This window comes from Arvicanthis niloticus, chromosome 21 (genome assembly GCF_011762505.2).
Source record: "Arvicanthis niloticus isolate mArvNil1 chromosome 21, mArvNil1.pat.X, whole genome shotgun sequence".
In the NCBI taxonomy this organism is placed as follows: Eukaryota; Metazoa; Chordata; class Mammalia; order Rodentia; family Muridae; genus Arvicanthis; species Arvicanthis niloticus.
Window position 1 is genome coordinate 41597522 of NC_047678.1, and position 142173 is coordinate 41739694.

At 49.0% G+C, this 142173-nt stretch overlaps 2 protein-coding genes and 1 long non-coding RNA gene across 13 annotated transcripts; 1 reads left to right on the plus strand and 2 right to left on the minus strand.

Annotated features, from left to right (window-relative positions):
- The first annotated feature begins 219 nt into the window (after positions 1–219).
- Trak1 (trafficking kinesin protein 1) lies at positions 220–103612 on the plus strand. Of its 11 annotated transcripts, XR_013105639.1 has the most exons (17): positions 3235–3413; positions 29523–29717; positions 60844–60920; positions 69996–70112; positions 71986–72086; positions 72962–73070; positions 74418–74496; positions 75241–75371; positions 76813–76887; positions 77602–77733; positions 80419–80495; positions 81680–81916; positions 82701–83017; positions 88609–88827; positions 97099–97532; positions 97645–97747; positions 100907–100947. XR_013105639.1 is itself a non-coding variant. In XM_034484284.2 (16 exons), the coding sequence occupies exons 3-16, from the start codon at positions 60870–60872 to the stop codon at positions 101667–101669; spliced, it is 2511 nt and encodes an 836-aa protein (XP_034340175.1). In that variant the 5' UTR covers positions 220–451; positions 29523–29717; positions 60844–60869; the 3' UTR covers positions 101670–103612. The 11 variants fall into 11 exon arrangements, 10 of the variants coding, with proteins under 10 accessions (XP_034340175.1, XP_076773797.1, XP_076773796.1 ...); XM_034484284.2 differs by lacking the exons at positions 3235–3413; positions 97099–97532 and adding an exon at positions 220–451 and having other exon boundaries at positions 100907–103612; XM_076917681.1 differs by lacking the exon at positions 97099–97532 and having other exon boundaries at positions 3238–3413; positions 88609–88764; positions 100907–103612.
- Positions 15158–19965, minus strand: LOC143435395 (uncharacterized). The gene is made up of 4 exons (XR_013105640.1): positions 19832–19965; positions 19151–19268; positions 17105–17231; positions 15158–15757 (listed from the first exon to the last, which is right to left on the minus strand). It is a non-coding gene; the product is annotated as an uncharacterized LOC143435395 (long non-coding RNA).
- A 14460-nt stretch (positions 103613–118072) lies between the features above and the next one.
- Positions 118073–124797, minus strand: Cck (cholecystokinin). The gene is made up of 3 exons (XM_034484275.2): positions 124683–124797; positions 123439–123654; positions 118073–118455 (listed from the first exon to the last, which is right to left on the minus strand). The coding sequence occupies exons 2-3, from the start codon at positions 123650–123652 to the stop codon at positions 118322–118324; spliced, it is 348 nt and encodes a 115-aa protein (XP_034340166.1). The 5' UTR covers positions 123653–123654; positions 124683–124797; the 3' UTR covers positions 118073–118321.
- Between the last annotated feature and the right edge of the window lie 17376 nt (positions 124798–142173).

Here is a 142173-nt window from a genome sequence, read left to right on the forward strand (position 1 = left end):
TGTCTGGACTGAGGCCTGGTTAGCCGGTGAACCATCTCTGCAGTGCTATTGTGATGAGACCCTACTCTCCCCTGCCTTGATCTTAAAGATTTTATCCAGATGTATTCACAGACTCCTCATGATGGTGTCTTTCTCTCTGGGTTCTTCCACAGATTCTCTGTGAGCCGTTCCTACCAGTACACTGACTCTCCCAGGGGCCATCTGCCCGACTGCCCCTGACTCCGGCAGCGGGGCACCCCCCATGGCAGTGGGCACCTTCCCTTGAAACCTGCCAAGCTGGACGCCACAGCCCTGCACGACGACACCTTGGCCAGCTCCACGCCCGTCTCTGAGGCTTGCAGCCATGCGGTCCTCACCTGCAGCCCGGGCATCTCTGAAGAGTACTATGTGAGCGAGGCTGTTGAAGATGCTCCCAGCTACAGAGAGCACCGGGATGCCTGCACCATCACCGGTATGCTGACCTTTCCCTCCTGGGGATGGGGATGGGGCTTCAGCCATCAAGACTGGGAAAGGTCTGCACCCACAGGAGGAGTCCTGGGAGTATATTCATTTTCATGGCTGCTATGGCAGCCTAATGGGCAAAAGCAGCTTATGGAGAAGGTGGGTTTATTTTGGCTCACAGTTTAGGGTACAGTCTGTCATGATGGGGAAAAGTTAATGCAGGATTGTGAGGTTGCCATTGTCACTGCATCCAGAGTTGCCAAGGAGATGAATGAATTACATAGCCTAGGACCCCAGCCCATGGGATAGCACAGCCTATGCTCATGGTTGGTTTTCCCACCTGAGTTAACACAGTTGAGAAACTTTCTGGCGGACATGTTCAGAGATTTGTGTCCTAAATGATTCTCGAGCCTGTCAGCATGACCGTGTGAACCATCTCGGGGTAGATGCAGTCACCACAGTACAGAAATCTGAGATCAGGGACCTTCTGTTCAGAACCTGCTTTATCAGTGTGTCATTCTGTGGCTTGGGTCAGCATGTCACAGAATTGTCTTAGAGGCTGGAAGATAGTAGCACTGGGCCCCAGGCAGCATGCATGGCCCACCATGGGTGTTCAGTGTAGTTTGGTTCTCTCTTGGGTTATATTTTTCCAGACTGGCATGGGCATCATGGAAGTGGTACCACATGTGTCTCAGCACTCTGTCATATTACACTTTGCCTGCACACACATGCAGGGTACTGTCTGCATACACATGCAGACAGCTTGCTGCACACACATGCAGGGCACTTTGCTGCACACACATCAGGACACTGCTGCACACACATGCAGACACTTTGCTGCACACACATCAGGACACTTTACTGCACACACATGCAGGACACTTTGCTGCACACACATGCAGGACACTTTGCTGCACACACATGCAGGGCACTTTGCTGCACACACATGTAGGACACTTTTCTGCACATACATCAGGACACTGTTACACACACATGCAGGACACTTTGCTGCACACACATCAGGACACTTTACTGCACACACATGCAGGACAGTTTGCTGCACACACATGCAGGACACTTTGCTGCACACACATGCAGGGCACTTTGCTGCACACACATGTAGGACACTTTGCTGCACACATCAGGACACTTTGCCTGTGCACAATGGCTTCCAGCAGCTTCGTTTGGTTCTGGGTTACCCGTAGAGTTACACACAGGACACCCAGTGTGTTAAGAGTTGCCTGGTTCCTGAGGGGCACAGAAACAGCTGTAGTTCCTAGGTGTGCCAGTGTGCTTCGTCCCTATCCTGGGCCTGTACACTCCTCTCTCTGCTCCCTCAAGTGCAGCACCTATGCTGACCTCTCCCCTGTGCCCCTGACCTCTCCCCTGTGCCCCTGACCTCTCCCCTGTGCCCCTGACCTCTCCCCTGTGCCCCTGATCCCTCTTCTGTGCCCCTGATCCCTTTCCCTTGTCTATTACTCGAGGGCACAGTGTCAGAAACACCCACATATGGCACAATCCATCTTTCTTCTCAGAGCAGGAACATGTTGGGAACTCCTTGGGAGAATCCCAGTGGGCCCCGCAGGCCCATGTTCTTGTCTCTGCAGGGCAGCTCAGCTCGTTTACTCCAGTTCCTGCAAGAGCTGATCCTTGAATATGGACAGGGAAGTGGTTTCACTCCATTAAGCCTCTGGAGGTTCCTTACAGTGGCCTCTAAAGGCCTCAGATAGGAGGACCCCTTGGCCTTTTGAGTCCATCTCCTTTATATGTCCCCTCTGGGGACATGGACCTCCTTGTGGGGACTCCTCTTGAGTCCTTGAACATTGTGGGGAGTGTCTTCCGTCACTGAGCCCTGAGGGGAGGGAATAGTGTCTACTTTTGAGCCTTGAATTGGAGTAGCGTCCATGTCAGAGTCCCAAGTCGGGAGGCGGCATCCAGGAAGGCAAGCTGGATGGGGAGACAGGAACATGAAGAAGTTGGCTGCTGCACATGGATGCAGGACAAGCAGCACACATGAGAGGATGTTTGGAGCATCTGTTGTATGCTCTGGAGGGGAAGAGATGAGGGAGACCAGAACACTCCAAACACTGGAGCCAGGATCCCAGCCCTGACTCCACCAGTGAAATCCTGGGAACCTCAGCCTGTCCAACCAGTTTCCCGCTCTCTCAAATTGTGACAGTCGAGGGCAAGGGAATGGCAGTGGAGAGTCTGAAGGGTCTAGGATGCCTGTAGCAAGCCCCAGGGGTCCACTGAGAGCCCCAGTTCATGTCCATGGTGCCCAGCAGCAGCCTCAGACACAGCTTTGCCAACTCAGGCAGCACAATGCATTTTAAGAGCTGGGTATTCAGCCCCTACAATTCCTCCCTGCCAAAGAAAGTCCTATCAGGTGGTCAGTGCAACAAAGACATAAAATGCAAACACGTTCTCCGGAGACCTTGAGTATGCCAGGGAGCTCTTTGTGGATTCTGAGGGCTCTGCCAAGCTAAGCCCCGGGACGCTGCCTGGCACTGTGCCTCCACCCTCACTTCCCAGGGAGTCCTGAGAAGAACAGTGGCTTTCTGTTCTACTCTACAGTTTAGGCAAAACTAGCTGCCCATCAGAAAGGCTTCTCTCTCTGCCCCCTCCCCCCGCCCCACCCTAGAGAGGTGTCGTGTTGTGGGTGCGCCTTTTTTTTCTCTTTGGGGTGGTTTCATAAGATGAGGTGATAGGGTTCCTGGTTGCTGGAGTTACGTAACCCACTGTGCGTCCCGGGCAGCGTGGGGATCTTCAGCTCTGCCCCAACAAGCAAGTTCGGGAAAACTGCTGAGAAAGGCTCAGAGCTGTAGCCAAGCTTGCATGGAGGACCGCTCTCTCTCCGAGGCCTCTTTGGAGTTTGTATCTGCCCATGGCATTGACGATTCAGCTCAGGCAGCCCTCCAGGGCCCAGCCTCTGCCAGGACTCGGCCACACGCTAGCTGGGACGAACTCATGTGGTGAGTGTGTTCACGGGAACGTCCGCTGTAAAGGAGGGAAGAGCAGTGGGACATGGTTTCACCCTTGCTCCGCTCTGAGCTGTGGGTCAGGTTGCTGGTCGTTTGAGGAGTCACCGGGTTGAATGATGGGCAGGTGGGATGGAGGGGAGCTGGAAGCTACTTACTCTCACATCCCCTTTACTGGGTTCAAGGGGACCGGCCATAGCCAGGTGTAAGATGTAGGTCTGATTTCTGCTGGTCTTGGTAGGGTCTGCCTCTAAAACTCCTGTTCCCAGATCAGTACTATCTGTTCCCCTTGTTCCTTCCTTCCCTCTTCCTCCTCTTCTTCCTCCCCTTTTCTCTTCCTCTTCTTTTATGTGAGGACCATACTTTCTAGATAAGGGCTCTACTATGGGGCATCCGAGCCCACCCTTCCATTTCTTTTTAACCTTTTTATTTTGTGATTTGCTCTCATTGACTTGCTCAGGCTGCTCTCGAACTCGATCTATAGGTCGGGCAGGCCTTGAATTTGCGAGATGCCCCTGCCTACGCCTCTGCATTTCATCAGTCAGCGCCCAGGCTGGTGTAGGTCAGCAAGGGATTTTCAGATGTGAAGAGCAGAACTACTCGAGCCTTCCCCTCCTTCCCCCACATTCTTGTGTCTTCTTTGCCCAAAGCTTGGCCCCGTGATTGTGGTCCCCACACCCCTGACGAGAGCTTTATGTTGGCCTGCTCTGGCTTGTTGCTTGCTGCGGGCTTCTCAGTTCCTCTGAGTGGATCGGATTCAAGTCTGACAGTGGGATGACCCATCTACTTTCCTGTCTATGCTCCAGAGCCTACTAAGTTCCAGAGTAGCCTCTTCCTGTCCTCTACCAACAAATTAAGGCTTGTAGACTTTTAAGTCTTATTACTAAGCCCGATGACTCCTAAACCTGCAGTCTCACTGATGAAGGTACACCGAGCCCCGATTTGTTCAAGACCAGGTACCTGATGTGGTATCTGTTAATATCTGGGGTTTCTCAGTGACCTGGTCCTGCTCAAAGCCAAGAGGTGAGCATGGGTGTATGTGAGCCTCTGTAAACCTTTGAAAACAGACAAGAAATTCTCAGGGGATGGAAGCTCCTGGTGTCTGCCCTGCCTGAGGGAGACCACGCTTGGGCTGGGAAATGGCTCAGCTGGGAAACTACTTGCCACACAATCACCAGGGCATGGGTTCGACCCCTACGCCCACATGTTGAAGCCAGGTATGCAGGTGCCTGCTTATTTTCTTAGCACTGGGGAGGCAGAGACAGGAGCATCCCTGGGCTTGCTGGCCATGTGGATGAATTGGTGAGCTCCAAGCCAATGAGAGGCCCTCGCTCAAACTCCAGGCTGGAGAGCAGTTGAGGAAAGACACAGGCTGACTTCTGGGCATCATGCATATACATACATGCATGTTTACAGAAACACACATACATGAACACATTAAAGCAAAACAACCAAAACTCCCCCCCACACACACACCCTGAAGTAGCTACATGAGGCATTTGTCCCTTATCAATAAAATGATAAATGTGACATCTTAGCCTCCTCAGACTTGCTTAAATAACACATTGTGGCCTTCCTGCATAGTTCCTTAATTTAGCTCAAGATACGGATTAGTAATTCTAGAACTTTATTTTTAATATTTTCCTTTGAAAAATTATAATCTAAATGATATTTAACTTGGCCATGAAAGAAACAGGAAGGAGTGGACAGTGGGTAGTGGGGTACCTCTTGTGGGTACAATGAGAAGCTGCAGCTTAGAATCTGGGGAATTCCTAGGATTTCTTAAAGTCTTATGTTAGGAGCAGTCCTGCCCCTCTCCTCCACGGGTCTCCCTAGCCTAACAGTGGTCACATCCTGCAGGTTGATGGACAGAAATACTTCTGTGAGTCTCATGCTGACTTCTACTTTTGCAAAGACAGAACACTCCTGTTTCAGGGCCACCGACTCCTGGTCTGTCCCTCTCCCTTGCATGACAGACAGGAGGACACTTGCCACAAGGCTTTTTTTGTTTTTGTTTTTTCAAGACAGGGTTTCTCTGTAGCCCCTGGCTGTCCTGGAACTCACTCTGTAGACCAGGCTGGCCTCGAACTCAGAAATCCTCCTGCCTCTGCCTCCCAAGTGCTGGGATTAAAGGCATGTTGCCACCACTGCCGGCCTATAAAGAATTTTAAAACTTACATTTTGTATTTGTGTTGTCACAGGGCTTGTGGGAGTCAATTCCCTTCCCCTGTGTGGGTTCCAGGGATTGAACTCAGGCAGTCAGGCTTGGCAGCAGACACCTTTGTTCTCTGAGTCCCTCTAGCTGACCCGTATGTCAGATTCTTGACCTGTAACTGTGGCTGTAGTTCCCAGGTGCTTGGTATATATATATATTTTATCTTCCTCTTGGTTTGTTTGTTTGTTTTCCTCAGAAACTGGCTTTTAATAAAGTCCATGGCTCTCGCTGGCATGTCACCTGTTACAACCTTCAGCCACCCCAAGCCGTTTGGGAGGCAAGCAAGCAATAAATTATAATGGAGGAGCATTTGAGAGCCAGGCCTGGCCTTCAGCCCTGGCACCGGGTTCTCCCTACTCAGCAGGGGTGTGCCTGGGAATGAAGGAGGGAAGGCGTGGGGTACAGCACGCCACAGGAGCGAGCGATTCAGCACAAGACTAGGTAGACACTCAGTCTTTCTGTCAGTGCCTCAAAAATCATGAGATCCCTTCAGACCTGGGGGACCGGTGGCCAATTGTGATGCAGTGTTCCTGGTGGTGGGTGTTCCAAGGCAAGCAGGCGTCACCAGGGCCTTCTCGGAAGTTCACAATCATAACTCATGCAGCATGGCAGCCTTTGGCCATGCTTTCCATTCTACAGATAGGAAAACCGAGGCAGAGGGAGCTTAAGTGAAGATACAGATTCCTGTGGGACAGACTTCAATCTGGGCGGTCTGCCTAGGGTTCTGCTTTTTATCCACTGTCCAAGCCTTCTGCACTGAGTCCCACAAAGAAGAGTCATGTTACATAGTGACTCATACATCCCAGGACCACCCTCGCCAGTCACTGGCACTTCCTGGGATGTGTTCTGTCCTAGGTATGGAGTACTAGCTGTGGTTCACCGGGCTGTTTCCCCTTGTCCTTGTGGTTGGAAACGTTCAGTCTTTCTGCAGCATTTTTGCCTGTCTTCACAGGAATGCACGCCCACCGCTCCCACTTTAGCCCACCCCACTCTCTGTAGCTCACCCTGAGGAGCCTCAAGTAAAAAAAAAGTGTGCAGCAGACAAAGGAGTGAGTTCCCACCACCACAGATCTGTGACCGGCTAGCCCAGTGGTTCTCAACCTGTGGGTCTCCACCCCTTTGGCAACCCTCTATCTCCAAAAAATGTTTACACTACGATTCATAACAGTAGCAAGGTTTTAGTTATGAAGTAGCAATGAAAATAATTTTATGGTGGGGGGGGTCACCACAACATGAGGGACTGTTTCAAAGGGTCCCAGCATCAGGAATGTTGAGAACCAGTGCTTAGCTCACCTCTCTTCAAGAAGTGTTGCACACTCTCCTTTAGAGGTCACTTTGCACACTCTCCTTGTAATCTTCTGTGTTACTTTGTAGCCTGTGTCAGTATCTCCATAGCCACCGATGACGTCATTAGTTCCCTCTCCATAGACGTGGGCTGCTAAGCTTTGCAGATCTGTTCTCCAGGGCTGGGAAGATCTGTACAATGACTCTCTAATGTCCGAGAGGGATCGCCTGGAGTCCGACTTGAGTTTTGGTGGACTTTGACAGAGGTGGTGTATGAACGTGTATTGTTCACATTATCATCAGTTCTGCCTGTAGCTCACACAGTGGGCTACTTCCGTTTTTTGAGGAGATACTTTTAAAGTCCCCTTGCTTTCTTTACCAAGTGTAAGACTGCTGTAGGGATTAACGGAGCGCATACATATGGTGCAGAATCCTTAGGAAGGCTTAGTATGCAGTCAGTGATCGCTGTGCTTCTGTATCCTTACTGCCTCATGATTAACCAGTCCACTCTCTCCTGCCTGTCTGATTTGTCTGTCTGCCTCTTTTTTTTTTTTCTTTTCTTCCAGAGCTGAGGCCAAACCCAGGGCCTCATGCTTGCTAGGCAAGCACTCTACCACTGAGCTAAATCTCCCAACCCTGTCTGTCTGCCTCTTGTCTTTCTGTCATTTGTCTGTCTGCCTGTCAGTTTGTTTGGCCAAAACCCCCGGTAGCTGCTGCTGATGTGTACGGAGCTGAGGGAGGTAGAGGGATGTGTACGGAGCTGAGGGAGGTAGAGGGAAGAAAGAGGCCTGGCTGGCAGAACTGGTTCAGAGTAGCCTTGCAACCAGACCCCATTTACAGACCCCTCCCCAGTTCCTGTCCCCCATGGTGACACCACCTGGACCCCAGGACCAACTGCTTTGAATCTCACTTGCAGATGTGGCTGGCCTTTGTCCCTTCTCAGCACACCTGTGACACTGAGTGACATGTTTAACCCCCACCCAACAACTCTGTCCTTTTTACTTGCTGGGAGACATTGTTCTTCCAGGAGGCTGTTCCTCTTCCTCTGGGCCCTGCTGGGAGCAGCTGCGATGGCTGCAGTTCCCTGAGAGGCCTGGGAGGGGCTGAGGCGGGGCTGGACAGAAGCTTCCGAAGCTGTGAGGGAGCAGGATTTCCCCTGTGCCGCCCCCTCCCTTCCCTTCCCTCTCTCCCTTCTGTTCTCCTTGGCATCCATTGGGTAAACTCTGGCAAACTCTTCTGGGCAGCTCCACCTTTTAGAGGCGTATACAGACTGATCTTACTTCATAGTGATTTTTAAGGGTTCTGGGAGCGTCATCTGACGTATGCATGGACACTGTCTGACTGTCCTTCAGGGAGCTGTCATGCAGTTTCTCCGGGGATGCTCCCCTCAGCTCCACCTGAGGCAGCCCGCCAGCTTTCACAAGGGACAGGCTGCACAGCTTTGTGAACTTAGACCTAAAGCATAGGGCAGTTTAGACTGGACATCGGTGGCAGTGGCCCTTCCATCAATTCTAGGCCAGTCATCTACCTACCAGTCTGTTCCCCGTCTCTAAATCAGTCATGACGGTGACATCCTTGGGGTTCCCATGACACCTGTTGAATGCCTGTCACTGTGCTGATGTATAGAGTTGTGATGTGACATGCGGTCAACGTCAGTGAAGGTTTTCTGTGTGGCGCAGCCCAGCGCCCAGCCTTTCTGCCTCACTGGCCTGCCATTGTGCTTCACGGACTGCTGGTCTTGACATGGAAGCTCAGCAGGGAGGGACAGAGCCTCCTTACCACAGGTGCCAGAAGCAGATGGGGTTGCGGGCCTGGCAGGGTTATGGGATCTCACCCTGAGAAGAACAGCAGCCCCCAAGGGACAGTTTACAGAGGGGCCCTGGGCAGCCGCCCTTTCCAGCTCTTTCCTTCCCTTGCTCTTCTCTACAATCCCTGAAGCTCCTCCTTCCCACCTTCCCCTCCCCTCCTCCTTGTTAACCTTCCTCCTCCCCTCTTCCCTCCATCCACCCCACCTCCTCAGCCTCCTTCAGAAAAATGAGTGCAGGCCATAGCATCCCAGGACGCATTTTCAAGGAAAGTCTGGGGACACTTGAGTTTATTGCTCTGTTTGTTATTGTTGTTGTTACTGTTATTATTATTGTTGTTACTATTATTATTGTTGTCACTTTGACACAAACTAGAATCAGGTGGGGAGAAGGTTGAGGAAATGCCTCCATCAGATTGGCCTGTGGACAAGTCTGTGGGGCATTTTCATGATTAATGATTGCCATGGGAGGGCCCAGCCCACTCCGTTGGTATCGCCCCCGAGAAGGCGATTCTGGGTTGTATGAGAAAGCCAACTGAGGGCTGGAGAGCTGGCTCAGCAGTTTAGAACAGGACTGCTCTTCCAGAGGATGTGGGTTCAATTCCAAGCACCGCCACATGGCAGCTAACAATGAGATCTGACACCCTCTTCTGTTCTCTGTGGGCATATGCCCATACACATAAACCACAGAAGAAGAGGGAGAGGGAGAGAGAGGAGGAGGAGGAGGAAGAGGAAGAGGAGGAAGAAGAGGAAGAGGAAAAGCAAGAAGAGGAGGAAGGAGGATAAAAGAAAGCGAACTGAACAAGCCGTGGCCAGCAAGCCAGGAAGCAGTGCCTTCCACAGCCTCTGCTTCATCTCCCGCCCCCAGGTTCCCGCTCTCAGTTCCCTTTGTGGTGGGCTGCACCATGGAGGCCATGCAAACCCTCCCCTCCTGCAAGCTGCCTTTGGTCAGGGTTTTATCACAGCAGCCGGGGAAGCAAATTAAAGCAGGCTTCTCCAGACTTTTGATTTTTGCCCACTGAGAGCTCTGTGAATACCCTGGGGGTGAAGGCAACCCCAGCACCCATTGGAAGCCGAGGCTGAGCAGACTGTCTGACCTTTGGTCTGCATGGGGACTCCTGTGAGAAACAGAGGCGAGGTTGGAAACACAGGCTTATGATCAGACAAGGGCCTGAAGGTTCAGATTTCAGGACTGGTCAGTGTGTAGGGGGCAGGGGCCGTGTGTGATCCCACTGCTGCTAAGGAGACTGAGAGGTAGGTATTGTGTGGTGGCCACAGCCTGGATGACTGGCTGGACTTTTGGAAACTCCACCTGTACTTGTGCATAGGCAGAGGAACTGGACAGACATGGGTAGGCACAGAGAGCCCGAGATCTGGGTCTGTGAGATGGTTTGAGTCTCTAGCAAGGAGGACTTTCTTCTGTGAGCCAGTGGAACTGAGATGCCTGAGAAATGCAGATCCTAAGGGAGCCGCCCAGACCCACACCCTTACTCTCACCTCTCAGTCCCTGCTTGACTCACCCAGGTGTTTCCATAAAAACTCAAGACAGACTAAACTCCCGAGAGGGAGGGAAAGCAGACCGCGTTTCTTTTTGGAGTTCTGGGGATGGAGCTCAGGGCTTTGTGCTCTTAAGTGAGCCACCCCTCAGTCCAGGGTCCATATTTTAAGGACAAGGACATGCTTCTGTGGATAGGATCCTTCCTGCAACCCTTCCCACAAGCACTACCTGAAAGGCAGCTAATGCCGAGGCTGTTCCCCCTTGTGTGCATCTGTTCTGGTTTGAATGCCACGGCTCAGCGTGACTTTAACAGCTGTTAGCATGTGAACTGAGGACATAAGCCCTCCAAGGGATGGTCGAGGAGAGAATTTTATTGTAGGTATGAAGGAGAGCACAGCCAGAGGCATCGGGAAGAGTCTAGAGCAGGGGGAGAAAGCAGTAAACTAAACGTGGCCAGCACATTGGACTTGACCATCGAGGTGGGGGAGGGTGGGTTGGAGGGGAGAAGAGAGGCTCAAGATAGCGGGGCAAGACATGGTGGAAGAGAGGAAGACAAACAGGACAACCAAGAACCCACGTGGCCTAATGGCAGGGGTATATAGCAATGAAAGCTGTGGAGCAAAGACCATGAGCTGGAGAAATTTAGGGCAGGGGGCGACGAAATTTAGGGTGAGACGATCTGGGAGGAGCCTGACAGTTAGCAGGCAGGTTTTCTTTGCTTTTTGGTGTTCGTACACAGAGAAGAACGAGAGCATGTTGTGTAGCAGCTCTGGAAGTTTTCGGGTCTCACTTCCTTCTCAGACCTGTGATTGGCAGTCTGGCAGCAGGACGGGGAGTACCCTGTGAGGCTGGGAGTGTGATGTCGCAGCGCCACCTAGTGGATATGTAAACACTACAGCGGCAGCCTGATTTCCCCACACCCTGTGTTTGCATCTCCCAGAAGGGGTCTGATGTGAGCCGGTTATTGTAGAGGTGTAGACTGCAGGAAGCCGTCTTTATTCATCTCTTCTTGACTTTGCTCCCTGCCCATTCTGAGCGCTGGTGATGAGCCCGGAAATTGGTTCCGTAATGGAGGATCTGACCAGAGTCAAGTAACCTCATGTCCCTTTCCTCTGTTCCCTGGGACGGTCTTTGTCTATTGGTGCTGCACTCTGCCTGTCTCTCAGCTGCTGGCTGTTGCTGCTGAGATGCTAACTGATGCCTCCCAGACCCAGAGGCTCACAGTGGTTCATCAGCTTGAGGTCTGTTTGCTCAGGACACACAGAGTCACCAAGGCACATGGCTCACCTGGCCATGTACAGTGTTCCAGGGGTAGAGTTGAGGCTGCCCGGGGAATCCACCCACAGTGGATTCTAGTCATGCACAGTGCAGGAGGGGCTGGAGGGAGCGAGTGAACAAGCACACAGCTGAGCTGCGGTTCCAGCAGCTTCTGGAGGAACAGCCTTGAATGACCTGTAAACAGGTGACCTTCCCCAGGCTCAGACACCTCCAAGTCCTTCTCTCAGCTGTGCTGGGTCTGAGGCGCTGGGGGAGATGAAGAGGGACAGCTCCAACGGCCTTGAGAGGGTTAGCTGTTTGTGTTGGAATTCCCACACAGGTACAGTTCATGACCAAACACTCCATCTGTGGGATGTATAATATTGAGTAGCTTTGGGTGTCCTTTGGGAATGAGCAGTTGCTATCTCAGTGGTAAGGCATTTTTTTTTTGTTTAATCACCCCCTCAAAGAAGTTGCAGAGCCTTTAGCCATCCCCACATCTGCTCTGCAGGGTGGCTGCATATTGACTGTGTTCTGGGGGGGTGGGGAGTGGGGGCGCTCTGAGTTCCTCTCCATTGTTCTTAATACTGATGGCCTTGCTGTCTGCTGGGCTGGCAGAGCTGAGAGAGGGCTGTGGAGTGCATGCTTCATAGATGTCTTGCCTGTACCTGAACAGTGAGGAGGGATTTTTTAAAATGTCCTTGGGCTAGGAACATGGCTTAGTCACTAATAACAGGTTGCAACAAGGACCCGAGTTTGCTCTCCAGGACTCAAAAGTTAGACATAGTGGTGTCTACTTGTTATCTAGTGTTGGGGAAGCAGGGACAGGTGGTTCCCTGGGGTTCTCTGGTCAGCCAGCCTCGCCTGCTTGGTGAGTTCTAGGTCAGTGAGAGACCCCGTATCACAAAAGGTAGAGGAGTCCTGAAGGATCACCGCTGAGGTTGTCGTCGTCTGGCTCCACACGTGTGCACACATGCACACAGGAAATAAAAATCTCTCCCTTCATAGCTTCCTGTTCTGCTTGGTAGCAGGCCTTTCTCTGCCATAGTCTACATTTTGGGGTTGATTTGAATCCTAGTTTAAGTGACATGGACTTGAGTCAGCCTGTTCTGTGGGTCTCCTGTATTTAGGTGTTCATTGTTGGGCTGTTGGGAAGTTCTGCCAGGCAGGTGACCTCACTTGCTGTTTTGAGAATGCTGCCGTTGTGCGTTTGGGAGGCTTTCCTGTGTAGTAAATAACGTAGATTAACAATAAGGCAGACAAAAACACTGGATGTCGGAGGCACCGCTGGTGCTGTGGTCTCTCTGTGTTTCATTCGATTAATAAGATAGATGGTTCCAGATGTGGCATTCGGCTTTTCATCTCACCCTCTGATATTGGCCGACCTGCACTGTCCCAGTCCAGCTCACCCTGGGAGAAGAGGCTGGGAAAGGGTGTGGGCCTGAATTCTGTCAGATGCTCAGGAAGTTGCTTTGTTTTGTGACAGGGTCTTATGTAGCCCAGGTTGGCCTCCAGCTCTCCATGTAGCAGAGGATGAACCAGGTGGTCCTCCTGATCCTCCTCCCTCCACCTCCCACACGCTGACACTCCAGGCATCTGCCACCACACCCACTGCATGTGGTGCTGGGGATTGAGTCCAGGTCTTCATGAATGTCTGGCTGCTCTACCAACTGAGCTATGTCCGGGTCCTGTCCAAGCTTTCTGACAAGCTTGGAGTCATGCCACGGGTATCAGGTCTGAATGAATCTGCATGGGATGTAAGTGATTTGAAAACAGTAAACTCCACCTAAAGCCCCACATTATCACTGGGAAGCCCAAGAGGAGGTTGTGGATGGTGAAGTGACTCACAGATGCTTGTCCTAATTTGTTCTGGGTTGCTAGGGAAACACAGGTTCATATCTAGTCATTTAACAGCTATTAGGAAGAGATGAACTTTGTCCGTTTTGAGGAACAGCTTCACCTGATACGGCTTATTTTTCTCTGAAGTAAAAGAACTTGAGGGCGGGGAGGTGGCTGATCAAGGATGAAGATCTGGGTTCCATCCCTGGGATTCACATTAAAAAAAAAAAAAATCCAGGGGTGTTATTCTCTGCCTGTAATCCTAGCACTTAGGACAAAGACAAACAGATCCCTTGGGATTGCTGGCCAGCTTAGCTTAACCTGTGGGAAGCAGGGAAAGGGGAGAGACTGTCTCAGAAAACAAGGGGAACAAATGAGGAAGACACCCAAGGTCCAAGGTGGACCTCTGGCTTCCATAACCATGTGCGCGCGGGCACACACACACACACACACACACACACACACACACATGAGCACGCGCACGCACACATACAGGCTTTTCGAAAGAGCTGGTATGGCCCTGCTGTCCTTAGGGCCCCAGGCCTGTCCCCTCCTTTGGTTTCACCATCTTAACTGTGGCCCCTGTACTTAACATTACCACATTTGTAAGGAGGCTCTGAAAGCTCTGGCCACCCCTGGCAAGCTATAGTCTGTAGCTACAGACCATCACTCCTGTGGTGCTGGCCAAATGTAAGCCTTATGGTCATGTTTTGCTGTGGAAAGTGGGTGGCTAAGAAGTCCTTCTGCCAGGCTCCGGGGCTTTTAGACAATTTAGAAGTCAAAGCATGACGTGAACTTTCTACAGCAGGGTTTCAACTTTCACATCTGGTCCAGAAAGTAATGGTGCTTGCAAAGCATGATGGGTAGAGGATAGAGGTCAGTAATAACTGGAAGCCACTTTGGACCCTAGCTGGCACCTTGTACTCTGGGCATAGTGTGGGAGAGTTCTGGAATCTGCAAGCACAGGTTTTAAGAGGCAAAAGACAGTCAAGGGATGCAGCCTCTGTAATCTGAGGTGCCAGAAGGTACCTAGCTTTCACAAGCCGAGGCACAGAGCATAACAAGACCCTTTGTGTCTGAGGTGACTGAGATTCCTGGGTGGAGACAGTCTCAGAATGTCCCCAGAGAGACTTTAACTGTGTGTAAGGGACTCTCAAAGACCCAGAGACCTTGGAAATTTGTAGACAAGTTAAAGTAAAGCTTTAGGGCCACAGAGACAGGAGCAGCAAGCATAGTAGTTAGTTATGACAGTGCCCTCTGGGGCCAGCCTCTGTTAGGAAGCAGGGCCTATTGCCTCCTGCTGTGCGACCTGCCTCCACTTAATTACCTTCTCTATGTGCTGGTGTCACAGGGGACAGTAAGACCCTTGACTCTTAGGGCTGTAGAGATGGCTTAGTAGCTGCCCTTCTGGAAATCCTGGTTTCAGTTTCCAGCACCCACATGGTAGCTCACAGCGATCTGTTCCAGGGGATCTGACTCCCTTTTCTGGCCTCCATGGGAACCAAGGAAGTAGATGGTGCACAGACATAACATGCAGACAGTACACCTTTACACATAAAATAAATAGTTTTTAAAATTAAAGAATTTTGAGCTATTGTGAATCCAGTGAGGCACTAGTGTAAGTGCAGCCAGTGGCCTGTAAATGCGTTAATACTCTCAGTTTGGGAAGGCCCGAGCAGCAGTATGGAGAACGTAAGTGGGGGCTGGGGTGACCAGCAAGCAGAGCCCACAGTTCCATCCCCAGCAATACAGACAGGAAGATTGGTCAGTGTGAGCATGCAGAGTTAAAATTCACCACAATGACGCTTATTTGTTCCTGAAAAATGTGTGCATTCTACAAATTGGACACTTGGGTTTATAGGAGTTATAGGACATTGTAACCAGAATACATACAGATCAGTCAGGCAGCCATCCTGGCTGGAGCCCCAGTGGCCACAGAGGCACATGGAGAGTGGGCACACAGGAAGGTTGATCTCCCAGAGCCAGTGGCCAAGCCAAGGCAGGCACCTCTCTTCAAGCAGAGCTCTGAAGCATAGGACTTTCTTTAAACTTCTATAAGACAGAAAGTAAGGTGAAAGAAGGCACATTCCTTCATCTCAGGAGGAGAAGACAGGAGTCATAGGAGTTCAAGGCTGCCTGGCACTTATGGGACCCTGTGTCAAAACAAAACAAAACAAACACAATCCAGAGACTTGGTGTGGTGGCACACACTGATAATCTCAGCTATTTAAAAGGTTGGAGGTGGGTCTATCAAGAATTCAAAGCCATCCTTGGATACATAGCTGGTTCCAGGTTGGTTCCATCTGGCTCCAGCAGGTTTGTCAAATCTGGGTGTGGTGGCCCAGTGCTGAAGCTGGTGTCTTCTGTAGCATGTAGTTTTTGCTACATGCTTTAAGCTGCAGGCAGACCATGCTACTGGCCCAGCCCAGGTTTTCTTGGATCTGTGGATGAAAGACACACACACATTAGTATATTTTCAACCTGCCTTCTTGACTCAATTGCTGGGCAATACTAATCTCCCGAGGCCAGCATGCCCTTCCCAATACTCTTAGCACCTCTCAATCTACCCTCAGCCTCAATTGTTCAGTTACCTTTGGTCCCAGCTCAACATCCTAACCTCCTGCCTGGAGAAGTGGCCTATAGCTGCTCTGTCTGAGATCTCACATGGCTGGTAACCATACATCCCTCCAAGCATGGTGAAAAGTCCCTTCCTTCTTTGCGTCTGCTTGCCTCCCCTGCAGGGACTTTGAACTCCTGCCTCTTTCCTTCTGCCTAGCAATTGGCCCCTGGCATCTTTACTGATGGGTCAAGAACCAATAGGGGAACAGGACCTTAGCAGCAGACCCACCCCTACACCTTCCACAGTGGGAAGGATGCTGGGATGAGTCTCTGGAGGGTCTAGAACTGGAAGGAAGGACTTGGGGTCCTTTGCTTCATGATTTTCTGTCCTCATGAAAGAGACTGAGGGTGGGAAGGACTGGATGGTCACAAATGCAGAATTCAAACTGTCACCTGTGAGCAAAGCCCTTATTCTACATCACTAGCATTACTAGGCTTTCAGTATAGATAGAGGATTGATAGCTGAGTAGATGCCAAGCAGACAGATGATAGATATCATACGTTGATTGACTAGTAGATGACAGACAGATAATAAATATAGATAAGTAGATGATGGACAAATAGACAATGGATAGATAGAGAGATGGACAGACAGATAAAAAGGTTGGGAACTCAAAGGGTGATGCCACAGGTCTTTAATTCCAGTCCTCAGGAGGCAGAGGCAGGAGAATCTCTGTGAGCACAAGTTTAGGTCTATATATCAAGTTCTAAGCCAGCCAGGGCTTCATAGTAAGACCCTGTCTCAAAACAAAGAAACATGGACACGGACCGGTTGGCAACTTTTTTGGGACATGTGCTCTGTCCTAGACTGCCCTGGGAAATGCTGCTGCAGACTGTTAGCAAACAGTCTGGGCAGCAGCCTGAGAGTCCTCTCTCCCTCAGGACTGTGGGCTCTGTGGATGGTCTTGTCCTTGACCACGTGGTATGCTTTCTGTCAGGTGATTTCACATTGCAACCCAGCCCAGAAAGTAAAGCAGGAAGTCAGGACACATTGCACAGTCTTGCAGAATGTCTTATGCTTTTCCAAGCCGCTTAGCAAAGGGCCTCCGTGCTTCTGAGCCCGTCTCTTTGTTTGATGAAGCTGGACCTCAGTGTCCCTGGCTTCCAGGGCACTGCCCCTCAGCATCACCAGTGAGGAGCCTTCTCGGTGAGCAGGGTGGTACACTTACTGTGTAGAACTTAGCAGCCTTCTGCCTCCGTTTCCCAAGTGCTGGAACTCCAGATGTACACCACCATATCCAGCTACCAATGCCATTAAAAGCCTCTGCTACAGTGCTTCCCAGAGCCATTCCTAGCCTTACAGAATGAAACCAAAACATGTTAAAAGAAATGGCATCAAGTTTTTATAAAATTCTTTAGAACTTTCGTGTAGAGTAATTTTTATAGACTGATGTAATTGGATTTAATATGAAAAGCCTACTTCCTAAGAAATACACCACATGCACATGGGGTTGGCCCGAAGCTCAGCTGGTTGCTTGCCTAGCACACAGGAATCATTGGGATCAATGTCTAGTATAAACCAGATACTGTGGCCCATACCTGTTATCTCAGCATATGGGAGGTAGAGGCAGGAATCTGTGATCATCTTTGGCTGCATTGGGAGTTCAACGCTAGCCTGAGCTACAGGAAACACTGTCAAAAAAAAAAGGGGGGGTGGGGAGAGGCAGGAAAGAGCATGTCAAAAATCCCTTTGTGAATTCAGCCTCCTCCCCAGACCCTTGGACTTTATAAGGTCTCACGGGTCATCCTCTGCCTGTTGCATTCAGAGGTGAGCACCCTCACTTCTTTTAAGAATTTATTATACATACATTTATGTATGCGTATTTATCGTATGTGCACATGTGTGCATGGCCTGTGAATAGAGATTGGAGGATAACTTGTGGGGTTGGGCTTCTCTTTCCACAGTGTGGGTTCAGGGGTTAAAAACAGGACTTCAGGCTTGGCAGCAAGTGCCTTTACCTTTACCAGACATCACCAACCCTCACTTCTTGCCTGGCCTGTGACCAGATCTCACTCCTGTACGTGTTGGACGGTAGAAGACACATAACCTGTTTCATGAGGGATTCTGCCCTCTCTCTCAGAGAGCAAAGGTTGAGGAATCCTAGCAGACTGGCTCTGCCAGTCTTCACTGATCTCCTGACCTGTCTGTGTCTCCACATGGCTGGCCACTTTTTTTTTTTTTTTTTTTTTGATGTTTTCCTTCCTCACTTCTTGGTAGCTGAGAACACGGGGTTCCAGGAAGGTAGCACCATAGAGAAGGCATGAGACCAGCACCAAGCTCACCTTGTACGTAGCTTCAACTGTGTTTGTCATAAGCGGAGGTGAGTTCCTGTGAGTTCTGCGAGCCATTTAGGCAGATGAGTTGAACCCACAGAGTGGATTGTGGGAACCCAGATGCATAGACCCTCGGCCAGAAGCACAGGTGAGACTCTGAGGCTTGCTGCTGGCAACTGAACTTGAGGGGTGCAGTTTGGGGATCAAGCCTGTGTTATGTGGTATCTGATGCTGTCCCTAGGCAGCAGAGACTTGAACTAAATCCAGGGTCCCCAGCTGATACTGACGGAGGCCTGGCTTACTTGCTTGGGAGAGACCCTACATGCCTGGGCTGGAAGGGGTTCCTGTGAGCTATTGGGAGAGGGCCAGAGAGCAGTGTTTGTTTTTTTTTTTACTTTTTTTTTTTTTTTTTTTTTTTTTTTTCCTGTATCAGTGGGATCACCTTTAGTTTTGTTTTTAGATTGTCTTGTGATTGGACAGAGCTAGGGTCACTCAACAAAACCAGACCCAGACAGCTTGAGTTCTAACATGCTTATCGTGAGTTAAAGCAGGTCTCTCAGTCAAACCCAGAGCTCACTGATGTGGCAAATTTCAGTAGCCAGCTTGCCTTGGGATCACCTGTCTTCTTTTTGCCCCTGAGCCTGAGGTCTCCTCACCCCTTGTTTGCCATTGGATTCTAGCCATTCTATTTGTATATGTTAGTGTTTCATTATCATCTTAAACAAGAATACTTTTTACAAGTTGTGTTGAAATACACATAACTGTTGTCAGTGAACACGTTTAAAGCATATCATTCAGTACTGTTTAGCCCTGGCTCCTTTAAATGGGTAGTTCTGGGACTTGAACTTAGCTTCATGCATGCTAGGCAAGCACTCTACCATGAGCTACAGCCTCAGCCCGTCACTCTGTACCATTAGTGCATTTAAACACTGCACACTTACCACTGCCTGGTTCTGGACATTTTCACCCAAAGGAAGCGATCTCTATAGTTGATCTTTCTTAGCCCCTGGCAGTGCTCAGTCTACTTTCTGTGGGTGGGTTGACAGTCCCTAGGCAGCTCTGAAAAAAAAAAGTCACACCACTTGTGGTCTCTGTGGCTGGCTTCTTTCACATCCTCCGATTTCATGGCTCATTCATGTTGGAGTGCCTATCAACACTGCATTCTGTCTTTACAGTTAAATAATGTTCCATTGTCCGGGTGTACTGTATTCATTTATCAGTTCATTAAGTCTGTCGACATCGGGGCTTTTCTGCCTTTCAGTCCTATGAATAGCTCCCTGCACATATGTTTGTATGCTTCCCTCAGAACAACTGTTTTCAGCCCTGCCAGCCAGCATTAGAAATTGCTGTGGCATGTGGTAGTTCTCACTTATTGAGGAACTATTGAACTGTTTTTTAGGTCGACACCTGAGCTAGGCAGAGGGCAGCGTTAACTATGGCAGTGGAGCTTCAGGCTCTGGGCTAACCTGAGGGGAGTGGCTTTCTTCCCAGCTGCCGCTGCTGCCTTTTCTGGTGATGTTCACTCTCTTAAGGGTCTCACCCCTCTGAGTGTTCTTAACAACATCTCCTCCACAGACGTTTAACATTTTGGATGTTGTAGACAGCCATGCACCACCCATTACCTAGGGACAGGATTGCGTCCAGGAAAACATATCGATAGCCGATTGCATCAATGTGTGGGCATTCCTGGGCGTGCTTGCCCACAGTAATGCAGCCACGACGTCACCAGCATGAGACCATCTGCTTTGCTTTGGGCATCTTGGAGGCGTCTCGGCAGGTCCCTCCTCCTTCGCTTTGCCCTGCTCTTTGCTGCCCGCTCTGTTGCACAACAAAAACAGCATGCCCACATGAACCACGCCACATTCCGTTGCGCAAGGTTGCCCTTTAGCCTCACACTGGAAACCCTGTTTCTGTAACCGAGTGGGTGGACTGGCTGCCTCAGCTCAGCTGCTTGTCAGGGGTATGTATCTTAGGAGCCTGTGTGAGGGCCTTTATGTGTGTGTGCATGTATGTGTTGGGGTAGTGGGCATATCCATACACCTGATCTGATGTTGATGTTTTTGGATACCGAGTTCTTCAGGTGCTTAAGGCTGCAACCCTTCTAGAGAGTCTCCAGTGTTGTTTGTTTCTCGAAGCTTAGCTTTATTGACTTTTGTTTTCCAGTTTCCTACATGCTTGTCTGTCTGTCCTGCGCTCTGGAGACCCTCTTTGGCTGTTGAGAGCATGGGGTACCTCAGACTCAGAGCCCTGCCTTCTGTCTGGTGGCTGCTCAGCCCACAGCTGACCCAGTACCCTGAGGCTCTGAGACCTTGCTCTCCTCTTCTGTCCAGTCTATGTGTTAGCCTATAACATGTCCTCCCAAGTCTTCTGCCCTCTCGGTGGTCCTTAGAGCCATTACAGTGTGTTCTGGCTGAGGCCAGCAGAACCTTGAGGTTCCCGGTCTGTAGGTTCTAGAAGCTGCTCGGACAGCACAGGAGCCATTCCCAACGCGCATGCGCCAGTTTCTGGCCTGCCATGCTCAGTGCGCATGCTTGGCTCTGTGGTTCTGCGGCCTCTCTGGCCTTGCTCGCCTTCATCCACTGACGTGTTTGAAACAGCAGATGGCTCTGCAAGTCCCCTGTAATCTGTGGAGTTACAACATCTGTGCAAGAGAAGATAGGTGCCAGTGGCTTCAGTCTGCAACATAGGCGTGTAATCCTGGGACCCAGGGACAGGAGGATGGTGTGCTCCGGGCTAACCTGCCCTGTGCTGTAACCTGCCCTTACAACAGGCAAAAGTAAGGGATTGTGACGGCGTTCCCCAAAGACACTTAGGCGAGTTCCCAAACGGCCTGATCCCGAGATAAGAATCTTCTGGGTCGCCTGTCAGCTGTGGATTGCAGAGTGTCTCTCGCAGCTCCCATGCTGCATGGCTTATGTGTGTCTTTGGTATGTACTCTGCAATCCTTATAATGTCCAGAAAGTGTAATGGTTTCCAGGTCTCTACAGAGTAGGTGAGGAGCCCCGCAAAACATTGACACAGTGTGGCCACTCACAGTTGCTGTCAAGGGTGACATAATAGGCCAGGGAGAGATTTGCTGCCTGCAGCCAGCTCTTCTTGGGACTTGGACCTGGGGCCAGGGTGTCTCATTCATCACCCTATGGCTGAGGGGATACTTGGAGACTTAGCAGTGGGTTGGGGAGGGACAAGGAGGAAAGGTGAAGACAGTTGGGAGCTGGCAGTTTGGCTCTGTTTGACGAGAGTGACTCTCTTTTGGGCCCTTGCTTGTCTCTGTTAATGTAGCCATGATGTACTCCCAAGGTCCACAGCGACAGGCAGGGTGGGAGATCCCAGCTTACAGACTTGGTTAATGTGGCCTTTGGCTACTTAAAAACTTCTGAATTAGTCTAGCATGTAGAACTCAGGGGATTTGTGGGCTACTGAGATGGCTCAGTGGGTAAAGGCACCTGACACCAAGCTGGGTGATGTGAGTTTGATCACCAGTGACCCATGTGGTGGGAGAGAACTGATTCCCATGCAGGTGGACTATGGCACCTAGGTCCCCAAATAAATAGATAAAAAAAAGTAAATAAATAAATGTGATTTAAAAAATTAAGGAAATCGGGGGATTTTGTGTAGCAGTTCAGATCCCAGGTCTTAGTGGAAGTCAGCGTTTGGAGGACAGAGAAGGTCTGTGGGTGATGGGTGCTGCTCAAGAAGAGGCTCTGTAAGCCTGTGTCGCTCTCTGTATCTTTTCAGAGAGTTTGCTGGTGGGCAGAGAGTGACTTCCTAATGCTACTGTCCTACACACAGAGAAACTGAGTCCAGAGAGATTAAGATGAGGTTTGGCTGGTTACAAGGCGCAGTGTGGGCTGGCCGGTGCTGGGGCCCCTTTCTCCAGATTGTTTTGCCCGCTTATACACAGTCACATGGGCCGTTTTCATGAGCGTGCTCACCATGTTCCACACTCCCCTCCCTCTCTGACGCCTCTCACCTCCGTCCACCAGCTTCCTTCCCCTATAGTCTAGGGCCTAGACAGTTTTTGCTTTCGTATCACCTGCACCTCTCTGGTCTTATGTATCTACAAAATCTAGGAGTTACAAATGGGAGCGAATTGCATGGCGTTTGCCTCTCTGAGACCACCTTCATTTGCTTAATACGGTGGACTCCAGCTGCATCTGTTTCCTGCATGTGGCATGACTTCCTTCTTCCGTATGGCTGAAAGCATTCCACTGTGCTTATAGATCACCCTTTCCTTCTCCATTCCTCTGAGGCCGGACACCCAGGCTGGTTCTGTCTCTCAGACATTGTGAACGGTGATGAAGCCAACACTGAGGTGCAAAGATCTCTGGGAGGCGCTGACTTGGAGTCTTTTGTGTAAACACCCATGAATGGGAGAAGCTGGTCATATGGTTAGTTTGGTTTTTGTTTTCTTGAAGCCTTGCTATACACTGGCTGCCCAGAAGGTGGCGGTGTGGCGCCGGCTTCCTCTCCCTGGTTCTCTCCGAAGCCCTCTTCCGACTTCCTCTGTTCTTTCTTTCTTTCTGCCTTCCTGTTTCACTCTCTTTTATCCTTTTCTTCCCTGACGGCTTCCTCCTGCCTCCAGATCTACAGAGTGGTCAGGGGTGTTTGTGCCCACTGTCCCCTGACAGCTGTGCAGTTAGTGCCTTGTTCTTAGAGATCAGAACCCTGGGCTTCTGAATGGTCCTGAAGCAGCAGGCCCAGAACCCTGGGGTTACATCTCTTCTCCATCTGGGAACAGCCACTTCAGAGCAGTTATGTTCCCTGCAGAAGAGGAGACCTCCTCCCATAGAGCCTGACTTCTGAGTTTCTCTGAGTTTTAAATCTGAACACTAATTTAGAGCCATTGTCTCTGCTGTAAGAAAGGGGTACCTGGTACCTCAGCACAGAGCGAATTTTCAGGTAGAAAGTGTGGATCCAATCTGAGTCTATGGGAATGGAGAGTGCCATGTCTATAGACTGAGATCCCTGGGCTGCCCTATAGTGTCCCTTTCCTCCCAGGCAGCTCCGAGGAGTACCCTCATCTTAGAAGTGGGTCATTCCAGACCTCAGGGCTTGGGCAATCCCTAGGGGATCCTGGGAGTAACGTTGGCCTTTGCCTAAGACTCGGGGCACTTCTGCTGCCCTTCAACACTTTTCTTTCATGCTAGACAGAGAGCTAGGGACACGGGATGACCTCATCACCAGATAGCTGCACCTCCTGCATACTGAAGCTGATAGCTCTTCCTGGAGGATGACGAACCCCACCCTGCTGCTTCTCCTCTCTCCCAGCACTTTGAGTTTTGAATCAAGGTCTTTGGGCTGGGTTTGAGGCTGGGCTGGGACTCTTGAGTCCTTCCACCCCCCCCCCCCCAATGGCTCTCAGCTAGCAGGGAGGAGAGACAGAGAAAGTCCCGCCTGGTCTTGTTGTCTAATTGTGTATGTGCCAAGGCCTGTGGAAGCCTGGGGGAGTTGGTCAGGCAAGGTTTCACAAATACAAGCTGACATTTGAGTGACATTTTAGGATGTAGTGGTATGGGCAGTGAATATTTTAGAGTGTCTAAAATAGCTGGTTTTAAAAATATATGTATTTCTGTGTGTATTGGGGGCGGGGAGCCATGGAGAATGGCAGGAGGTTTGTGTGTTCTGATGGAAGGGAAACCAGAGAAAACAGCAGGGGCTGAGCTGGGAAGAGCAGTTCAGCTGTGGGCTTGGCTGCTTCACAAGAGGCAGAGCTGTGTGCAAATCATGGCTCCCATAAGGCAGGTCTTCATGTGTCTACATGGAAGGTGCCATGTGTGCTCTTTAGTCTACATGGAAGGCATCATGTGTGTGTTCTTTAGTTTACATGGAAGGCATCATGTGTGTGCTCTTTAGTCTACATGGAAGGCACCATGTGTGTGCTCTTTTTACCTTGTCCAGGCACCCAGGGCTGTCTGTTATGACCATGGCCTTGACATGGTCTTGACATGTGGCTAAAGATGGCTAGCACTTGCAAACTGGGCAGGTGACAAGGACACAGCTTGAGAGTCCTTGTGCTTAACAAACCTTTCTTAGCCCATGTGTGATGCCTTCTACCCGTCTTCTGGTGGGATGTCATGGGACGCCCCAAGTTCCACACATAGGCTTCCAGAGATGGACAGTGGGTAGCAGGGGATCACATGTTAATTATTGAGGGCTTCTCACACTGTACCTGCCACCTGCTTAGTTGCATGGCCTTGACTAACAAGATCACTAACCATGCTCCTTCCTCACCTGTGAAGCTGAGCAAATACCTTGTTCTCAGTCTCCAGCTGGGACAGTCTGCGAGTACCTACCTGGCTGCGGGTCCAGTGTTGGCGACATTTCTATGGATTCCTTCTGTGTGTGAATTCTCTCTTCATTCATATATAGGTGCATGAGTATATGTAAATGTTTACAGAGGCCAGAGAACAACCCTGGATGTCTCTTACCTTGGACAGTATCCATTTCGTTTGTTGAAGCAGGGTCTTTCCCTGGCCTGGAGATCCCCAAGCAGACTAGGCCGGCTGGCCATCAAGCCTCAGGGATCCAGCTGTCTCTGCCTCCCCAGTACAGGGATTACAAGCACATACCACATATTACTACATCCAGCTTTCTTATGTGGTTTCTGTTGATTTAACCAGGGCTTCCTCATGCATGCCTGGCAAGCACTTTACTGACTGAGCCATCTCCCCAGCCTTAGTCAGAGGATTCTTCATAGTTCTTTATGCTACGTTCCCCAGCCTCAGCCTCAATGTGTCTTCTCAGCCCAGCACACTCATGTCCATTTCCATAGGCGGTCCCCAGAGCCTCTGTCCCTGAGGTCCACATGCCTTTCCTATGTCCCAACTCTCTGGGCTGTGAAGACAACTGCAACATTGTTTATGTCTAGATGGTTGGCCACATTACAAAAAGATCAAATACCCTGATGTCTGAGAATGCATTGTGGTCCAGTCCTGGAAGGACAGGCCAAGTCCCAGTGTCTAAGCAACTGATAATATGCTCACAAGTGACATTATTCTTAGAAGGGATTTCCACACTCCACCCACCTCGGGCTCTGTTCTCTTTCCCACTGTCAAACACCACGGAGACACCCGAGAATGACAGCCTGTTGTGTGGGTGTTCCCGTGGGAATGTGTTGGTCCCCTGCCCACTCTCCTTCAGACAGGCTGCCACTGCCTTTTTGGGGTGCAGCTGTGCAGATCTGGTTTGGTCAGATCTCTATTTAGCCAAAAGATGCCACTGACTGGCAGCAGCTGTCCCTTCCTCAGGTGGTGGCCGTGCAGTAGCTGAGAGGACTCTCCCAGAGGTGGGAACTGGCTGCTCACCTTGTGGCCTGCAGTGGAGGGTGTTCCCTTGGGGACAGAGTGGGAAGAGAAGGTCCTTGTCTTGAGGACATTGGGCCATCGCTCTCTGAGGGCGATCACAGCTTCTGTTCTCCACAGACCTTTGAGATACAGCAGGTCTCGCCTAGGCTTTGCTGGCCGAGATGCTGACTATGCTGGTCGTGATCTTTCCCATGTTAGCGGAGAAGCCCCTGCACTCAGACACAGACATTTCCCCTTCTCAGGACTGAGCCATGGCTCTAAAGCACCGTGAAGTCTGCCTGGGAATGTTCTGCAGTGAGACTTTACAAACTGATCTGAGCCGGCCAGTGGTGGCGCACGCCTTTAATCCCAACACTTGGGAGGCAGAGGCAGGCGGATTTCTGAGTTCGAGGCCAGCCTGGTCTACAGAGTGAGTTCCAGGACAGCCAGGGCTACACAGAGAAACCCTGTCTTGCAAACAAACAAACAAATGAACAAACTGATCTGAGGTGGGCCAGTGTAGGTTCCTGGGACTCTTGGGCTGGGTGTGGATAGCTGGGTTCCAGCACAGAGTGTGACAGCTCACAGCTGTTTTCTTAAATGATTTCATAGACTCTGAGGGTGCCCTGGGGCCATCTCATCAGGTACATAGAAACAGGATGCAGGTTAGCCTGACCTGGTTGTGCAGGCACCTGCATCTCCACCATCTACCTATGTCACTGCCTCCTGCCTTTTTGCCTCGGCTACCCAGGGAGAAGAAGAGAAGCCTGGCCCTGGATGCTGTTTTTGTGTAGCTCTCCAGCAAAGTGCTGTCCTCAGCTCTGCCCGCTCCCTCCGACAATGGCCTCCCCTCCTACCATTGGTGCCACCCGTCTTTTCTGAGTGTGGGGTCAGGCTGTTCCTGTTTAACTGCACTCCCTCTGTCTTCCCTGTTTGAGCAGCACCCCCTCAGTGCTTCTGTTTCCTCATATGTTTCCTCTGCCATATTCCATATTCCAGAGTGAACCAGACTCGCCCTCACCTTCATCTGGGTTCCCAGTTTCCTTGTCCACCCCAGCATCTGCTAACTCTCTAATTGTCACCCCCAACCCCCCAGCACTGAGGACCGATTCTTAGCATAAAAGGCGGAGTTCATCATCCTCTCTCATCCAGCCAGGCCCACATGGAGTAGGTCGGCTTTGGGGTTGATGAGACTCAAGCAGTTCCCATAGTCCTTTACTGCTGGAGGCTCCCTGCTAAATGGGCTGACCTCATGGTGACGGCAGAAACCCATCATGCTGATTTAATCGTAGTCTGCAGGGCACTGTGGGTCTGTGTCCTCGTCCTGGGTGTCATCCCACTGTGCTACAGTTTAGCTAAATAAAAAGACTGCTTAGGTGGATTGTGTGGGGGAGGTTCACAGTCACCTTGGCTGCTTAGAGTCACCATGGAAGCACACCTCCAGGTGTTCTGCAGGATTCTGTAGATTCCAGAGAGGTTTCACTGAAGCAGCAAGCCCAATATTGGACGTGGGGAGCACCATTCTCCTCTTGGACTCCCGAGCTGAATAAAAAGCAGAAATCAAGCCCTGTACCAGGGCTCCTTTGTCTCTCCATCCTAATTGGGGGCTGCAGTGCTGCTGGCCATTCTGTGTTCTTGCCTGTACGCCTTCCCTCCCACGATGGACTGGGTGTCCTTAAACCATGAACCAAAGCAAGCCCCCCTCCATAAGCTGATCTGATCAGATGGGTCACGGCGTCAGGAAAAGCGCCCACCACACTATTCCAGGCTTTACTACACCCCCATATAAGCAGAGCCTGGACCTGAAGCTGTGGAGTCCAGGGGTGAATGAATCAAGGACACCTGTATGTGAAAGATTGTTATCTCAGCCAGATGGGTCGTGCGCTGCAGTACTCACAAGACAGCTTACTAACACAGTAATAGTTCTGGTAGGGCACTGGAGTATGGGACGGGACAGAGAGACAACTCTGCTTGGAGGGGTCAAGGCAACAGCATGTGAGGGAAGGGGTTATGTTCCAGCTGTGGCTGGGAGGATGGCCCTGCTTGTGTATTTGCTGGATCTATACAGGAGGGAGCACTGCTGGGGTGAGGTCAGGACCGGATGGTTGTGCTCTCAGGTGTCTCCTGTGCCTCTGGTATTCAAGATGTGGATGAGTGGGTGGGTGGTGAGTGGATGGATGGATGGATGGATGAATGGATAGATGGATGATGGATGGATGCATAGATGGAGGATAAATAGATGGATGGATGGATAGATGGGTGATGGATGGGTGTATGAATGGGTGGATGGATGATGGATGGAGGATGAATAGATGGATGGATGGATAGATCAATGAATACATGGATGATGGATGGATGCATAGATGTATGAATACATGGATGATGGATGATGGATAGATGGATGGATGGATGGATGCATAGATGGATGGGTAGATGATGGATAGATGGATGGATGGATGGGTGGATGGATGGATGGATGCATAGATGGATGAATATATGGATGATAGATGATGGATAGATGGATGGATGCATAGATGGATGGGTGGATGAATGGATGATAGATAGATGGATGGATGAATGGATGCATGGATGGATGCATGGATGGGTGGATGAATGGATAGATAGATGGATGGATGTATGAATAGATGGATGGGTGGATGAATGGATAGATGGGTGGATGGATGGATGCATAGATGGATGAATACATGGATGATGGATGAAGGATCAATGGATAGATGCATGTATGCATGCATGCATAGATGGATGGGTGAATGAATGGACAATGGATAGATGGATGGATGAATGGATGGATGGGTGGATGAATGGATAGATGGATAGATAGATGGGTAGAAGAGTAGATGGATGAATGAAAAAAAGGGTAGATGGATAGAATGATGATAGAAGGATGGATGGATCAATAAATTGAATGCAGGCTAGATTCTAGGTGAAGGGATGGCTGAAGCAATTGGTGCCTTGTTTAAATGGTAACTGGGTCGGCTCCAGAGTGAATGACTGAGAGAAGAGAAGGTGGAAGACTTGGAAGATGAAGGCTTGAGAATGTTGGTTTCCCTTCCCAGATAGTAGGCGCTCAATAGGAGGCGCTACTATGGGGAGGTCATTGCAGTCAGCATGCAGAGTTCTAAGCTTAAAATACTAGTCTTGGTGGACTCATAATAATTTACATGTTTATGGGGTACAGTTGTCACAGTTCAGTACATGTATATACTGTACAGTGACCCAATCACACCACTGGTTTATCCATCACTTTAAGCACGTGCCATTTATTTCACAGTGTTGTGATCTTTCAAAATCCTTAGTACTGGTTATTTGGAAATGTGTACTTAGTGGTAATTGATCACAGTGGCCGGATGTATGTGCTGGCCAGGTTTATGTTAACTTGATACAGCTAAAATTATCTAAGAAGAAGGAACTTCAATTAATGAAATGCCTCCATAAGATTGGGCTGTATACAGACCTGTAGAGTATTTTCTTAGTGATTGCTTGGGGGAGGGTTCATTGTGGGCAGTGCTAGCTCTGGGCTGGTGGTCTTGGGTTCTATAAGAAAGTAGGCTGAGCAAGCCATGGGGAACAAACCAGTAAGAAGCACCCCTCTGTGGCTTCTGCATCAGCTCCTGACTCCAGGCTCCTGCCCTGCTTGAGTTCCAGCCCTCACTGCTTTTGATGATGAACTGCTCTGTGGACCTGTGAGGGAAATAAACCCTTTCCTCCCCAGCTTGCTTTGGGTCATGGTGTTTCGTCACAGCAGTAGTAACCCTAATGGAGACACCATACATGGTTGTACAATGTTCTGAGATATATGTTTGGTACCTACCTTTGCTGCTGTGCCCATTAGACATCTCCCACCTCAGTAATTCTATGTCTTGAGAGTTCAAATTAGAAAAGACCCCTGATGGATATCTCTTTGCCTGGATTTGGCATGCTGCAGATGGGTGACAAGGGATAGGCCTCAAGCTTAGCTCTTGGAGCTCTTGGAGGGTGGGTTCTCACTCAGTCTTCTTCTCTCCAGACGTGTGCAACAGCACCAACCTCCCAGAAGTTGAGATCATTAGCCTGCTGGAGGAGCAGCTGCCCCATTACAAGCTAAGAGCGGACACCATCTATGGTTACGACCACGATGACTGGCTGCATACGCCCCTCATCTCCCCAGATGCCAACATCGACCTCACAACCGAGCAGATCGAAGAGACGCTGAAATACTTCCGTAAGTAGCTGGCTCCATCTGTGGGCACAGCAATGTGATGCCAAGTACTTCCTTGTCGCCCCACCCCCACCCCCGTGAGTCATTGTGTGGAGGGGTAGCCAAGAGGAATGTGGCCTTAGGGGTCTTCTTGGTCTGCATGGGTATTGGGGACCAAGCATTTTCATTTGAAACATGCAGAATAACTTTAAGTTATTCTCATATACCTTCTTTTCTGGTTTAGAAAAGTAATAACTTGTTGTATTTATTGGGTATTATTTTATATGTACATCGTGTTGCGTGCAGTGCCTGGGAAGGCCAGAGGGGGTTGGATGCTGGATGCTCTAGAACTGGAATTACAGATGGTTGTGAGCCGCCACGTGAGTGCTGGGATTTGAACCTGTGTCTTCTATAAGAGCAGCTAGTGCTCTTAACTACAGAGCCATCTCTCCAGCCCCATCATTTCCCCCATAAACCCCTATTAAGAGTGAATCTGTTTGCATTTAAAACAAATATTCTAAGTGTTGTGTTAGGAGGCAGCTCATATCCAGACAGATCACATCAGGTCAGCACAGCCCCATGTGAAGAGGTTTCTTGGGGGGAAAGCAGGGAAGAGAAGAGGATGAAGGGGGCAAAGAAGAAGAAAGGGCAAGGGGTTTGGGGTCTCTGCCTTTTATTCAGGCAGTGAAGTAATCACGCACACCACTGTGCACAGGTGAGGCAGCACAGGTGAGGTAGCACTCAGATGTACACTGGGAAATTTGTGGTGGTTGCCATGGCAACAGATGCCTGGAGTGACGTCATTGCTGGATTTGGAGGCCGTAGATATCTTCTGATGCCAACAGTAAGGAAATCTAGGCAGCTTCCATCAGTGTAGACATAGCAAAGGCTGACTGTGGAAGCTGGTTAAGCTGGAATTCCACAGCAGTACAGAGTTAAAACTCTAGGTGGCAGAGCTGCTTCCTGTCGGGTGAGCTTATGCTTAGGGAAGCCTGGAGGCGAGGAGGAAGGGTGTGGGAGTGCTGTGTGCTGACGTGTACTGCTGACAGGAGGAAGATTTAAACATTAATATTTACTGTTACTAATGTGTATTCAAACGACAGCTGCTTTTCATTCCTTCTTTCTTTCTCCTTCTCTTTTATTCTTTCAGAGTCTCACTAGGTAGCCCAAGATAGCTTGGAATTTTCTATGTAGTCTAGGCTGGCTTCAAATTCATGCTGATCCTCCTGCCTCAGTTTCCCAAATGCTGAGATTACAGGAGGGCACCACCACATCAGGTAATACACATCGCTTTATTCTTTTTTCCCCCAGTTAGACTGAATCCAGGATCTCAAACATGCTAGCCAGGTGCTCTGCCACTGAGTGGCCTCCATCTCTGTAGTTGTGTTTTTAGAAATTCACACGCTCTGGGGCTGGAGAGATGGTTGAGCAGTTAAGAGAGATCGCTGCTCTTCTAAGAGACCGGAGTTCAGTTCGCAGCACACACGTTGGGCAGCTCACATCCATCTGTAACTCCAGCGCTAGGGAATCTGATGCCCCCTTCTGGCGTCTGTGGGCACTGCACTCATGCACATGCCGAAGCGCAGATGCACACATATATCCATAATTTTAGAAATCTTAAGACAAAAATTAATATCCTCTCTGTCACTTACATATCTGTGTATTTCTTGTTTGCATATTCATATGTCATCACCACGCTACCCCTTTTAAAGACGTAGACCAATCCTGCTTCTCTGACGGTAGTGTCACTGAGAACCAGCTTGCGGTACATCCCTGAGCTTTCTTCAGTTAGAAACCAGCTCACTAGCAGTCTTTCCAATTTCAGAGATGATTTGTAATAAAACAAATTGCAGCTATAAGACTGTGCTTTAGGGTGTGTGCGGGGCAATCCTCAGATTCTCTGTATTGGAGACTAGTAAGAAGGAATTCTGTTTGAATTGGCCTGTTGAGTGTCTCTTCCATGAGCTTTCCTGATAGCCTGTGTCATTTCCTGATAGATGCGTCATTTGTTTTCAGTTATATGTGTAAGACAATGCAAAAGAAGCCCTGTTAGAGTCACTGGTGGGTACCATGGTGTAAGCTACAACTGGAGGAGATGAGTTGAGCATTTAAAGGTGCTTAAGGTTGGGTACATCCAAGTCTTCCTGTATATTATTTCCCTTCTGTGAATTCTGTGCTTAGAGCTAGGTGGCTCCTTGTCTATTAATTGGAGCTGGAGAGATGGCTCAGCAGTTAAGAACATTTATGTGGCTTGCAGAGGACCCGAATTCATTTCGCAGCAGCCACATCAGGAGGCTCACAACTGCTCCACAGGAATGGGCGCCCTCTTCTGGACTCTGTGAACACTGCACTCACATGTGCATATACCCACAGAGACACAAACACAGAATTTTTTAAAATGAAAAGGAACTTAAGTATCAGTTAATTGAACAAACCAGGTATAGACTTTGAAATTAAAGACTTAAACTGAAGTTCTGTGACACATCCCCACCCCCAAATGGTCTGTAAAGAAAATTTAGAGTATTATAAATGTAGTTATTTCCATTAACTTCCAACAGAAATATAACATTGTTTTCTGTGGTCAGACTGGAAGACTAGGCTGGGTGTCAGCCTCAGGATATGCAACTTTGTTACCAGTGGAGGTCAGAGATGTTTGGATGCTGCACGGCAGTGGCTAAGCACTGTAAAACCTGCCTCTGCCCATCACTGAGACAGATATTGGCCACTGTTTCAGCATGGTGGACTTTTTTTTTTTTTTGAAAGGTCTTTGTTAAGCAGCTTGTACATCAGCCACTTTGGTTTTCCTTGGGTTGCAGAACTGCAGGACACAGCTCTTGCTGTTTGCAGGGAGAGAAGTGCAGGTGGTGTGTGTAGGGCAAGCCCTGCTCTGTGCCTGGTGTCCTGGGTTTTTATTTATTTTTTATTTGTTGTTTGTTTATTCTCAAGACAGGTTTTCACTAGGTAGTCCTGGCTGGCCTAGAACTCACAAAGATCCATCTGCCTTTGCTTCCTGAGTCTTGGGATTGAAGGTGTGCATCCCCGTGTCTGGCCCTACTTCTTGTGTGTGTGTGTGTGTGTGTGTGTGTGTGTGTGTGTGTGCTCATATATGTATGTACACACAGAGGCCAGAGGATGACACTGTCTTCTTCTATCCATCTCCAATGTATGTTTGTGGTATTTTGTTGTTGTTTCTGATATAGGGTCTCACTCTGTATCCCTGGCTGGCCTGGAACTCAGAGCTTCACCTGCCTCTGAAGTGCTAGCATTAGAGGTCTTCGCCACCATGCTGTCTCACCTTACATTTTAAGACAGGCTCTCTCACTGGACTTGGAAATCAGTGCCTCAGCTTGACTGACTGGTCAGGGAACCCTAAGAACCAGAGCTGGGTTCGCAGGTGCATGCCAGCATGCCTGGCTCCTTTAGTGCATGCCAGGAATTGATCTCCAGATCGTCCTGTTTGCACAGCACACAGGTTATCCACTGTGCTGTCATCCCGGCCCTGTTTGGGTTTTGTGTATCTGTTTACCTATCTGTAACCTGGAAACACATGACTCAGCACAGTGACTCACCAGTGTCAGGCCACTGTCCATGGCTGAGAAGACATTGTCCACTGGTTCTCTTCTAGGTCCACTGTGGGCGTTGTGTAGGACGGTGTCCACTCTTGCTGGTGGAATTGAGGGTACGGGGCTCCCTAAGGTGAGGAACCGGAAGGGGTAGTTGCATCTCATTGTAAAACCAGAGTAGGTACATCCTAGCTATTGTGTTTGGGGGTAAGACCCAACCCCCATCCCTGGTGGACAGCTGGGCTCTGCTTCTGATCCTGGCCCTCATCTGCCTGGCTGAGAGGGAACACTTTCCCATCTTCCTGTCTGAGTCAGACCGCCTTCCAAACCAACCTCTCCAGAGTCAATTCATTCATTCATTCATTTATTCATTCATTCAGAGAATTCATTCTCCATGGCTCACACAATATGTGGTGCATAGCCTGAAACAGCTTTATGCTCTGTGACATCCAGCTGCCTGCCTCAGGTGGTCTGATTGTGACCTGTGTGCAGTAGACTGGTCATGTGACACTCAGCAGATACCAAGCAGCAAGGTCACCATGTTTGTTCTTAGGTGGCCATGCTCCTGTTGGTTCTTCTTCCCCGACCTCTTCTGCTTGACACAAACTGATCCAAGAAGGAATTCTCTATGTCACACCCAGATCTGCTGACAACCCCACCTCAGAGGTTATCTGGGAAAGAGCAGGCTCTGAAGCAAACAGGTTTTTGGAATTTCACTCAGCCTTTGCTTTCGGTGTACAGTAATCTAGCCATCCAGTGTGTGCAGGATGGGGCAATCCAGCCATCCAGTGTGTGCAGGGTAAAGGTAGGCTTTCCTTCCAGCACCAGAGTTCTGGCCTGAGAACAGTCTGACTAAGAAGGTGGGCACATCTCTATTGTTTAAATCTTCACATCCTATCCCAGGACTGTGGCATGTGCAGGCTCCTGCTGAGGGTACTGAGGACAGTGAGCTCCCCTCTGGGACAGCATCCCCTCCTCCGTGAGGGTTCCCACCCTGGCACCTTGACTGTACTGCCACACTCTTTCAGTAGAGAGTACCTTGGAGCAGGTCCTGTCAGCTTCAACTCTGCTGACAGAGGTATAGGCAGCATCTGGCCCTGTGTTGGCTGGTTGTGGGAACACAAGGTCTGCTGTGCCCTTCATTTCAGATCTGTCCTCCCCCCCTCCCCCCCTCCGCCCCTCCAGCTGACCTCACATACTGTGAGGAGCCTCTGTGTCCAGAGAGCTCTTACTGGGGAGGGTACCAGGGTAGTAGTGAAATATGAAGATTCAAGGTATTCCCATTGAGAGTTTAATCTATTGTATAATTAAATTGTTTGCACCAGTGGCCCCTCCCCTCCTTTTCTTGTCTTCCTCCTCCCCTCTCTCCTCCTCTCCCTATCCTCTCCCTTCTTCTTCCTCCCCAAGCTCCTCCTCATTCACCATCCGTCTCTCCTCCCATACCGGCTCTGCCTCTTCTGTCTGCTCCTTGAACTCACTGTAGTGTAGGCTGGCCTTGGACTATGGTCTTCCCACCTCCACGCTGGGATTCCAGGCCTGTATCGCCACGCCCAGTTCAAACATGCATTTCATACATAGACTTTTTCACTTCTCCTGCAGGCTCTTATCTTTTTAAAAAAGCTTTGTTTGTTTGTTTTTGTTTAGCACACTGCTTGATTAAAGCCCAGGATTTCTTCCTCTTCCTCCACTGTCAGACCCTCCTGCTTCTGGGGATCAGACCCAGCAGCATGGCATATGTAAGCAGTTTGCCCCCAGTCACCAGATTTGGGGGTTTCAGAAGTCTTACAGGGTATCAGAGGAAGGGAATCTTTCCTTTACTGTTGTTTGTACGGATGATCAACCATTATCCAGGAGGGGATGCTCTGAGGGAGGTGAAGACAAGTCTGGGAATGTAACCAGTCGTTTCAAGATGTGTGTGAGTGTGTACAATTAACCAAGAGTCTGTGCACACTGGAGTGTGTACTCACGAGTGCACATACACACACACCTTTTTGGGGGGGGGGGTGTCAGTGAAGAGGCCTTGCAAACTCCTCCTATCAGCAAGGCCTCTTCCTAGACCCGTGTTCCTCCATATTAGCTGGCTCAGACATCTGTGGGAATTGAAAATGAGAGTAGTGTGGCCAGGCTGCCATCTCATTCCACGAGTGAACCACTCGAAGTTATGGCAGCTACACCCAGCTGCAGGTCTGGGCGCTGGTGCTGAGGAGTGGAGCTGCCTCTCAGGGAGGGACAAGTGAAAGTGCCTGGCTGCCCCTAGACCCCTGGGCCCGGATTCTGGAGAGCTGCACATGCATGCTTGCAGTCGGTCCCATGTCTGTCATCTGGTCTCTTTCATCGTTTTTTGATCAAACCAGATTCCAACATTATTGTTTTCTGCTCAAGAACAACACGTCGGCAAGCTGTTCCATACAGATTGTTTCCTTCTTGTGTTAATTCAGCAAGTTTGAGACAGAACTGGACCTAGCTCGGGCAGGAAACTGACTGACAGCTCAGCTCTCACTCACTCTCCTCACAGGCTGCTGCTGCTCGGCAGGGTTTGTGCAGGAGCAGAATTAGGGGACTTTTTTTTTTGCACCCATGGTTCTGAAGTGGTGGCATCATCTGTGTGCCATGCTGGTCATGAGCTGGTCATGAGCCTGAGATTTGCGGGGCCCCCCTACCCCCCCCCCGACCTTCTGTGATGACAGGTGGTGACCTCAGGCTTGCTCAGGCTTCTTACCGATGCCAAGATACATCCTCTCCCCGCCCTTCCAGCGAGGGGGTTGATACTGATGACAGCTGCCACAGACCCAGGCGCTCCCTTTGCTTGCAGGTCCTCTCATGAATGGCAGCTTCCACCCTTGCCTCCCCCGGTGGTGGGGCCGCCTGTGCCTGGAGTAAGAAGGGACAGTTGGCATCAAGCTGTTCCTTGCAGACTGCCTGCTGTCATGAGCTCTCACTGGCTGGCACTGACAGTCTCAGCATCGAAGATTGGAAAGAAAAAGCTGGAACGTCATGCGGAGTGATGGCAAGCCTGCTCTCTAGCCAGGCCCTCCCTCTCTTCTGCCTCCAGCCTTGTGGGCAAAGGTGGCGGTGCTTTCTGAGGGCTGGGAATGTGTTTCAGATCGGGCTTAAAAGCTGCAGCAGGGCTCCTGTTTAAGCATGTTTTCTGTCTGTGCATAGGTGTGTTTACATGTGCTGCTACACCTGCGTGTATGGTGGGGAACTAAGAAGACAACTTCAGCCACCCTTCCTCAGGCTTTGTTCACAGTTTTGTTTGAGACATGGTCTCTCATTTGACCTGGAACTCACCTTATACAGTAGGCTGGCTGAGCAGCGAGCCCTAGGGACCTGCCTACTTCGGTCTCCCTGGGACTAGGTGACAAGAGCAGGCCACCATACATGGCTTATAAAAATTATTTTACGTGTTTGGTTGTCACACTTGCATGTATGTCTGTGTGCTGTGTGAATACTTGGCACGTGTAGAGGCCAGAAGAGGTCATTACATCCCCTGGAACTGGACTTACAAACAAGTGTGAGCTATCATGTAAGTGCAGGGAACTAAACCCAGATCCTCTGGGAGCCTCTGTCCAGTTCACTCACCCTACTTTTTAAATGCAGGTTATGGGGATCAAATATGAGTCCTTATACTTGCTCAGTAAGGACTTCACAGACTGAACTGTCATCCTAGCATCCCCCTGCCCCAGGAGTCCTTTAGCTGTTGAAGAAGCTACTATTCTCTAGTAGTTACTGTAGGTCTCCAGTGCTCTGAACAGATGGCCACACAGCAGTGACCTAGAGCAGTAGACATGGGTTCAGTTCCAATCCTGAAGGTCAGCAGCCCAGAGTCCAGGGGCCCATGTTTGCTCCTTCAGGGTGCTCTGAGGGAGACCTCAGGGCTTTCCCCTGTTCCCATGACTCCTGGGTTTGGGGACAGTGATCCAGTCTGTCCTCCTGTGACTTGCCACTTTCTCTTTAACGAACCTGCCATTGGATCCTTTAATTTAGGATAATGGCACCTTGCACATTTAATTTAGACCCATAGCTTCTGGTGGTAAATCTTTTTTTTTTCCTCCCTTTTAAATTACATTTTCTCTTTCTGGGTTGGGGTGCGCCGGTGCATGCCACCTGAAGGAACCAGTTCTCTTCCTCCACTGTGTGTGTCCCACTGATTAAAATTGGCTGCCAGGCTAAGTGGCAAGTGCTTTTACTCACTAAGCTGTCTTGCTGGCCCAGGAGGTAAATCTTCATATGGGTCTTCAACCCTCAATCTGGTGTTCTCTGCAGTGACACAGAGTTTGCACCTAGATGCCTTGGCATAAACCACTCTCCCAACCTCAAGATACCCTGTCCTGGAATCCGCATACAACAAGGTCTGTCAGTGTCTTGCTGCGACTGTTAGCAGAGTCTACTATACTTTGACCTCAAGAATTCACCTCACAAAACCCCCAGGTAGGGCATTCTGCTGTCCTCTGGAGCCTTCTGGGTAATCATCTCGCCCTGGGTCTGGCCCTCTTCCTGTCTGGGTGTGATTTACGCCCACACCACCAAGCTTTTCTGTTCTTGGTACCTGTGTGCCCATCCATATCCGGCTGGTGTCGTCGCAGCCGCCCTACGCAGAGACACGTCGAACAATGCGTTCAGAAGGTTGGGTGGCAGGAACAGAGCAGCAATGCACACCTACCCAACTTCCTAAGGCAGATTAAAATAGCTCCCTGTTTGTCTCTGCCCTGTGTGTGTGAGTTGGCGCGTTCCCTGCCTGCCTTTCTTTGGATATTCACTGTGGCATCATGGCTTTCGAACACGCCACCTGTTCCTTTTAGGTATAATTAACTGTATTTTCTGTACAATCCTTAAGTCGTCACAACCCTGTCCAACCCTGTCTAAACTCTTCAAGGCATCTGGCTTTTTGTCCGTCCTCTTTTCATCTGAGATGCCTTGGCCTTTGAGGTCTCAGAACCTGGCCTTGCAGATTGACATGATTCTTCCATGCTCCCAGCTCTGCAGGGACCCTGTGTTTCCCCTTATCCCAACATGGGTACTGAAGTGCCATAAGCTGCTACCACCATTGGAGAGAGGCATCCTTGCCAGACCTCACTCCCTCCTTCCCTCCTTCCCTCCCTGCTCCCACTTTCCCCTTTTGTCTCTCTTTCTGTATGTAAGTGCTCTCTCTCTCTCTCTCTCTCTCTCTCTCTCTCTCTCTCTCTTTTTCTCTGTGTGTGTGTTTGTGTGTGCGTGTGGTATGTACATGTGTGTGTGTATGTGGTACGTGCATGCATGTTAGCACGTGTTTGCACACATGATAGGTGCACATACATGAATGCATGCATGTGAAGACCAGAAGTTGACACTGGTTGTCTGGAGCATTATGTTCCTATGTTTCAGATATCCACACTGGGTGCCTACTGTTTCTCTGCCTTATTTTAGGAGATAGGGTCCCCTGAAGATATTAAAATATATATTTACAATTTCAAATTTTTTGTGCAAAAGCATTTGTTGTTGTGGGAAGACTTTTTTTGATGGTCAAATTTGGAGGTCAGAGGATGGAGCTACTGGCATCTAGTACATTAAGGTCAGGGTGCTGCTGCAGAATGTTCTGGAATGCTAGTCTTCCATAAAGAATTCTCTGAGTGCTGGGGGAGGGGCGAACATGATTCTGGGCTGGAGTTTAAACCTACAGTAAGTCTAAATGGATCTGTCCCATTGTCCAGTGTTTGAATTTTAAAATGAAACATTTTAAGCATGCCAAACTCTTAGAATTAAGCCCATTCACTGTTTAGTTTGCTTTGATTTGTTTTAATGGATTTCTTGTGCTTTTGTAAGGACTCTCAAAGCCGCACCCTTTAACTTCATCCCCAGGGGCGTCTGCCCCTTGGTATCTGTTCTTGATCACACACCTAAGGGACAGTAAATTAAATGACAGGATATGACACAGGGACCTTTAGGTTGACATTCCTCTCAATTCGTATGTTGTTACTTTTCGAGAAGTTTGAATAAAGACACAAACGTAAATAGTATGGAATGTGAGTGAAAATGTTTTCGTTTTCTGGGTCATTCATTCAGTTTCCTTTAACTGGTGATTTTAGGTTTTAGAATTAAGAAATACATTAGGGAAGGCCATTAAATGTTTTAAATTAAGGAAAGAAAACCAAAAAAAAAAAAAAAAAAACCCAGTCCTTTGCAAATTTTAAAAGGTCGCCGTTTTTAGATGCGGGGGGGGGGGGGGGGGCACCTTTCTGAAGTGACCCAGGCTTAGGCGTAGGAACCAGGCCTTTCAACCTGAGAGAGGGGGTGGTGCCTCTAAGCCACGCCCATATCCTTCCTTCTCCCTGCATGGCCACCTCTGCTCTCAGCATCCTTGGAAGACATTTCCTTCATCTCTGTATCATTTTTCAGAGCTAGCCAGTTTCTATGGCAACAGTTAGATTGAAAGCTGAGCAGCGAGCAGGGGGCGAGGCTTGAGCGAGCCAGCGGGTGGTGGTGCGTGGCTCTGACGTCACCCTCGGGGCGTCTGGATAGGATGATTCCAGCTACTCCCTTTCAGGGCTGCTGTCCAGTGCGCTTCTACAGCCGGGCCTGCGGGGTCTCTCGGTGCTCTGCAAACAGCCTTCCTTTCCTCTGCCTCCACTCCCCCACCCCCCGCCCCTGTAGAGTCTTCCTTTCCTCTGCCCCCTCGCCCATCCTGGCTCCAGACTATCCGTAAGAATGCACAGCCAGATTCTGCAGTGTTTGGGGATGCTCTTCTGCCGGGTGTTCTGGAAGGGCCGGGAGGCATGGCAGCGTTTGACTTGACAATTCATGGCGCCGTGAAGTCCGTTCCTTCCTCTGCAAGAATACTGACTATGCAGAAATTCACTGACACGGATTATTATGAACTGGATTGGTATTATGAAGAATGCTCAGACGGTAATTAAGGCCTGCCTCTTTGGGAGAGCGGGATGAGCAGTGACATTGTATCTCTGGGGATGTGGTGGTGGTGGGGTACAGTCCTCCCTGGGGAAATGGGAGCACAGGAACTGGCATCACCAGATGGCAAGGCAAGCATGACAGAGAGGATGGCAGGTGGGCAGGGCTCTTGACAGAGGGTGACACTTGCCATGCATAGTCATTTGGTTAGAATGAGGAGATAGATGGCTTTTGATATGCTGGGTTCTGGGCTTGCAAGCATGGGACTTCTGTAGGACTGAATCTTTGTGTGTGTGTGTCCTCCGTGCTCTGCTTACAGTACTAGAGGCTGGAAGCCTGCATTCAGGAGGTCAGCAGTAGGAAGGCCTGGAAGAATCTCTGCCCTTTCCTGAGCTCAGACCTTGGGGCTGGGGGGCTCCAGGAGCCTGGGGAAGGCAGAAACGGCTTCCCCAGCAGTGGGTGATTCAAATGAATTTTGCTGGCTGCGTTCAGCACAGATGGGGCCCAGTTGATGATGGATGGGACCATCCAGGTTTGTGAGGAGGGTGTGGCTGCTGCCTGGAGGCTGAGGTGTGTGGTTGGACAGGTGTCAGGTCCAGGGAGGACAGTGTTGAGGTATTCTGGAAGGGGTTGCCAAGGAAGGACTGTGTTGGGAGGTAATTCTGTGGATTGTAGTCCTCTGCCATCCTTAGTCGCTCTTTGCAAGTGACCCTTAAATCACTAGCCTTTAACCAAAAACAGGAGACAATTATATGTCTACTTTGGAAGTGCGTTCTCCAGTGGTGAAGTCCTCTCAGCTCCCCTCAAGCTCATTAATAGGTAAGGTGGATGCTTATTAATTGACTCAGAAGTTTCTGATTGCTCCAGGCGTGACTACGTTTGAAGAGCTGTGTGATGTAACAGACCGGAGGCTGGCCTAGTTAGTAGAGCCGTGGGATTCTCTCCTTGTCTTCAAATATTTGGCTGCAACAGGGAGGCCGAGAGGTTTTCTTGGGACATGCTCTTAAGAGGCATAGAGAAACTTTACCCTGGCCGCTGGCAGGACATAGTGCTGGCACATGGGTTTGTCTGATCTTCAGAGATTCGGGGTGACGAGGAGGAGAGTGGGGTGTGCCCGTAGACTTGAGGGAAAGGATGAGTGCAATCTTTTTCTGGCTATATACGGTTCTGGATCAAGTTTCCATCCTGCTACGATGCTGTAAGAGGTAGTAATGGGGTCTGCTTTTCGGAAGCCACTGTTGATTCCTTCTGGCTTCCTTGGTGCTTGGTGGGTCACTGCATGCTCTATGACTCTTAAGAAAGCCATTCGTTTCATTCCTAGTGTCTCATTGGTTTAGAGAACTTGGTTTCAGTGGGGGAGTTGGGTATGCCCTTGGGCCACCATCCTAGATGTGGGGGAGGAGAGTATAGTGTCTGGACCCCGAATCTCAGTGAAGCCTGTGGCTCAGTGCCCGTCTGGAGAGGCAGGGGAAAGCTGTTCTTTTTTCTTTTCTTTTTTCTTTTTTCTTTTTTTTTAAGATTTATTTTATGTATATGAGTACAGTGCAGCTGTCTTCACACACCAGAAAAGGACATCAGATCCCATTACAGATGGTTGTGAGCCACTATGTGGTTTCTGGGAATTGAACTCAGGACCTCCGGAAGAGCAGTCAATGCTCTTAACCGCTGAGCCATCTCTCCAGCCCAGGAGACCTGTTCTTATCTGGCATCTACCAGGATGCTTTTACTTCACGTTCTCAGAGGAGTCACTTGGCTCTAGGCATCCTCATGGGTCCTTTCCAAGAGCAAGGGAAATAGAAGAGGGGATGGCTCATTGCCCCAGGATCGATTGCCAATTGATATTGATTGCCATTGCCATATGAGTACGTGGAGAGCAAGATCTTCGACCTTTTTACCTTTGGTACTGGGACAAGTGGCAGGTTCTAAATAGCAAAATAGGCTAACAGGATCTGGGGCCTAGAAACGGCCTGTTCAGGTACCCCATAAATGCTTGTTTCCAGGTACCATTTTTCTTCCTTCTTGTTTGTGTATGGGTACGTGTCGGCCACAGTGCCCTTGTGGAAGTCAAAGGGCAGCTTTGTGGCTCTGGTTCTCCTTCCACCGAGGTGTAGCTCCTGGGGATTGAATTCAGGTTGCCAGAGGCGCACAGTGAGTGCCTGTCCTTACTGCGCCTTCTCCCCCTCCTCTGCAGTTTCTGCTTGGGTTCTTCCTGGCTTTAGGCAGGTTAGCCTGGAAATAACCTTTTCTTTGGTTATGTGGATCTCTCAAACAGCAAATCATTAGACACTTGCTTTTTCTGTCCTTATCATTTGGCCTTTGAATCAATACTGAGGGAAGCTTAAAAGAACTTTCCATGATAATAGCAAAAGGTGAGTCAAGTGTTTTGAAAAGATAGGACGTCATCATTTATGCCCGTGGTCCTGACTCTGCACAATGATGGACAGTTGTACTGAATACAGGAATACGCAACTCAGGGCAGTGAAGACCAAACCCCCCAAACCCCCCCCCCCATACGCCCGCTCTACAAGGTGATGTTAGGAATCAACTCTTGATCTTCAGTTGCCAGGAGAGCCTCCCCTGGTGCTGAGTTACTGGGTCCATCTACCACCTCAGTTTCAGATGCATGGGCCTTGGTCAATCACGCAGAGTAAGACATTAAAGGGTGTGGGGAAGGGTCTCAGGGCAGGAGCTAATCATAAGAAGAGTCAAAAGAGGCTCATTGCTCAGGGCCTTAGAGTAATTTGCAGCCCCCCCCCCAACCCCATCAACACAGTGCTCACAGTGTTGTTAGCCTTTGCAGAATCCATCCATGTGTACCCAGAATTCACAGTCTAAACTCTGAGCCAAACAGTGTTAGTTACTTTCTTTGGGTAAAGTTTTGTTAGTAGCAATTTTTTTTTTGGGGGGGGGGCAGGTTCTCTGTAGCCCAGGCTAGCCTTAAACTTGCTTTGTAGTCAAGGACAATCTTGATCTTCTGGTTCTCCTGCCTCCACCTACAGAGGGCTAAGATTAAAGTGTAAATGTCGTAAGTGAGGTCACCAGGAAATGACCCTCCATGATGGGCTGACAGTGCTCTGTGCAAGCAAGTGGGGTCTGGACAGCAGAGCATGGCAGCCTCACTGACGAAACAGACCCAGGCTAAAGGAGGATGAGTCCTGTCAGTTCACTCCAAGGAGGGCCACGGGACGGCACCTCTCTGTGGAGAGGGAAAGACAGATGTGTCAAGTCTTAGCCTCTGGGGAATCTGGATGAAAATATGCAGGGATTTTGGTTCCTTTTCACACAGCTTTTCTATAAATACAGCTATGTCCAGAGAAATGCGCAGAGCCACTGCCTAGTTCTGGGGAGGTGTGCTGTGCCTTTAAGAACTTTCATAAGCAGGAGTACAGGAACTTTTGGTTTTTTGTAGGTGCAGTCTTGCTTGAGCCCACTTGAAATAATCCTCCTGTGTCACCCTGCTGAGTGCTGGGGTTACTGATGTGAGCCATACCTGGCTTGGGGGAAAGATTTTTAAATGGTGATATCGTAAGTTTGTGTGTGTATGTGTGTGTGTGTAGATGTGTGTAGGTAGACGTGAGACTTGGACAGCATTGTTAAAAACACCCTCAATTTAAACCGAAAGAAGAATGTGAATAACTCATTGATTGGTGAAATCGCTCAAGTTTTTCTGAACGAGTGAAACTAGCCTTTGTTGTCCTTTATCTTACTTAAGTGTCTAGCAGCCTACGCATCCAGCAGATACATGGTAATGAGTCACGCTCTGGGTGGGGAGGTTCCCCTCACCCCATACGTCCTTCCCACACTTTGGAGTAACCAACCAGTTTTCTCATCTGGAAAAGCCCTGATTCCCTGGCTCTATCTCTTAAAGTTAATCAGTAAGCATGATTTGATAATTTTTTTTTTTTAAGATTAAACTATGTTTTTGACTGAGTGTGCGTGTTTGAGATACAACCTTGCTGCGTAACCCAGGCTGGCCTTGAACTCCTTGGTGCTCGGAATCCAGGCATGTGGTACCACGTCTGACTCTTGGAAGCATTGTGTTTAAACCTTGTATACATAATTTTTTCAAAAAATTTTTGAAATTCTAATCTTGAAATCTGCCTGTGATTTTTCTGCGACATTGTCTTCCAAACGCAATCTTAATGTGTTGAAATGGAGCGATCATTTTGACGTTCTAAAATGTTAGCCAAAGTATAAGCTGCCCCTGGTTTGAATTTTTAAGTAAAATCTTTATCCTTATGAGGCTTCCTACTGGGCACTCCTACATGATTTTATAGTAGTCTTTACGAAGGTAGCAACTCTCAGTGTGGCAGACTATCTCAGGTAACTAAGCAGGATCCCAGTCCTCAGCCTCCAGGCTGAGTGAGACCCAGTCCTCTGCCTTGCATAGAGCTCTTTCCATGACCTTGCTGCTCAGCTCTCTCTTCCCTTCCTGGATACTTGGCAGGGGCAACGGCCAGGGCCAGAGACACAGAAGAGGTCAGCAGGTGTAGATTTGCGTGCAGCTGGGAGAAGGCTGGAGCCTGGGGACCACAGAATAGGCTGTGATGCTCCAGCTGTGGTGCTTGATCAGGGCCACCTCACAGAGCATCTGATAGGAGCACCTGTGTTGGTAACGGTGACAGGCAAAATCAAGCAGTGCAGGGAATGGCTGTCAAGGTACGGCGTAAACTGTGGTGCTTCCTTGGGGCACCATTGTAAGCTATTAGGCATCCAGTTTTTCTCTTGTCTTGTTCTAGCAGTGAGAGAAATCTTTCTGGATTTGTAGACACAGCTCGAAGGGAAACGTGGGGTTTATAAAACACAGAGTACTGAGGAAAATACGTGCCTCTTGCTATGCCAAGATCTGGGTGGTGATACTTAGTCAGGTGATGGTTTCCAGCACATCCTTCTTCATTTGTGAGAAGTCAGGATTTCTGCCCTCAGGTCCCCACAGTCCTTGGCTCCACACAGTCTCCTCAGATTCCTACAAGCACACCCACAGGAAGTCTCTCCACTCAGAGGTGCTGAGCAATGCTTCACTCAGGCAACTCCTCCAGCACCAACCCCAGCACCTTCCTACAGACAGGTGTACCTGCTTGAGGTGTGGCTGGTGTTTTCTTTTGCAGTTGCTATGAAACTTTCAGGACACTACCATTCCTGTTCTTCTCAAGGGGGGAGAAAGGCCAAGAGCACACCTCCCGGCACTGTACTTTCCTGCCTGGCACCCCTCTGTGTCCAGGGCATTTGGCAGGGTACTGCCATTCCAACAGGTGCTCTGCCTGCCGTGCTCCGCCTCCAGGGTCCTGTGTGCCACCCTGTCCTTCCTTCTCTCAGTGATGCTGGGCGGGTGGCCCTGTGCACACCCGTCCACTCCTGCCGAGCCAGGGCATGTCTGCAACCCTGGCTGGAGCCCAGCATGTGTGCTTTGGGCCCCAATGGCTCCTCTGGGCAGGTGGCCAAAGGCTCTCCCAAGGACAGCCCCTTAGGACAATGTTTCAAATCTGGGGCGACTTCAACCATGTCCCTGCGAGACCTGGGAGGGGAAGAGGAATGTTTTGAATATGACTGCCAGAATGAAGAGAAGGCGGCCATCCCTGAGCAGCCTGATACCCTGGACATCTTGGAGGATGGTAAATGCTACACTTTAACCTTACTTGAGCCTTTTCCTGTTAGTGTCTAGCCAGGCAAGACTGGCCACTGATGTTGCCATGTTCTTTTACTTAAGTAAGTTCTTAAAGGAGCAGGTATGCCAGTGGCTTGATGTCCAAGTAGGACTCCTGCTCAGGTAAAGCAGCATCCCAGGGCTCCAAGAACATCTCGGTATCCCTTTCCAGCTTCCCCGGCCTCCCCAGGAACCATGGGTCTGCCTTTGCCGACTAGGATCTGCCTGCCTCAGCCCATTTTGATCCCATAAGCAGCATTCAGCATTGTGTGTGTGGTTCTGCTTCCTGCCTCTGTGGCTCATGTAGGCTTTTGGTTTTGAAATCCCTCCAGTTCCCAAGGTCTGGGTCCCTGTTTGCCTTTGTAATATCCCAGCACTACCTTAAAGAGTTACAGTCATTTAGTAACTAAATGGTCTTTAATAAGTTGATGGCTACACATTTTCTACCAAGCAGAGTGAATCAAATTTTAATCACTCATTTCAAATGTGGATTTTTTGGGGGGGGAGGGGAGACAGGGTCTTGTCTGTGTAGCCCAGGCTATCCTAGGATTGTTCATCATCCTGCTTCAGCCTCCTGAGTCCTAAGATTACAGGACTGTGCTGTAATCCAGATGGGATTTTTTTTTTTTTTATAACTTTGAAATCCTTCAGAGATATCTCAGGGTAACATAGTAACCACCTGAGACTAGAAAGGCTGCGTCTGAGCATTCTTGGATGGGGAAGACAGGTTCCCTGTAGTATGCCCAAATATTGATACAAGTTAACTCCAGCCAGGCTTCTGGGTTTCATCTGTAAGCTGGAAAGAAATGATTTTGGAAGTGAAACAGGTAGTAAAGTGGCTACAGTGGTACCCTTGAGCCTGGTGAGTGAGAGCTGTCAAATGCCTCTGAAGGCTCTGTTCTCATGGCTCAGGCTAACTTTTCAGAACCAAAACCACCCCAAGAGCTCAAGGTCTCCTATTTTGAAGTTAGTGTCTTGAAGATGCTGTTGCCGAGTCACCCCTGGAGAGCTGCAAGCTCTTGGTTGCAGAGAAGGATAGTGGGGTAGCCAGAGAACTGAGGACTCCAATGAGGCCAGGAACATGTCAGCTGTCTTACCAGACTGCGAGACAGTAGAAGAGAAGGCACAGTAGACTGACTGACAAGGCTAGTGTTGGGGGAGGAATGTCAGGCTGACGGGTGGTAGTGTGGGGTGGGGTGGGGGATGACAGTCTGGTGTCTAGATTCTGATGGAGTCAACAGTTGTCAGGCCCCTGGGTCCTGATCAGGAGAAAGATCAGGAAAAGGTATGGTCCGTGAGGTGGAACTAGGTCCAGCCCAGACAGCACTGGCTCTCTTTCCTGTCCTTTAAAATTCTGTGCTCCGGTGTGGCCCATGACAGTGTTGCCCAGGACCTGATTCAGAAACACGGGCCTTACCCAAGAGCCAGTGAGCCTGAATCTGCATTTCAGCACGATCCAAACAAAGAGATCATGCATGCCTCCAAGTATTACTTTCAAGCACAAGAAGGTGATTTTTTTTTAAAGCTATGATCCATGTGGATCTAAAGTCTAAACCAAAGGGCATGCAGGACTCTAGAGTGGTGCCAGATACCCTCAGAGTGGAAGACAGGTTCATGGAACACCTTACACACATGCCCATTCGTACACATACACATATTCACATTCATACACACACATGTGCGCACACACATGGACACACACACATACACATGTACGTTCATGCATACATGTACAAATACACATGCATACACATATACACGCCACAGTCTATCTCACTTTCTATGCCCACATTGATATTTTTCAGCTGATATTGATAACTGCAGATGACTGCAGATGATCATGGGGTACTTGTTCTATGCCAGGGACCATCTGAAGTACTTCATGTGGATTTTTTTTTATAAAGATTTATTATTTGTTTTCTTTTGTTTATTTGTTTGTTTGTTTTTTTGAGGCAGCATGTCACTGTGTAGCCCTGGCTGTCCTGGAACTTGCCATGTAGACCAGGCTGTCCTTGAACTCACAGAGATCTGTCTTCCTCTGCCTCTCGAGTGGCAGGATTAAAGGTGTGTGCCACCACAACCAACTTAAAAATTTTATTTTTAAATTTTTTATTCTGGGGTTTCTTTCTCATTTTGGTTTTGGTGTGTGTGTGTGTGGGGGGGGGGTGTATGTGTGAACATGTGATTACAGTGACCACAGAAGTCAGAAAAGGATATTATATCCCAGCAGCTGGAGTTAGAGACAGCTGTGAGCCACTTGTGTGGGTTCTGGGAACTCAGGCCTTCTGCAAGATTGGCAAACACTCCTAACCACTGAACCATCCTTCCAGCCCTGTGTGGATTCGTATCTTAAGCCCTTTTAAGAACCCTGTGGGGTTAAGTATGCTCTAGTTTGTATCTGGGGTTTTATGGGAGGTAAGACACAGAGTGCTTAAGTAGTCCCACCGAGAAGAACAGCTCTCTGCACCCACCCATGCTGCTGGCTAGCCGCCTCTCCAATTCCCAGCATCTTCCAGGTGATTCTAAGGCATGAACATTCTTGGACATATCCCAGCCCTCATACTCCTGCTCAGAATGTAGGGGTGAGCCCAGCAGTCTGGGTGCTCTACGCACAGTGCTCACCCGAGTCTCCTGTGACTAGTGTGGCTGCTGGGGAGCTGGGCTGGGAGCTTCTCTCTCAGTCTTACCACAGACAATTATGGTCACCTTTTCTTATCTGTCTCTTCAGTCTTCTCATTTCTCCAGTAAGGTCTTCCTGGCTGCCCAGTTGATAATGTTCAGACTATGTTTTTAAGGATAGTAACCTCAAAAGACAAATGACACTCAGTTGCCACTGAAATACAACAGACAGACCTTTGAGGCTTGCTTTTGGCCCAACAAGACTCTATGGTTCAGATCGGCAAGGTGTGATGGCCTCCTGGTCAGTTTTGCTGGGAAGCTGTGGTATCACCCAGGGCAAGTGGGCAGGATCCTGTAGGTCACAGCTCTACTGCTTGTCTTGTTTCCTGGCTATAGGTCTAGGAGGGCAAGGGAAGCCTTCAGTGATTGGTGGAGACAGAGGGAAGTGGCTGCAGAAGTCTTAGCTACAGTGCTAGCTCCTCTAAAGGAAGCACTTCCAGTCAGAGATCGGAGCACGGAACTAGCGATCTGGTTGCTCACATTATGGTGGATACTGTACACCTTCGTTCATGGTTCCCTCTGAGCGGCCTGTGTGTGCAAGGCACACTTTCTGACCTCAGTTGCTTATTCTTCAGTACAGAGGCTTGGTGTGCAGTGTGGTGTTTCAGTGCATCTGATACATTCACTGAATCTTGCTAAAGAAAAAAATCTAAGGTTGAGATAGACATCTCCATTTTGCAGTCGAAACACAAGAGGCTCAACCAGCTTAGCCCTGTCCTGGAGCTTCCTCAACTCTTAACCTGGGGTGACGATCCTGCAGCTGAAGGACCCTGAGGGGGATGATACAAAGTCTACCCCTTCTTTCTTAGGTCCCATTGACAAACCAAAGTTCAAGTCCCCTGGAGTGTACCCTGGGACACTGGTTAGTATGCTGGGAGCATGATTGAGGGACATTGACCACAGGCATGAATGACCCCAGAGCAACCACAATAGAAGGCCTGCACCTAGCATGGATGGTGGCTCCCCTGTGGCTGCACAGAAGGAGCACCACTCCCATGTCCTCCCCAGTCAGTATACTCTAGCTCCTCCCTGAGACCCTAAGGCTACATGCAGTTAGGACAGAATTGCATATAGCTGGTTAGAAAGAGGGGCTGGACAGTCACATGAGGGACCTGGGCCCCGCTCCACCTCCTTCTGTCAGGGAGCATCAGCAGTCAGCAAAGCTCCTCTGTGGTGACATCTTATAAACAGGCACAGCTGAGCTCCTGAACATGGAGTCTGTCTGTCTGGGAGGATAGTGCTGTACCACAGACGCCAACGAGGCCGACCTAGCAGGTCTTGTGAGTCCTTCAGCTATACACCCAGGCTCTTCCTCACAGGGTTCCAGGCCCATGGAGACCCTATGCTCACTTTATCTCCATGACTCGGGCTACTCTGAAGCTGCAGGAGACGCAGGTGATATCTAGTGCTGTGTGGCCTATTCAGACGCTCTCTGCTCTGACCACACCCCACCCCACGTCCCTATCCTTTCCCAGGATGCTATCAAGCAGAACTGAACAGTGAGTGTGAAGGAAGTGTTCACAGCCTCTCCGTGCCTGAGAATCACCCTGGTATGAGGAAGGCACAATGAGAGGGACAGAGGCTTTGGTGTCCTGCTTGGCAGGCCTCATGCTTTCTCAAGGAAATGCTGCCGAAGCCTGGCACCTACGCCACCTACGCCTCTTCTCGCCTGGCCGCTTCTCCAGGCCCGTCCCCGGTTGCAAAATGAGTTGTGAAAGTTTAGGCAGGTATCTCCCAGGATTGCTCAGAAACCAGGGTTTGCAAAGAGTACACAGAACAGGCTGGAGTGAACTGAGAGGCCAGATGAGAACACAACCATCTGAATAGCGAGATATTCCAAAGAGACACTGAGGCCCTTCTTATGGGTATACACTGTGGGTTCCAAGAAGTGGGGATTTCCTCAGAGTCTCATGGGGAGAAGGAAAAGGTGTAAGTGTAGTGAATCAGAGGAAGGAGCTCGAGGAAGGAGACTGGCTTTGGGACGGCAATGGTAGTGAGACTGTACCTTGTCCTCTGTTTAAATCTCCACCTCATGTCAGGACCCTGAAGATAGACTCAGAGGTCACTGGATCCCTTTATCTTTCTTCTCCCCACTGTGGCCATGTTGGTTACGGCCCCTTTCTCTAGTCTTTGCAGATCCTTGTTTGTTTAACTAACCTATTTAGGACATGTAGTTGAACTTGGTGTATCGGGCTGTTGAGGTCCAGGCTCTGATACTAACAGCTCTGGTTCTAACAGGTTCAGGGTCCCTGAGGCAACAGCATATGCATCCTGAGTGCCCCCCCCCCCCATCAGAGAACAGATGTTATCAGCCGCTTGCAGCAAGTTTTCAGTTGTGAGTACTAGCCAAAGTTAAAATGGGAAGACATGACAGCTCCTCCTGGAAACCCAGAGCCCAGTGGAGAAGCTTGAGCTAGCTCCCATGTCAGCATCCAGGGCGGCATCTGCTGGCTAGTTAAAGTCTCCAGATGACCCCCTACGGGAAGCCTGGGAGGTAGGATAAACTGAGTATATTCTTCCAGTTCAGAGGGACTCCTGGTCTGCAAGGCGGATAGCTCGGGCCCTCAGAATGGATGGGTCTGTGTGCAGAGCTGGGAAGCCTTGGGTTCTGCTGGCTGTGGAATAGAACGTTGTGTGAACAGCAGGATACGTGGGTGCTGCTGGGACTTCACTATAGAGTCACAGGCAAGAAACAAACTAGCCCCGGCTTATCAGAACCATTGTGGGGCACCAGAGTTCTTCCAAAGCCAGCCCTGTGCAGAGGTCATCCATGTATTATTAAGAGGTCCTTTGGCAGATCTATCCACTTGTGGGTTGTGGGTCCAGCCTAACACGGTAGCATCTTTGCCTGGCACCGTCTGCCTGCCCGGCAGCTGTTCCGTGTTGTGCTAATGTATGTGTGTCTTACCTTTTCAGCTAGGTCAAGAATTCTTTGAGGGGTTCGTCTATTTGCTCAAAAGATAGTGGTCTGGCTGTTTGTGGGGAAAACAGGTCAGTTCCCACTACCCTATAATAACTCTAAAGATACTGGGGGTGGGCTCTTCTCCTAGGATGGGTATCAGCTACGAAGGAGAAGGTATGCGTATACACTTGGCTAAGTGCCAGGACCATGCTCCATTCCCAGGAATGAGCAATCTGATTTATCTCCTCAGTAAAAGCCTTGGGGATCAGTGGCCACCATAGGTCAACACCTAGAGTTCCAGTCTGGGGTGAGGTCTGTGATTACTGAGTTAAGTCCACAGTTACACCTCACCTGTCCTTGAGCTAGAAACTTGGCCTCGCTCTCTGTTTGATTTGTTATATGGGACTCCTGTTTACACTGCAGGCTTGTTCTGGCTGTAAGTGGAATAGTGTTTATAAAATGCCCAGGTAACATGTTGTTAATCTCAGTGCTGGTCAGCTCCTGTTTTTCTTCTCTGCCTTGTATGAGTGTGTGTGTGTGTGTGTGTGTGTGTGTGTGTGTACACAGGTGCACATGCATGTATATGTAGAGGCCAGAAATTGACATCAAGTGTCTTCATCAATCAGTTTTCACTTATCTTTTGGGATGGGGTCTCTCCGTGAACCTGGAGCTCACTGATTTGCCTGGACTGTATCTATCCCCCAACACTCAGACCCTGCCCAACCCCCACCCAGCATGAGGATTGCCCAGCTTTTCATCTGGTTTCTGGGGAACCAGACTCAGGTCCTCATGCCTGCCTGGCAAGCACTTGTTTCTGCCAGGCTAAAAGCGAACTAGCCCTGGCGTATCAGAGGCTGAGTCAGGTCCCCAGCCCTCCCTGTCCTCTGACTTTAGTGACTTACTTGGTACCCTTAGCCTCTTGGCCTACCAGGATGAGGGGAAGCAAGTCAAGAAAGTAGTCACAGAGCTTTAGAACTGATGACACTTATGAGCTGCTCTTGCCGTCTTCTCTCCACTCGGTCACCGCACAGACGTGGTCAGTGCTTCCTGGATTGCTGTTGTGGTGAGCCTGGCTCTAGGTTAACCTCTGCCCATGCTGCTATTTCTGGGACACAGTGTGACTTTGTCTGGAAGTCAGCAGGCCAGAAGCTCCTATGGTGTGGGAGGAGTGTCCACCACCTCCTGCTTGCTAAGGTCTTGAGACTACACCCTTCCCTGCCACCTCCCCCTCTTCATTTCTTGTCAGCTTGTTTGCAGGAAGCTTCAGGGCCAGGTGAGGGGACTCTGTTGCATTTTGACATGTGTTCATCCATCTCTGGAGGACATGGGTAGTAATGGACTGTTCTTTACAAGCAAAAAGATCTCCTCAGTTCTCTTCTGGGTATTACCTGTGTGTGGTGCAGGGTGTGACCGCCTGCTGGTTCCTTTGCCTTTGTCCCAGGATGGTTCCCTGCCTGGCCACACCATTGCAGCCCAGACAAGGCTTAGTCAGGGCTGAGGGAGCAAAAGAATGTTCTTACATTACTACATTGCTATAGGGAGGTGGTAGGGATATGGTGTGGTTTAGTGGCCCTCATTTGTATGTATTTGATTCCCAAAAATACCAGGATGTAGTTTACATTCTATAAAATCCATCCATTGTTCCCGGGAGGTTTCACAATTTGTGTAAGTGCCCTGAATTGTGCAACCCTTCCTGTAATTCACACTTAGATTCTGCATCCTATTTTCCCTAGTAAGAAGCTCACACATGTTTACCCTTGGCCAACACTAGTGTACTTTCTATATGAGTAGAACCCTAGAATAAAACAACACTTTGTGTCTTTTTTTCAAGGATAAGGATTTTGAGGTTTGTTTGTGTTATTGTATGTATTCACTCCATATTCTTTCTTATGTCTAAGCAGTATTCCACGGTCTGGACACACCACGCTCTGTTCATTCAACAGTTAATGTGTATTGTTTCTACTTTTTGCCTGTAATGATTGCCATGAACATTGATGCTCAAGTTGAGGCAGAGGCAGGTCTTTATTTCCCACCAGTAGATACTTAGGATGCCCAAATATGCTCTGTGGCCTTAGGTTATCAGCCTACCCTTCTTAGAGCCTTGGTTTCCCTGGCAACATGTGCTGTTTACTCAGCCCTGTGTCTCTGTGGGGTTGTTCCTGTCCACCATTCACAATAGCCATGTAAATATATGTCGCCATTGGTTCTCTGCCAGATCTTCTTGGTCCATTTCACAGACGTGGGCACAAGAGGAGGGGCGTGGCTACGGTGTCAGGTGCCCAGAGGGACTTCCTTCTTGCTGGGCTGTGGAAAGAGCAGGAAATTCCCAGATGGAGATGTGAGAGAAAGACAGTCTTCCCAGAGGAAGTAGCAGGTGCGGAGGCCAGGGCGGACACGGAGAGTGCCATCACTAGGCATGTGTGAGCCTGGTGGAGAGTAGTCATGAGCACCTGGCCAGGAGGTGGACAGCTGCCTGCTCCTGAGGAGGATGGTCCTGGCTGTCCCATGTCTGGAGGCTGCTTGTTGCAGGAAGTGGCGGAGCTGGGTACATTTTAAAGCAGAACATGAACATGTTAAATCAAAGGCATGCAGACTAGCTTTACAAGATGCTTGTTCTGTGAGGCCTGGAAACCTGGTCTGTGGGGTGACTCAGCCAGGATTTGATAGGAAACCTTTAGGCTGTGGCTCCCAGGTCCTGGGCCTCCACCCACCACTCTTGTGAACAGGGCAGACTATAAAATTTATTATGCTTGCTTCCTGTGTATCAAGGGCCACACCAGAGTGATGCTTCTTATTCTGACACCTGCTGCTGCCTCTACAGGACATGTCATTATTTCCAGGGTACATGTCTGCTTATTCAGTATATTTACAACTATTTTCTTACATTAATATGTTTGTGTGTGTGTGCATATACATGCCTTGGCATGAGTGTGCAGGTCAGGGACATTTTCTGGAATCAGTTTTCTCCTTCCACTAACGTGTGTCATGGGGATTGAAACTCAAGTCATCAGGTTTGGCACCCAGGGTCTTTACCCAGTGAGCCCATCTTTGCTGGCTGGGCTGAAATATATATATATATATATTTCATTTGTATTTGTACAAATACATATATATACATATATATGAGAATGATACAAGTTACAAAAGATAAAACTCATTTTTGTTTGAAGTGGATAGTAAGGTACAAATGACAAGAGGAAAAGTTCCTGGGTGGGGGCAGTTAGAACCATTTTATTCTTTATTGGTTTTTCAAGACAGGGTTTCTCTGTACAGCCTGGTTGTCTGGAATTCCCTTCATAGACCAGGCTGGCCTCAAACTCAGAGATCTGCCAGCCTCTGCCTCCTGAGTGCTGGGACTAAAAATGTGCACCGCCACTACAGGCCTGACTTCAGAGCCTGGCTTTTAAAGCAAACTGTTGAAAACCTGCTTTAACTAAATGACCTAAGGATAAGACAGAGCCCAGGCAGTCGAACCTGCAGACCCAATGGGCAGTCCTGGATGACCTCATCCATGGAAGTTGTTTGTGTGGCCTTTGAGTTACGAGGAAATGGCATTTTCTTGAGGGCTAGGAGTGTCTTTGTTTATATACACATAAGCCCACAAGTGCACACATACATATGTACATAAATATATATGAGGATCTGTAGATACTCATTTGTGTATTCATGCCAGAAACCCATGAAGACACAAGATGCTGACACTGATGGGAAGAGTGTCTTCAGAGCAGCTGTGTGTCTATCTCACCAAAATGGTTAAAGAGTGTGATTTCCCGACCCTTAAGACAGCCGATCAGGCCACAGTATCAAGGAGCTCACAAGCCTGTTATGTGACATGGTGACACAGGGTCCCGCAGGAAGAGCAGGTGGCAGCCATGGAGCTGTGGAGTTCCTCACCGCCTACCCCACCCTCAGTGCATCACTCTCTGCTCTTGCTCTCTGTCCTTTCGGCCCAGCGCCCTGACTGACTTTCTGCAGTCTGCTCTAGCCTTTGGTAGTCAGCATCTAGTCTGTACCCCTCCTCACTCCTCCCGCTCCTGCCAGCCTGATCCTGTGACCCCAGCCACCATTGCTTCCTTCCCTAGTAGAGTTTCTGTCTGGGACCTAAGGCAAGGTCACTCCTGATTGGCATCAAGTCCTGCCCACACAGGTGTTTGGGGTTTGGTGGGGTGCTAGGGTCTGCCAGTATGTAGTCTCAAAATTATTTGGGGTTTGGTTTAATTTGCATAAATATCACACATTGATGTTTGGATCCAAGCACCCCTCAGAACCTCAGCCTAGTGCCAGGTGTCCCTTTCTCTGGTCAGCCAGCCCAGGGTTAGTTCCCAAGAAGAAAGCCTTGGTCCCTTCCAGCCGCTTACAAAGTGGAATCTCCCAAACTGCAGTGCAACCCAGCCAGTTCCCAGGAGGGCGTCTCTGTCACCAGGCCTCCTGCCACTCTGATAGTAGTTTTCAGAGCTCACTCTACTGTGCTGTGACTGTCCCAACGCCATGGTTTCATTGGCAGCCTATCTTGCTACTGATCTGGTGTGGAGTGGGGGTGGGGGGGGGTGATTGCTCTTGTTGTGTCCCAGCCGTGAGGAGGAGCCTACACTTGTTCTACCTCTTATCTCACAGCGTCCCTGTGGAGAACTTCAGTTACTGTCACCCAGGAAGGAGCCCTCAGGAAGAATCTAGCAGGCTCATTAACACACATCACTGGGCTTGCTGTGTGCATCATACCCAGCCATTCCACACTGGGCCAAAATGTTTTGAGAGACACAAACTACCCGGCGATGCTATCCTGTGAAAGCCCTCTAGTGGTTTTCTATAGGCCTGTGATAAAAGTCCGGATCCTTAGATTTTGGGGACAGGGTCTCTCACTACGTAGGCCTGGCTAACCTGCACCTGGGATCACTGGTGCATGCTTCTATGCCTAACTAAAAATTCCAGCTCTTTGAAGGGCTTTGCACCTTTGGACCCTCCAAGCTGTCTGTCTCTGAAGTGTCTCCTACATTTCCTGTGCACCCCAAGGGGTGCATGATGCTGGTACAGGGATGACAGCATCTCTAAAGAGTCAGGGGTGGTGCAGAAGGCTGAAGGTGTGCCCTGTGGACCTGCTGTCTGAGGCAGGATGCATTTAATGTTTTCGTTAGCATATGGGCTATAGTTTTGTTTTTTTTTTCTTGTATTAGTTATTACAGAGATTTGTAGCTGCCCCTTTACTTTCTCTCTGGACACATTTTGGGGTGGATTTGATATCATGGCCTGGGTCCCTCTGGAGAGAGAACATAGCCTGGCTCTGTGGTAGAAAGCTAAACATGAAAAGCTGAGTCTTGTTTACTCACCTTGTAGTTTCAAGGCAGGTTTGTTCCGTTCTCACTCTCCTCAGTCTGGCTCCACCCCCTCATCCTTTGGAAGAGGGAACCTAAGACCCAGCAGTTAAGGAACCTGCCCAGTGCCTGGGTTCCCACCCCCACCTTCTGTGAAAACCTCTCCAAGGTCAAGGAGCTCTCTCTCTTCCCTGTCTTCAGGTTCCGAACGTCACTGATTAGTGCCCACCTGGCCTTTTGCCCCTTCTGGTGCCCTGCCCTGTTTGAGTTCAGGAGCCAGACTGGCGACGTGCAGCTCCTACCGTGCAGCCTCAATCTCTTTGACCTGTGATGCACATTATGTGGGGGAAATTCTCCCGTGCTGTTGGAGCTCACAGTGAAGCAGGCTCTGGAAGCCAGGCTGCCCACCCCACTTCAGACCTAAGTGTGTTTGTGCCAAGCGTCCTCCAAGGCCCCTTGTCTGGGGATGAGTTGAGCCTCAGCTCTCTGACAGGGAGGGAAGAGGAAAACTAAGTGGCCCAAGAGCTAATGCATGGTATCCTTGCAGACAGCTAGAAGGTAAGCCATTTCCAATAGATGTTGCCTGTGATATAAAATGCCTATAAGTGGGGATGGAGAGGCCAAAGCTCAGGGGAGAGCATCCGTGGAGAGACGCTCAGTCAGGAGCTCCAGCTGAACCTCAGCTTCCCCAGCTGTTTTCTGCTGGTTGTTGGAAGGGTCCAGTTTGATGATGCCGTCTCTGATGTTTATGCTTACTTCAGCCTGGTGTATACTTCATAAACTCACCCATGCAAAACCAAATTATGACTCTTGTGGATCATTCTCCAGGCTATACATCGGACCCCTCGGGGCCCCTCCATGTCAGGTCCCGTCCTCCACGCAAAGTGCCGCCCTGCAGGTTTGCTGGGAAGAGTCATGGGAAAGGGCTGGAGGCTTTCCAGACAGAGGTTAGCTGCTGCTCTGCTGAGTCTGTCTGACCTTGAGCTCTGTGGCTCCCCAGCTGGGCCTGATTTTCTGATTTGTGAAAAGGTGTGAGTAACCACCACTTTGAAGTGCTCTGGGGACCGCATGAGCTGTGTGGTCAGTAACTGACCCCAGTGAGCATGCTCAACAGAGGGCTTCAGAGCAGTCTGGATCAATTGCTACATGATGTTCAGATGAGGTCAGCATCTTCTTCTGCCCCATAAGATACATCTCTGTCGTCTGTTCACTAAGAGAAGGCTTCTGCTGTTACTTAAAGGTCAGCTCAGAGAGATCCCGTGACCTTATGTTAGTCAACTGTGTATTTCCTGAAAAATATTTTAAATAATTTCCCTGGCTAGTGTAGTGTTGCTGTATTTATTTTTAGAATCATTTTTAAAGCACAAAGTTAAAATCTGTGGTCCTATCCAAATGTTCATATTTTTGTGGTTGCTTTATATTTTTTTCTGTGTACTATTAGTGTATATGTGTGTGTGTATGTGTGTATGTATGTATACACACACATATATCTCCCCTTAAATTGTAATAGTATATATACTTAAAAGCGTGCATACTGAAATACTTCATATAATCCCTGCTTAGAGCAAGCAATGTTTTTTTTTTTCTGGGTGGTTGGGCTCAGACAATTGTCCTGAGTCTTGTGGAATATCCTTAGACCCTGGATCCCCTAGTGTGGCTGTCCATCTCGTGAACATGAAGGGAGCATGCCCAGCCTCTTTACAGTCTGTGCCCAGTGACTGTGTGTGCTTGAGAAAATACTGGAAAGACTGCTGGCTCTACTGTCAGTATTCTTAGCTTACTGCACTGGCTTCATAGGGACCCCTCATTGGGACCCGTATATGGATGCATGACTCTGTATAGGGGGACAGTCAGTAGAGTGCTTTGCATATACATATGCATATGCAAATGAGTATACACACAGAGGAGTAAACAGATGAGTACAAATGAAACCAGAGAAAGCTGAGCCAGCATTCGGTTTTGACATGTGACATCTCTATAGAATAAAGCCATTCAGGGACTTGGTCTGACATGCGACATTTCTATAGATTAAAGCCATTTCAGGATTTGGGTCAGGGGCACAGAGGGATCCATTTTCCATATTAAAAAGAGCACATATCACCATCTGTCTGTGGTTACAGGAGCACTGCAGAGATCCAGGCTTGGTTTTTGGGTTTTGGTTTTTCTTGTCTCTGCCTCCCTCCCACTGGGATTGCAAGAGTGTACCACCATTCCTGGTTCATATGATACCGGGGAAGGAACCAGGGCTTCGCGCATGCTGGGCAAGCTCTGCCAGCTGACTGCGTCCTGTCCCACAGAGGTTTTAAAAATATGTCACCTCTGATGAGAGCAGAGTGGTGAGTTACTCTGTAGTAAGAGCCTGGAACCATTCCTCCGTGTGGAACCTCACAGCTGCTCAGGAGAAACACAAGTGCTCGTAGTAGCATAGCAGTCTTCACAGAGACAACCTGTGACCTTGAGCCATTGAACTGTGCAGAGCGTTTGAGCTGGATTCCATGGACAGCAAATTAGATCATCCCTTATACTTCTTTCTCCCTGACATTCCCTTGCTGGCCAACGTGAAGGCAAGGAGGGAGGTTAGAGACCAAGGTGGTGTCTGCTGCTAGAAGGCAGAGGGGCCCTGTGGGGGAAATGGCAGCCATGGAAGGGGCAGAGGTGGAAGACAGGCTCTTGCTTCCAGGTTTCTGGTGCTTCAGATTGAAAACCAGATTTCAGGCTCTGCCTGAGCTAGGAAATCATTCCAGAAGATCGGGTTTCTCTGAGCGCACCCTAGGATCAGCTCTGCTTACATACTAAAATATTTACAGGCTGCCGAATTCCAGTGACAGCTCTCTAGCAAGGCTCCGGGTGTGACTTGGTGAGAGACTTCGTGTCCCAGGTGCCTTCATCGTCTGTTGTCAGATGTAGCTGATTATGAAAGCTTTCACTGTTAATAGAATTATCCTCCAGGGTGTGTTACATAACATCACTGTGAAGTTGTGAGTGCGAGCACATGTGTGTGCGTGTGTGAGCACGTGTGAGTGCGCGTGCATGCGTGTGTGTGCGTGTGTGTGCGTGTGTGTATGTGTGTAGGGGATGCTCATGGAGGTCAAGGGTCAACTTCTAGTGTCATCCCTCAGTTACCATCTCTTCAGCACAGGGGTTACAAACTCACCCCACCATGCCTGCATGCTTTTTTACGTGGATTCTGGGGTGGAACGCTGGTCCTTTCATTTGATACTTTACCAACCGGAAAGCATCCACTCTTAGAATACTTCTATTTAAGTCACAATGACAGGTTTCAAAAATAATTTCTCATTGCCTCTAAACCCAAATACGATCACTTTCCTCCACAGAGGAAAAACCACAGGACAGTCTTTGTGTGAATTGGACTACCAGTTAATGCCTTGCCATTGACTTGAAGTTAACAAAACAAAACAAAACCCTTAGAGCAATGGTTCTCAACCAGTAGGTCACGGCCCCTTTTGGACGTGACTGACCCTTTCATAGAGGTCACCCAAGGCCATCAGAAAACACAGGTATTTACATTTTGATTCGTAACAGTAGCAAAGTAACAGTTACAAAGTGGCAAATAATTTTACAGTTGGGGGTCACCACAGTGTGAAAACTATATTAAAGGGTCGCACACAGCATTAGGAAGGTCGGGGAAACACTGTCCTGGAGGCAGGAGCAGACTAAAGCCTTCCTCTGTCAGTCAAAGGGAATGAGAAGGTGGAGACCTGAAGTGGTTTGTAAGCAGCCTCTCATGATGCAGTGGGCTGTATATGTAATGGAATTGTTCTCAGTGTGCATGTGTGTATGCATGTGTGTGCATGTGGGCATGCATGTGCACCAGCCATGGTGGCAATGATTGTGAAGTGGATTTTCAAAGGATAGCACCCTAATGCTGCTGATACAGAAACTACATAGCTTTAGAATCTAGGCCAGTCACAAAGAAGGAGTGTGTGTCACTATGAGCTGTGGGTTTTAGACTGTTGTTTAATAATTATACAGACGGCTGTTTTCTGAAAGCTCCTACTGTGCTCATGTCTGTGTGGTCAGTGGAGGCAGAGCCTGGTGTTGGTGAGGATGGTGTGGGTCGAATCCCTGATGTCACAGTCTCAGGAGCCGAGTTTGATGCCCCACCCGTAGCTGTTAGTGTTCTCAATGCCTTTTCTGTCTCTTGCAGTTCTATGTGCCGAAAGAGTTGGCCAGATGACTAAGACATACAATGACATTGATGCAGTCACGAGGCTTCTTGAGGAGGTGAGTGTCTGGGGGAAGGTGAGGGCCGTTTATAGTGGGTTGGCGTGGGTGTCTTGTCTGTTTCAGGAAGGAACCTCACATTGGGGCCTTGTAGTATACAGTTTAATGCTCTCATTTTCCTTCTTGTTTATTCTGAGACAGGATCTTACTGTGTAACCCTGGCTGGCCTGGAACTTGCTATGTAGGCCAGGCTGAGCTAGACTTCATAGACATCTGCCTGCCTCTGCCTCCCAAGGCCTGGGATTCAAGATACTCACCATTACACCTGGAAGTTCCATCCCTAGGCCTTTGCAGCTGTTGGTTTTGTGTCCATGCATTAGATTTGTTGTTACTGTTTGAAAACAAAGTCTTATAAAGGCTGCCCTCAGATTTGCTGTGTAGCTGACACTGGTCTCACATTCTGGATGCTTTGACCTCTGCCTCCCAAGTGCTAGGCTTACTGAAACATACCGTCATGCCCAGCTGATATTTGAGTTTGGGGTTGTCCAACTTGTGACATTGCAGTATGACATGGCCATTTACACATGTGTTAGCCCACATGCATAACTATCCTGGGATTATACAGTTGGCAGGCTGCATATAGTCAGTAGGTTGCAGGCTAGATACACCTGTGGGTGTATACAGTTGGCAGGCTGCAGATCAGATATGCCTGTGGGATGTATACAGTTGGCAGGCTGCAGATCAGATATACCTGTGGGATATATACAGCTGGCAGGCTGCAGGCCGGATACACTTGTTTGTTGATATTCTGAATTGATGGCACAAAAATACAGTGTCATATAAGTACTTGCTGGGATACCCAGTTTCTGGTCAGAGAGACCTAAGCTGTCAGCTGGAGAAGAATATGTTCTTGCTTGTGATTTCTGTACTGTTTCCTCTGGCTGGTGGAGCGGAGCACAGCATCCACGTAGAAATACAAAGCATCAAGAGTACCTTGGCTGTGGGCAGTGGTGGTGCACGCCTTTAATCCCAGCACTTGGGAGGCAGAGGCAGGCAGATTTCTGAGTTCGAGGCCAGCCTGGTCTACAGAGTGAGTTCCAGGACAGCCAGGGCTGTACAGAGAAACCCTGTCTCAGAAAACAAAAACAAAAACAACAACAACAGCCCCCCCCCCCCCAAAAAAAAAGAGTACCTTGGCTGATTTGGGGAAGGTCAGTCAGATGGGGTGGGCAGCATGCTCTGGGGAGATTGACGTTCTCAGCTGGTCTCTGGTTTCATTTGGAAGTAGGGGGACTGTGAAGTCCCCTGAGAACACATGGTATGCCCCGTGTACCTGCAGGCCAGGGTGGGGCAGGCCCTGGGAGAAGTATTGGTAATTTTTTATTTTTTTATCCTCGTGACCAAACCTGACAGAAACAGCTTGTGAGGATCAGGGAGAGGGTGCTATTTTGGGCTCAGGTTTCGGGCATTTCAGCGCGTTACATTAGGGGAACGGGTGGCTGGGAGGCTTCCCTTGTGGAAGTGAGAGCATGAGGTGGTTGTTTTTCAGTTCATGGGGTTGCAAGGAAATAGAAGGTGCCTGGAACCCAGTGCCACATTATGACCTTCAAAAGCTGGTGCCTGGTGACCTACTGACCTGCTGCCAGGCCCCGCCTCCTCCTCATGGCACAACTTCCTAAAACCTTACAGCCAGCTGGGAATGGGGGAGGGGATATGGGTGTGTGTGGGTGCAGGGCACAGGGTGAAGGGGAAGTGTAAGATGTGTGTGTCTGTGTTGTGTGTTTGTACAGGTAGTTTTGGGCCTTGATTCTAGAATCTAGGATGACTCTGTGTCCAGTGACTTCCCACTAGCCGCTCCCCAGGAAGAAGGTGGGATATTGGGGGAGACACTGAAGGCACAGTGACCGTTGCAGGCAGTGGTAGGTGAGACTGCAGCACAGGCAGGCCCTGACAGTGTGGTGGGATTCGGGGCTCCTGCAGCCCCCCAACCCTCTGCCCCTCAAGTCGTCCTCTCTCCTGCATTGTTTCTTCCTTCGGTGTACGAGACATTTCCACTCACCCTGGAACACATCTGTTCTATTCTGAAGGAGGAGACAAGAACCCCTCAGCTCCTCATAGGTGATACCAGGATTTGGGACTCTGTGATGGTCCACTAAGGATGCTGGCCTCCTGCCTTCTGGTGACACCAAGTTGCCACCATCTTGAGGCTGGTGTGGATGGTGGCAGGCTCACTTGGCCGCACATTGGATTTGAAAATAGACCTGCTGACCAGTCCTTGTGGAGATTTCTCCCCCCATTTGGGGGACCATTTCTTAGGATCATTTTTCCAACCCTTTGTGGGTGTGTTGGGGGCGTGGATTCTGGACTCCTGAGCTTTGGTGGTGAGGCTTGCCCTCTCCCTGCTCTGCTTGGCTTCTGCTCTCATCCCACGCTGTCCACGGTTGCCTCATCCCATTCCTGGCCTGCAGGGGTGCATTCAGAGCAGCCCCACCGTTCACGTCCACACTGACCTGCCCCACTCTCATGCTGTAAGGACCTGTGAGGCTGCTCTGGAACCTGGCCCCATTATCTACATCTTTGCTGAGACAGAAACACAGGCGCCTCTGTGTTGGTCAGTAATGTGTCTGAGCTCCTGCCATGAGATTCCATCCTTGTGTGGGACATGTGTCTCTTGTTGCACTTGTAGGAGTGAGATCTGGCAAGAAGCTGAGTGTTGTTTGTTGCATTCGATATTAACTGGGGGTTTCTACTCCTCCTTAGATTGTCCCCAAATAAAAGACACAAAACCTCTATATTTATAACAAGACTTCAAGCACTAGAGATGGGCAGATATCAACCCTCTAAGCTATTTTGTCTGCTTTCCTATCAATAATTCCAAGCTATCACTTGCTGTGTTCTGACCGGGCCACTCTTTCTCCAATAGGCCAACCCTCATGGCCATGTACTCATGATCCACCTACCCCATAGCGACTTCTCATTCTGCCTCCTCCTTCTCCCCTTGGTTTTTGCCTCAGACTCCAAGCCTAAGAACCGAAGCCCTGCCTACCTGTCTTTTGCCCAGCTACATACTGTAGTCATCTTTATTCAACCAATAGTTTTAAATTAAGGAGCAGGGTTTGCGCAACAAAAGCTGGCGTATGTGAGCGTTCACTAGTCTTGAGGCAACTAGACCTTGAGATACAGAATTTAGCATTACAATCCATAGAAACAGACCAAACCTCAACAGTTGTTCATCTGTCTTACATTAATTCTACAGACACTCTTGACGTAGATATTTTCAGAGTAAAGGGATGTAAGTCTGAAGGACAGACACCGGGATCACAGTGGCTTCAGGTCTGGCTCATAACCACTCTCTGATGGGGCTCAGAGCTTTGCCTGTTACATTTGACACTCTTGAGTCTCTTGGCAATATGGCTTCTTGGTTGTCAAGACATTTCCACTTTCAGGCCCTGCACCCCCGTGGCTCTGAGTGTCCATAGCCCGCAGTCCCTGGCTGTGTAGTATGTGAGGCCTCATTGTGGGTGTTGTTCCATGAGGTACCACCTTTCTGTCTGCCTTAACATCCAAAGACCCCTTCCAGAGGGCCCGAGGTCTCCATCCCTTTATACAGAATTCCTATATGAGGAACTCTGTTTTGACCAGGCTTAGTCATGCTCACCTGCAGTCTTAGCACATGGAAGGTCCAGGGAGAGGAGGACGAAGATTTGAAGGTCATCCCCAGCTATCTAGTGAGTTTGAGATTAGCCTGGGCTATGTGAGACTGGTCTCAATTTTTTTGTTTTAAAGAATTCACTTTTCCTTGGTTAATTTTTTGACTAAGCATGAACGTATGAAATACAAGCTTCAAAAAAGGAACGTCTCATCTCCACAGAGCAGTTTCCCCCCTTGTCTCTTTGTACTTACTGCTTTCCTGCTTTATTTTTTGATAGGCAATCATGCCTGCACCTCAATGTTTTATAAATAGCAGCTGTCCCCTTTGTCCTTGGCCCTGATAAGATATCACAGGGAACTCCCTGCCTTTCTCTGGAACTGGATGGCTCTTAGTCTGACTGCTACAGCCAGTCACGTGACAGTCACCTCACACCGTTCCTGCTTGGTATATGTGTGTGCATATGTGTGTGTGTGTGTGTGTATGTGTGTGTGTATGTGTGTGTTGGGTCATTGCTGGGAAGAAGATCCTCAGGCTTGTCCTGACAGACTGACTGTACTGGGAATGTACCTGGAGTTCATCTCTTCTGCCCCAGTTACAGTGTGCTTTCTGCTGACCCATAGTTACACCTTTGATCCTAAAACTGGTGAATGGGATGAGTCATTACTGAGGGGGAGGTAGGCTAAGCATCTCCACGGAGAGTGCCAGCCAGTACAGTGTGTGTTGGTGACAAGGACCAACATCAGGTTGTAGGCTTTCAAGACACCTTGAGTCATTTCTCAGAGAGTAAAGAACTAGATTTTGACTGGCTTGATCCAGGGCCTGAGTTGGTTATTTATAGTCTGTGGTTGCCACTAATGTTAAAGCCAGATTCATTTCCTGGCTGTTTTCTTGATTTTAGAACTAAATGTTTGATTTATGTTGACTGGCAACAAGAAATGGGAGGTGACTTCTCACCCCCTAAAGACATATACACACACACTCACACACTCATACATGTACACACACACAGAGACCTACAAATGTGCACACACACATGCAGACACACTCAAACATGCGGGCATACACACACACACACACACCTACAGATACACACTCATACATGTACACACACAGATAGAAACCTACAAATACACACTCACACATACACACGCATGCAGACACACTCAAACATGAAGGCATGCACACAAATAGACCCACAGATACACACTTACACATGTACACACACAGATGGAGACCTACAAATACACACTCACACATACACATGCATGCAGACACACTCAAGCATGTAGGCATGCACACACATTCAGACACACACACAGAGAGAGAGAGAGAGAGAGACAGAGACAGAGACAGAGACAGAGACAGACATGTAGGCATGCACACACACGTATACTCACACATGTACACTCGTGCATGCAGACACACATGGAGGCACGTGTGCATGTACACACACACGCACACACACACACACACCTTGCCCTATATCTGTGATTCTCAGAAGAAACCTAAGGATCTTGTTGCCTTGATAAACCTGGGCAGAGCAAGGTATGGCAGTGCAGGGGACTAAGGCTGGAGGATCAGGAATTGAAGGTGAGCCTTAGTTGAACACTTAGACCCCCTCTCAAAACAACAATATCAAACATCCCAAAAGCCAGAAACAAGCTAGACAAGATAGCCTGGCAGCAGTCCAGGAGCTTCGGGTTTCCTGTTACCCATAAGCAGTTTTCCATCCCTTCCTGTTTTTCATCCTGAAGACATGCTCTGGGTAATTACTATAAAGATTAGATTTCCAGTGTAAGCTGGTGATAGCTGCTCCCAGCTCTCACTGGGCGGGCGGGAGCAAGAGGCCAGAGGCCCTGCAGCTGTGAGGTGTGGTCAGTAGGGCAAAGGGCTTCCTGACCTCCTATGTTCCTGTTCTGTTCTCTGTCCTTGTCCCTCCAAGGGGCCCGCCCTCCCTGCCACTTGGGAAGCCTTGTCCTTCATGTCCTCCAGCTGCATCTTACTTTGCAGGGCTCCCTGGCTCATAGTGCTCCTTGCCTCGCTGACTGTAGTGCTCTCTGTCTCACTGCCTGCAGTGCTCCTTCCCTCACTCCCTGTAGTGCTCCTTCCCTCATTCCCTGTAGTGCTCCTTCCCTCATTCCCTGTAGTACTCCTTCCCTCACTCCCTGTAGTGCTCCTTCCCTCACTCCCTGTAGTGCTCCTTGCCTCATAGTGCTCCTTACCTCACTGACTGTAGTGCTCTCTGTCTCACTGCCTGCAGTGCTCCTTCCTTCACTCCCTATAGTGCTCTTTGTAGTACTCCCTGTAGTGTTCCTTGCCTCGTAGTGTTCCTTGCCTCATAGTGCTCCTTGCCTTGTAGTGCTCCTTGCCTCGATACCTGTAGTGCTCTCTGTCTCACTGCCTGCAGTGCTCCTTCCCTTACTCCCTGTAGTGCTCCTTGCCTCGATACCTGTAGTGCTCTCTGTCTCACTGACTGTAGTGCTCTCTTTCTCACTGGCTGCAGTGCTCCTTCCCTCACTCCCTGTAGTGCTCCTTTCCTCACTCCCTGTAGTGCTCCTTGCCTCGCTGACTGTAGTGCTCTCTTTCTCACTGGCTGCAGTGCTCCTTCCCTCACTCCCTGTAGTGCTCCTTGCCTCGATGCCTGCAGTGCTCCTTGTATTGAGGATTCACATCTTTGCTTGATGAGAATTAGCAGCTTTGGCGGGGTGAAATCAACAAGTAATGAATGTTAAGCACCTGCTGACCACCCCATCTAGGCCAGGTGGTTGTCCTAGCAGGGAATTTAACAGGCCTGAGTTAGACTGAGGAAGACCATGCTTCTGCAGAGAAGTGGACATTGATTGCTAGTGCAGGTGAGAGGACTGGAACCATTTTGACCTATGCTAACCTTGAGTTTGCCTCTGGGTATTCACATCCTGGGCAGCCTCAGTCACACCATTCCTCCTGTCCCTCCCCTCAGGTAAGGCACAGCCCCTGAGTCTCAGGATGACAAAGGGCCATAGACGAGGAACCATCTCGTCTCCCCATGGCCCTTGAGGATAAATTCAGGGTTGAGCATCTCTGATTGCCGGGACAGTCAGTGTGTCTCTTGGCCATGGGAAGCGCCTGTTCTACATGTGCTCAGCTTTTGTGTGATTAGGGATGATGGGAAAGCATGTAAGGTGGGGATATGTAAGGGGCATTGATGGGTCACTTCTGTAAGTGTACTGCCAAAGCTTGAACATAGGATAACTCACGTGCTGCGTGGGAGGCAGTGTTGATTTTCAGTTTTGAGCTGTTGTTTGTCACCTAAAACAGTGTAAGGAATAGATTCTAATGGTCTGTTTGAGGTGGACTTGAGAGTGCATCAGAGTCACCAACAAGCAGGTGGCACTATGCCCCTCTCTCCTCTGGTGGCTGGTGTGTGCTGGTCTCAAAACTCAGAGTCAGATAGTTACAAGTAATACAAGTTAGAAAGTTACAAATATTCCGAGGTAGAAAATTACAAATAACCCTGCCCGTTTGTGAGGAACAGTTTTTATTTTTCTCTAATTTTTTAAAAGGCTTATGTGTATGAGTGTGTATGTCTGCGCACTGTGTGCCTGGTGCCCACAGAGGCCAGAAGAGGGCATCAGATCCTCTGGGAAATTACAGAAGGTTGTGAGCAGCTATGTGGGTGCAGCCATATGGGTGCTGGGAGCCTCTGGAAAAGCAGTCAGTGTTCTTACATAGCAGTCTGAGTGTCCCAGACCAATGAGATAGGGGATTTGCAAAGGGGCAAGTCCCAGGCTGTGGGAGCAGAGGATGGGGATTTCTCATAACCTGAGGACTTTAAAATGACGGTCTCTCACAGATCAGCACGCCGTCCACGCTTGCCTTCTCTCTGTCCCTTTCTGCACAATGCTGCGTGAAAAGCTCACCTGCGTTCGTGTCTGCTTTCTATCATGCGAGTTACCAACTGTGATTACATTAGTGATTTCTCAGCTCTGTGGCTTGTACAAAACTATAGTGCTCCTGATTCTGGAGAAAAGGAACACTCAGGCCATGAGGGTAGTTAGTACCTAGTGTGGAGTCAGAGCCTCCGGCTGTCTCTGCTCCAGCCTGCCCGTCCACGCTTCTTTTTAGAGCAAGTGAACAGGACAGTTGGTGTAGACTCTGAAGTGGTGTGGTCTCCTAGAATGTCCTTCACCCTACTGCCCCCCATCTAATGCAAGCAGGTGGGTCTTATGGGGATGGATTTGGAGTTGGCACCTGTCCCCTACCTGGGACATCTTTCTTCACAGAGGCAGCCATGTCTTTGTGTGGCCCGCTTTGTCGGCCTGTTGTCATGGCTGAACTGTCAGAGTACCCCGTTCTTACATGTATGAGACCTCTAAAGTACAAGTAGCTGATACAGGTTCTCTGCCCTTAGAAAGTTCTTTCTTTTAAATAAATGAAATAAAATCCAAAGAAGAAAGTGAAACAAGCAAAACAGATGCAGTTCTACTTGAGTTGTTTTAAACATTGTTGCTTCCTTGGTTACAATGAGCAACTCAACATGTTCTAGTTGAGTCCAGCCTGATGTGGGTTAAAGATACCTGCCTTCTTATGCCAGCGCTTTGCTTTATTCAGGAGCATAGTCACCCACCCACCCATCTATCCATTTATTGATTCATCTATCATCTATCTATTTACCTACATATCCATCTATTCATCCACCCACCCATTCACCTATCCAACCATCCATCCATCTATCTATCCATCTACCCATCTATCCACCCATTCACCCACCCATCCACCCACCCATTCACCCACCCATTCACCTATCCAGTCATCCATCCATCTACCCATCTATCCACCCATTCACCCACCCATTCACCTATCCAGTCATCCATCCATCTACCCATCTATCCACCCATTCACCCATCCATCCACCCACCCATTCACTCAGCTATTCATTCATTTATCTATCCACCCAGCCATCCACCCACCCATTCACCCAGCCATTTACCCAGCCATTCATCCATCCATCCATCCACCTGTCCATTCATCCACTCATTCACCTACCTATTCATCCATCATTCATCCATCCTTCTAACCATCCATCCATTCATCTATCCATCCTCCATCCATCTATTCATCCATCCATCCATCCATCCATCCAGTCATCTACCCATCCATCATCTGTCTATCCGTCCATCCATCTATCCATCCGTCATATGTCCATCCATCCGAGTCAATGGTGTTCCCATGTGCTGGCTCTCAAGCAGGGAGAAGTGTTACCAACCATTTAACAAATAACTAAAGCACTTTTCCCTCCACGTACCTAGTTTTCATCAACTTTTCCTGCGTGGCTCCTGCACATGTGTGGCCAAGCTTATTGCTGTTTAATAGGCATCTAGTGCCTGGATGGCAAACCGTTAACTCTCCTACTGTTTCTGGGCATGCGCATCTGACACTGAGCCCTGTTGGCTTCTCCAGGATGCACAGGGTTAAGTCTGCATTCTCCCACTTGCCTTTCATAGAAAGAGCGGGACTTGGAGCTGGCTGCAAGGATCGGCCAGTCATTGTTGAAGAAGAACAAGACCCTTACTGAGAGGAACGAACTGCTGGAAGAGCAGGTGGAGCACATCCGGGAGGAGGTGAGGACCGCTGGCCAGGGAGTAGCCAGGGAGGTGGGTGGGAGCACGGGCAGAGTGTGCTTGTACTTGTACTTGGAGAACCTAGACTTGACATGTAGACCATCTATTCTGGGTCTCTATAGTGAGCAGATGCAGGAGCAGCTCCCCTTCTTATACCAGTATCACTGTGTAAGGGCAGGAGTGGTGTGACCTTGCAGCCTGCAGTCTTCATTGTATAAACTCAGTGCAACACTGTGGCCTGCAGTCTTCATCGTATAAACTCACCATTTCACAACACTCATCTTAATTCACGGTTGTGCGGGGTGGGGGGAGGAGAGGACAGCCGTGGACTATTTCACCATCTCCAAGGGGAGCCTAGAGTCAGGAGGAAGGATGCTGGCTCCCTGGAAGTGATGTTTAAACTGTATGGAGACATAACAGAGTTGCCCAGAGTTGACAGGACAGGGATTTGGAGGTCAGAGCCCAGCCATCCATGGTGGCTTCTCTCCTCTCACTCTGTTTTCTGAGCAGCAAGTTTTAGCCTTGAGGACTCTTCCTTCTCGCCTCTTCTTCCCTCTGTCCATCATTAACGTCCTTAGTGGGAAAGGATGCCCTTATCTAAGACCGTAAGATGCAGTCAGTCTTACTTCTTTTTCTCATTAAAGCTATTTCTGATTTGGGCTTAATGTTTTATTTAAACCCACTCGTAAGAAAGAGTGTCACTCCCAGCTTGCTCTCAGAAATGATAAGCTAGAATGCTGTAGTGTTGCGGGGAGAAATAAAGTAGTTCTTGCCTTCCCTGGTCCAGGGAAATGGCCTCAGTCAGGTAAAGAAGCATGTGGGCTTTCTGAGCAGAGGGAAACCCCACCCAGGTGCCTGTGAGTGGCTGCCCAATGGCCTCCTCCTGTGGCCGTCTGGTGTGAGACTTCCTGGGCGTGTATAGAAAGCATTCTATTCCATGGGAGTGGTTATGCCCTGCTTCTCAGGAGAAGCTTTGAACTGGAAAGCTATGAGGTCATGCTTCCCTTTGGAGAATCATCAAATGACCCCTTTCGGTAGGGAGAACCTTTATGCAGCATATAAAACAAGTGGACTCTCCAAGGATGCAGAGTCCATGCGCCTGCGTGGCATGGGAAAGCTAGAACAAACCCCCAGCTACATCAGAAAACAAACTGCCAGTTCTCCCTCACAGCCCTGGTCCTGCGCTTATCAGCGCTGAGTGCTGGAAGGACAGGTGAGAAGTTTTACAGTAGCCACTGCCTTATTTGAAAGCCTTGAGCCCAAATCAGCCACGTGGCACAGCCACCTCATCAGTCAGCCACGTGGCTTTCCTCGAGGCTTTTGTCTTTCCTCCTGTACCCTGAGTTTCTGCCCAGTACCTGTGCTAAGTGTGGGAGAGGGTGTGATCAGTTTGGCGGGGAACACTGAGGTGTGCTGGTCACATGGAGGGCCGTGTGGTTTTCTAAGCAGGGTCTGTGAACCGCTCCTGGCAGCCCACCTGGATCAGCACAGCCACAGATCTGCTCTGAGATGGCATTGGGTTCTAACAAAGCAAGTGGCCTCTTGTTTCATTTAGTATTGTGGTCCACTGTTCTGGCCACTTGCCAGCTGGTCATCTGGCTGCTTCCAAAGCCGACAGGCAGTCTCACCTCCTGATCATTCCAGAGCCTTCTGTTCCCCTATCTGCTCTTCTGACTAAACGTGAGGACATAGACCGTTTCCAACCCAGAACTGATTGACTGGGCTTTTCTTAAACGTTATCAAACTCAATGCTTTGAAACTTTGAGTAGCCAATCAGTCCTCACTTGGGATGCCATCTGTCACCAGTGTTTGAGCACAGAAAGGACATTAAACCTTCTGGCAAGCATCCGTCTGCCCCTTGCTGTCCACACAGGTGTCTCAGCTCCGACATGAGCTGTCCATGAAAGATGAGCTGCTTCAGTTCTACACCAGTGCCGCTGAGGAGAGCGAGCCCGAGTCTGTCTGCTCCACCCCGTAAGTCGCCAGTACAGGTCCCCGGAGCTAAGGCCAGGCGGGCTGATGTGGATGCCCTTGGAGGCCTCTAGGCAGGGTCGCTAGCGCCTTGGGTTAGTCTTTCTCAGAACGACCGTCTGAAGGCCTCAAATGAAACCACCTCACTGCTTCAATGGGAAGTGCTGTGTGGAGGGCTGATTCCCTCTTAGAGGGTGTCATTGCTGGCTTGTCAGAGTGGCCCTTTACCCTGGCACATCTGTGGGAATGGGGTGTGCTCAACGGTGGACGAAAACATAGATCCTGGAGCCTCGGGTCCTTGGGACAGAAGTCTGGATGCTTCCCTGAGAGTCAGGAGACCCTCGCTTTTGGGAGCTCAGTGGCCTGCTGAGGGGACACAGTTCTGTTGTGACCTCACCCCATGCTGATTTCCTCACTGTAGAATGGAGCTCTTAAGAACATGTCGGTCACAGGGTCATGAGCACTGAGTTCACACGTGCCGCATGTGTAGGACACTTAATTTTTAATTTGTCTATTTGTGTACACTTGGGGGAGGGGCACAGGCCATGACATGGATTGCACATGGAGGTTGGGGACAGCTTTCAGGAGCAAGTTTTCTCCTTCCACCTTGTTGGTCCTGGGCATTGGCCGCCGGTTGTCAGGCGTGGCAACAAGAGCTTGTCCTCCTGAGCCCAGGAAACCTTTCTTGTGAATAGGTGTGTGTCTCAAGTTAAAGGAACTCTTGGACATCCTGGAATTAGATTGGTTAAATAAACCTGGCCCTCTGACCCCCTGTTCTGAGCTAAGGTGGCCACTATACCTTTGCGGTAGCCCTTCCCAGACTCTGCTCAGGTGAGAAGGGAATGGCCTCTCTGATTTTGAGTGCGCTTTTCTGCTAGGCTGAAGAGGAACGAGTCATCCTCCTCCGTCCAGAATTACTTCCACCTGGACTCTCTTCAGAAGAAGCTGAAGGACCTCGAAGAGGAGAACGTTGTACTCCGATCTGAGGTGATGTGTGTACCCCGCTCTTGCCCCTTGGGTAGGGGTGTCCCTCTAACAGCAACAGCTGCAGAGATAGTACCATCTGCTTGGTGCCTATCTGAAGAAGTCGTGCCTGAGCTTGCATGCTCCAGCCATGGTGCTCGGCTGCAGGCTCCGACACATGGGCATTGCTTCTGGGGTAGCTGTCGCAGTGGGTAGAGACTGAGGCGGGTACAGGCACAGGAGCAATGGCCCGAGGGCTGGAGTGATTATCGAGAAGGCGGTAGACTGGGTCTCAGAGACATGCCTTCCATGGTGAACTTGGAAAGGCTGGGCTGAGGCAGCCTGGGAGTCCAGAAGGCCTGTACCAGACACCTTTCATACATTGTTACAGTTGTTACATTACTGTTATCAGCATCACTGTTGTTAGTCTTCACAGCGGGGCCTACAGCCGCTTACTTTGAGTCTCATTTGCAGTGAGACTAAGGCACCAGGCTATTAGGTGTTTGAAGATGTCAGAGTTAAATGACAAAGGCCATATCCACAGCCTCTGACTCTAAGCCCACGCTTTTTCCCACTCGCCCACCACTGCTCTCTAAAACCTCAGATTTGAGTAGATTTAGTACCTTTTGTCTTAATTAGCATTGGGATTGTCTGTAGGCAAAGGGATAGCCTTTGTCTGTCAGGTTTGGGCCGTGAGTCCACCTTAGCTGGCTCTAGACTCCCAGAGACTCTCCATGAGGGCAGGCCATCTGTCACTTTGAACTTGCCACACACTGGAAAGAGCCCCCTGCCTGGACCTTACAAGGCACCAGGAACTCTTTCTCATGACCTATCTGCAGACGCCACACTAGCCAGTGTTGTAGGAAGACTGACAAGGTCACCCAGGCTTGTTTTTTGCAGACCCATGGCTGAAGAAGGCCAAGCCCATGCTTGCCAGCTGCAGTCTCTGGGTGCCTGGGTAGTCACCTGGGCCAGATGCCAGATGGTGTGGCAACAATTCAGTTCCTGTGTGGCTGTTCATAGAGAAGCTGCTTTGGTCAGGGCAGTGTCTTAGGCAGAATAAAGGCCATAGAGGTGTCATATTTGTGAGGGCTGGATGCACACAACCAAGTAGCAAATAGACCAGGATGCCATTCAGTGATAGAACTTGTGCTCACGTCTCTGTGTGGTGGGCGCCCCCTGGTGGCGCCTAGCCTTCAGGTCTCTGCTTTAGGGCCTTGCCCATTGCCTAGGCAGGGAATGAAGGTGAGTTCTCTCTCCTGGGTGGTGTGTGATGGCCGCAGGGACAGAGATGTTGAGGGGGATCATACCAGAGCCTGAGATTGCCCAGCTCTGCTGCCCATCCTGACTGAGCATCATCTACCTCCACAGGCCTGTCAGCTGAAGACGGAGACCATCACCTATGAGGAGAAGGAGCAGCAGCTGGTGAACGACTGTGTGAAGGAGCTGAGTATGTCTGCCCTTCCTGCTGGCTCTCCTTCTCTAAGATGCTTTCACTTCCTTCCCACTAGTCGACAGCTCAGTGGCATTTTCTGAAAACAGAAGGCCCCTGCCAGCCTGTATGGCAACCTTTGCCCACTTGTGAGTTGAGAGCCATGCTCTCAATGAGGTGGATATTTAATTTTAATGTGGATTCTATATGGGAATATTACAATCTTCTGATGCTCAAGGTCGGCCCAGATCAATGAAGCTTTGCTATTCAAATCAGTGACCTTCCCCGTGCCCTCTGTTACGAGTTTCCAGGTAAGATAAGAGAAAGGGCGTTCGGCAAAGTGAGACCCAGTTCACATTCATGTCTAGTAAAATGGGCTGCAGCTCCAAATGCCCTGGAAAGCTACACGCAAAATGTACCATGTGCAGAGTTCCTGTCGTGGTCTGTCCATGGTGGAACACTGGGGCTCAGCCAAATGTACTCATATTTGGGGTGTCACTTCCAGCTCCCTTCCTGGAGCCTGTCTGCCCTGCCCTTAGAGCAGCCTTGGTCAGTAGAGTCAGCTCTCACAGGAGAGACAGCCCATGAGAAGGCTAGGTTCCTTCTTTTTCCAGCCCCACAGGAACCACATCACACTTAGATGTCCACTTTGACTCTCTCCATGTCCCCATCTCTGCTCTTCCCCCATAAAGACAGTGTCCCCTCTTTGGTCTATATGTGGTTTTCCAACTCAGCTACCCACTTGTCATTACTTCGTCACAGGGGATGCCAACGTCCAGATTGCGAGCATCTCTGAGGAGCTGGCCAAGAAGACAGAAGATGCCGCCCGCCAGCAGGAGGAGATCACGCACCTCCTGTCGCAAATCGTGGACTTACAGAAGAAGGCAAAATCTGTAAGGCTTTGTGTCTCTGGATGACGAGGCAGTGGCCATGCGGGGATGGGACAGATGGTCAGTGGGAGGACGAGTCCCTACCTGAGCCATGCATACTTCTTTCTGGAGGAGGCTTAGTGAGGTCAGGAGCTAACCCCGCCGCCCCCGGTTGGCAGAGGCATCATTTACCATCTTACTGTTCCCAAGGATGATCTATAAGTTAGCTGCCTTCATAGAGAAGTGCTGTAGATACGGAGTCTTGGGATTTATCTGACAAATCATGGAATCTGCCATTTGTTTTTACTTTGCCCTTCAGATACGGTCCCTGGTAGAGCGGTGTCTCTGATTACTGTTCCTTGGGCTTTGACTGGAAGGAAGAGAGGAGATGCCTCTGGAAAAGAAAGAAGGAAGGACAGACAGAAAGGGGAGGGGAGAGAGGACAGACTCCCAGGAAGCGCTCATACTCTGGAGGTGGGGGTTGGACTATGGAGAATAACTAAGGGCCCAGGGAAGACTTTACCTTCAAAATTATATGACAGGGGCTAGTGAGATGGTGCAGTGGATAAACGCTCCTGCTGCCAAGACCTGAGTTCATCCAACTCTCATAAGGTGCCCTCTGACCTCCACACACACTGTAGGTACACACACTCACATACATACTCACACACATGCTCACACACACTCATACACACATATACATACACAGACTCATACACAGTCATACACATTCACACATACTCTCATACAGACATATACACACTCATGCATACATACACACATTCATACATGTACACTCATATATACACCCAACACATACTCATAAACACTCATACAGATACACATTCTCTCTCACATATGCTCACACACACTCAGACATACACATACTAATACATACACTCACACACATATACATACTCACGTGTTCACACATATTCACACACATATATATATACACACATAATTATACACAGTCATACACATTTACACATATTCACACATACACTCACACACATACACACTCATACACACATACATATACACACATACTCATATATACACCCACATACAGATAGATACACATACACACACACTCATACAGTCTCTTACATACATGTTCACATACACTCACACATATACATACATCATACATATATACATACATTCACATACATACATATATACATACATTCACATACATACATATATATATATACATTCACATATACACATTTCACTCATACTCACACATGTATACACACACACACACACACACACACACACACACGGGAAAGTTTTTTAGAAGTGTCTGTTTTTTAAATTATACGAAAGGCAGTGCCCTGATGCAGCGTAGGGCACACGGTCCTCTGGGGACAGTGCTACGCTCCTCACAGTCAGGTAGCAAGAAGGTCAAGTTGGGCTCCTGAGTGTCTTAACAGAGGTGACTTGTCTTTACCATGTTTAGTGCGCGGTGGAAAATGAAGAGCTTGTCCAGCACCTGGGCGCGGCCAAGGATGCCCAGCGTCAGCTCACAGCTGAGGTGGGTGTCCCTGCCTGGACTCTCTAGGGCCTCGGCTTCCAGTGAAGGCCCTCCTCCATAGGCCTAGGTCATTCCCCTCATACTAAACATTTTACTGTTGATTCAGCATACTGTTACTTTGCCTGGGCTCTGTGCCTGTTGACTCTGGTGTCTGTTGTGAGCAAAGGAGGCTGGATTCAGTCCCAGCTCAGGGCCTGACATATTCTAACTCCTGACAGACACCACATAGGTGAACAAGGTATAGCACAGACTTGTAAAGAGCCTGTTCAAAGATACAACTTGAATCTGGGCATCATGGTACTTAACTATAATCCCAGTCTACAAGTGGCTGAGGCAGGAGGATAGCTGAATTTAAGGCCAGCCTAGGCTACAAAGAGAGATCCTGTGTCAAACAAAAGTGTAAGATGCAGCTGGAGAAGAGGGTGCGGATTTGCCTCTTAGCGCCTTTAGTCTTTTGTCTGGGTGTTTTGTTTGCCTTGCCCACTGTGACTGTTTCAGCAGCTTTCCGAGTCTGCAAGCCTTTCCCATGTGAAAAGAAAAGCCAGCCTTGTGGATCCAGCCCACTTTGCTGCGGGCCCACAGGCCTGCAGGTTCCATGAGGAGCTGGGGACTCAGCTGTAGTTCTGCCTCTCAGGCGGGGAGGGCTGGTGGGTGTGTCAGCTCCTGGGTGCTCACTGGTGTGGTGCGGGCCTGATGCTCTGCCTCTCCCCACAGCTTCGAGAGCTGGAGGATAAGTATGCGGAGTGCATGGAGATGCTTCATGAGGCTCAGGAGGAGCTGAAGAACCTGCGGAACAAGACGATGCCTACATCCCGGCGCTACCACTCTCTGGGCCTGTTCCCCATGGTGAGTGGGCTCTCCCGTGCTCCTCTTCCCCCACACCATAGTCAGACTTTAGCACCCGGGGCTTCGTGTCCCTGACCACTGGCCCTACATCTTTCCTGTGAGCTGCTTGCTCCTTTAAAGTTTGTACCTGGACCTGCCAGCTGGCAGCTTCCTGAGTCCCTAAGCAGGACTGGCCCTTTATTGGCTGTTCTCCTTACTGCTAAGAGATAATTTTACAAGGTACTTGGTTCTGTTAGATGTTAGGTAGGGCCTGCTATTACCCATGTCTTAAGGAGCCTGAGCTTCTCCTGGTTCTTTGTGTGTTTATTAACCCTTCCGTTGGTGTCAGGGATTTGAATCAACTTTGTTAAAAATAGTATTCCCCCATGATTGTATTTCCTTAGTCTTGGCGTGGCTTGTTTGCTGCCAGGGCTCTGAAGGGCTTTGATGAAGGACAAAGGGGGTTTCCGGTTTAATCTCCAGTTGTTTCCCTGTGATATCCACTTAGAAGGAAGTGAGCATGCTCATTGTATGTTCTAGCGGACCATAGCTTCCTAAGCTGGGGAAGCCATGCATTCACTGTGTGTGTTAGCACAGGGCAGTGGAGGGCTGGAGCCACGAAACCACGCTTGCACATGGTTGACACAAGCGCCCAAGAGCTCCTGTGTGTCCATCCAGGCTTTGTTCCAGTTGTCTGGCAGAGTGACAGACTCTCTCCAAGTCAAGAAAAGAGTTGATGTTGTTTTAATTTTTTAAATGTTTATTTATTATTATTATTGTGTTTGTGTGTGTGATTGGAGCGGTGCATGCGTGGAGGTCAGAGGACACCTTTGTGGAGTCAGTTTTCTGGGTCCCAGGGATCTGATCTTTACTCTCTGAGCCTTCTCACCAGCTGAGAAGAGACTGAAGGAGGAATCTCTTGCAGAGATACTTTTCCTGGGAAGTCTGTTTCTATTCACCCCAGACAGAGAAGGCAGTTTCTGTTCACCCCAGACAGAGAAGGCAGTTTCTATTCACCCCAGACAGTTAAGATAAACAGTTCTACCCAAGTCTAGCTTGGTGAGCCAGTGAGTTTACTAGGTAACTTAGAGGAGAACGGCCAAGACCTTAAAACTGTCACAAAACCAGGCTGGGGAGATGGCTCAGCCTGTAGAAAGACCAGCTGTGCAAGCCTGGCAGACTGAGTTTGATCTCCAGAAACCACAAGAAAAGTCAAATCTGGTGGTGCACATCTGTAATCTCTGCATTGGTAGCGTTACATGGAAAGTGGAGACAGGGGAACCTGCCGGAAGCTTACAGGCCAACGAGCCTGGAATACTGTGAGGAGTGACAGAAACAGGAAAGACCCCATCTCACCAAGACAGGAAAGAACTAACTCCCCAAAATTGTCCTTTGACAAGCACTGTCATTGTGTCTGTGTGTGTCTGTGTGTCTGTGTGTGTGTGTGTGTGTGTGTGTGTGTGTGTGTGTGTGTGTGTGTGTATCAAACCATTCTGGCTAGCTCACGCTCTGGTCCGTTTCTTCTGGAGGGATTCTCTGCTTTCACACTTACTGGAAGCTTTTGTTTGCCCGTTTCGAGGCTCTTGGCAAGCTCAGGTTTTAGGGATGGTTGTTCTGAAAGTGTAAAGGCTGCAGCATGCCCACGTTGCTGGAGCTCAGCGCTGGAGCTCTGCTTCTGCCCTCTGCCACTCCAGCTGCCAGGAGCAGCTTTTCCTCAGCTGCATTTTCAATTCCTTTGCCTTATGGTTGGGATTTTCAGTCTGCAGTCCACGGACAGAATCAGGTGACCCTTGAACACTGTGGGGGAATATGTCTTCTGTTTTCATAAGTCTTCCTCACATTGAGGGGATGGGTGGAGTGTGTGGGGTCAACCTCAGTACACCTAGGAAGTTCTAGAACTTCAGGACCAGCCTTCCCCCGACCCTAAAGCTCATCCCCCCCTCACCCGTTCAGAAAAGGGCAACAGTGTAGGAGAGAAAACTAGTAGGAATTAAGGGGTTAACTGGTACACTGTGTGGAAGATGAGGTCAGGAGTGGGGGTGGGCAGGGAGTGTCTGCAAAGAGGGAGTGCAGGATCTTCCTGGAAGCAGCAGCCCTGTCTCCTGAGCACATGGCAAAGGCGGTGCCAGGCTAGCTGGTTGAGCAAGGAGCTTGCAGAGAAAGTACAGAGGTGGCAACACGTCTGACACAGTCCGTGCAGGCAGGGACCTCTCCCCAGCAGAACCAGAGAGCTCTCAGCAGGTGATTGTCTACCTAGGAGTCAGAGGTATAGCCTTGGCTTCCCCATGTGTCATAATAACTATTTGTCACTGGGACGGTGGACCTGGTGGCCTGGCAGGACAGCTCAGTGGGGCCTGTGGGACTGTGTGGGACGTTTGGACTTGTTCCCACTGTTGTGAACACACTTTCCCATGCTCCTTGAGTTCTCTATCCCACATCTTTAGCCACAGTTTTAGCTCTGCCGTTTGGTCAAGGGTGCCTGGCTGTCAGACACTCAGCTACATGACGGTTAGGGGCTGTTCACTCACACCCAAAGGTGCTGTCTGCTCAGAACCTGCCCTGGCCATGGCCTGGCTGATTCTCTGTTAGGGATTGCTTTTAGCCTTGTGTGTGTTGTGTGGCATGTTGCGCTGGCCTCAGACCTCATCTAGAAATGGAAGCCTTGAGGCCCTGCTCAGTCCACACACGTCTTCTGTCTTTCCTCAGGACTCTTTGGCTGCAGAAATCGAGGGAACTATGCGCAAGGAGCTGCAGTTGGAAGAGCCAGAGTCTCCAGACATCACGTATGACCACGTGGCTTTTATATTTCAAGTTCCCTCAAACTGACCCAGAACCCGTGCTCATAGCCTAGCGTGTGTGGACCTTAGACACCACCGGCCAGCCATGGTCCTTCCCTGCCGGGTTAAGGGGAGTAAACAATAAGTGACATCTCTCTAAGGCTGGAGCTCAGTGGGTAGAGTAGTTTCCTAGCGTGCAGGGGCCCTCAGTTGTATCCCTCATAACACCTCGTGGTAAAGTGGAGGAAGGAGGCTCAGACATTCAAGGTCATCTTTACAGCTGGGATGTGTGAGTCCCCATCTCGAGAAACAACCCAAACCAACAAAGGAGGTTACTTGAACTTCCAGGGAATGGGAAGGGTGCAGGGTTTCCCATCTCCTACCCTCCACCTTTTTCCTTAATGGAAAGTATTACCTTAAAAAGTTTTCATGTTTGCTAAGAAAAGAAAACATAAGTTCTTCAGTGCTGTGAGCCAGGCGTCTGATCCTCTGAGTACTCCTGGAGTCTAGGCCGCTATATCTTCCCTCCTAACCACAGACCCCGGCTTGACTTCCATGGAACACTGAGAGAGATCTGGGGACCATGTTTTCTCCTGAATGACTAGTGTCCTGGTGACTTTGGTGTATGTACAGCCTGGCATCCTCAGAGGAAGCAGCCAGTCCAAAAATATGCTCACCCTTTTTTTTTCTTTAAAAGGAGAAATCAAACTGTGGGGTCTGTGCTTAGAAATGGCAGTTTCCAAGAATAGCCCAAGTGGTGTTTTATCATCTCAAAGTAGAAACTTCAGACAGACATGTATGTAGCCCTGCTGTTTTACTTTATGTGAATGGTTACACATTCTCGTTCTACAAAGGCCTACGAGTGAGCGCAGCCCTCCTGCAGCTCTCACTGTATGCCTGAAAGAAGCAAGCCTGCCAAGGAAGAAGCAACACCAAAGCACTGTCATGTCTAGCTAAGGCTTCAGGCTGTGATAAACAGTACCACTGGGCTAGCAGAACCTAGTGCTGAGCTGTGCTACCAAGGCTTAGGTTTGGTTGGGATTAGCATACTATAATGGGGGCGCCCTACACCCTAAGGAGCATGTGAGGCCCATAGATAGCAGGCCACTCATGCTAGGCATCTGTGGAGGGGTTGGTTAGTTCTAGGCTCTTCCTGATATGCTGGCTCATGGCTGCCACGTCCTCCCCAGCCACCAGAAGCGTGTCTTTGAGACGGTGAGAAACGTCAATCAAGTGGTCAAGCAGAGATCACTAACCCCTTCTCCCATGAACATCCCGGGCTCCAACCAGTCCTCAGCCATGAACTCCCTCCTGTCCAGCTGCGTCAGCACCCCCCGCTCCAGCTTCTATGGCAGCGATGTCAGTAACGTGGTCCTCGATAACAAAACCAATAGCATCCTCCTAGAAACTGAGGCAGCCGACCTGGGGTGAGCGGCGGGCTCCTCTCCTGTTGGAGGGAGGGGAGAGGAGGTGTACCTTGGACGTGGGCTCACTCACCATCAGAGAGGGGGTGGATGAGGGCGGCCACATCCCAGTTACCTCCCTTATCCACCACACTGGTCTTTTCTGAGGTAGTTATCTCAAGCTGGTGCCCACAGTGTGCTTTACCATAACATCATGGAGGGAGAACTAACACATTTCCCACAAGTCATCACTGTGCCCCCTGGGGAGCCTGCATGCTGGGAAGCACAAGGAGACCGCAGGTTCTTCTCATTCTCAGAAGGTGGAATGTAGGGGCCTGTCAGTCATGGGGTCAGTTCCTCTCCACCCTAACGCCCTGTAGAACCCCAGCACCCAATCCCATCATCCACCTGTGCACCCTGGCCGTCTTGACTTACTAAAACAGGTACTTTGGACCTAGTTGAACCCATCAGACGGGTTCTCCAAGATCAGGGTTTCATTCAGAGCACAGGCCCTTTCATTTAAGAGACAAGAGGGTTGAATCAGTTCCCCTTTGGGACTTAAGTACAGCCCCCTGCAAAAGGTTTTTTTCCAGAGTAACCTGGAGGAAGATGCTTATGAAGATACATTCTTGCAGATTTTCAGTCCATCCTGGTACAAACCTGCCTCTAAGAACAGTCAGTTGAGACCCACGGAGGGGACTCCAGTGTCTGGCTGACCCTGGTCTCCTCAGACCATCTCTGTCTCTTTGCCCTGGGGGGTTCTCACTGCCTTTGCTGGCTGTAGATACTTACCCTCTGTCTTCCACAGAAATGAGGAACACAGTAAGAAGCCAGGCACGCCAGGCACACCGGGCTCCCATGACCTGGAGACAGCACTTAGGCGGCTATCCCTGCGCCGGGAGAACTATCTGTCTGAGCGGAGGTTCTTCGAGGAGGAGCAGGAGAGGAAGCTTCGAGAGCTGGCCGAGAAGGGGGAGCTGCACAGTGGCTCGCTCACGCCCACCGAGAGCATCATGTCCCTGGGCACACACTCACGCTTCTCTGAGTTCACGGGCTTCTCCGGCATGTCCTTCAGCAGCCGCTCCTACCTGCCCGAGAAGCTACAGATCGTGAAGCCGCTCGAAGGTGACCACCAGGGGCCTCGGCCCCTCTCTGTCCTCCTCTGCGACTCTCTCTGGGCCCTGATCCACCACAGGAAAGCCAGCCATCAGTGTCATACCTATTCATTTTTCTTTCGAGATAGCCACCCACGCTGTTGGTTTGAGTTCCTCTGAGGTGGCCTCTGTTTCTGCAGTCTCTTGTCGTGGCTTGAACAGTACACTCCTGGGTAAAACTCCTGCAGGTGGCCCACAGGTCTCTTTTGTCCTTACTTAGCGCTTTAGGACCCAAGCTTAGTGGCAGCTGCACAGCTTCAGACCCTCCATGGTAGCTGTGTGACAACAGGCTACTTCTGGATAACCCAGGCATCTGAGATGGGTGGGGAAGAAACATGTTGGCTTCTCGGAGATTTTACTATCAAATAACGCAAAGTACACATTGTGACCCCCTGCCCCCCAGGCATGTGGAAGTGTTGTGTGTGATCACCTGTTCCCATCTGTTCTTCATAGAAAGGGTGTGGCTTTCTGGAGGTGTGCTTTGCTGTGAGCTACCCCCACCCCCACCCCCGCAGTCTGCAAGAGGGAGGGATGGATGGAGGCTTCCTCAGACTCCACTAAGCACCCCAGTAGTACCAGGGGCAGCTCAGAAACTGAGTTCCTAGAAGACCTCACTGTTTCCTCTGTCCCCTTGCCTTGTCAGGAGCCACCCAGTGTGCACTCTGTTTGTCCCCGGTGTCCCCTTTAGTTTGAAGCCCGTGTGAGTTGGAAGACCTGCTTTAGAGCCGTGCAGTGTATTTTTGATGTTAAGTCAGACACCTGCAGGTCTGCTTTTTTCTGAGCTGTTACCTCATCCCTTCTTGGGGGACATCTTTGATGCTTTAAGCTAAATTACGCTCCACACTCACCGTAACGTTTCAGTGCCACAGAGAGTTTCTGTCTCACAGGTACAAACTTGTGCTCTGTGCTTAAAGACAGGTAATGACTGTTTTCATCCCAAGAGCCCCTGCTTTTGCTGCTGTGGGGACCGTGTCAGCCTTACTGAACAGGCAGCCTGCAAAGCTGAGGTCCTGCATGTGCCATGGTCCCTGTGTCTCCAAAGAAAGAGGAAGGACTCTTTTTCTTTCTGTTTTCATTTTAACAACTACGGTGTTTGTAATTTATGTCCTTCCTAGTTCTCAGGGCAGGGATGGCTCCGCCCCTTTTTATTTCTTCAGTTGTAATCTTGGGGATTGTTTTCTGACCTGCAATTTATGTCTGGTTTTCTTTCAATAAAACCTTCCATTTCTGCAATTTTATTTCTGCCTTTCTTTTCTTTTCTTCTTTTGTCTCTCAGAGGCCATTAGACACCATCTCTCCACTTCCCATACTCTGTTGTGTTTCGTTGGGTCGCCTGTGTTGTGTTTTGGGCTCATTTTTCAAGTGCAGGGTGAGATTTTAAAAATTTCATTTTGACTAACTCATCTCCATTTCTCTGACTTTGCGCCCTGGGTGGCAGTGTTTTTACGACAAGAGTCAGAGGAGACCCCACTCATTTGTAAGATGAATTTTGCCTGTGGCACCCTCTTCCCAAGAAGTTGAATTCACCATTAAAAAGTCCTTCTTATCACCGTGGCCTGTAACACAGCCTTGTGATAAGGTTCCTTTTGGCTTCATTTTGTGTTTCTCAGACTTCTTCCTCGGCTGTTCAAAAGACAACTGATATTTTCTTTCTCCCTTCCCCTCCACAGGGGATATCTGTGTTACCGTGTTTACTCGAAGAGGTGTTGTGAGCATAGTTGTCTTCCTAACTACAGCTGCGCCAAATGAGCCTTCCTCCTGAGCCGTCTTCCTTATTTGTAACATAGGCAGACAGTTGTCAGTCAAGATTATCAGACTTGTCCCGATTCAGTCTCCTTGGTCTTTAGGGCCCAATTACCACTGTTGACCTGGACCATCATTACACTGGGGTCATGTTCTCACCTGGCCCAGTGAGATACTGATAGGATACCCTTGATCACCAGCAGTCCAGAGAAAGGCACCTGGGGTGAGGTCCCCAGAAACCACTGGGAGCATAGTAGAAGCCAACAGTATCCTCTGTCTAGATCTCCTTCTTCATTCCAGCCGTCCTGCCTTCTCCTCATGTGTCAGCCAGGCCAGCATAGCTAGGTGTGATGGATGTTCTCACATTTTCACCAGGCCTTTCAAGGTTAAGCAAGTAAAGACCGGAATATTCAAGATAGAGAGAGATGTCTGTCTTAGAAAGACTGAGGCAGGCAGGAGTCCTTCTTTGTTCTGCCTGCCCCCAGCCTGTTCTCAGGGGTCTGGGAGGAGTGTGGTAGTCATGTCCTGTTTCCTGCTGGACAAGGGACAAGGCTGGGTTGGTGAGTGAGACAGAGAGAAAGGACAGGGCGAGGCACTTGTGCTCACCTCTGGTAAGGCGTGCTTCATGGTCACTTTCACATTTGCTCTCTATATCAAAGAAAGGATTTCAGGCAGCCAGCCAGGAGATGGGTAGAGCCTCAGAATCAGCCAGGGAGAAAGTGTTCTTGAGGCCTACTATTGACACACCAAAATCATAGCTAAGGCTGAGGCAGCTTTTGGGTCTGTGGAGCTGAAAACACCTGCTCTATGGGTGTGGCCGTCATCTGGGCTTGCTATTGCTGGATTCCTGAGGCTCACATGGGAGGCATTCTCTCTGCTGAGAGCTTTCAGGGATGGATGTCAGAGATGGCGGTCATTTTAATCCCAGATGGGCTGCTTGCTCTAGTGCAACCTCTGGTGAATGTCTCTTTCCCACACTCAGTGTTCTTGTCTGTGAGGAGGAGCGACAAACAGGTGATCCTGAAACTAAAGGAGTCAGGTGTGTGGCAAGGCCCACACTCAGTGAGTGCCCATAATATGGTGTCGTAAGGTGGGGAATGTCCAAGGAGCCAGGCGTGTAGCTCAGTCCACACTGAGTGAGTGCCCATAAGATGCCCTTGATGATGGCTTCCGCCAGGCTCTCCCCGTGACCTTCTGTGAGAAAGCACATGGACAGTGTGATCGGGACTGTCAAAGGTGACAGAGGTTCCCTCAGTGCATGAGTGTGTGGCTCTCCTGCCGGGCCCTGGACACCCACCTGGAAGTTCTGCTGTAGGTCATTGGCAGCATCTATGTAGCTGGTGGCCACACCTGCTGTCACTGAGCCCACATTGCCCCAAGTACTCATGTTCTGACCCCAGTCACTTAGCTTCAGGAAGTTTCCATTTCCCTGTCACAGTGAGTGACACCCCCCACTAGGAAGTTGGAGGAGTGCGTAGCAGTGCTTACATGTAGAGCACGGTGAGTTTTTATTGGATGGAGCTCACGCACCATCATTTCAGATGCCAGTGATCAGAGGCAGGGGTGGAGTCTTCAAGCTGTCTTCAATCAGTGGAGAAGACAAAGAATTAACCCATTGGAGATCTGCCTTCCATCTCATTCCCGGCCAAAAAATTATACAGGGAGAGGAAACAGAGGCAGCCAGTCATTCCATAGTTTAGCCTGGCCCCTCCAGTCAGAGAGTTAGCCGGTCTCTGAGCTTCATGGTGCTGGTGTATTTCCCTGTTGCTGCTGCTCGTCTTCTTGTATTGTGTCTCTGTGTAGTGGGGGTCTAGCTCACACTGTGACTACTATGTCTTAAGTTCCTTCCAAGTCCCATTTGGATTGCAACCAGGTCAAAGAGATCCTTATAATGTATTTGTGCAGGGCTACTTACAGTGTGCCCTGCAGACAACACAAAGTTAGAATGCGACTTACACCAACACTGGAAAGGCAGAGGCAGGCAGATCTCTGAGTTCGAAGCCAGCCTCAGCTACAGAGCGAGTTCCAGGACAGCCAGGGCTACACAGAGAAACCTTGCCTCAGAAAATAAAAGAATGCCATTTAGAGTTACAGACTAAAAGTGCTTCTGCCTGTTCCTCCTACCCTCTGTCAAGGCCATGTGGGTAGATCACAGAGGCACAAGACACACCAAACTGCCATGTCTGACATGAGCTAGCCTTATGAAACAGTTGTGAAACAGTTGTGGGAGCTCAGGATCCCACAGATGCCTGCATGTCCCCAGGCACGTGCATTTCCCTCTAAGATGGTCAGTGGCTGAGCCTTCTGCCTGTGGGGTCTCAGAGTATCACTGAGATGTTCAGTTCTACACCGATCTCAGCCACTGGATGGCGCTAGCAGCCTTGTCTTCTCCCACAATTGTGGCCACAAAAATACCTGTGGAGGACATGTTATGAAATCCTTGTGGGTGTGGATTCTGCTTTTAAAAATCTCCTTATTGTTTTGTTTGTCCCTTTTGCATATAGTAAGTATTTTTTTTACCCCATTTAATAGGCCCAAGTCTATCAAGGAGGATTTAACATGTGTCCTTAAACCTGGTGCGGACCTTGAGGGGCTGAGGGTGTTAAGGCTCACAGTGTGTTCATTTTTTTCTCTTTTTAATTTCAAGCAGCATTGAAGTAGTCCATTTTCAAAATCCTTCTAAGACCTCCATGTCATCCCTTACCTGGGTGTCTGGTCAGGGCGGCCCTTCACCCACCCTAGCCTTTCCCACCCCAGCCACCTTCCTATCTCTCCTCTCAAGGCAGCTAGCTGCTGGCATCTTCCATCCCTCCCCCAACTCCCTGTCATGGGGTTTTTACTCAGCTAGCAAGTAGCCCTGGATGCTGTGAGTTATGGTGCAGGCAGTCTCCTGTCTCTGAGGTCTGTTTCTTTGTGGCCATATACATTTGAGTGTCTTCTTGTTCTGTAGAAGAAGGGTGCGAGTCCCAGCCTCCTAGGCCTTCTGCCAGATGGCGTTATCCTGCAAGGTGTGACAGGTGTCCAGAGGTTGGGCAGAAGCATGGAGCACCACAGCATACTCACTGAGATGCCATTAGCTCCTCCACACCCAGGCTCTCAGACACTCCTGGCCTTGTGACACCTTTCTTGGTATAGCACCTGAGACACACGAGGTCATCAGGGACACACGCCGGTGTTATTACAAACCCTCAGGCTGACACCTGAGTCCTAGGGTCTGGTGACACCTTGGAGATGGCACCTCTGCTCTAGGCTCCTGTAACTTATTACCTTGTGTCCTCCCCACCTCAGCTTATGACTCCTCCACTCTCCCTCCACAGCTTTTTTTTTTTTTTGCAGGTGGGTCTGGTGTGGGAGTCAGCAGCCTTGTACCCGAGCATCTGGTGGCCTCCTGATCCCTGGTTGTTCTCGTGCTGGTTTCACAAGCTTCCTGTGGCTCTTACTCACCATTCACCCTCTTCTGTCATCAAAGTGTTAATGTGTTAAGTTTAGGGGTTAGCATCGGGTGGTTTAAAATACTTTGTTACCACACATCATTGGCATACAGTATATAGCATAGTTTTACTTTTGAAAGTGTTAGTTCTGATAGTGCCACTCGCTCCTGGTGTGGCAGGGACACACTCTTATTCAGTTAGGTCAAGTCAGTTCTACCCCAGTCCCTCCCACAATCCTGTGCAAGCTCAGGTGACCCCAGTCCTTCCCACAATTCTTTGCAAGCTCAGGTGTTCACATTGAGCTCTGTGAGGGTGGGAAACATTTGCTCTAGCTGGCATGCTAACCCTCCCTTCTCTCCATATCCACTCCTCTCTTTTCTCCCACAAGGTTCAGCCACACTTCACCACTGGCAGCAATTGGCCCAGCCTCATCTTGGGGGCATCCTGGACCCCCGACCTGGTGTGGTCACCAAGGGCTTCCGGACTTTGGATGTTGACCTGGATGAAGTGTACTGCCTTAACGACTTTGAGGAAGATGACACAGGTGACCACATTTCTCTGGCGGGCCTAGCTACCTCCACGCCAATTCAGCACCCGGAGACCTCAGGTGAGAGGTCTCGAGCACGTGTGACTGTCTCAGGCAGCAGAAGTTACTCCAGCCAGCTTCAGGCTTCCCCAGAGGAGATGCACCAGCCGCCAGCGCAAGCGGGCCTGGAGGAGGAGGAGGAGGAGGAGGAGGAGGGGTCTGGTGAGGGCACCTCAATTAGTCCTGTAAACCTGACACCTTTACCGGAAGCAGAGCTCTGGGCCTTCCTCATCTCTGTTCCTGGCACCACCCGTAGTAACTCTGTGTCTGTAGCTTCCGCTCGTCTGTGTGGATGACAGGAAAAGCTTTCCCGTTGTCAGGTTCTGTTTTGAAAACAGAGACCAAACCCTCCGCTTGTGACAAGTGGGTACCTCTGCCCATCATGGGGCTCTAGGGCCCTGCAAGTGGGAACAGGAGAGGCTGCTAAAAACATGGGATATGGGGCCCTGAGAACAGGCACACCCGGGTTCTGTTACGGCCGTTCTACCCCCAATCTGATGGACTGTCTCCCACGTCCTCTCTGGAGCAAGCTGAGCAGTCTTGGACAGTGACTGAGAGGCCGTAGGATGCACAGAAACCAGACAGAAGTGCAGAGAGTGCCAGAATGCGTGGAAGCATGTCAGCTCTGTGACATGCTTAGCCTCAGTGAAGGCGCATGTGTTATTTAAGTGTTTCATGACACTCTCTAACCAGGTACACACTAAGAAGTATCATTCAGCTCTTACAAGGAGGATGCTAGATGCTCTGGTTAGCCCCCATCCCACCTCCAGGTATACATAGTGTCACTACAGGTGTATTGGTGACCCACAAACCTCTTGGACCAGGATGGAAAGTCTATGTTCAGGGCTTCTAGGACCTTTGGGAGGTTATGTGGTTATTGCTTATCCAAATGTTATGTCTGCTTTCTGGAATTCCTAGCTCATTGTGCTGGGACGTCTAAGAACTCGGGTGTGAGAGGAAAAATGAATGGCCCGATACCGTCCTCCTCAGGACATCCCCAGGTCACTATATGCAAGGGAAGGGTATTCCTCTTTCTGTCTCATGGTTCTTAGAGGCCATGACACCTGACTTGTCATGAAATCTGAGGCAGAATGAAGCCAGGGTTTCAGTGGTGTCTCATACCCCCAGTTAAATTACGGGCAGCCATGGTCAAGGGGCTCGACCTGGACCAACTGTTTCTTTTAATGTCAACCTTAAAGAGGTTGTCATCACAAAATTTATGTTTTGAAGTTTTTAAAAGTAAGTTACCAAGTGATTCAGAGGAGATGATAAATGTTTATCCTGTGAGATCTATACACTCAATTAGGCCTGTTGGGATAGACTCACAATTCCCAGGAAGCTGAGGTGGGAGGATCTTGGGCTCAATACCAAACAAAAGGATGGGACAGCAGCCTGCAGTTTTGAACCTCCCTTTATTATCAGCACTGGGTCCATCTGAAGGCAGACAGCACCATACCTGTGTCTAGCTGACTTCCATGGCTACAAGAACAAGTGTCAAAGGTCACATATCCCCCTCCTAGTTAGAATGCCAGTCCTGGAAGTCGAAGGACAAACCCCTTCCCCAGGTGCATCTTGGGAAAGTTGTTTAGAAAGAATAAAAGTCATTGTACCAAGAGCTGCTATGAGAGGTCCGAGGGGGGTAGTCCTGGCTATGAGGACCCTTGGCCCAGCCTCTGCCCTTGCTATCTGTAATAGCGACCTTTCTTTCCTGGCATCCCACCTCTTGCTGAACCTGTTAGCACATTCACCTCCTAACTTGATTTGAGGGGAGCCAGGCAGGCACAGAGCAGAATCTGTAAAGGATCAGGCTCCAGGTGTGCATTCAAACCACAGTTGGTCAGCTTGCTCAGGGTCATTCAGGAAAGGTGTCCCCATAGAGGGGAGAGTTCTCTAGAGCTTGGTTTCTGGGGTGGGGTGGGGACTCTTCTCTGGAAGCACATGCAGCGGGAAGGTATGCAGAACCACGCAGTAGCAAGGGAGCAGAGCAAGATGGCTCCTTTTCTCCGATGAATGACAGACCATTCTGCTGTTTGGAGTAGCAGTCGAAGACTCTGCCACCTCGAGTCACACTGGATACCTTAAAATGCTCTTTATGCACAGTCAGGGGAGGGGGTGGTTAAAGGCTGGTGAGTCTCCATGAGAAGACCTGGCGCTCCAGTCTTGGGATTTCTGTCCCACTGGCCTGGTCCCTGAGGTCCCAGGAACTGCTGTCTATCTGGGAAGGTGTCAGAGAAAAGAAGTTTGAATCCAAAGGCAGTTAGGATCACAGCTGACACTGAGCAGGGCTGAAGGGTAGACTCAGCTCGTAGCCATTTTTATTAGCGTGTTAGAATGTGTCTTTTGAAGTACCATTTGATTTTTTTTTTCTTTTTTAATACCATGTCTGAAGCAGGATGGACCTATGTTGTTGTGTTGTAAATTATCTGGAGGATTAAAATGGACTGTCGAAAACAACTTTTAGGTCATAGTTTTACTTCATTTTAATGATTGCGCATGTTCTGGATTTACACAGGAAGCACATTTTTCAGGATAGTCACCACCTGGTCCTGCCAGGATTCTGTATTTTAGCTTATGGCTGGGGCCGGGGACAACCCACACGTGGGAAGGGGTTGATTAAGTTCAGTTGGTAGCTGGTTGGTGGAATGCACTACAGTATTTAGCTCAGGTAAATTCTGTAGCAGAAGGGATTAAGTCGGCACCAGAGATGAACTGAAAGATTGGCTTATCTGTCACTCACATACATGGAGACTGGCTCATGCAGACCCCCAGGGTCGTATCCACCTCTGTCCCCTGGAATACACACTGCTCACAACTGGTCCCAAGATCCTGCCACTAGTGTTAACTATTAAAACCACACTCATTCAAAACAGGCCTCTGATGGTCTCCTGTATCTCAAGCCCCAGGATGCCAGAGGCAGAAGCTAGGGAATAGCTTTTTGCTGCTTCTTCACCAACACAGATATCCAAGCTGTGCTCAGGGTGAAGGAATAAAAAGAATAGCCAGCCACAGAAAGGAGGAGGCCCGGCCAGGGAAGCCTTGCTCCTGCTCAGTCACACGGCGGTGCCTTGAGGGGGCAAGCCCTCCTCCCTGACTCTGTGCCCTACCCAGTCCCACCACTGTCCACAGAAGAGGGTCCAGATGGGCTTCTATGAAGGAGCTGGCCCAGTGACTGCATCAGTCTGGAAAGGAAGGTCAGTACGATTGGTGTGTAGACCTCCTGGTGGTTTTGGCAGAAGGAAGTTCCTTCCATGTAGGACAGGGACATTTTCCAGGCTCTGGCTTTGCATCCTTGTGTCTGTATAGAGTGAATGCCCTGCTCACACCCACCTGGGTTAAGACATGCTAAGAAAGTCCCAGCTCTTTCTAAGAGAGTTTGTTGAACTGAGAACAAGCCAGCTGCAACCGAGAAGGAGGGCAGAGAAAGGGAGCGCACCTCCATGCTGGCAGAGTCCCTCCCCACCAGGACACTAGAGGGATCTGTGTGGCCTGCTCCTGTGGAGAGGCCCTTATGAGCAGACATTTATGAGAGATGTTCTGACAGACAGCCACTGCCTTGAGAATAATGGGAGACACACTCTCCAACCTATCCAAGCAGGTGAAGCTTCTCTCTGGCTTCTCTGTCAGCCCCAGAAGGAAGGATGAGCATCGAGGGCCATGAAGTTGGGCCTTGTTGCTAGAAAAAGATCCAGAGAGAGTTTTGCATTTACTACTTCGACAGTTTCACCATGTTCCGAAACTTCCTTTCCTCAAGAGGATACCTCAGAGGCACGAAGCAGCTTTTCCTACCCTCTCTGCAGGATGCTGTGAGGTGGTTTGTCCCCTAATTCATACATATTTTTGTAATGAAACAGGCAACAGTTTGCTATGATGAGAATAGAAAGTTTAAGTTCGCAAGAACTATAAATATCAGTTGTACCGAATCAGGAAAAGGATCTTATGATTCTATTCAGTATCCACATTGGAATCTTCCAGAAAACCTACTAGACTGAGGTCTAATGGACAGGGAGCCAGGGACTTCACAGAGCTATAGGAAGAGGCTGGGACTAATCGAAGAAACACTCAGGAAGCAGAGAAAACTAGGGAAGCCAGAAGCTAAGAACTTAGAAAGTTTTGCCAATAAAGGTATGGAAATTAAAAGTTTAAAACCACTCTTATCTTGAGAGTGGGCAGACATATGTCATCCCAGCACTTAGGCATCTAAAACAGGAGGATGATGAATTCAGAGGCTAGCCTGAACTACATAACAAGACTGTATGTCAAAATAACAAGTTTTCTATAGTCTCCTTTGAGGCCAGTGTGACAGTGTCCCCGTGCCAAGGAAAGTACAAGATAACGACGAGGTAGTTCCTTAGCTCAGCTTTCTGTAGCATGGCTGTTGGGCACACGGCTGTACAGGGCTCTCTGTCTGTGATCTTTCAAGGCACTGTTACATTATGAAACATCTTTTTGTGTCCCGATGTTTGTCTTTTTAGGAAGAATTCTATGACATTGCCCTCACCTGCCTCATGAAAATGAGTCCCAGGTATGGGAAAGGTAGCTTTCCGTCCCTGGGCAGGGCAAAGTTGTCATCCGCTGGGTGTTCTTAAAGACAAAACCCAGAAACCTGCTCACGTTCTTAGGGCTCGATTCAAGCCAGGCCTTTCAGTTCTGAAGACGGCAGTTTTCATTTTCAGCAGCTTAGCTTTGTTTGGTAGGAAAGGCTGCTCCTGGGTGCCACTATTGATATGGTGGCCAGAACTTCTGTGTGTGTGTTGTGTATGTGTGCATGTGTGTGTGTGGTGTGCATGTGTGGTGTGCATGTGTGGTGTGTATGTGTGTATGCATGCATGTGTGTGTGTGGTGTGTGTATGTGCATGCGTGTGTGCGCGTGTGCGTGTGCATGTGCGTGCATGTGCGTGTGTAGAGGGGGAAAGAAAGAGATCATAGAAAGTGCACAGCCGGTTCAGATCACATGACAGCAGCCTCACACCCCCATGGTCAAGTCAGGAAAGTAGGGGTACACTTAATTCTTTCATCCAGTTGCCTGCTCCCCACAGAGTGAGTATAAATACACTCTGTGCCCTGTAAAGATGAGGTCCCGTTTTCAAGATTTTCAGATACATTTGGAAAAAAAAAATTTTTTTTGGACATTTTTAGAAATTATTTCTGTGATCTTTAATAAACATAGCTTGGCCTGAAGATGTGGTTCAGTGGATAGGACACTTGTTTAGTGTGCTTGAAGCCCTGGGCTCCATCCCTAGTGCTGTATAAGCCAGGAGGGATGTGTGTTTAGAATCCTAATACTTGGGCAGTAAAATCAGGAAGACCAGGTGTTCAAGATCATCCTTGGCTACATAGTAAGCTCTGGGTATCCTGGGACACATGAGCTCCTGTCTCAAAACAAAACAAGATGTAGCTTAGTGTGTGGCAGGGCCGGAGTCTCCCCATTCTCAAAGAGTTTGTAAAATAGCCCCAATTTATGTCACCCCTCAAAACTCCAGTTGCAGCAACAGGCTTCAGTGTCTCTGAGTGGCTCCCTTGGATGTTCCTTTAAGGACTGGCTTCTAGGGTGTCCTTCAGAGAGGAAAATGGTTACTCCAGCACACGTCAGCTTGCCCTCCCCCACAGAGGACAGAGAATAGAAAGGGCTGCATGAAGTGTGAGTCTAAACGTGGCTGCCATGTGGGCAGAGTCCCATCATCTGTCAGTCCCTGCGGGGTCCCTGAGCTTAGCAGAGCATCTGAGTCATGCCTTGGTCCCTCTCCTCTTGATGCTTTGTCTTGGGAAGCCTACACACTCCATAGGGCAGCAGCCCCCCTGCTTTATGTGGATACCCTCCAGCCCTGTTGGAGACTCAGGGATGTGTCAGGGATGACCCACCATGGGTCCTAGCCATAGGCAAGCAGGCAGTGTCATTTCCCAAATGCCTCCACTCCAAACGGAAGCACTCACGCTACATTGGCAAGTCTGGAGCAGGGTGGGCCTCACCCTTCCCGTGTCCTCCAACACAGCTGGCCAAAGGGAGTGTTTATCTGAGGTACACCGCTCACCCATGCTTCACCCCTGCAGATCTCTGATAACCAAGGTTTGGTTGATTTTAAAGCTTGCCAGTGCTTGTATCAACACCAGGAGAAAGAACTAAATGTAAGGGATTAGGGTTGTTAAAGAGAAATCCATTTCTATATAAAATGATCAGCACACTCTTAGTGGTCAGGTAACAGAACAGAGTGGGCTCTCATCTTACTGAACACAAAGCCCAAATTAGCACAGGATGATACTTCTGGAAGTTCCTGGCTGGCTTATTAACAGTAACCTTGAACCTGCTGACGCCTGCCAAGCAGCCTTAAGCTGTGATCAGGTACGGTGTCTGTCTGTCTATCCGTCCTCCTCTAGCTGGAAGCCCTCCAGTCAGGCTCAGACAAGAGTAAGAGCTTCACCAGGAAGTTGGAGTAGTCATTCCAAGGAACCCCACCCTTTGTACCCTCAACCCGAAGCCTGTGAAGTAAACACAGTGTGAACTTGCAGTTGAGCTGGGCATTGTGCTTTGGTGTGCAGCATGGTCTTCCTGACTCTGGTTTTGAACCCAAGCCCCAGCTCTGCAAAGGGTGTTTTTGTGTCTTTTGCTTTCAAAGCTTGGTCTCTTCCAGAAGCTGGTGGCTTGAGGATTCAATGTTTTGCTTCTCTGGGACAAACAGGAGGGGCTCTTGGGAGTCCTTCCCAGTGAAACTCACTGTCTCTGTATTGTGTCCCAAGGAAGGGAGGCACAGCTGCGTCCCGGCAGTCCGTGGTGACCCCGAGAGTTCGAGTACCCAGACATCCCAGTGGTATTGTGGAGGGGCCGGATCTCTCTGGCTTTGGGTCTTGGACAATCAATCCTCTTGGTCTTTAAGGCTGTCCATTGTTCCTGGGGAGTGGGGGTGTGGATTTTAGCAGCCTTTTCCTAGCCCCCAAACCCATTCAGATATGATGGTTCTTCTTTCCGATGATTCAAATCCTTCTCTAAAATGTCCTCCTTGGAGATTGCACACCTAGTGGGCTAGGGAGGGGTAGCTGCACATTCTGGCCGCGTGTCCTGATGGGGGCTGCACTTCTGGTTCTAATCCCGCCTTGCCTTGTTGGGTGATTACTTTTAGAGTTCCTGCCTACTACCACTGTGTCCTAATGATCTGCCTGCTCCTTTCCCATCTCTGTCTTTCCCAATAATCCTTCCTCTCAGGCTTCCTGTTGGTTTTGTTCCTGGACTTTGTCGCTGTCCAAGACTTGTGATTGTCTGGCTGGCCTTCTCTTCATAGCTTGATCCTTTTTTGTTGGCGCCCTGCAGCACCCTCTCGGTTGCCGAGCTCAGAAACCACCGCTCACATCCGATGCTAAAGCTCGCATCCGATGGTTCACAGAGGCCGTTCCCATGTTTCACTTGCTTGTGTGTCCTTCTGTGCCTCCCATTAAGCCTCTGTTTGTGGTCCCAGTGCTGGCTGGCTGCCACCCCAGGTGTCACCCGGCCCTCGTGGGACACCGAGCTGGGCTGCACCGCCAGCAGGCACACCGTTGAGCTCGATCTTCTCGCTCTTCTCGTCTGGACACATCACTATTTTTGTGCTCCGGCTTCTTCCCCCCTGTGGCGTCTCCAGCTGACTCCCTACTCACATTTTGGTTTTTTGGGTTTTTTTTTTGTTTTCTTTTAACACACAGCCAGATTTTTTGATTTATTTTATTTTATTTTATTTTTGCTTTTCAAACCCAAGAGAAAACTTTCTCAAGAAGATTCTCGTAGTTGAATCTTTGTAGCTTTTAAGTTTCCTGGCCTCTGGAGTCTGGAGTCTTTTCCCAGAAGGTCTCTAGGAGCTGAGCTGCTGCAGGGCTGGGCAGTGGGTGGGGTCCCTCATCTCATGACTTCATCATGCATGGGATTTGATGGACCCCCCCCCCCCCCACACACACACACAATACCCACTTGCTTTTTCTTTTTCCCTTGATGCTCAAGTGATGAGTTAGGATGACCTTGACAATCATGAGGTCGTCTTAGATTCTCTCCCTGTTCCTTCCTGGGCTCTCGGGTGCATGGTCCTGGTACTCCGCTGATTGGCTTTGCCCCAACTTTTGGTCTTCAGCCGCCTTAACAACAACATCTTGGAGCATTCAAAGGAGACTATCTTGTCTCAGTTCTAGTAAATGGGTGTCTTAGAGACGGTGTTAAAGAAAGCTACCAGAGTTGGGGGGCAGGGATGAGGGTGTAGCCAGACCAGACTGGGCCGGGGAACTCCTACCTGTTGTTGTTGAGACTGCTGAGGACACCTCCCACCACGGTCATCACAGGTGTCTGGACAGTAGTGGAGCCAGCTTCCCCGAGCCCCTTTTGTGTGAACAGAAAAGGGAGCCGTGTGAACCCTACCCTGCTTTCCGAAGCCAAGTACGTCTCCCTGCCCACTCCGCCCCTTCCTCTGGGCAGAGTATTGGCACCAGCTTGTCACTGTAAAGAAACACACAGCAAGCATGCTGGAAGAAGGCAGATCTGAGCTCCGTCGAGGTGGAAAACTAAATTTAGGCCTCCTTGGCACTCCCCGATCCCCCCGGGAACTGGATCCACTACTGGTCCAAGAAGTCTGATGAGGAACCCTGTCTGGATTGGGCCAGAAGCTGGGATTCGATGCTCTGCAGACCAGTGCTCAAAAACGTGGTTATTTTTAAGAGGCCACCGTCAGTCCAGAACATTGGTGTCTCCACTTCCACGCCCAGATCCAGTCGACAAGGTAGCTCGTCACCACTCACACCTGTGGAGGGTCCCACTAGATATTATTAGCCTCTGTCATGGTTTACACGGGTGCAAGGAATATGTTTGTTCTCCTTCCTCTCCCCATCTAGCGCACCACCCTGGGAAGTGCATGTCACAGACCAACTCGACTTTCACCTTTACCACCTGCCGCATCCTGCACCCTTCAGACGAGCTCACGCGGGTCACGCCAAGGTAAGGGACTGTGGCCCCTGAGTGGGTGGGAGCAGGGCAAGTCAAGGACCAACCTTTCTCGAAAGATGTCGTCAAGAGGTTCATTCAAAGGCTGATTCCAAGCCAGGTGTGTGCCGCACGCCTTTTAACCCTGTATTTGAGGCCAGCCTGGTCTACGTGATGAATTCCAGGACAGCTAGGGCTACATAGTGAGACTCTTATCAAGGAAAAAAAAAAAAAAGCAGCCAGTTACAGACCTAGGGACCTGAGTTTGAACTCTATCACTCACGTTAAAAAAAGCTAGGCCTGGTGGGACATGTTTCTAATCACCTGTGGGTAGATCCCTATAGTTAGCTGGCTGACCAGCCTAGCCTGCTTGGTGAGAGACTGTCCTGTCTCAAACACAAGGTAGATGGTGTCTAAGGAGTAATACCTAAGGTTGACCTCTGGGCCCACACCCATGTGTGCACTCATATGCACACACACATGTGCACACAGAGCTTAAGCAACTTGTAGGCATTTGTAGACAACTATTCTGGGTCCCTTCTTCCTTTCTGAACCTAGGCCTTGTTTGTTCAGATCTAGGGTAGGTGGGGCCTAGGAAACCTGCTTTCACTGCCCTCTCTGTAGCTATAATGTCAATTCTTCAGGCTCTCCTTAGATGGCTGAAGCCAAGTCTCTGCAGGCCCTGGGGCTGAGTTGGAATTGTTCTCTCTGAGCTTGCCAAGGAAGATTGGAGTTCTTTCACGGTAGAGTTAGTGAGCTCTGTAGAAGCTTTCATCCCCTGGAGCAGGCTTCAGGAACCTTACGTCACAGCCAAACTCTAATGGCCAGTATTAAAAAGATGGTGCCTAGCCACATGCCCAGTGTGGCTTGTCTTCGTCCTGCGAACCATCTGGAGTGACATTGGTCTGTTTGACTTGATTTCAGCCATCTGGCTTCCCTCCTTGCCTTCCAGGGAAAAGGGATAATGGTCTCTTAGAACACAGAAGAGTGATATCCCCCCCCCCCCCACGCATACACTTTCTTTGTGACACACTCAGATTAGATCCCAGAGTTACTGGATGGTGTCAGGGAGGGAGGTGAGGAGGGCGAGCTCAAAGGGGACAGCGACCCCTGGGAGCACCTTAAACTATGAATAATTCTCCACAGGTCTTGTGAGGATGACGACGAAGCAGCAATATGCCCGGTTGAGCTGAGAGGAGATATAGGGCAGAGAGTCTGAGCCCACGGGCAAGGCAGGGGGTGAGCACACGGCCAATGGAGCCTGCTCCTGCAGGGCCATGCCCAAGGAGCTGTGTGTGCAACTGTGGCTGCCACTAACCTGGGTTTGGAGGCTTCCATGTGTCTCTGTGGTTGTGCCTGGTTAACATGGCCTTGACCATTATTACTTCTAACGAAGCTAAACCCCCAGACCAGCTGAATGTCAACACTAATGAAGGCCTAACAGAAGGTTTTACCCAATGGTTTCTGTCCCTCGCTTTCCCCCCAGGAGATGCTGGCTTCTGGGCCTATGACTTTGTTTAGAAGAGGTTGTTTTTAAGGCCACAGAATAATACTGATGTCTCTTGTGAAGCTGAGTGACTAAATGTATACTTTGGGCTGAAGCCACAGGCCTCAGGCTGCCCTCAAATATGTCTTCCCCTAGAAGTGGCAGCAGGGGAAGCAGGGCAGAAAAGCTTTGGGAGCGAGGGGTAAGGGGAGCTTCGAGAGGTAAGGGCGGGGGACTGTCTTGCCTGAGGTAGGAAGAAATGCGGCAGGAGGGAGAAAAAAAAAGCCCTAAAAACCTTTGAGGGGATGGCCACACCCATTACCCTTCTCATCTAGAACATTCTTACCTTCTAGCAACTCTCAGCATTTACAAAAATCTTTCCTGCACCTTTTGCAAGTCTCCCTTTCTCACTCCAGAAGCTGCCGTGCTCTCTCCAGGTACTCCCCACTCTGCAGTCTCCTCTCTCGAGCTTGTGTGCCATGAGCTGTTCTATGGCTCCCACCCTGTGCCCACCAACATTAGATGAGGAGACTACCTAAATGTGGGGTCACATGGCACCACCTATCTCTCTCTCTCTCTCTCTCTCTCTCTCTCTCTCTCTCTCTCTCTCGGGAGGGGTCCCTTCTCTCATCATTCCAAGGTCCTTCCCCAGATGGTCTCTGTTTCCTTCCTCTCTAGCTGGTGCCTGTCCAAGGTACCTGAGCCTCCCCTGAGCAGTTCTATGTAAGTCCTGGGAACTGCTCAGCTGGCCCATTGCCAGGGAAGCTGGCCACTCCAGCTAAAGCCTAGAGCCAGCAGCCACTGACATTGGTCCCACAAGGTGGTGGCAGTAGATTCTCTTTTGTCCCTCTGCACCCTATCAGCAGCAGGGCAGACGTCTCTGAAAGCCAGCTTTGTGAACACAGCCTGCTTCTTCTTCTTCCTGCTGCCTGCAACCCAGTGGCTTTGCCAGCTGGCTCCCAGATGCTGGGACCTCACAGGTCTCCAGTCAACAGGCCATGGTAGATGAGTGTGGCTTCATCAAACACTCTGTGGGGCTTTAAATGTTACAATCCTAGACAGATTGATCAAGTTAGATGTGGCTTCTTTCCCCTGCCTTGGCCAGTCTACTGTATCCCAAGGAGTTTGCGCAGCGGGACAAGGGCGGGGGCAGCAAGGGGCGGAGGGTGAGCATTGTGACGTGGCTGTTTTTTTGCAGTTCCTGTAGCAAGTTCTCATACTCACAGCCCTGGTTTGTACCTTAGCTCAGGAAGATCAAGGTTTGCAAAAAGAACTATTTGATGTAATTTGGTTTCTCAAGGGTCTGCTTCCTGTTCTGTCCTGACAGCAGTTGGGCCGCTTCACATATAGGTTGAACTCCAGGACTGCCCACTTACTAGCCAAGTATGGCATTGAGTAAGCCAACTGACCTTAGAAGCCTGCTTCTTCATGTACAGAGGAGACAGACAGCTCTGGGATAAGCAAGGGACCATGTGCAGCTTCCTGTTAAGTTGAAGCACAGTCCTACATAAGGGATTCCCCCAAACCCCCAAGAAATGAGGAGCAGATGCAGACAGAGGTGCCACAGGGCACGCAGGGGGGTGCCCTCTCCTACCCCAAGCTTCTTCTACACACCCTGCAGGAGACTGGGCCATTGATGGATCCAAAGATGTCTTTCTGATGAATAACCAGCCCTCCCTTTCTTTCAGCCTTAACTCAGCCCCAGCTCCGGCTTGTAGCAGCACCAACCACTTGAAATCCACGCCAGTGGCCACGCCATGCACCCCCCGGAGACTGAGCCTGGCAGAGTCCTTCACAAATATCCGCGAGTCTACAACAACCATGAGCACGTCTTTGGGGCTGGTATGGTTGCTGAAGGAACGGGGCATCTCCGCGGCTGTGTACGACCCCCAGAGTTGGGACAGAGCTGCCAGGGGCTCCCTCCTCCACTCCTACACCCCCAGGATGGCTGTGATCCCGTCTACACCACCAAACTCCCCTATGCAGACGCCCTCGGCCTCCCCGCCCTCCTTCGAGTTCAAGTGTACGAGTCCTCCCTACAACAACTTCCTGGCTTCCAAGCCGGCCAGCTCCATCCTGAGGGAGGTGAGGGAAAAGAGACCTGTGCGGAGCAGTGAGAGCCAGACAGATGTGTCTGTCTCCAACCTTAACCTTGTGGACAAAGTCAGGAGGTTTGGGGTGGCCAGAGTGATGAACTCAGGACGAGCCCATATCCCCACCTTGACTGAGGAGCAGGGACCTCTCCTCTGTGGTCCGACAGGGCCAGCACAGGCTCTTGTCCCTGGGGGCCTGGTCCCCGAGGGCCTGCCTCTGGGGTGCCCCAGTGGCATCCGCCGGAATCGCAGCTTTCCCACCATGGTCGGGTCCAGCGTGCAGATGAGAGCCCCTGTGATTCTCACCTCGGGCATCTTAATGGGTGCTAAGCTCCCCAAACAGACTAGCTTGCGGTGAGGCCAGGGATCGCTGCCCTATCTTCTCCCTGCCTCCTGTCCCAGACAGAGCACTCGCACCCCTGTCTCCTCTGAGCTCTACTTCTCGTGAGCTAGACAGATCAACCGTGTGCCTCGTGGGGGGAGAGTGGAACTCCATATGGTGTGTATACAGGACTTGGGGACCTTGCGTCTGCTCTCTCTTCCAATCCACAGGAAGTAATAACCCTACAAGGTCACACTCTCCTGAGGATGACACCTGAGCTCACCTGGGGGAAGGTGGCATCCTTTCTTCCTTCCTTTTAAGAAGCACTGAAATTCCCAAGGCTGTTCTTATCCCATGGATAGGAATCTGGTGAATTCTGCATAAGACTGTTGGGTTGCACACATAGCCGCCACGTGGCACAGGTCTCACTCACCTGTGGCAGCCGATAAGGCTGCTCGCCATCAGAGAGCTATTCTTTCAGTTGTAGGTGGCCCAGCTTCACCGAGGTCTGCACTATCCTGCCCCATGGACTGTCTGGTCTCTACACTTCTTTTCATGTCTTTGACTTGAAGTTACCTTGCATTTTGTCACAAGCTGTCAGGGTTAGAGCCTGCCGTGAAAAGAATGTATTTACACTCCGATGCGCCATGAGGCGGCCCCTCCGTCTTCTGTGTGATTGATTTTTTTCTCCCATTTTTAAAATTTTTATTTGCAGGGAAGTCTCAGTACTGGCAGTTTCTCTTGGTTCTGACACCAAAGTGCAAATGGCACACGCGCTAACTCGCTAAGGACATAGCTTGTTTCTGGGACCCAGTGTCACAGCCAGGGTGATGTACGACCAGTTATCACTAACAGTAGGATCAAGGGGAAAGGGGACAAGACTGTTAAACCTATACACAGTGGAGGGGAAGGGCCTAATCCACAGCTCACCTCATGGCATCCCAGGTCAAGGTGTGTCAAGCATGATAGCTGTTGGCCCCTTTCCACTGTGAAGGGAGCTCGTGCCACATGGTAGAGCTCCATGGCCATTCAGTGACTGCATTTTTTTTTTTTTTTTTTAGTCCTCTTGTTTCAAAACTAGAATTGAATTTCCTCCTCATGCCCCAAGTCCATTGTCCCCTCATCCCATTTCTGCCCATAGGAAAAGATCAGAGGTGCTTATGAATGGAAGAAGTGTGAGCAAGTGAGTGGCCTGGGCCTGTTGCTGTCACCTGTGCAGTTAGGAAGTTTTATTTATTATCCATGTGTGCTATATTTTAATAGGATGCCATCTCTGGTTTCAGCTCCAGCCTCTGTGTGTGTGTGTGTGTGTGTGTGTGTGTGTGTGTGTGTGAGAGAGAGAGAGAGAGAGAGAGAGAGAGAGAGAGAGAGAGAGAGAGAGAGAGAATGAGCTCGAACGCCCAGGTATATTATTTATTTACTTTTGTCTGAGGATGACTGTACATCTGTGTGTCACATGGTCACCTGCCCCAGACACCTGTGGAAGGATAGCGTCCTGTGTACAAGAAATTGTCACATGAACAACTCCCACAGGCTCAGCAAAAGTCGTGTCCTTGAATCGAGTGATATGCCCACCAAGGATGCTTTGAGAAGGTCCCCAAGCTTCAGTCCCACTATTTCAAACTATTTATTCTCCAAACAGAGTGCCGGTTCATCATGTTCTCTGCTCTCCTGGCTGCCATGTATGTTTGCAAGTAGCGTACATTTTATTTGAATGTATTTTAAAGCGGTAGGTAGAAGAGCAAAGGAGGGTGACAACCTTGGCTCGGATGGACCACGTCAAGTGTTCAGAGGGGCTTCCCGTCCGCACTGGAAACACCAGTGTAAGAACCGGCACTTTCAGAGGTCGTGATCCTATCGTTAGCAAACCATGATCAACATTAAGCAACACTACCAAGAGCGTGTTGTAATGTGTCAAGATCAGCAACAAGATTTCATTCACTAATGAATATCAATAAAACAAGCTCAAAGGATGGAAACATTTTGTCTTTTCTTAGTATGTGTGTGGATACATGCACCTGAATGCAGTTGTTCTTAGAAGCCAGAAGAGGGCAGTAGATTCCCCTGGAACTGGAGTCACAGGTCATTTTGAGCAGCCTGATGTAGCTGGTGGGAACCAACTCAGGTCCTCTGTAAGTGGCTTCACCTGAGCCATCTTTCTGGCCTTGATATGTATATATCTTCTCATCGGGAAATTAGCCTCTTGAAGAATTGAAGGCATCTGGCTTTTTGGGGACAGTAAATGAAAGGCATATACCTCACAGCCTCTCATCCCAAATCCTTTTTCAACATAATAGCATTCCACGAACAATTTCCCTACCAGGCCCTGATGTACTTTTCCGGGCTGTATGCTGCTCCACTGAAGACATTTAGTCCTGTGAACACACATGTGTTTCCATGAGCCAGTCCTCTACAGTTAGTCACAGAGTTGATTCACATCTTTTATTAAAGCACATAATGAACAAAGCCTTCTCGTGTAAGGGATTTCCCACACAAGTAAGACATCAGAGAGAATCACCAGAGAGGTAGTGTCAAATTTCCTCCCATAGAGTTCTGCTGATAGGAACCAAGAGTGATAAAGGCTACCAGAGGAAGTGTGAGGAGGAAAGACCAAACTCATTCTGCTGCCTCAGGAAGTAGATGCTGGGGGTATGATATGAGTGTCAGGGACGCAGGGGGGCGTGGCGTTATGAGTGTTGGATACTGGGGCGTGGCATGAGGTCAGAGATGCTGGGGGCGTGGCATCATGAGTGTCAGGGATGCTGTGGGCGTGGTGTCATGAGTGTCAGGGATGCTGTGGTTGTGGCACCATGAGTGTCAGGGATGCTGTGGGCATGGTGTCATGAGTGTCAGGGATGCTGGGGGCATGGCACCATGAGTGTCAGGGATGCTGGGGGCGTGGCATCATAAGTGTCAGGGATGCTGGGGGCATGGCATCATGAGTGTCAGGGATGCTGGGGGCGTGGCGTCAGGAGTGTCAGGGATGCTGGGGGCGTGGCGTCATGAGTGTCAGGGATGCTGTGGGCGTGGCATCATGAGTGTCAGGGATGCTGGGGGCGTGGCACCATGAGTGTCAGGGATGCTGGGGGCGTGGCATCATGAGTGTCAGGGATGCTGGGGGCGTGGCACCATGAGTGTCAGGGATGCTGGGGGCGTGGCATCATGAGTGTCAGGGATGCTGTGGGCGTGGCATCATGAGTGTCAGGGATGCTGGGGGCGTGGCACCATGAGTGTCAGGGATGCTGTGGGCGTGGCACCATGAGTGTCAGGGATGCTGGGGGCGTGGCATCATGAGTGTCAGGGATGCTGTGGGCCTGGCATCATGAGTGTCAGGGATGCTGTGGGCGTGGCATCATGAGTGTCAGGGATGCTGGGGGTGTGGCGTCATGAGTGTCAGAGACGCTGGGGGCGTGGCATCATGAGTGTCAGGGATGCTGAGGGCGTGGCACCATGAGTGTCAGGGATGCTGTGGGCCTGGCATCATGAGTGTCAGGGATGCTGGGGGCGTGGCGTCATGAGTGTCAGGGATGCTGGGGGCGTGGCGTCATGAGTGTCAGGGATGCTGGGGGCGTGGCGTCATGAGTGTCAGGGATGCTGGGGGCGTGGCGTCATGAGTGTCAGGGACGCTGGGGGCGTGGCACGAATGTCAGGAGCACTGGTATTGAGCAAATTGCCAGGTTCAACCATTTGGTAATGATGACCTGAGCAAGCCACTTCCTGTCTTTGGACGTCTCCATCCTTTTTAATCTGTAAGGATGGGACGATATTTCTGAGGCAGGGGCATTTATTTGAACAGAGGGAACAGCTGGTGAGGGGCAGTGTTTGAAGTAGAGACAGCCAGTGAGTCAGCTCACTGACAGGTAAAGGCGGTGAGAGGGAATTTACTTTCTCATTGGTGGGACCCAGTACCTGACAGGAAGCAGTTAAAGGCGGGGAGATACTGTTTTAGCTTGCAGCTCAAGAGAATACAACCTGTCTGTCACAGTGGGCAAGGACGGTGGCAGGAGCATGGGAGACATCTGGTCACATTGCACCGGCAGACAGGAAGTGAAGCTGGGCTAGCAAACCGAAAGGCAAGGCTGGTCACAGTGACTACTTCTTCGAATGAGGCGGGATGTGCTGAAGGCACCTCCACAACCTTTCCAAACAGCTGGGGACCACCATAGACGGCATGGTGGCAGTCCCTGGTGCCACCCTGAGCTCCTCTTTTCCCTCCACGAACTGATGCAAGAGGGAGTCCATCTTCAGCACCTCCAGGTGTGGGACAGGAAGTTCCCTGCCAAGCTACAACCTGCAGGGAAGAGAAATGCTAAGTTGGTGTGATTTTTGGCTACTACAAGGAATGTTTTGAGTCGGAGGCCATGTCTTTTAAAAACATTTTTTTCTCAATTCTTTGAGAATTTTATACAATGTATCCTAATCATATCCACTGGCAACTCCACAACTCCTCCCGGCATCATTTCCCTTTCCTCACCACCCCCAAGTTCATGCCCCAAGCCCAGCTCAGGTTGTTCAACCCAAGGACGAGCAAGTGTCCCTAAAGAGACCAATAGGAGAACCAGGAAACAAAGATGTCAAGTTCTTGGGTTTCAATCATGAGGGAAGAAAAATCTAAGTACACAGTTTGGTATGAAACCAGACCTAGGGGGAAGCTTGCTGGGCCATTTTTTTTCATTTCTCTGCCAGTCCAGTGCAATCTCCACCCTACCCCCTCCTAGGTTCACTAGTCAATTACCCATGACAAGAACTGAGTGGTCAGAGGTTCTTGCAACAGACAAGGAAAGGGAGGTGTTAGAGATTCTCAATATTCATTATGCATTCGATCCCCCTTTCAGGTGGTCTGCGTTCCAGGTTATGGGAAACCCCTGGGGTGAGTCTTAGGATCCCAGGACAGAGGATCTGGTTTTACAGGGGCTAGGAAGGAAGGCGTTACACAGCACCACTCTAAGGCTCACCTCCACCACAGGGCCATGATTCCCCTGAGCAATGAGGAAGGAGAAATGACAGCAGATGTGGCTCAGCAGAGAAGTGTCCAGCCCCACATAGCTGAGAAGACTCACTACCGCACACTGCCTGGGAGCAGGAAGGCGGGTGTATCCCAGAGCCTTGTGGATGGGACCAAAGAGAATAGCAGAAGCCTCCCCTTCAGCTCCAGCAGCGCTGCATTCAGAACCTGATACCGTCCTGGAGAAGGCAGGCAGAGGGGGGCATCAATAGGAATTCCCTGAAGCTATAAAAGGGATTGAGATATGGGGTCGGAGGAGAAAATGATGTGTGTGTCTGAGCTCTTGGTCATAGCCCAAGAGGAGTTTGTTTCCATGGCCAGTAGAGGGCGCTGGGAGATAAAAGAAGGCCTGTTGGCATTGGGACCTGGGTATGCGATTACTAGATTGGGCTTTTGCTCTCCCCTGAAAGCAGTTGAGGGGAAGTTCCTGTCTCACTCCTACCCCCACTCGGGTCATCACTTTCGAAGGGGCTTTGTTTGGATTCAAGGTTGGGAAAACCACCCAGAGAGCAGAAGAGTGGAAGCCTGGCTTCTCAGTGGCCTCTGTAGCAGTGGATTGGCTCTCCCTCTTAGAGGCTCCATACACACACTTAGCTTCCAGCCTCAGACAGCTCTGAGGGTCCAGACGGGCTCTAGTGGAGGTCGTGAGAGGGCAGCAGTCATGAGTACAGGCAAGTGAGTCCCTGTGCTTGGGGCAGCAGGAAGTCATGGGGCCAGAGAGGCACAGCAATGAAGAATAGCAAAACTCAGCATCCAGTGGGAGAGGAAACACTTCACACACACACACACACACACACACACACACACACACACACCCTGCCAGACCTGGATCATCCAGAAAGCACCTTAGAGATAGTTATGAAAATGTTATGTCTTATTAAGATTCCACCTTAGATGGGCTTGGACATCAGCCCATCTAAAGTCAGCTTTAACTGTCAAGTTGACACAACTTAGAATCACCTGGGAAGACAGTCTTAAGGGATTGTCTACATTTGGGCTGGCCTTTGGGATTGTGTGTGTGTGTGTGTGTGTGTGTGTGTGTGTGTGTGTGTGTGTGTTTGTGAGAGAGAGAGAGGGTGGAGGGTGGAAGGGAGAGGGTGTCTTAATTAAGGTAGTCAATATGGCATGAGCTAACCCACTGTGGGCAGCAGCATTCCCTAAGCAGGGGTCCTGAGCTGATTAAGAGTGGAGAGGATAAGCCGGGAGTACAGGTGCTACTCAGCTGTCTACCTCAGCTGGGCTTCATTGAGGCTGATGGTTTTATGACTCATCCCCGGGCTTGCTGGCTCTCTAGACCCCACATCAGGCCTTCCCATTGCTGTGTTCCCAGTTCGCCTCACTCTACTGACCAAACTCCTTTACTCCTTGATTACAATGAGAACAGAGACGCTGCACAGGATGGCTCCCAACTTCCTGTGTCCAGACCCACAAGTTTACTGTTGGCTCTCTTTGATTTTTTTCTCTGTCTTTCACGAAGGATTCTGACCTTCAAGATTCTGACCCATTTCTGCATGAATTCTGCGGGTCTCCTACTCCACCCACCTTGGGATCCATCCTATTTCAGCCATCATGTCTTCATTTCTCTGCATTTTAAAAGATTCTTTATGAAGCATTTAAAGTTGGACGTAAGAGTAAGACAACAAACAGGATATTCTTGGCACTCACACAAGCTAAGCCTCTTAGTTGCGAATATAAGAAATCTATTCTAGCTGGGTTAGACCAGCAGTTCTCAACCTGCGGCTCATGACCCCTCTGTCAAATGACCCTTTCATGGGGATCGCCTAAGACCATTGGAAAACACAGATACTTACATTACAGTTCATAACAGTATTGAAATTACAGTTATGCAGTAGCAACAAAAATAATTTTGTGGTTTGGGGTCACCACAACATGAGGAACTGTATTAAGGGGTCACAGCATCAGGAAGAACCTATAGGTCCTGAACCTCCCTTAGATAAGACATAAGAACCCACCGGCTGATAACCACTGGGTTAGAGATTTTTTTTTAAAGGCTTATTGCAGGATAATGATTGCATAGAGGAGCCTCCCTAAAGCCAGAGAATCAGACTTAGTGGCCAGGGAAAACGAAACATGCCAGAAAATGCCACCACCAGGAAACCATTGGCCCTGTGGCCCACATTGCTGACAATGGAGTCCACTGTCATAAGCCTATAGAGAGGCTGGGGGTGGGTTTTATGAGCCTATGGCCCAGCTCCAAGAGAAGGGTAGGTGGAGTGGGGGAGCTCTTCTTCAAACAAAAACTCATGCATGACCCTCAAAGGGAGGTTCAGGGCCTATGGGAGACATCCAGCCTGTGTTTTGTTCTTTCCAAACTGTGTCTGGGGGCTCAGCAACCTGTGGGTGCTTTGACATGTAAACCGCAACAACACACCTAACATGGGAAGCGAGGGGAGCCGGTTTGCATTGATTATGAATTTGTTGTCTTCCAGCTGCAAATTTGCATTTACTGCTTTGCTACAGCTGGGGTTCCGTGAACTACATCCCCGGAGACTTGTCTCTTCCTGTCCGTGTTCTTGTCCATTAGCAACATCCCAGCACCTTCCTACCCGGCTAGAGTGTGTGGTTTTCCCCTGTTCCCACCACAGGGTGTCACTGTTGTATAGTGGTTGCCTCAGATTGACGCCTCCCACTTGGGAGAGAAACCTTGGAAGACAAACGTGTAAAAGAGCCATGAAGCAACAGAGTATTTTAGGGCAGGATGTTTATAAGGAGGTAAAACAACAGGGTGTTCTAAAAAGAAGTGATGCACTCCATCCTGAAGAGAAGCTAGTAAGGACAGGAAGCAAACAACTCAAAGTAACTTCAGGAAGTCCCTGAAACTGACCAGAATCAGTAGACTCCTCCCTTCTCAAGAGTACACAAGCAGGAAAGACTGCTAAGAGTTGCTTTCAGACAAGTGAAGCTACTCAGGAGAGGCTGAGACCAGCTGAGCCACCTGGAAAGGACTGTTCTCAACCTACAGAGATGCCTGCAGGCTGTGCAGTATGCTCCAGGCTCCCAGCTTTGTGAGCTGTCACTGTGCTGGGGTGAGCTTTGGTGATGTGGCTGTCATTGAGTCATTTCTGCTCTTATAAGTAACCCCTCACCCTTATTTCTGAAAGTAACCCCTCACTCATATTCCAATAAATCTCATTGGTTCACCAAGCTGGACTTTAGCTTTACTCTTTAGCAGTACTCTAGTTTGTCATTGGTTCATTGTCTCCTATCTGAGGTTAGTGGACATTTATTTGTTCATGTCTCTCCAGGAATCGTATCCTACAACATCAGTCACAGCCCTCCTTGCAGGAATAGCATCCAGGCTCTCCTTGGAGCTTTGGGATGCCCTTCTCAAGACAGCTACATCATGCATCTGTTTTATCAACTCCCCGCTTCTTCCCAAGTCCCATAGAAATGGGAGCTCTGATTCCTGCCACAGTACCCACGTTCTCTAATTGGGGGAGCATCTCAGTGCTCGCCAGTGTGTGTGAGGTCCTAGGTTTAATCTCCAGTTCTGCAATAACCAAAGCCCAACTCTCTACACTCCATCTTTTGAAAACAAAACCTTGTTGCTGCTGGTTAGCAGTTATGACTTCTGTTTCTCTGCCACCGAGGTCACACCTACCTCTTTGTCTTTAGTTGACCCCATCTCTTTCCTTGTTGGGAGTAGGAACAGTTTTCATTTCAAAAGAGAGCTGAACCACGTGCACATCCCAGCATGATGTGGATACACAGTGAAGCTAGGGAGTCAGGACTGCAGACCCTTAGCCTGCTCAGAAGCCTCAAGGGCACTGGTGGGTTGTCATTGTCACCCTGTCCGTAAACTGTAGGACAATATCCAGGGAAAGGATAGTGATTGCTCCTCACAAGGTGGTGAGTCTGCAAGCCGCACTGAGAAGGCAATTTCTTTTATTTTTATTAAAAACCCATATGTGCTGGGCTGGAGAGATGGCTCAGCAGTTAAGAGCACTGACTGCTCTTCCAGAGGTCCTGAGTTCAATTTCCAGAAACCATATGGTGGCCCACAACCAATCTGATGCCATCTTCTGATGTATCTGGAGATAGCTACAGTGTACTTGTATATATAAAATAAATAAATAATTCTTTTTTAAAAACTCACATGTGTGGTGTATTCATGTGTATTCACATTTACACATGTGTGGATGCGTGTGCACGAGTGACGAGTGTGTACACTTATAGAGGCCAGAGGTTGGTGTCAGGACTTATTCTCCATCACTTTTATACCTTATTCCTTGAGGCAAACCCAGAGCTCATTCTTTCATGAGTTGTAAATGAAATCTTTCTTCCTGGAAGTAGAGAAAGCCCCAGAGACTCAGGAGCCCTGCGCCCTCCTGAACTCAGCTGCAGGCTTGTTCAGGTGGAAGATGGGGCTTTAACAAGGTCTGAGTGCCGGGGAAAGACTCCAGGGACAGATGTGCTGCAGTGTGTGTTTTATGTGTGGACATGGTGTGCATGTGGAAGCATGCGAGTTTAAGTGTGTGTGCTTATATGTGTATGTGTGTATGTGTATATGTGTATGTGTGCTTATGTGTGTTGTGTGTATGTACTTGTGTGTGTGTATATGTGTGTGCTTATGTGTGTATACGTGTGTGCATGTGTATGTGTGCTTATGTGTGTGTGTATGTGTGTGCGTGTGTGTGTGTGTGTGTGTGTGTGTGTGTGTGTGTGTGTGTTACCCCTATCTCTTAGGAAATCTGGATCAGACTCCAGGATCCAGTTTCTTTCTCAGGGTTCCTCTCTGCTCAAGTCCCACTCCAGGTAATTAAGTTCCTGCTGGGCACTTGTGACAGCCAAGTGTCTTTTTCCTACTGTCGAGCACAGTCCAGAACCTACTGCAGAACAGGAGGAGCCCAAGCTCTCAAGACTTACCCTGTTTGACTTTTCTTTCTGTTGGGGTGGAAGACAATGTGACCTAAGCCACTTGGGGAGAAAAGGGTCTGTTTAACTTTACAGTCCACCACTGAGGGATGCTGAGACAGGAGGCTGGAGGCAGGACCTGAAGCAGATGGGGAACTCTGCTTACTGGATCCCTCTACGGCTTGCTTTGTTATATAGACCAGAAGCACGCGCCCAGGGCTGCCACCACCCACAGTGGATTGGGCTCTCTCACATCAGTCCTCAGTCAAAAGCCTCACAGATTTGCTCACAGTCCACTCTGATGACTGATGTTTCCTCCTCCATGGTGACTCTAGGTCTGTGTGGGGTTGGCACCTGAAGTTGATTGCGAAGCACTCTAATTCTGCCGGCTCAGGGTTCTGGCCCCTGGTGTCTATCACCTCTTCCAAGGAGACTTTGTCGACACCCCAGGTTGTAGTTACGGCTCCCTGTGAGGCAGGGGTAAAGGTGAAGGTGGGGGCAGCCAGCTTACCAGCAGCAAATTCCCCACTCTGTTTTTATGCTCTAAACACAACCTTAGATGCGATGGGCAGAACTTAACATTTTCACTTTTTTGGAATTGTTTTTCCTTCCACGTTTTCTCTGCTCAGATCTGGAAGGCAGAGGATTCTGGCTCACTAATTAGAAGTAACCATGGTTACCAAGTTGTCTTCAAAATATCTTGAAGAGTTGTTTGGATTCCCCCCCACCCTCCGCCACTTTTTGGGTTTTAATTCTACAAAAAGCATTTTATTTGACAGCCATCTTCATTTGCTTTGCAGTGATTGGATGATCTTCCAAATTCATTCTTTTTGGTAGTTGTGTTAAAAGCTCAGAGATAGAACGAAAAATCACTCATTAAAAATATAATTCCGCAGACTGAATTATCTTACATTTTCAGTTGGTTGAATAACAAAGGAGGGGGAGTCCTACAGGTTTCAACATGGCCTCCCAGAGGGACATCAGCAACCTGAACAGTTTGTGTAAGTGTCCACTTGGGGCTCCTGGGCAAGTTACTGAGCCTGAAGCTTCCCTGTCAGGGTTATGATTCACGCAGCAGTTACTAGATACTGCATTGGTCAGTGTCTTAGTCCGGGTTCTATTGCTGTGAAGAGACACCATGACCGCAACAACTCTTAGAAAAGAAAGCGTTTAATTAAGACTTGCTTACAGTTTCAGAGTTCATTATCGTCATGGTGGGGGAGCATGGCGGCTCACAGGCAGACATGGTAGCTGGGGATTCTCGATCTAGATAAGCAGGCAGCAGGAAAGACCAAGATACGGAGCCTGGCTTGAGCTTTTGAAACCCTAAAGCCCACTCCAGTGACACCCTTCCTCCAACAAGGCCACTCCTCCTAATACTGGCACTCCCAGATGACCAAGCACTCACATGTAAGTGCCTGTGGGGGCCATTTCTATTCAAGCCACCACAGTCACTTTTCTCAGTGCTGAATGCCTCTCACAAATTGATAAGTATAGGGAGGAGAGTGTATCTTGGTGGTCGTCAGCTGCAGTGAAGAAAGTAAGGCAGGGGGCAAGAGGGGAGGCTAGTGGCTCTCGTCTTGGTAGACCAAAAGGCTGAGGAAGGGGACTGTAGTAACTGACTGGCTTCCTTCTTCCTCTCTTATTCAGCCTGGAATCCCAGTTCATGCACTGATACCATGGCATTCAGGGTAGGTCCTCCTCCACGCTAATACTCTCTGCAAATCCCCTTTTATCAATATTGTTATCATTAGCATCATTTAAGTTTGTCTCTAGATACTTTTGCACGTGCGCACAATGTTTGTCAGTCACTCTCACTCCCCCACCAAAGGCTCTGATGACTGCGGTCCTGGATAAACCAGTTTCCAAGTTAGCCGCTGGGCACTTGCTAGAATGGAGACCAAGGAACAGCCTTGACTCTCCGCAAACAGACTGCTGTGGGCAAGGCCAAGAGGTGGTGAGACGTGTGTAGACTTAACCAGGCTGATAACCTACTAAAACAAAAATGCCAACATATTCTAAGATGCCAACAAGGCCCAGGGCCTCAGGTAGAATGCACATGTTAATCAGGGCACACGTCAAGTGTCCACAGCATACAGAAGTTTCCACTTCTCCGTGGAAAAGAAACTCAATAGATTCAGCTGGTCAGATTTCACAGATGCTGGAACTATGAAAGCCTTTAAAGAACTTTAAAGTGATCTATCTAGTGAGCAAATGCACCTCCCAGTGTGTGTATGCGTGCATATGTCTGTGTGTGAATGTGTGAATGTATTGCGTGTGTGTCTGTGTGAATGAGTCTGTTTGAATGTGAGTGGTGTGTGTGTTGTTGAATGTGAGTATATGTCTGTGTGTGAATGTATTGTGTATGTGTCTGTGTGAATGAGTGTGAGTGAGTGAGTGTGAGTGGTGTGTGTTCATATATCTGTGTGTGAGTGTATGAATGTATTGTGTGTGTGTGTGTGACTGGGGGATGTGATTGTGCATATGTCTGTGTGAGAGTGTCTGTGTGAGGGTGGTGTGTGTTTGTGTGTGTGTTGCTGAGGATGGAACCCAGGCCTTACCTATGCTAAATGCTATATCACTTAACTACATCTCTGGCTTTCTCTTTATATTTTATTTTGAGACACAGTCCTGCTGCTAAGTTGTCTTGAACTCACAATCCTCCTGCCTCAGCCTCCCAAGTAGCTAGGATTTCAGACCTGTGTCAGCAACTATTTAGACAGTTTTCACATCTTTAGTACACTTGAGAAAGCCCACTGAAAAAAATCACCAATGTGTTCTTTTTCTTCCTCTAATATTATCAATATTTTCTGAGCTTTAAAAAAAATCAACTGTAAAATATGACTCAATTTGCTTATTGTTTTGGGGGTGCACACATGGTAAGGTGTGCATGTGGAGATCGGCTCATGGGAGTCGATTCTCTCTGTCCACCACGGTGGCCTCAGATATAGAATCCATGGCATCAGGTTTGGTGGCGAGCACGCTTACTTCCTGATCCATCTCACTGGCTCCGTCTGGGCTTTGACTGGAGTAAAAGAGACAATGCTGTGTAGGGGAGGGGTGGGTGTCCTTTGTCACTCTGCGAACGTCCCTCATGCATGACATCGGTGTGACAACTTGCCTTCCAGCCTCCTGTGCTAGCTTGGAAGGACTTGATCATGCCCTTGTGTGTGTTTTCCTCTCCTAATGAAATGGCTTCTAAAACCCATCCGCAGTCTTGTTGGAAGGGATCCCGAGACACTTTCCTTTGCTGACTAATCCATTATACAAATATTTATTGAGTCCAGACACTATGGTAAGTGTGGAAATTAAATGAAACAGACAAAACCCTACCCTTATGGGACCAATGTCCTAGTAGGCAAGAGAGAACAAGCAGGCACTTAATATACAGTGTAATTCTGAGAGATGTGAAGGAAGGAGGTAAAGTAAAGCAGGGAGGATGGCTCAGTGGGTAAGGCAGAGCCTGAAGGATGGGGAAAATCCAGCCATGCTTTTGGGGGAAGATAAGTCAGACATAATAAGCCTGGAGGCAGAACTGAGTTTAGTGTTTTCAGGGAGGCGAGAATGTGAGGGGTGAGGGGTGAGTTCAGATTCAGGAGTGAGTGGAGGTGATATTGCTGGGGGGTGGGGGGTCTGTCCAGTGGGATCCAAAAAATGATGGAGAATTTGGAGCAGAAGCTTTAGCCCAGAGCAGAAGAAAGACACAGCAAATCCTTTTCACATTTAATAACAAATATTCGTAGAATCTAGAGCCCAGGGGAAATTAGTGAGGCCATAGCGCGCTCTCTCTCTCTCTCTCTCTCTCTCTCTCTCTCTCTCTCTCTCTCTCTCCCTGGTTTCTGCTGTATTTACCTCCAGGATGAACAATGATTTAAAAGTGCCAGGGAAAAATATTGAATGTACCTAGAAATGAAGTTGAGAGATTAAGAATCTTCCCTTTGGCACATGAGGCGTCTGGTCTTGTCAATTTGATGAGATTTAAAACCACGTAGAAGAGACAGCTCTGGTATGTCTCTGGGGATGTTTGTAGAAAGACTTAACGGAGCAGAGAAAATTTATCCTAACTGTGGGTGTCACCATCCTACAGACCAGGGCCCTGAATGACTAAAAAGGAGAAAGCTGAGCAGCGGCCCTGGTCTCTCTGCTTCCTGACTAGATGCCATGTGATCAGTCACCTTCTGCTGCCTGCTACCATGGCTACTCCACCCAAGGGGCTAAGTCCTTGAACTGGGAGAAAAGAAACCAGTATGCTGAGTCCTTCTGTGGAGCTCACCACTGTGTTTGGTACAAGCAGCACCAGTTCTTGAATTCAGACACTGTCAGCTCTCTGCTAGAGCCTACTGATGTGTCTGGAGAGGCGCAAGGGGAAATAACCAAAACCACAAGTAATCTCTGTTCTGTGGACAGATTACTGACTTTGTCGATCTTAATGACATGAGAGCCACCCCTACCTCCCAGCGTCTGTATGTCTGTTGTCCTTTTAGGCAACTGTACTTCCTACAGGTTCTTTATTAATAAGTTGAATGGCATCGCTGAAATGCATGGGTTTTATATTTCTAGGAGTCCTTGAAAACTTAGTGCCCACGTGCCTGGCGATTCAAAAACCACTAATTTAGATAGGTCATTCATCCCTTAGATACTGTTGGCTTTGTGTTCAATTCTGAGTCCTTCAGTCTACCCCACCCCCACTCCCACACACATTTGCGCACAGGGCGTAATCTCCTCCCACCCCACCCCGTGCTTGGTAGGTGTGCTCAAAACACAGACCTATGGATATTTTTGAATGACTTATAGTACGTTAGTCACTAGTCCCCTCTCTGTGACCAAAGCAGCTTCAGGGAGGAAGCGTTTAGGTTGGCTTGTGGTTTGGTTCAGAGGGATACAGTCTACCGTGTTAGAAAGAGAGCACTGGGGAGTAGAGAGGCGGGTGCTGGTGCCCAGCTCGCTCTCTCCCTTTGTTCAGCTTGGGATCCCAGCCCACGGGTGGTGCCACATGTTCAGGTGGCTCCTCTGTCTTCAGTTATTCTAGAAATACACACCCAGAGGTGTGTCTCCCAGCTGACTCTAAATCCAGTCAAGTTACCAAGTTACCATCACAAATGGGAATTGGATACCTAATATCGGAGGCAGTCTCAGGGAGAAAACTGTCAGACCAAATGGAGTAGGAACCCAAGGAGGTGACAGTGCATTGTGATATCTACTCGGGGTCCTTATTTTACACCAAATCCTAGCTTGTGCTCAGGTTAAAGATTGCTCTGACCGTGTTTCCCTGAGGTCACCAGGGACCTAAGAATGCCTTTTCTACCACCGAATAAACACTGAGGACCTCAGCGGATGAAGGTGGGCCAGGGTGGGCTTGCTGAACATTGACATAGATTGGAAAATGTTGCTTTCAATACATGTCCCTTTGTGCAACCCTCTCCTGGAGGTCTTGGTCAGGAGGTCTGAGAAGCTACACTGTGGGTGGTGGTTCTTAGATCATCTCTGTGGACCAGATCCCTTTACTGATGTCCACAGAGAATGAATGAGTTCTGCGCTGGATGGTAGGAGTCCTCCCAGTGTCATGAGAGAGCATGCCCTCTGACTGACTGCAGTGTAACAGGGCTGAAGACAAGCTCTCACGGGCTGTTGTGTAACTGTTGGGTTTTTTTTTTTTTCCCTAGATTAAACGTTTCCTCCTCAAGGGATCAGGGAGGTTCACCAGGTTTATGAAACCCACAGGAAACAAATTCCCCACCCCCAATTATAAAACTGGTAAATGGAGAGGAGACTCTTCCATGGACTTGCCTGAAAGTTGTTCAGGGAGCTCTGAAGATGCAGCTTTCAGGAGTTGCCACCCATATTGGGCTGTGCTGGTTTACCTGTGCTGTTTTAGGTAACACTGATAAAGCCACCAAGCTAGGTATGGATGGAATCATTTTCCTGGTCCATTGGTACCCTCTTTGCTTGGGGGCAGAACAGGTATAGATTCCCCAGGACAAGTGGCACAGCCTAGGCTTGGTGCTATATCAACGGAAGTCTAAGAATGGTCTGTGGCCAGCAGCCCAAGAACCACCTGGGAGTTGACTTGGACCTGCTCCTTGTTTGTCTGAGTCTGAATGTGCAGTTCATCATGGTCCCCTGGTGATTCCCGACTCTCTACAGTTTGAGGGTGCTGGATAATAGAATTCTACTCATCTGGGTGCATCAGCCTTCAAGTCTGGGACTCACTAGCTGGGGCATGGGGTCATCTATTTCCACCTTTCAGGGCTCACCCCTGGTCTGTAGAAGACAGACTGTGAGGCAACCATTGTCTGTAATTTATTACAGGCTGGGAGAACCCTAGAGAAATCTTGGGGGTGGGAGGGCTGTAAGAAGAGACCAGCATCAGTATAGCCGAGGGTGGGCCCAAGGGAACTCCTACAGGCCACCGTACATTTAGTTGGGGAGCCAGCTCCGTGCCCTGCACTCTTGTCCCAAACCATTTCTGGAACCATCTATTGCAAGGCTTCATCTGTGGATATCATGTACCAGACTCCCCTTCTTGTCCGGTCTGGGGAACCCCACTGGACACAATGAATGAGGGGCAGAAGGAAATCTCTTTAATAGCATAGCAACATTAGGTCTGGGAGTCAACAGAGGGAAACACTGCCTTCCAACCGAACAGCTGGGCTGAGGTGTGGCTACATTGCACACTCTGAACAGACCGATTTCACATTGGGGACTTAATAAATAGATACTCAAAATGTCAGGCATTAGAGGAGAGGGGTCATGTGTGTGGTTGTTTCTTCATTCCGCCTCCTCCAAGCAGCGCCGAAACGCTGGTCCACTACGATGGGTATTCGTAGTCCTCAGCACTGCGCCGGCCGAAATCCATCCAGCCCATGTAGTCCCGATCACTTATCCTATGGCTGGGGTCCAGGTTCTGCAGGTTCTTAAGAACAGACATGCGGCCAGAAGGAGCTGTGGGTAGAAGAGAAGGAGAGGAGAGCCTTAGAGCTGAGAATATGGCTAGTTTAAGTCAAGACTAAAGCATTAGTGAAAGCCGGGGCGCGTGTGCATGTACGTGCATGAAAACATATACATGTGCATATGAACATCTGTGTGCACCTCAATCTCTTTTCCATCTTACTGAGACAGAGCTCTTCAGTGTACCCAGAACTCACTGGCTGGGCTACTTCAGCTGGCCAGCAAGCCCTCAGTATCCTCTTATCTGCCTCCCCAGGTCTGGGGTTGTAGGATCAGACCACACCCTGGTTTTCATGTGGTCTCTTGGGGATCATACTCGGGTCTTTGTGATGAGATGAAAGGTGGAGACAGGAGAATCCCCTAGAAGCTCATGGGTCAAGTAGCCCTGAGTACAAAGTATATCAACAAATAACAAAAAGCTCCCCCTCGCCCCCCCCCCCCTTAAACAAGAGGGAAGATAAAGACCAGCCAACACCAGGGTCGACCTCTGACCTCTACAGTGTACCATGCCAAGTACACACCTTTTGATACACAGAGGGTGAGGGGAAGAAAGGAAGAAAGAAACAAAGATACAAAGAAACAAGAATTTTTTTAGAATGAGGGCCAATCAGACGTCTCAGTGGGTAAAGACGCTTAGCACCAAACTTGACCACCTGAGTTTGAGTCCTTGGACCCACACAGTAGAAGAAGAGAGCAGACTCCTGTGGGTTATCCTCTGAGGGCCACAGGGTTACCATGGCACAGCCTCTCATAAATAAATGTTTAAAAAGTAATAGGATCCAACAGGGTCAACTAACCTGGACCCTGGGGCTCTCAGAGTCTGAATCACCAACCAAAGAACATACCCTGGCTGGACCTTGGCCAGATCATATGTAGCAGATGTAGCTTGGCCTTCATGTAGGTCTGAACAACTGGAACAGGGGCTATCCCAAAAGCTGTTGCCTATATGTGGGATATGTTCTATCAGCTGGGCTGCCTTGTCTGGCCTCAGTGGGAAAGGAAGTGCCTAGTCTTGAAGAGACTTGAAGTACTAGGGTCAGGGAGTGGGGATACTCAGGGGGCCCCTATCTGCTCAGAGGAGAAGGGGAAGGGGGATGGAGAAGGATTATGGGATGAGGTGACCAGGAGGGGGGCAGTGAGCAGGATGTAAAGTGAATAAGAAAAAAAAAATTTAAATTTTAAAAAGCAATAGCATCAAGGTCCCTTTCTATATGAATATTGTTTACAAATGATAAATTTGAAAGCTACATTCTTTTAAAAATAATAACCAGAAGAATACATTCTGTCAGGTTAAAATACTGGCATCGTGACAACATTCAAAAAAAAAAAAAAACCTGGATGAAAAGTCACAAAAGACAAAACTTAAATCAGCCATTTTGATCAAACCACAATGTAACCAGCAATGGATTCTAGCCTGTGGTGACTGTGTGATCTCGGCTAGGAGGGGCGCCGTGACAAGATTCCTCCCTCCAAAGGTGAATGGCATGGTTCCAGATCACAATGTTTGTTGGCAATGGCCTCCAGGGCTGGTAACCGGTGTAGCACCTTCTGTGCTGACTAAGTATTAAAAGGGGGTCCCTCGAGACATCCGTGGAAAAGTGTAAACCTCTCAATGGCTCCCACTAAGCTGGGACTACAATGTTTCTACCTTCTGGATATCTTGCAGGTGGCTTCCGGGCCAGCTCCTGCCCACAGGCACAACCAAAAGGATTACTTCCTGATACATCTTTGCCCACACTCCAGTAAGCAACCCTAATGAGACCCGTTGGGTCATTGAAAAGAATCTCGGGAAGTAGAGGAGGGGTTACTTGGCAAGAGGATCGGAGCAGGAGAGAGGCAAGGGGAGAGAACAGATGAGGGTTGTGGGTTATGATTTGAATGTGATATGCATGCACTAAATGTCATAATGGAATTCTTCATTATGGCATAATTAATACACATTAATAAAACATTCTTTTCAAACGACACCACAGAGTCAGTTATCTGTGGTTATCCAGACTTACTGTATAATGAATTTAACCAGCTAATCTTAAGGAAACCACCACAATGAGTAGCAACTACATGTTTCCTCTCTCTGGCCCCATGTCTTCCCTGTTTGGGAACTAAGAATTCAGTCACTGAGGGTTTTTTTGTTTTTTGTTTTTTGTTTTTTTTTTTTTGTAGATAGCCCCACCCATGCAAAGAAGCCCAAGCTAGGTAATGTTCACCACCTTTCAGATAAAAAAAACAACCAACAATATATGCAGCCTGGGTCCCTGTACTTATGGAAACACAGCCTGTCCTCCTGCCTTAGAGATTAGTGTCCACTCTGAGGGCTTTGTGCAATCAACACTTCTGTCAAGCCAGCAGCTTGGCTGGTGCATAGCCATGCAACCAGTCGTGGATGCTGTGTTTGGAACATGCCTCCGTTCTCATAAGCTACACAGATCTGTTGTCAGGTGTGGCGCTACCACCTCTCCTTCCCCAGTACTGCACAGTGAAGGGACTTAGAACCAAGTCATAGAGGGAGGTAAGGGATCCGACTCCTTCAGACAGGTAAGCTAGGAAGCTGACCAGCTTCCAAACCTCAGGGGAAGTCAAACTTGCACAGAGTCACCCTGCTGCTTCCCAGATGTGCCAACACGGGCACAGATATCACTTGCTTTCTTTAGCTTGACCTTCCAAGATGTTCACTGTTATATAGTTATATAACCAATGCTGTAGGCATTGGTCAAGTGTGCACTGGACACTGCATGCTGCTGCTGCCTCCCTTCTGCAGGGACGTGACTCTTCCTGGACTACTAAGTGCACTGTAGAAAAGCTTTAAGGATAAACTTGGTTTTGTTTTATTTTTTAGGTTTTTTTTAAATACAAGATGTCATATAGTCCAGGCTAACCTCCAACTTGCTGCATAGCAGAGGTGAGCCTTAAACTGATCCTCCCGAGAGCTAGGATTACAGGTGTGCATCACCACACCCAATTTCATGTGGTGCTAGAATTGAACTCAGGATTTTGTGTACTCTGGGTCAGTAGTCTACTAATACCAAGCCCCAATCAGTCAAAAGAATCTTGTCTAGAATCTTTAAGACTGATATGCATTAAAAAACATTATAAAATAGTCAAAGAACTTGTGCAGTGTTGATATTATTGATTCCTAGTTTATATTTGTCAAGTAAGTGAGCATAGCTTTTCTGTACTTAGCCCTGATTGTGAGTATGAGCTTTTCTATACTTAGCCCTGATCCTGGGTGTGGGGACAAACAAACTTAAATAATGGCTGCTCCTTTCTGGGCTCAGTGAGTCCAACAGATGAAGAAGAGAGCTCAGAGGAGCTTCTAGCTAGACCTCTGCAGGAAAAACCACTATCCCGTGTTGCTTCTAGGCAATGACTAGACAGCCGGGCTTTCTGTTGCTAGAGCTGTTTGGAATACTCCTAAACTTGGGCCAAGGGATTCCAGACCGACGGCTCAGTGAAGTCTAGAATCCTTCAGAAGGGGTTGCTGTCATCTACACCAGAGAGCAGATCCTACAAGAGTGATCAGAGGGGATGGAGAGGGGACACCCCAGGTTTCCAGGTTTTCTTGTTACCTAATTATCCATCTATTCATCTATCTATCTATCTATCTATCTATCTATCCATCCATCCATCTATCCACCCATCTATCTATCTATATCCATCTGTCTGTCTGTCTATCTATCCATCCATCCACCTATCTATATCCATCCGTCTGTCTGTCTATCTATCTATCTATCTATCTATCTATCTATCTATATCTAATTCCCCTTTTTTTCTCCCTCCCTCTAGCCTTTCCTCCCTCCCCCTCTCTTCTTCCCTCCCTCCTTCACTCTTCTTCCCTCCCTCCCTCTCTCTTTCTCCCCTCTTTTGAATTAGCAGGAAAATAGCCTAGAAAGTGGTGGCTGTAGTGGGAGTTCCCAAACACGAAGAAAAAAAAAGTAAGACATCGTTTGATTTCTCCTGGTCTTATCTTCATGTGAAGCTCTAGGAGACCCAACCAGGTTCTCCAGTTTCCCCTCACCAGTCAAGTCCAATGCAGGCAGAGCCAACAAGCCATGGGCTGTTCAAATGGCGGGCAGGGCAAATTGGGTTAGTGAGCTCCACAGAAAGGATGCCCACCTCCCGCGTTTTAATCCAGCTTTACTGGTCAAGGTTAACACCCAACCAGAGGTCGCCGTCCACACCACTGCGGATAAAGTCAGAGATGAAAGCTGCCTCGGGGCCAGCCATGACTTCTGAAGGCTGCCCTCGGAATCCCAGACCTGGGAGGGGATCTGATTCGCTCTGTTCTCATCTCTTCTCTGAAAATGAGAGGTTCGGGCACAGAAGGGAACATTCAATGGACAAGGTGGGGAATCGCCCATGGAATTCATGGAAATTCATGGAAATTCAGGAATTCATGGAAAACAGATATAAAAAGGTAAGATACAGCTCTCCCTGTGTGGTCATCCCCTACTCACAGTGAAGGGAACACTGTTGGCCCTTTGACCATTTCTTCCTGCTATGTACTGGGGGGCGGGGGGAGGTACACAAGGCCAGCTGCTGTTTTCAGATCTCAGGCTGTCTCAGCACCGACCCACTTCCTGCCAGAGGGGTACCCATAGTCTGTGTCTGGTGGTCCCAGTTCCGTTGCATATACAGCAGAGGGGATGGGGCGGATCTGAGGATTCTTACCAGCACTCGATTATTTTTTTTTTAATGTTGTTCTAAAATGGTGTTATACTTCATCCCGAAAACCATGTCAAAATCATTTCAGAAAAGGGTCTGTTAGGCGACTCCCCTTACCATCCAGGTAAGCCCTCTGCCCACCTCCACTGAGAACACCACCAGCCTACTGCACAGCGCAGTGTAGCGTACCTCAGAGAAGAAAAGTGAAAATCTTGCTCCTTGTGCGTCCCCTGTTTGTTTCCTCCTCCCTGCGGGTGCTGAAAGGATCAAGATTGGAGCCGCAGCAGAAGCCTGAGGGAGAGCGCACATCCTTACCTTTGCGGACCTGCTGGATGTACCGTGCTAGCAGTGCGCCCAGGCGCGCTCGGGGCTCGCCGTCCGTCCGCAGCACGGCCCTCAGCTGCCTTCGGGGCGTCTCCTCCGCCCGCTGCTCCACGGAATCCGTAGCTTCTGCAGGAACTACCGGCTGCGCCAGGGCGCCTGCGGCCAGGACTGCCATCACCACGCACAGACAAACGCCGCTCTTCATGGCTATGGGAAGCAAAGGCGCGGAGCATGAACCAAAGGCTGGCCTCGGCGTGCTGCAGCCCAAAGTCCCGCACACAGAGGTAGGCTGAGGCTGAACGTGGGGGCTGCAGCCGCGCCAGACTGGCTCAGCCATAATCAAGCAAAGTTCCTAGCTGCGCCCCCGGGCCACCGTGCGCCTCGGGACATTTCTGCCTGGCTTTGTGTTATCCACACCCAAGACCAGGGAATCCAGCAGAGACCCGATTTTCTGCCCCGTTCAGAAGCAGAGCCTTTTCCTGCTTTTCTGACGTTCCAGGACGCCTTTTGTAGCTTATCTCTCTTCTAACCAGAAAAGCAGAGTGAAGCCCCCCTACCCCCGTGATAGACAGAGAAAGAGAGACAGAGAAAGGCAGACAGACCGACACGGGGAGGATCCTCCTGGAGAGAAATGCAGGAGATTAAATTTATTCACTACATTAAAAAATGGCAGGACAATGGGAAACACCGTTTTAAGTGTGGGCCCATAAAGAGAAGCTGTATTTATAGAGATTCCTCTGCATTTTACGGGAAGCCACTATACAAAGCAAAAGCCAGAAATCTGTGCCCAGTCCTCAGATGTGGCCAAAGCCCCGCTACATTTGAGAACTGAGCAGATGGGTCCGGTATCATAACGGTGTGTTTCTATCCCCCAAAGCCCTGTTTTTTTTTTTTTGTTTGTTTGTTTTTGTTTTAATGCAGCATTTAAAATATAGGCACAAGTCTTAAAACCTCTAGGTAGTTTCTTTTAAAAGATTGCAAAGTGCTCCGAACAGCAGGGAAACCCTAAGAATGGCTATCCTCAGCTTTGCCATAAACAGAACACACAGAAGAACAAGTCTCTCTGCAGCAGTACCCACCCAGACGCATTTTAAGGTTATTTCTGACTTCAGGAAATCTTTCCAGCTGTCAAGAGAGGGAAGGAACAGCCAAAGGAAAGACTAAACAGCAAGAGGTGCAAGGCTGCAGGCCAATATTCTTCACACTCACGATTCTTGGATCGGCCAACGACTTACCTTTGGATGGGGAATCAGCTGGCTTGGCGGTTTCCAGCGGAGAAGGCTGCAGTCCAACTAAGTTGAGGGCAGGCGGGAGGGCGACGGCTCTTAAATAGCCCCGCCCGGTACGCAGCCAGTCATCTGTTTACCCAGTGCTGACGCAGTCCAGCAGGACACGTGCTCAGAGGCAGCCACTGGAGAGACCACCGATTGATGTGGCCCCCGGAGAGAAGGAAGCGGGCCAGTGAATGAGGGTAGCCCCTCCCAGGCGGGGTACTTTGTGAGAGTCTCACTCTTTATCTGAGGAGCTTCCTCCCCACCTGTTCGGCGCCTCTGCAGAGTCCTCTTCGGGGAGGGCGCTACCCCCACTCCCGGTGAGAGACAGGCGTTTATCTGGAGTGGAGAAGCTGACCACGCTCAGTGAGCTTTGGGGATCAAATCCTTCAAGGAAACTGGGGGACCCTCCCAGGCTGGGTGTGAGCAAATGTAATTCTGGCGTGTTCTCTGGGACCACTTCAGACCTGAGTGGCCTCCCACAAGTGAGAGTGGAGATTCGGGCTCTCAACTTCAGAACTCAATCGCAGTTGGCGTCCTGGATTCTATTCTTGCACAATTTTAAGATCTGGGTGCAACTCCTGCCCTTGGCGCAAAAAGCCTTTGGGAAAAGGTGCGCAATTTCTTCCCAGGATGACATCCCATCAGCCTACCTTTTGGTCGCGAAGTGGCGCCAGAGAGTGTCTCAGGCACCCCCAAGCTCTGGCTGGCTGAGCGGTGCGGGCTGGGCTCGCACCTTCCCAGGGAGCTCACGACAGACCGCCCTTTGCAGTCTAGTTCTATGGGATTCCTCTGGGTGGTGAGGATCTTGGCTGAGATGAAGACTCTTACCGAGCAAGGAGAGAGGGGGCTCCCTCTGCTGTAGCCCGCACAGTCCCGCCACCCTCACTTCTCGCAGAGCACAGTGATTATTTATGCCCAGGGTGCTAGAATTTGCTGGGTCCCTCTAATCGTATTTCACAGAACGCACACTCAGGAAGCCCCGCAGCCACTCCCCTCCCTCGCTGCTAGCTTGTAACCAGGGGTCTCCAGGCAGCCAGGCCAACCCTGCCTTCAACCCTCAGTCTAGGGTGAAAGGAGAAAGGTTTAGAAACTCTTTCTAAATAGAAAAGGCACCCAGCTTGGGGCCTTCTGGCTAAGGGTATTATGAAAGCAGCAAAATAACAGGAGTTAAGTTAGGTTCCTGGTTGTGGCTCTGGCCATCTCTGCAATCTAGAAGCAACAGGTTTAAAACAGCAACAGATTAAGTGCTGTGGGGTGACTTCCCTCCACCCCCACCCCAGGAGACAGATCTGGTTGTAGGAATTAGCTGTATTCGTGACAGACCAAGCATGTCTGGAAACGGGAATAAAGCAGCTTTGGTGCAGGGCTGTTCACTATAGTGACTCCACTTGCGTGGTCTTTCCTGTACCTATGGACTGAACTGTGTGTGTGTATGCTTAGCTGACTCCTCCCCTACAACGCTTTCCTGAAGATTTATGAACCGTGCCCACCCGCCTGGGGATGCAGTGTGACCAAGACCTGACAAAATAAATACCTGCGCAAATAAACACCTCTGGGAACTGGGGGCCTGGAGCTGGGGCTGGGGTGTGGCTCAGCCAGTAAAGTGCTTGCCTGCAAGCACAAGGAACTGAGTTCAGATCTCCACTAAAAGCCAAGGGCAGAGATCTCCCAGGGCAAAGGAGGTCTGGACAGGAGGATCCCTGCAGCTCACTGGCCAGCTAGTCTAGCCCCTGGTGAGCTCTAGGTTTGGTCAAAGTCTTTTTTTTTTTTTTTTTTTTTTTTTAAAAAGGCAGAGAGTGATGGAGGAAGACACCTGGTGTGGCTGTCTGGACATTTGTATACACAAGTTCCCACATTCTCACGAGCATACACCACTGTGGCATGTACATCAGACAAAATGTCTCTGAAGGAGTCTGGGGAGAAGTCTGGAGTGAGGGTGGAGGCAGATATCCTGAGGGAAAAATAATGTTCGTATCAGGGAAGGACTGAGGTAAGGGGTTCCAGTGAGTCTGGTGGTGACATGGAGGTGTCCCTAGGGGAGACATGGGAGTCTAGGACAGGTTAGGAGGACAGGAGATGGGAGGGCCATGAGGAGCGAAGACAGATTTGTATGTAGCCTAATATGCCTTTGTGGAATCTATTCACTATCACGAAATGTAGCAGACGCTATGCTCGTCTCAAGTGCCTACGAGAGAACATTCAGATAGCTAGAACAGTAGACATAAGCGGAAACCTGCAGGCACCGAAGCAGCCTCTCGTTCTTGAGGAAACCCGAGGGTACTTGGTGACTGGGGATGACTGTGAAGTTCTGGGCTGAGAGACAAGGGTGGGTGGAAGTGTATCAGCCACATGGGGAGTTCAGAAGAAAACACATCAAATGGTGTGTGTCTGGCAGGGGGTGGGTGATGAATCCGAGTTGTGGATGGATGGCTAGGAGAAGGTCGTGACCCCGTGTCCTAGACAGAGGCCAAAGACTCTGCATGTAGATGGCGGCTTCCCAACTGGAAGCTATAGGGAGATACTCAAAAGGTGGGAAGGGAGGGAAGGGAAAAGGTGTCTCTACTCATATTCCCAGGTGTGACAGCCCTGAGAAGAAGGAATGGTAGAAAGGGGCTGGCAAGGACCACAGGCAGGGTCAAAAGACCAGAGTAGAAAAGCCACCAGGAGAAGCCAAAGGTGTCAAGGACAATTAGAAGTTGGAAGAAGGTGGTGCAATGGGCTCTTTATTTGAAATAGTGTTGTAGCCATTGCTTCTCCATGGAACATTCTAGAAACTTCTGGAAACTTTTCAAAAGTTCTTTGCTCCAGCTGTAACCCTGATAACATCTCTAACTAGTTTCTCCTGGTCCTTACTCGCCTCACTTCCTTACTTCTGCTCCCTGAGACCATCTCTCACCCTGAGTAGTCTCATCTCAGTAAAACCATGCTAAAAACACCAGCTGTGTGCAGTCACCGCAGAGGGTCCTGCTGTGAACAATATACACATCCTTGAATAGAGGTGCTTCCACTGTAGTGGGAGAGAAAGACAGCAAGCAGAGAAAAATACATTGCATGGTGATGGTCCAGGATGGGTACATGGAAGCGGGCAAAGGTTGGAGATGGCTGGGTGGCAAGTTTGCTTACATGCATGGGAAGGCCTGCTAGAGGACCCTCTGTTAGGATCCTTGGTGTGTGAGCTTACTGTGTGCTTAGGAGGAAGGGGATTATGCCTTGTTTGTGGGTTGTACTGTGTCTTGTCTGCAGAGAGGTGGTAGCAGATCTGTTTGAATTGTGAGATTCTCTCCTCAGGCTCTCTGATGTTAGAACACTTGGTCCCAGCTGGTGGGGTTGCTCTGACAGGTCATGGAACCTTTAGAAGGTACAGCCTGGAGGTTGATAGCCAGGCCCCAACTTGCTGTCTCTGCTTCCTGTCTCAGTGAGATGTGAGCAGGTAGGAGGTCCAGCCCTATTCTGTGGCTGTCATGAAGCTCCCTGTTCCCCACCATGATGGCCTGTCTCCTTTTAAACCATGAGCCAAAATAAGTCCTCCCTGAAGTTGCTCTCCAGAACAGGATGAAAACGGCAGTGTCCACTCTGTGGTCTCCACTGCCTCCCACTCCAGAATCCTCAATAGGAGCCCAGAATTCCTCCTAGGTGGACCCTTTCTGTCCCCTTTGGAGGACTGAGCCCAGAATTCCTCCTGGGTGGACCCTTGCTGTCCCCTTTGGAGGACTGAGCCCAGAATTCCTCCTGGGTGGACCCTTGTTGTCCCCTGTGGAGGACTGAGCCCAGAATTCCTCCTGGGTGGATCCTTGTTGTCCCCTGTGGAGGACTGAGCCCAGAATTCCTCCTGGGTGGAGCCTTGCTGTCCTCGTGGAGGACTGCCAACATCTTGTCCTGATAATACATTTGAAAGGAAGAAGTGAGGAGGAGAAATCTATAACTGTTGACCGATTTTGAAACCTAGGAATTTATTTCTGGTTTTGGTGATTAAAATGTTAAATGACAAACTGGAGAGACGGCTCAGCAGTTAAGAGTGTTTACTGCTGGTTTGCTTCCCAGGTGGTACATGGTGGGTCCATGGTGGGTACATGGTGGCTCACAGACATCTCTACCCTAGTTCCAGGAGATCTGACACCTTCTGTGTCTTCAGGCACTGCATACATGTGGTGCACATCCGTCCATCCATGCAGAACACCTGTACACATAAAATAAAACAAACGAATCTAAAAAATTGTAAGGTTAAATGATGTCTCATTCAGACTCAGGGACACATCTCAAAGTGCTGGGAAATATGTGACATTTTCAACAAAGGACTTTTCCGGTCATGAGAGGCATCTCAACAACACGGTCCATTTCATAGCATAGGAAGCTTAGTGGGATATCAAGGGACAAGCAGGAGCCTGATTTATTATTCATTGGATTTCTGCTTGCCACAGCTCATCCTGTTTAACGGAGGTCAAGAAGCTGTGTGCTGTAACTGGGAAGGCATTGGTTTTAGGAAAGGCTCCTGTTTTAGGTCTTGAGGGCTTCTTTTCTCCTGAACATATTTTTAGAAATGGTAATTTGTTGTGTGGTTTCCTGGGACACGAATGAAGTGTCTGGTTATTACGTGGGTCTTCCAACTCCATCTTCTAGAGGGAAAGAATCCAGTCGGAAGACAGAGTTAAGAAGCTTATTTAGTGAAGCCGAGCAAAGTGTTGACTCAAGAAGAGACTGGACTGGGCTGTCCCAAGAGTAGGTAGAGCATAGTGGCTTTTCCACCACAGGCTTCAAAGATGTTTTTAATGAATATTTATAACACGGACGGTATATGTAAGGAGGGAATGGTCCCCCTTTTCTCCCAAATCATGGCAAAAAAGATTGTTCTGTAGGATCTTTCTTCTCACGATTCTCTAGGAAACCCCACAAGAGATGGGGTCTACACTGTGATGTAAAAGACATTATAACAAGGATGGTGACCTTTGGTCAGTACACACCTGCGCTGACTGGGCAAGTGGTCCTTACTCTCTGTTGGAGCATAGTCAAAACCCAACTGTAGCTTCGAAGCATTTAGTAGGGGATGCGCTGACCTCCGAGAGAGATTCATCTGCTGAGTACAGGCGCAGGTTCACCTCGGTCATTCCCATCCAGACTCTTGCCTGATGACCCTCATATTCATCCCAATAAGATGGATGCAGACAGACCAAAGGAAGAGTCTGTCCAGTCCAGCTAAATAAATGAACTTATTGGGTTTATTAAGAGTGTGGGTGGCTCGGGGTAGCTGTGTGACCCTGCCCAGCAGGCTCTTGTTTCATCTTGCCCTACGTCTGCAGTCACGTTGATGGGAAACCTGGACCCAGAGAGTTGTCTGGTGTCATGGTGATGGATGTGAGCACAGGCTCACACAACCTAGTAGGATTCAGAGACAGGACAGTTACACTAATGTGTACTCAGTCCTTCTTATCAGGCTTCCTGTTCACCTCAGGAAAGACGGGCTCTGCAAGAGAAGAAAAGCAAAGTAGTATTTTGCTGCAAGGCAGAGTTCCTCTGGCCACAATTCAGAAGGCTGGCCTGACTGTACCATGATTTGCTTTTATGAGGCCCTTGGGCATGGTCATCAGGCTTTACTGAAATAACTTAACAAGAAGAAGGAACCACCTGGCTCTGGAGGGCAGTGCCCCTTCTTCCTGGTGAGACCTCCCTTAAGATACTTCACTTCCATTTGGGTTCCTACAGAGACAGAACCAAGGACAAGCACCTAAGAGTGGGAGATGACCTTGGATGGATCCCAGAAATCAGAACTGAGGGAGGAGGCAAGGGGGAAAGAAGCAGGACATGTGAGTGGTGAGTTCTTTGCTTCTGGACTCGGACATTCCTCTTGGAAAGTAGCTCACAGCAGCCTCAGTGAGAGCCAGGAAGGCAGCCTTGACTGTTAGCCATCTAAGCTGCTAGGACAAACCCCCGTAGACCAGTGGCTGAGCAGAAAGTGTGTTCCTGGAAGCTGGAGGCTGAGAAATCCAGGGCTAGGGAGGGTACTAGGAAGGTGTGGAACCTGCTGAGGACTCCATCACTGGCTACAGGCACATTGTCCTGCTATACCTCAGGTGGCAGAGAGGGAAGTCTGCTCTTTGGCTTTTTATTATTATTTTCTGAGTATGAGTATTTTGCCTGCAGGTATGTCTGTGCATCACATGTGTGCCTGGCAGTCAAGGAGGTCAGAAGAGGATGGTTGTGAAATGCCGTGTAGGCTTGGAATCAAACCCAGGTCCTCTGCAAAAGCAACCAGTGCTCTTGACAGGTGCATCATCTCTCCAGCCCAAGGTAGCCTATTCTCCCCACCCCACTTCCTTTCTCCCTCTTGCTCTGGCCATGCTAGCTAGCACATTCTGGCCTGGTAGTCTATTTTTTTTTTTTTGGATATTTTATTTATTTACAATACAGATGTCATCCTCTTTCCCCTCCCCAGAAACCCCTATCCTATACCCCCTCTTCCTTTATGCTTTTATACCATTTTGATTACATGCATGTAATAAGGTCATTTCTAGGTTGAGGATCTAACAATACAATAGATGCAAATAGTCGAGGAACAAGCAATACAATAAACACAAATAGTCAAAGAAAAATCAAGGCATTAAACCCAGTTACATGAACACTCCCATGATCACTGTTTCTAAAGGCTTATCAGGATGACCAAAGTATCTGAGCCTACTTCCCTATCCTAGCCCAAGGTCATTTTCGTGTCTGAAACCTACTTCCTTGTTCTAGCCTAAAATTTAGATTCCTATCTGAAATTACTTCTTTGTTCTGGCCTAATATTTAGATTCCTGCCTGAGATTACTTCTTTGTTGTAGCCTACAATTTAGGCTCCTACCTGAAATTACTTCTTTGTTCTAGTCTAATGTCAGATTCCTGCTTGAAGCCTACTTCCTTGTCCTTGGCCAATGTCATATTCCTGCTAAGCAGCCCCTTTCCTTGTCCTTGGCCCATGTCAGCTTCTTGCCAAGCAGCCCCAAAGGCTCTCCACCTCTCCCCTTTTTTTATTTCATTAACAAGACTGAGCCTGTCTTAGGGTGTTCTGACAAGAATGCCTTCCTTACCCATCATGGAATATGCATTATCAAAGGCAATGCACTTCTGTCTTAGGTTGGTAAGGCTCTGTGTAGAATCTTACCTGTCCTTGACTTGCCAGCCTGTTAATTTAATAACTCTGTCTGGGGGTCCATTTTCAGGTTTAAGCCATGTACTTTGGCTGCCAACATGTTGATGTTATTGAAGATAAGCTTTAACACAATGGGCAGGAATAAAAGCATTCCCAGGACAAGAAGGGCTAGCCTGATCAAGCTATATATGCCATTCCTGAGGTTTGTCCAAAATGTAAATATTGAGCACAGGCCATGGATAATTTTATTGGAATTATCTGCTGCATCAAAGGTCAACAGAACAGTGTTCTTTAAATTCATAATCTCACTATGCAAAGTTAACACACCCAGAGAGGTGTTAGGATTATGCCAAATATCCTATAGTTGTCTTTAAACTTTTATCTAATTATAATGACAATCATTGTAAATTTCAAAAGTAACACTACTCCAATGATATTTGTCATGACACTTGGGATGGCTCCTAACTCTTGAACCCTGAACCTCCTTCAGATAATTTGAATGGGTTATAGAGCATCATTTGCTGTTCCAGATACCTATATAAATCCTTTTGTATACCCAACACATTAGTAACATCTTTTGATAGATGATTAACAAAAATAGTTGTCTTAACTCCTTGTGTCAATGCTATTGCAGAAGCAGTGGTGCTAACAATTAATGGAATTAAAGCTGTTATACCAGCAATAATCAAGCCTGCTACCCTCTTGCTTCTGCTTAAAGCCTAACTCACTTCTTCCAGCATTTTCAAGCTTTTTTCAGAGAATCAAGGTTTTCTAATACTCAGGGCAGTGAGATGAAAGCTGGTTGATAGACCCCTGTAATAGACATGCCAGGTTTCAACACACTAACAAAATTGGAAATTATACAGTCAATGAAACTTACAATAAATGCTGTAGAAAAGACAAAACCAATTTTAGCTTGACAATTAAAAGAGCCTTAAAACATGCACTAACCCTTGTTTGAAATCCAGATCCTGTCCCAACATTATCTCTTGCTATCCTAACATCATAGTGAGCTACAGCTAGCTTCCAAATATGTCTCAGACAAAGTCCAGATCCAGTCTTCCAAAAATAGACTGTTATTTCCCATATTGGATTGATTTCTAGACCAGTACATGATTGAGTCTTAATAGCTGGTCACCTTTAAGAAGAATACAAGAGACATAGTTTATCTTTTTGATTCTCTATCCCACAAGGTCTAAAAACTTGAGGTCAGGAACATATGTCCAATACAGCTCCCCAGTCACCCTTGTCAGAGCACTCAGCAAGCTCACAGGTCAGCATCATTTTTGTCTCAGCAACAGTATGTCTCACCAATCTTTTTAAAGTTCCATGGGCCACTTCCATAATACTTTGTCCTTGAGGATTATACGAAATCCCCGTAATAAATTGTTGACAAAAAAGTCTTGATTGCTCAACTACAATTGCCAGACCCATTATCTGTTTTTTAAAATTGGATATTTTATTTACCTTTCAATGTTATCTCCTCTACCATTCTCCCCCAAACCCCTTATCCCATCCCTCTCCTCCTATAACTATGAGGGTGTGCTCCCATCATCCTCCCATTCCTGCCTCCCTGCTCTCAAATTCCCCAACACTAGAGAATCCAAACTTTCAGGTACCAAGGCCCTCCACTTTCACTGATGCCTGACAAGACCACCCTCAACTACCTATACAGGTGGAGCCATGAGTCCCTCCCTTTGTGTTCTCAGGCTGGAGGTTTTAGAATGACTACTCCAGCTTCTTTTTTAGGACCAGTTGCTTGAAAAATTGTTTTCCAGCTTGTTACTCTAAGGTAGAGTCTGTCTTTGTCACCGAGGTGGTTTTCCTGTATGCAGCAAAATGCTGGGTCCTGTTTATGTACACAGTTCGTTAGCCTATGTCTTTTTATTGGGGAATTGAGTCCATTGATGTTGAGGTATTAAGGAGAGGAGCTTGTTGCTTCCTGTTATATTTGTTATTAGTGGTGACATTGTTTGTGTGGCTATCTTCTTTTGGATTTGTTAGAAGAGGATTACTTCCTTGCTCTTTCTAGGTTATAATTTACCTCCTTGTATTGGAGCTTTCCCACTATTATCCTTGTAGTGCTGGGTTTGTAGAAAGATATTGTGTAAATTTGGTTTTGTCATGGAATATCTTGATTTCTTCATCTATGGTAATTGAGAGTTTTGCTGGGTATAGTAGCCTGGGATGGCATTTGTGTTCTCTTAGGGTCTGTATGACATCTGTTCAGGATCTTCTCAATTTTATAGTATCTGGTGAGAAATCTGGTGTAATTCTCATAGGTCTGCCTTTATATGTTACTTGGCCTTTTTCCCTTACTGCATTTAATATTTTTTCTTTGTTTTGTGCATTTGGTGTTTTATATTATGTGATGGAAGATATTTCTTTTCTTGTTTAGTATTTGGCATTCTGTAGGCTTCTTGTATGTTTATGGGTATCTCGTTCTTTAGGTTAGGGAAGTTTTCTTCTATAATTTTGTTGAAGATATTTATTGGCCCTTTAAGTTGGGAATCTCCTCTCTCTTCTATACCTATTATCCTTAGGTTTGGTCTTCTCATTGTGTCCTGGATTTCCTGGATTGTCCAGGACAGCTGGACAATCAAGTAGGACCCTTAGACCCTGTGGAGAGGACTGAGATGCCCAAGAAAATAAAAAGGCACAGCAAGTCAAGAAGTCTGATCAAGCTGGCAAAATTTTTAATTGTTCACACAGGTTATATACTCTGAAAACAGGATATGGGGAGAGGTAGGAAAGGAAAGAGGGCTTTGCAGGTGGAGGAAGCTAGCTGCAGCTGTGGGGTCTAACTAAGTTATTCTCACAAAGCCTTTCCGTTACCAGGGGTTTTAAAAACATCTATCTAGCTGGATGTTGTTTAAATCTAAAGATTAGGAGGAAGGGTTACTAAGGTGGGTTGCTATGAGGCCTTGTTTGAAGTTCTGAGAACTGACAAGTGAATCATGAAAGGTAAGCAGAAAGAAGAATAGTAGATAGGAGAGCCAAGGGTGAGTGTTTGCCAAGAGTAAGGCCTTCCCATAGCTTTCCACACTGGATGTTTTGTGTTAAGAACTTTTTGCATTTGCGTTTTCTTTGACAGTTGTGTCAATATTTTCTATGCTATCTTCTGCACTTGAGATTCTCTCTTCTATCTCTTGTATTCTGTTGGTGATGTGTTGGGGCCTGAGCTACCCCACCTTGGGTGTCAAAAATGTCAAGAGCGGCTCTACCCCACGCTTGTGGGTCAAAATGTCTCGGTCCATTCTGTAAATGTTGGGACCCGCACTGCCAAAAGCCTTGGGGACTAACTTGTTAGCCCACACTACCCCAAGCAGCTCCAGTCGGGGTTCAGCAAGAGAGAGAGTGAGGACGAATGCGAAGAATGGAGACCAGGCTGAGTGTGAATCAATCCCTTTTATTCTTCAGTCTCTCTTCCTAGTCCAAATCCTGTCTTGAGTTCCTAGTCCCTAGTTTCTAGTCCCTAGTGCCTCCAAGTTCCAAGCTTCTTTCCAAGCTCCCTTCCAAGTGCCTAATACCTAATAATCATTCTTCCTCAATGCCTAATTCCTACTACAAGTTGTACTGTACTCTTCTGTCTGCCTCTTGCCTTTTATATGTCTCACTTCTAAGCCACACCCTTAAGTCACACCCTTAAGTCAGGCCCTTAGGTCTTATCTCTAAATCTGATCTCTAAGTCACGCCCTTAAGTCTCGGCTCTAAATCTCAGCTTTAAGTCTCACACACCCAAGGAAAGATCCTGGGTATCTAAAACAAGATGTTATCAGAGTGTGCTCAGCTGTTGTAGGCTAATGTAATCAAATCTCTTGTCAGGGTATATGGCTCAAGATGGCTGCAAGGATGATATCCGCCTTCTGTCTGCTCCCCACAGTGATGCTTTTGTCTATGACTCCTGATTTCTTTCCTAGGTTTTCTATCTCCAGGGTAGTCTCCCTTTGTGATTTCTTTATTGATTCTACTTCCATTTTTATGTCCTGGATGATTTTGTTCAATTCCTTCACTTGTTTGGTTGTGTTCTCTTGTAATTCTTTAAGGGATTTTTGTGTTTCCTCTTTAAGGGCTTCTACCTGTTTACCTGTGTTCTCCTCAAATTCTTTGAGAGTGTTATTATGTCCTTCTTAAAGTCCTCTATCATCATCTTTAGAAGTGACTTTAAATATGAATCTTGCTTTCCTGGTGATATGGGGAATTCAGGACTTTCTAGTGTGGGAGAACTAGGTTCTGATGATGCCAAGTACCCTGGGTTGCTGATGCTTATGTTCTTGCGTTTGGTTTGCCTTTCACCATCTGGATCTCCTTAGTGCTACTTGCCCTGTCTCTGACTGGAGCCTGTCTTTCCTATTATCTTGGTTGTATCAGAACTGTGTGGAGTGGGTGTTACTACTGGGGTTAGAGCTGAGGCCCAAGATCTGCTCAGTGCTCGGGCGCAGACCAGAAGGAACCAGTGCTCCAGGCCAGGAATGAATTCCTGGGTCCCAGTGGGTTCTGGTTACTCCCTGCTTGGGGTGGGTGTTGCTGTCTCCTTACCTAAGATACTGCCCAGGTTAGAGCTCCTGGGAACCCTGCTTCCTCTGGAAGCAGGGTTCTATGAGATTGGGTGAGGAGCTGCCGCCCAGGATCTGCTCAGTGCTCCGGTCCAGACTGGAAGGAACCCGGTACTTTATTCTTAAAGGGCACATTTCACATTAGCAGAGGCATCTATGACCTAGTCATTTCCAAAGTGCCCACTGTCAGTACATCAGTGGGGAGGGGAGAATTTAAAAAAATGGATAGGCCTTGACATAGAAAACGCCCACAAGTTAGAAAGGATTTTAGTTGTTCATGCCAAGTGTGCTGATGTATACCTACACCCCCAGCATTTGGGAGATGAAGGCAGGAGGATCAGTAGTTCAAGGTCATCCTTGCCTCTCTCTCTCTCTCTCTCTCTCTCTCTCTCTCTCTCTCTCTCTCTCTGTGTGTGTGTGTGTGTGTGTGTGTGTGTGTGTGTATTGCCAGTCTGTGTTACGTGAGACTCTGTCTCAAACAATTGACCAGTAAAACAAAAAGACAAACAAAAACAGCAAAAGAAGCTTACTTTGTCTTTTCCCTGGGATTTCTAAGAAGCTGGTGGAAGTGAGGAATCCTCAGTCTGGGGAGACTTTGAAAAAGATCCAGTTCATTCAAGGAACAGTGAATGGGGAAAACCCCAGGGGGAGCCTGTGAACAAGTTCCCAGGAGAGCAGTACCATCCTTCCATGGAACCCTCTGCCAAGCTGACTCCTGAGCAGGACTAGATTGTGTTGAAGGTCAGGAGACCTGCTACATCTCAGCTAGGTCATCATTTACAGCCCTATTCACGGCCGAGTCTCACCCACCTCTCTGTGTCTGACCTAAAGTCCTTGTGACTAACAGGGAAAAACACTTGGAATATATTAACCCGACAGACTTCTAGCTTCCACCAACCAAAAGGCTAAGGGTGCCAGCAGGAAGCCGCTGAGGCCTATGCAGAAACTCTCCTGCTTTTCTGTGAGCTGCCTACCTGACATTCCCACCAATGTGTCTGAAGGGATTTGTGGCTTTCTTTGTCCTATTACTGTGATCTGAATCTGTATTTCCTAGCCGGAGCCCAGAGCCCCTGGTCATTCATCTTGGCTCCAGAATAAACTCTCTCTCATCCCCTTGAGGTGAGAACTGTGGTTTTACACCCACAGGTTAACAGGCAGTGAGAAGATAAAGGGTCACAGATATAAGGTTTGTACTGGGGTCCTGGGAGGGTAATATGTAAATGTTTTTATGTTTTTGAGGGAGAGAGCTGGGGTGCACACCATCTCCAGCCGACCCCCTCTGAGAGCAATTCCTGGGTTGTTCATGATCCAGCTAGATGTGTAGAGCAGAGGGGCTCCAGTTCTTCAGAGAGATGAGAACCACGGTTACAAACAACTGGGGGCGGGGCACAGACATTACCATTGTAAGGCCCAATGGGGCATCCGAGGGACAGGGGCAGAAGAGCCTTACCTGCCTGACACTGTGAATGCAGTGTTTATCAGATTTTACCTTAATTTCCCATAGTGCTTAATGTATAGAGTGTCCTCAGTAAACATTTGTTAAAGGGAATAGTCTTTTTATATAATTGTCTCACTCACCAACGTGTCTCACATGTGTGTGTGTGTGTGTGTGTGAGTGCACATGCCTGTACATGCACATATGTGTGCATGTATGTCTATGTACATGAGTGTGTACACGCATGAGTGCGTGTGCATGTACGTGTGCATCTGTGCAATACTTTCACCTGTGACACGGGTGAAGGAAGGAGATTACCAGTTTCTGTGGGGATGGCTGGCAGCAGCCAGGCTCCAGATGGGTGAGGAACTTCTGGCTGCCATGCCCAGGGCTGCCAAGGACTTGCAGAGGAGTGAGAGGATGATTTTTGTCTGCCAGATTGTGTTTCTTATGTAAGAGTTTGGAGCTTGGAGTCACGAGAAAAAGGAGAAACTCAGCCTTTGATCAAGAATCTTGATTTTATAGTTTTGGTCCCTGCCTTGGTTTGTCAAGCAGAACCTGAGTCTGGGGAAGGGGCAGGCTCCTGGAGAGCTTCACTGCCTGCTGGTAGGAATGACAGTACTCTAAAGGGAAACCTGGGCCTCTCCCTCTTGGCTGTTAAATTTTGAAATAATGGACCCTGAGAAATCTGAATGTTTCCAGAGTCTCATGCTGAAAGAGTTAGGGCAACCTGAGTCCGAGTTCCCAAGCAATGGCCACTCAGGAGGTGAGAGCTGTGTCTTTCACTGACAAGATAAATCTTTAGTGGGTGAGATGGAGCCCTGAGGATGAGAGAATTTGCATTTTCTGCCATTTCCCCAAGTACTGCCCTTCTCTGAACAAAGTCTGATGTCAAAACAACGTTCAGGGGATAGAAAGAGCTCAGAGGATCTTGGTAAGGTCTCCGTTTAAAGGCACCCCAAGGCTCCCAGTCACGCATCGTCCATTTCTGACTCAGCTGAGGCAAAGGAAGAGACGGATGCCACAGAAAGCTCCCAGGTCCACCGGAGCTCTAAAGTCTCTGGCTATTTCAGGTTCCTGGTGCACGACCCTTTGTATAATAAGATGCTAATTTTAAAGCCAAATTATGGATGCAAAGAGCAGGAAAGAGAGTGTAGCTACTTCTTGGCAGGTCTCATCACTACAAGAGGTGCCAGGCTGCGAAAGGAGACGCGTGTGCTATGCTGCAGCCGAGAAGATCGGGAGCCAGGAGTGGGTGAGTTTGCAGCCGGAGTCCTAGGATTTACAGGCAGTCTGCGTGCCTGGAGAAGACACAGATGGGCCTAAAGAACCTGAGAGGAGGTGCTTTCTGGCTTCAGAGATGTGGTTATATTTCTTTTTCCACCCATGAATATTTGCTTCCAGGCTTTGGAAAAGACTTCACCACATTGTGAGTAGGAGAAGCTGGTGGTCACATGTAGGTCTGCATTCCTGAGCCTAGAGGCTTCCGAGCCCCTGAGTGCGCTTCCACGGCTGTCTCCCACAGGTTGGCCTGACTGTGGCCCTGTGGCACACAGTGTGCCCTTTGTTAGGAGGAGCCTTCTATTGGACATAGAGGTAAATTTCAACTCTGGAGAATTGATGCCCTTCCACCTTTCCCTTGGTGGAAATTTCCCTTCCCTTTCTCCTTTGGGATTACCTGAGGCCATGTTGTAGCCTAAACTTGAACTTTGAATGTGAAGTGTCCTCCCTCCCTTCCTTCCTTCCTTCCTTCCTTCCTTCCTTCCTTCCTTCCTAGGCTGATGTGGTTGAATACTTGGCCCCAGCTGGTGGAACTTAAGAAAAATTAAACTAAAAAGCAGGTTGGTTTGTTTATTTATAAACAGGATCTTATGAAGCCCAGGATAGCCTCAAATTCAACATGTAAGAGAACACACAGACACTCTTAAAGTCAAATAGAAAGTCCATATTGCTGGCCAGCGACTGCGTGGAGAACTTGCCCAAATCACGCAACCCCAAGCCTCATGGTTCTTTGCCTTTTATGCGCAAAACCACGTTCTTTTTGGCATACTTCTGTTAGCAAGAAGCAAAGCTACAGAAACCAGTAGGCAGAGTTAACATGTTCAGAGGTTTTCCTGGATCCTGGAGCTATAGACCAGGTCTTTGATGGATTACGTCTTTGTTCCTGCTTGGCAGGTGCTGGGTCCTAACGTCAGAATGGTACCTCCGATGGCAACAGATGTGCTAAGGTCTGGGACTCTATTACAGGATGACCTTGAACATTTGTCTTCTGGCCTCTACCTCCTGAGGGCTGGATATGCAGATGTGCAACACCCCCCCTGGCTTCTATAAGGTTGAACCTGGGCTTTCTGCATGCTAGGCAAGCACTCTACGTACAGACTAGCCTGCATCCTCAGCTTTGACCAGTGTTAAGGATCCTGGATCATTGGTGTATGTTTTCAGGGTTCAGAGTCAGGAGATGTGAAATCATGATCATCTGCAGTGTGGCTCCCACAGGACCCAGCCTAGAGTCCAGTGATTGCCTTGTTCTTGTTTCTAAGAGAGTTCAGGTATCGGCTTCCTCCTGGCAGTGCAGACACTTCCAGCAGTCAGTCTGAGACAATGATCCTGCATTACATCACCAGGATGGAAAGGACCCAGGCCCAGGATGCTCTCGACTCCCCAGCAGGGTGTGTGCTGAGTGGAAGGGGAGTCCTTCAGAGTGCCCACACTTTAATTACCTCCATTTATGAGAAGGGTTCTTTGGGAAACAGCACCGTTTGTAAAACTAGGTCGAATAGCCGACTGATGGTGAACCCACTGTGGAGTGTGCTTCAGGTTGTCAGGATGGGAACAGCAATCATAAGACCTTTTGTGAGAATTGATTTCCTCTGGATACAATTTGATGGCATAGGAGAGAGAGAGAGAGAGAGAGAGAGAGAGAGAGAGAGAGAGAGAATGTGTGTGACATTTACTAGATTTTTGTCATTTAAAAAATGTCACATTTAACATTTTTGAAGCAAAACATGCGCTGCAATATGACACTTCACAGTTGCTGGAAACTAGCTGGCCCATGACTGTCTTTGTCTTGTCTTGCTTATTCAGTCTGGTGTCCCTTCAGCTGAGGGCTTGTATTAGTTAGGGTCCTTTAAAGGAACAGACCGATTCAACCGTGTGTGTGTGATTGTGTGTGTGTGTGTGTGTGTGTGTGTGTGTGTGTGTGTGTGAAGGGATTTATAAGAATGGCTTCTAGGGTATGATCTGTGTAATCCAACAGTGGCTGTCTCACACTGGAAAGGTAAAGACTCTGTAGTTGTTTAGTCCACAGTCCCAATACGGTGATGAAGGCCTAGAAGATTCCTGAAGAGCTGCTGGTCTTTAGTCTACCTTGGAATCCCAAAGAAGCTAGAACTTTCTAACATCAATAAAGAAATATCAGCAATAGGATAGATGAACTAGCCATTAAGAGTCAGGATGATCAGGCAGAAATCAGATTCCTTTTTCCAAGTCCTTTGATCTGGGTGCCACCAGAAGGTGTGGCTCAGATTTAGGGTGAGCCTTCCTGCTTCAAATAATATGATTAAGAAAACCCTTCACAGAAGTGCCAGCCACTTGTGTTTTAGTTGGTTCCAGATGTAGTCAAGTTGACAGCCAAGATTGTCATCCCAGGGCCACCTTGACTGTTCATACTGATTTACTGATATTACCCCTATAGATACCTGCTTGCTATTAGGCACATTAACCCCACGTGCTGTTTAATCTGCATTCATGAAGGTTACAATGTTATTTAACATTGACATGTACTGGAAGTCCCATCAGTTCGGTGCTGTTTGAGTGGAAACAGATACCACAGTAAGAACCTGGAGCTCTCCTTAGTGATGTGAATATGTGGTCACTACACAAGTGGCCACAATCCCACGTTTTCACAGCCAACAATAGCTAGGTGATTGTTACAGGTCATAAAAAAATGAAGGTGAGGGTGTGTTGTGCTTCACAACTAGTTACCGCAGGATTGCCCAGATCCACCACGCGAGGCTACTGAAGTGGAGGACCTACCCATCTCTTGGATTAAGTAAAGGAAGTTTCAGAGCTTGCCTTATGAGAATGAGGATCTGAGTTCAAGGTCAAGCAATGTAAGAAGCAGGACAGACCTAGAGTCTCAGAGCTGGGGAGGAAGCAGCAGGTCATTCCCAGAGCTCTCTGGCCAGACAAGCTAGCCTACAGGGAGAAGATCTGGGCCTAAGTAAGAGATGCTCTTCTCAAAGCAAAGGTGGAGGAAGATGCCTGAGGAGACACCTGTAGCTGTCCTCCCTCTGTCTCTCTCTGTTGCTCATGTCTGTTTCTCTCTTTCTCTCTCTGTCT

Excerpts from the sequence above, each read along its gene's own strand:
- Cck (XM_034484275.2), bottom strand. The coding sequence starts at position 123,652 with ATGAAGAGCGGCGTTTGTCTGTGCGTGGTGATGGCAGTCCTGGCCGCA. Across the intron at positions 118,456-123,438 it reads CATCCAGCAGGTCCGCAAAG|CTCCTTCTGGCCGCATGTCT; the intron begins GTAAGGATGTGC and ends TTCTACCCACAG.
- Trak1 (XM_076917679.1), top strand. The coding sequence starts at position 3,326 with ATGGCATTGACGATTCAGCTCAGGCAGCCCTCCAGGGCCCAGCCTCTG. Across the intron at positions 73,071-74,417 it reads ACGTTGTACTCCGATCTGAG|GCCTGTCAGCTGAAGACGGA; the intron begins GTGATGTGTGTA and ends CTACCTCCACAG. Across the intron at positions 88,828-97,644 it reads TCAGCACCCGGAGACCTCAG|CGCACCACCCTGGGAAGTGC; the intron begins GTGAGAGGTCTC and ends CTCCCCATCTAG.